Source organism: Grampus griseus (assembly GCF_964374135.1).
Source record: "Grampus griseus genome assembly, chromosome: 3".
Lineage (NCBI taxonomy): Eukaryota > Metazoa > Chordata > Mammalia > Artiodactyla > Delphinidae > Grampus > Grampus griseus.
The window spans coordinates 170,886,374-171,022,642 of record NC_139019.1 but is presented as its reverse complement, the minus strand read 5'-3'; the positions used below and the strand labels follow the sequence as shown (position 1 = coordinate 171,022,642).

General features: G+C 60.0%; 7 protein-coding genes across 7 annotated transcripts; 4 read left to right on the top strand and 3 right to left on the bottom strand.

The window, feature by feature from the left end:
* Window positions 1–7,127: 7,127 nt before the first annotated feature.
* On the bottom strand, window positions 7,128–25,205 carry SCAMP4 (secretory carrier membrane protein 4). Its single transcript, XM_082651786.1, has 7 exons — window positions 25,143–25,205; window positions 18,515–18,563; window positions 17,229–17,357; window positions 16,782–16,938; window positions 14,963–15,064; window positions 9,871–9,988; window positions 7,128–8,721 (listed from the first exon to the last, which is right to left on the bottom strand). Exons 2-7 carry the CDS (start codon window positions 18,519–18,521, stop codon window positions 8,542–8,544), a joined length of 693 nt encoding a protein of 230 aa, XP_082507912.1. The 5' UTR covers window positions 18,522–18,563; window positions 25,143–25,205; the 3' UTR covers window positions 7,128–8,541.
* On the bottom strand, window positions 20,112–25,199 carry ADAT3 (adenosine deaminase tRNA specific 3). The gene is made up of 2 exons (XM_082651785.1): window positions 25,143–25,199; window positions 20,112–21,643 (listed from the first exon to the last, which is right to left on the bottom strand). Exon 2 carries the CDS (start codon window positions 21,365–21,367, stop codon window positions 20,315–20,317), a length of 1,053 nt encoding a protein of 350 aa, XP_082507911.1. The 5' UTR covers window positions 21,368–21,643; window positions 25,143–25,199; the 3' UTR covers window positions 20,112–20,314.
* Window positions 25,206–46,131: 20,926 nt separating the features above from the next.
* Window positions 46,132–54,618, top strand: ABHD17A (abhydrolase domain containing 17A, depalmitoylase). Its single transcript, XM_082650537.1, has 5 exons — window positions 46,132–46,267; window positions 49,663–50,199; window positions 51,328–51,522; window positions 53,882–54,061; window positions 54,164–54,618. The coding sequence occupies exons 2-5, from the start codon at window positions 49,868–49,870 to the stop codon at window positions 54,387–54,389; spliced, it is 933 nt and encodes a 310-aa protein (XP_082506663.1). The 5' UTR covers window positions 46,132–46,267; window positions 49,663–49,867; the 3' UTR covers window positions 54,390–54,618.
* Window positions 54,619–63,627: 9,009 nt separating this feature from the next.
* Window positions 63,628–74,365, top strand: KLF16 (KLF transcription factor 16; the record flags this gene model as incomplete). Its single annotated transcript, XM_082650941.1, has 2 exons — window positions 63,628–64,084; window positions 72,025–74,365. 2 exons carry the CDS (start codon window positions 63,628–63,630, stop codon window positions 72,324–72,326), a joined length of 759 nt encoding a protein of 252 aa, XP_082507067.1. The 3' UTR covers window positions 72,327–74,365.
* Window positions 74,366–77,674: 3,309 nt separating this feature from the next.
* REXO1 (RNA exonuclease 1 homolog) lies at window positions 77,675–98,449 on the top strand. The gene is made up of 16 exons (XM_082651012.1): window positions 77,675–77,846; window positions 87,544–89,270; window positions 90,238–90,342; window positions 91,583–91,793; window positions 93,593–93,756; window positions 93,906–94,037; window positions 94,102–94,225; window positions 94,763–94,876; window positions 94,985–95,122; window positions 95,239–95,352; window positions 95,945–96,018; window positions 96,242–96,352; window positions 96,769–96,884; window positions 97,050–97,188; window positions 97,375–97,495; window positions 97,574–98,449. The coding sequence occupies exons 1-16, from the start codon at window positions 77,690–77,692 to the stop codon at window positions 97,660–97,662; spliced, it is 3,636 nt and encodes a 1,211-aa protein (XP_082507138.1). The 5' UTR covers window positions 77,675–77,689; the 3' UTR covers window positions 97,663–98,449.
* Window positions 98,450–102,316: 3,867 nt separating this feature from the next.
* On the top strand, window positions 102,317–112,327 carry ATP8B3 (ATPase phospholipid transporting 8B3; the record flags this gene model as incomplete). Its single annotated transcript, XM_082650413.1, is given in 14 exon segments — window positions 102,317–102,360; window positions 102,510–102,568; window positions 103,047–103,138; window positions 103,510–103,522; window positions 103,525–103,622; window positions 105,662–105,830; window positions 105,908–106,042; window positions 107,148–107,223; window positions 107,449–107,569; window positions 107,831–107,951; window positions 108,076–108,299; window positions 111,372–111,806; window positions 111,810–112,022; window positions 112,024–112,327. Coding segments are annotated over 14 exon segments (2,034 nt in total). The 3' UTR covers window positions 112,258–112,327.
* Window positions 112,328–117,156: 4,829 nt separating this feature from the next.
* On the bottom strand, window positions 117,157–135,188 carry ONECUT3 (one cut homeobox 3; the record flags this gene model as incomplete). The annotated part of the gene is made up of 2 exons (XM_082651106.1): window positions 117,157–117,449; window positions 133,997–135,188. The coding sequence occupies 2 exons, from the start codon at window positions 135,186–135,188 to the stop codon at window positions 117,157–117,159; spliced, it is 1,485 nt and encodes a 494-aa protein (XP_082507232.1).
* Between the last annotated feature and the right edge of the window lie 1,081 nt (window positions 135,189–136,269).

Below are 136,269 nucleotides of genomic sequence, written 5' to 3'. Positions count from 1 at the left end.
CAAAGGCTTCCACCAGCTGTGCAAGAACATGGACTGAATCTGTTTTGCTCACTGCTGTGCCTGTAGGCACCTACTCTTGACGTTCAAAAAAAATCTGCCCACAGGTGCTCAACTCCCAGGGGAGCAGGAGGCATGGTGGCCTCTCCTCCAGATGTATTTGAGCCTTAAACCCGAGCTCCAGCCTTGTCCCTGTAAAAGGCAGGGGGGCTTGTGCAAAGGAAAGAATGCAGAAAGGCCACGGGACTGGGGTTGTGCCAGCCAAAGGCTCTGTGACTATGAGTAGGTCACTAACCCCCTCGGGTCCTCTGCATCTTCGTTTGCAAGTTGTAACTAACGATAGCCCCCTCGGGTACATCATGAGAATCCATGAATTAGTGAATAAAAGACCTGCCAGCATAGGACCTTCTGCCTCAAATGGACATATTTCTCTCTAATCACTTGGGATCTTTGAAAAAGCAAACAGCCTTTCATGCTCCCTCTTTTTTAACCCACTTCAAAGGTGCACCACATGTTCCTGCTTCCTTTTGGCTTTGATCATGGGGACACCATTTGGGGAAGCTGGGGTAGGAAACAGCCCATTTGGGGCTCTCGATAAAATAATAAGAACATTGCAAAGAGGATGAGCTAGTCTCCACATTGCCCCCTCCCCCCACCCCTACCCATCTACCAGGGAAAGTCGAACAACATCCCAGCCTCCCAATAAATCCCAAACAGCTGTAGATTTCGGGGAAGAGACAAGCAGGAAGCACCCCTTTCTGTTCCTTTACCCTTGTAAGAGGCAGGTGCATGGAGAGACCCCAGGACAGAATCAGGGCTGCGTCCTGGTGTCCAGCGCCAGCCCACAGACACAAGCGGGTGCCCCGGTTAGCTTTTGTTGAATTGAATGGAATTAGCCCTCCCTGCAGCCAGGCCTCTGCCCCAGTGGGGCAGGAACTTGGACACATACATTTCCATTTTCGAGCTGTGGAAACTGAGGATTACAGAGGCCAAGTGACGTGCCCAGTGTCTCCCAGCTTCAAACCTCCAATGCTGCTGCCTTCCACCAGTGGGTAGAGGGTGGGCCCAGCACCACCGCCCCTCAATCCCAGTGGCTGCAGGCGAGGCCTGGCGCCATAAGCTCACCAGTGATTGGGACAAATCAGATTTCTCTCTTTGGTCATTGTGAGCTATGGAGGGAAAACTGAGGCCAGAAGACACCAGGAAGAAACCAAGGCCTTGAGGATGCAGAAGCACTCCGGAGCAAACTGTTCACCCCAGGGGCCTCCCCATCCTCTGAGAACAGCCCCCAGCAACCAGGTCTGTACCATGTGACTTCCCAGCCATCTCTGATTGGCCCAGCATGAGCCAATCAGATCCTCCTCTAGGACTGCTCAGCGGATGGAGGCCAAGGTACATGACTTGTGTGAGATGTGACCCAGATGGTGGCCTTCTGCCATTGTGTGGTTTCTCTGGCATCCACCACCCCCCATTGTTGAGACACAGTGTAGGGTGACCAAGCACCCCAATATACCCGGGTCTCCTGAGACCCGGACCTTTCATTGCTAAAATCCCAAAAATCCCACCAAACCAGGAAGCCTTAGTCACCCGAGCATCGGGCATATAATGTCCTACCTGTCCCCAAGGAGCCCCCATGAGGAGCTCCTTCGCCCCACTACCGGGGGCCAAGGCCTGGGCAAGGTAGAGAGTTGGATAGCATCCGCCCAAATTCACATCCACCTGGAACCTCAGAATGTGACCCTTCTTGGAACTAGGGTGTTTGCTGATGTAATTAGTTAAGATGAGGTCATGCTGAATTAGGGTGGCCCTAAATCCAATGCCTTGCGTCCTTATAAGAAGAGGGACACATAGAGAAAACAGCCACATGAAAACGGAGGCAGAGACTGGAGGGATATGTCCACAAACCAAGGATACCTGGAGCCCCCAGAAGCTGGAAGAGGCAGGAAGGACCCTCAGAGGATAAATAGCTGATTTGAGCCACCCAGTTTGTGGTACTTTGTTACGGCCACCCCAGGAAACGCATACAGACGTGCACCCAGATTTAGCCACTGTTAGGAATTGTGGTCCCCAAAAGGTATGTTGAAGTCCTGAGCCCTGGGACCTGGGATGCAATCTTATTTGGAAATTGGGTCTTTGCAGTCGTGAGCAAGTTAAGATGAGATCGCACTGGATTAGGGCGGCCCTGATGCAATGGCTGGTGTCCTTGTAAGAAGAGGGACATTTGGACACAGACACACAGGGAGAGGCCACGTAACCACAGAGGCAAAGATTGGAGTGGTGTGTCTACAAGCCAAGGAATGACAAGGATTTCTGGACCCACTAGAAGCCGGGAAAGACATGGAAAAGATTCTCCCTGGTGGCTTCAGAAGAAACCAGCCCAGCTGACACCCTGATTTCAGACTTCCAGCCTCTAGAAACAGGAGGGAATACATTTCTGCTCTTTTCTTTTTTCTTTTTTTTTTTTTAGGCCACGCCACATGACTTGCAGGATCTTAGTTCCCCAACCAGGGATCAAACCCAGGCCCCCAGCAGCAGAAGCGCAGAGTCCTAACCACTGGACTGCCAGGGAATCCCCAAATTTCTGCTCTTTAAAAAAAAAAAATTATTTATGTGGTTGCACTGGGTCTTAGTTGTGGCAGCACATTACTTACAGCACACAGGCTCAGTTGCTACACAGCATGTGGGATCTTCGCGGACCAGGGATCAAACCCATGTCCCTTGCATTAGGCAGGCAGATTCTTTACCCACTGTGCCACCAGGGAAGCCCAGATCTGCTCTTTTAAACCACGGTGTTTGTGTTAATTTGTTAAGCAGCCCCAGGAGACTAAAACAGCCACTGAACAGTCCTGTTCTGGATTTGGAGCCTGGAGCCAGCTCCCACCAGCTCACTCCAGGGGTGAGGCCGTCGTCCTACCCTCTCACCACGCAGGATGCTTTAAAAGATGATGTTCTATTAGCATCTCTTGGTCCTCACAGCCACCTTCACTCCTGGTCTGGGGTCTGATTCAGGGTCTCCAGCCTCTCACCAATTCCTTGGGTATCTGCTAAATTCCTATATCAATTTACTCTGAAAAATCAATTCCAATGAATTCCTGGGCCGTCTCGAGACAGCCGGAGGTGGTTTCTGATGCTTGAGGCGAGATGCCCAGCTTACCCGATGGGTGAACAGAAGCCACAAGGCAGTGGGGAGACATTCTGGGTTGTGGGTGAAGGACCTGGTTGGTGACGGCTGGGGTCACAGGAGCAGAGATGAAGACTGGCCAGGTGACAGGACAACCCATCTGTGTGTGTGTCTGGGGACGGCTGTAACAAAGCACCCAGACTGGGTGGCTTCAACAACAGAGATCTATTCTCTCCTGGTTCTGGAGACTGGAAGTCCAAGGTTGAGGTGTCCCCCTGAAGGGGAGAGGGGAGGCCCTTCTCTGAGCTTCTGGTGGTTCCCTGGCTGTGGCAGCATCACTTCAACCACCCCCGGTGTTCTCTCTGCCTGTGTGTCTTGTCTGTGTCCAAACTCCCCCTTGGATAAGGACACCAGCCATACTGCGTTTGGACCACCCCATTCCACTATAGTCTCATTTTAACTAATCCCACATGCAATGACCCTATTTCCAAATATGCTCCCCGTGAGGTCCTAGGGTTTAGGACCTAAACATACAAATTTGGGGGGGGGTGACGAGGAGAAACAATTCAACTCATAACAAGACACAAACACATTCCCCACAAACACACACACACACACGCACGTCCACACACACAGACGCAGGCACACAGACCAGCACTCTCCACCTGAGGGCAGAGTCAAGGCCCCCCGGCCCCCAGCCCAGGTGTGTGAGCTGGAGGATGAATGCCCCCAGCGCACCCCCCGTGGGCAGACAACCTGAGGCAGGGTCCTCGAGGGACTGAGCCCTCCTGACTGCCCACGGCTGTGACCTGCTCATTTATGCCTTCCGCCTCCCGGGTAAACCTTTCACCCTCAATCTGTGTCTCGGGTCCAAGTCATCCTGCTGCAAAGGAGCCCACGGGCGAATCCAGCTCCTCTTCTCTGAAGCCACAAGTCAGAGATTCGAAAAATGAAAGGAATGTCACTCATCCTTTTATTTTTATTTTTATTTTTGGAAAATGTGGTTTTTAAAAACGTTAAAATGCAGGCAGAGAAAACAAACTTATGGTTACCAAAGGGGGAAGGGGGGGTAAATTAGGAATTTGGGATTAACATATACACACTACAGTATATAAAATAAACAACAAGGACCTACTGTATAGCACAGGGAACTATATTCAATACCTTTTAATAACCTATAATGGAAACACCACTGTAAAGCAATTATACTCCAATAAAGATGTTAAAAAAACACCTATAATGGAAAAGAATCTGAACAAGAATAGATATACATGTATGTATACCTGAATCACTTTGCTGTACACCTGAAACTAACGTAACATTGTAAATCAACTATACTTCAAAAAAAAAAGTTCAAATGTAATGAGTTTATTTTTTAAATGACATTAACAAATGTTTCAAAATTTTCTGTCTTCAATCCTAATATAGTAAATAACAGTACTGAGCTGGGAGAGGCAGGAAGGGTCCCCCCAAAGGTCTCAGAGGGAGCAGGGCCCTGTGACACCTCAGCCTTGCACTCAGGCCTCCAGAATGTGGGCGTCAGTTCCTGCCCGTGTTAAGCCACCCAGTCTGTGGTTGTCTGTTACATGGACCTTTCCACCTGCCCCCTGGCCCCTGGGTCTTTGTTGATGAAAGACAGCATCTAAACCCAGATTCACCACCCCCCAACTGATGAGTTTCTTTGAGTAGGTTCGGAGTAAACTCTACAAATCAAATGTAATCCTGATCAATCATTCATTTTCTCCATAGCAAAGTTAAATCGCTTCCAGTTACCTTTTTTTTTTTTTTTTTTTGGCCACGCCGTGCAGCATGTGGGATCTAGTTCCCTGACCAGGGATCAAATCTGGGCCCCCTGCATCGGGAGCGCGGAGTCTCAACCACTGGACGCCCAGGCAAGTCCCCTTTTAAAAACTTTGGGTTTTTTTTGTTTTATGTTCTTACTCCTGGAAGTGACTTCCATCAGCCTCGATGCTTTGGCATGAAACTGAGGGTACTTGATCCCTCAATCAGATTAAAAAAAAAAAACCTTCATCAAGTTTTCTAGTTCAGTTGCTGCTCTTGACTTCCACTGAGAACAGATCTGCCAGGTCAAATCTTGCAGCTAAAGCAGGGATCTCACCCGGGTGGTCCTGCCCCCAGGGGACACGGGGCCATGTCTGGCGACGTTTGTGGTCATCACGACTGGGGGGCTACTGGCATCAAGGGGGTGGGGCCAGCAAGGCTGCTCCACACCCCACAGCACCCCGGACAGTCCTCAGAAGATGCTCCAACCCCAGTGCTCGCAGTGCCCAGGGAACCCCGAGCTGGAGGACAGCTGGTGAGAAGCTGTCAGCTATCAACTACTCACAATTCGCAGGACCTGCCTGGTCCGCCGGCCTCCTGTCACCAGAGGTGACCTGTCGCTGCTCCCGACCAAGGTCAGCCCCTCCCCTCGGATCCCACTGAGGATGCTCTCAGCCCAGCCTCCCCTGCAGGAAGGCTCCCACGGGCGTCTGCAGGTGCCGTGCCCCCACCCTCACCTGCACCCCTTCCCCCGTGAATGATGCTCTCGTCCATCCCAGGGACCCATCCCCAAAGCCAAGCCCCTCGGTGCAGCCTCGGTTCTCTTTCCCTGGACGGGCTGAGCGGTGGCCCGGAACCTGTGACCTTACTTGGAAACAGGGTCTTTTCAGATGTATGAAAGGTAAGGAACCAGCTGAGATCATGCCGGATGTGGGGTGGGCCCCAAGTCCAAGGATGGTTTCCTCGTAAGAGACAGAAGAGAAGGCTGTGAGGACAGAGGCAGAGCCTGGAGCGCCCTGAGGGTCGGAGAGGCAGGAAGGACCCTCCCCTGGAGTCTGGAGGGAGTGCGGTCCGGCCACACCTGGATCCAGAACCGGGAAGGATAAATCCTTCGTTTAGGTCCCAGGTCAGTGGTCCCGTCACGGCCGCCCCAGCAGACGGTCCCCTTCTCGACCTGGCCTTGGTCCCCTCACCTCCACCCTGTCCTGTGTCCCCGTCACCTCTGAGCCGAGGACGCGGATGCCCTTCCCCAGACCCACGTCCCCCACACCGACAGGTGAGCCCTACACCGCCCGCCACCCAGCACCGCAGACTGCGCGGCTCACACACGTGTATCCCCTCAGCTCGGCAGGGCAGAGCCCGAGATCCGGGGTCCCAGGCTGGCTCCTGCCCAGGGACCACCTGCCCTCCTCCGCCCCCACTCTCCCCTGGCTTCCGGGGTTCCCCACAACCCTAGGCTCGGAGCGGCCTCACCCCATCTCTGCCTCTGCCTTCACATGGCCCCTCCCCGTGTGTGTCCAAACGGCCCCCCTCTTAAGGACACCAGTCCTGCTGCGTTAGGACCACCTGCTTCTGTGTGACCTCCCCTTAACTAACTACTCCCGCAAAGACCCCGTTCCCACACAGGTCCCACTCTGAGGTGCTGGGTCAGGACTTCACGTGAACTTGGGGGGACGCGAGGAAACCCACGCCACTTGCTCTGGGTTCCGTCTGCCTCCTCTCTGCTGACTTCGTTTCCTTCCCCGGGTGTCCGTGGGGTAACAGACCCGCCGCCGCTCTCCTGTGTCCACGCGGGGTGTCCACTCCACCACCAGGGCCCCCCGTGAGCCGGGCTGGAGCCTCTGCAGACCCACGCCGCTCCTATCTCAGCCACTTCAGCCCTCGTGTCTCCTTCCCGGCAAGTGGCGCTGGTGTCTCACTTCCTGCAAATTTTCTTTCTCAGATGAAAGCTGCTGAGCGTGAAGAAAATGTGACTGAAAGCAAGAACACGAAGGGACATGGCTTGCGGGCGAGGTTCCGCGGTGGGTGGGGCAGGGTCCCGGGCAGGGGCGGCCGGCAGCGTGGACGGCACTCGGCCCAGCGCACAGCCTGGTCCTGGTTTATCCCACCGGAGGCCGTGGGCGCTGGGACCCAGGGGAGGAAGGCCCCGGAGGTGATACCACATGGCGCCAAAAACAGCCCCCTCGGAGGCTCCTCTGATGCGGAAAGGATGTCTTTATTTCCTGGATATTCTCACGTAACAAAAACCACAACGCACAGCGAGGAGCGGGGTGGGGGTGGGTGCTGTGGGCGATCCCGGGCTGGCTGACGCCTGCTCATCGCCCGTCACTGGTGGCGCCCCGCTCACGCGAGACTCGGCCCCACGGGGAGAGCGGCGCACGCCTCCGTCACGGGAGGTGGCCTTGGGGACGCCATCTCAGGGGCCCATTAGGGTCCCAGACCCGGGCGCTTTCTCGCAGCCACCTTCGGGCACCGCGGGGTGTTCAGCACGAGTAGCCAAGCAAGCAGGCAGAGGCGTGGGGGGCGGCCCAGCTGGTGCGACAGGAAGGGCGTCCTGCCCCGAGGGCTGGGCGGCTAGGAGCCGAGGGGCAGCATCCGGGGCGCCCGGGAGCCTGGACGGGGGCCCATCCACTCACACAGGTGCAGGCTGCTTGTCTGGGAAGGAGCTGGAAGGACCGGAGGGCAGAGCGAAGGGGCGGGTTCAGATTCCTAATAAGGCACAGACTTGTCACTCTCCTCTGTCCCCTCAGGGACTCCAACTCCTGGTCCCACAGCCCCTGCGTGGACGGCAGCCCACGAGCCTCGGGCCCAGTGCTCGGCCTGGGGCGTGCGCTCTGCGGAGACGCGTCTGGTTTCCCGTCTGCTTTCATCGGGGACAGACCGGCGGCTCCCCTTCCCTGCAGAGCGAGTTGGTCCCAGGTGTCAGATCTGACGAGGTCCTGCCTGAGGGTCCCAGCTCTAAGACACCTCCAGGGGTGATGAGAGCGTCTCGGAATGAGCGTGGCCACGGGCAGAGGGACTGGAGGTAAGCTGCCAATGGACAGATGGACAGCCAGCCAGACGGGGTGAAGCTCAGATCATGGCACTGAGGCGGCAAGTCCACAAGAGGGGAAACACGTGGAGGATCCGGCTACCGTCATGCCCCTCCGTCTCCCACCAGGGACCGGAACCTGGTGCTGGGAAGGCCTCCCTCTTTCCCTCTTACTGGAAGCTGGGCCGAGGGTGACCACCCGGATGGAAGCCGGGAAGGGTGGACGCAGGGCCGGGGCCCTTCTCCGCGTCAGCAGCTCTGGAAAGGGGGCAGCCGGCCCACCTCTGACCTGCAAGGCCCGGGTCAGCCCCCCGAGACCCCAAGGGGAGAGGGTGTGGCTGCAGCACAGTGGACGTTACGGTGACTAAACGCATTCAGGACCACAGGGGGTGGCCTTCTGCTGGACAGCGGCGGCCGGACAGCTTCTGGGCAGAGCCCGCAGGGAGCCCTGCTCTCGGGAGTGAGGTGAATGCGGGGGCAGGTCCCCGAGAGCCCCCGGGTCTGCCGTCCCGTTTGGCGGTGGGGCCTCACCAAACCCAGGGCAGTGGCAGTGGATGGCGAGGGGCAGGTGGGCCGGTGGAGGGCGGGCAGCGGGGCCGCCGGACTCCCCCTAAGGCCACTGGCTGCCGCTGGCCGGGTAGCTGGGCACGGTGGGGTACTCAGGCAGGCTGTTCCCCGAGAAGTTGTTGTACTGGGCCTCCCGGGACGGCGGATTCCGCCAGGCGCCTGTGCTCCACTCCGTCTGCGCCTTCTGGAAGCTCCCGCCAGCCCCGCGGTAGATGCTGTGCACCTGCGGGGGTGGAAGAAAGGACGGTGGAGAGACCCACTTGGGTTCGAGGCGGGGCTTTTCTTAAACAGATGACAAACTGCAGGAGCTTTAGAAAAAGTGCAGAAGCTGAGACGGGGTGGGGGGGGGGCTCTGAAGGCCACGCCTGCACTGTGACCACTGCCTGCCCGTCCGAGGGTCTCTGCCACCCCAGTGGAAAGGGGCTCGTCCAGGACAGTCCTGCAGCCTGGCGACCACCCGGTGACTCAACTCCCGGGGCACATCAGGCCCCGGGCCCCCGTGTTGCCAAGGGCATCTCTGCAATGACTTCCTCAGCAGAGACCTCTGGGGACGGACCACTGCCTCCTCCCCACCGTGCAGGAAGGCTGGGCCCCTCGGACACGGGGCTGGGCTATTTCTGGAAGTCCCAGCAAATCCACTAACTGAGAAGATGGCATTTGTTTTAACTTGAGGCTCTTGAGCAGCGAAGCTGACGCTTTTGTCCTTTATCTTTCTCCTGTGCAATGGCCTCCCGGCGAACCCCCAAACCGGGGCGGTGCTGGGGACCCCGATGGGGCAGCTCTGCTCTGGAGGACTCGCTCAGCTCGGAACCCCTCCCATCTGCTGCTGAGATGTTCCTGGTGGAACCGCAGCTGTCCCTGCACCGCCTTTGTCCCAGCATCTCCCCAAGCTTCCCTTGGTTCCTCCTGCCCCCTTCGGGTCATCCATAGAGCCAGGGGACTTCAGGGGCAAACACGGAGGAGGTGGGTGCGATGGACGCAAGGAATTTTTAGTTTTAGTTAACTTTACTCAATTTGGATTTAACTGTAAACAGCGATTAGTGGCCGGCGGTGGCTGAACTGGCAGTGTGGACCACCCTCTGGGACACGCGTGCTAGGGGCTCTGGCAGGCAGTGGTCACCATCGGCCACAGGGCACTGTCTCCCCAAGTCCCTCCTCCCTGGAAGGCCATGCGGGCAGGACAGCAGGGCCCTGGCCTGAGCAGTCGAGGGTCCGGACCACGGAGGGTGTGCCCTGCTGACAGCGCTCACTTCACTTCCCGATGCTCGGTCTCCTGCTCCCAAAACAGGGTAAGACGAGCCCCCGGGGCTGGGAGGTCAGGACACAGGATGCGAGAGAGGAAGTGGGATGTCTCGGGACCCAGAGGAGTTACCTTCATGATCGTGATGGCCATCATGGCGGCCGACATGGAGAACATGATGGCCGGAAGCAGCATGACCACGGCGGCCCCGACACTGGTCTGGAAGAACCCAATCGCGGCCAGCCAACCACTGCAAGGGGCGAGAGAGCCTGTGGGAGCCAGCATGACCGCCAGACAAGGGCCCACCATCCCTCATATGTAAAGAGCTCCAATAAATCAACAAGAAAAAGGTAAATGACCAGCAGAGAAAATGGGCAATTCACAAGGAGCAACAAACTTAGGAAGCGATGCTCGAACCCACCAACAAAGATGTGCAAGTTAGAAAAAGTCTTGTTCTCACACCATCGTCCCGGCAAACATCGTGAGGGAATGGAGAAACAAACACTATTTTGTCAGTGTGGGGTGCACCCTTCCTGGAGGGCAATGAGGTGTGACCTACAACAAGACTTAAGTGCTCATTCCTTTTTCTTTTCTTTTTTTTTTTTTGCGGTACGTGGGCCTCTCACTGTTGTGGCCTCTCCCGTTGCGGAGCACAGGCTCCGGACGCACAGGCTCAGCGGCCATGGCTCACGGGCCCAGCCGCCCCGCGGCATGTGGGATCTTCCCGGACCGGGGCACGAACCTGTGTCCCCTGCATCGGCAGGCGGACTCTCCACCACTGCGCCACCAGGGAAGCCCCAGCGCTCATTCCTTTTCCCCCAACTATTTCACTTGTAAAAATTTATGCCACGGCCATTGTTTGTAAGAAGGAAAAGCTGAGGGTAACCTGTGAACGCCCACTGGCTGGGAATGACTGGAACATCAGTTTGCTAAGGAGACAGCAAAACAAGAGAAAAGCTGGTGGTCACTGGGTGCGTCCCTAGTCCACATGCGGAAGAACACCCATCTGGTCTCTGGGAGGGAGAGGCAGGAAATAGGGTGTTTTTGAGAATGTTTCTTCTTAGCAAGTAATGACACCACACTGTTCAAGATTCAGGAAATTAAAAAAAAAACACAATAGACAGTCTCTCTCCTGCCGACCCCCTCCCCAGCCCAGAGGGAACTGGTATAGCTCATCTGCTATGTATCCATCCTGAGAGAGTTTATAAGACGTATGCAACCCGCTGCAGGCACACACGAACAGGCCTCGCCCCTCTGTGAAACCAGGAGAGGCGTCCTTGTGTACAAACAAGGACAGCAGAACACGCTGCTTTGCACTTTGAGGGGTATGAGCACAGCCGGGTGGCTGGGGGGCTCAGGTAGGTAGACAGGCAGATGGGGCTGGGCCAGTGGGGGGCTGGATGCTGTCCTGTGGGCTCCTGGGAGGGGAGGAGGGGCTGGCTCTGCTGGGAGAGGGGCCACTCTGGGGACCAATGATCTCGCATCGGATCTGGGGCCATGGATCCTGGCCACTGGGGAGGGTGGGGCTGTACGATGCGGACCTGCTCCACGGCCCAGACTCCCAGAGGGACCGGCAGCCGGAGCTTCCAGAGAGCAGTATCACCAACAGCCCAGGGTGACCCACTCAGGACAGTGGGTGATAAACCGGCCTCGACCAGCTACGGACAGATGTGCAGAGCCTGCTGCACCCACCAGGCGGGTCAGCCAAGGCAAGCGGCAGTGGGGGGAGGGCAGGGAGGATGACAGGCCTGGAGACAAGGCGGCAGGGACACGAGGGTGCCAGGTGCTCCCCCAAGGCCACTCGGCCAGGAGCTCGAGGGGACAGAGCCAGGGATATGGGGACAGAAGGTGCAAAAGGACAGCACAGGGATGCAGCCTGCAAAGGCTATGGGAGTGCCTGGCAGCTCCTCAGACAGCTAAACAGTTACTGTGTTGCCCAGCAATTCCACAACCAGGTGGAAGAGGAATGAGAACACACATTCACACGGATACCTGTAGAAACCGCACAGCAGAACGACAAGCAATAACAGACAGGCACACACAACCCAAGCGTCCACCATGTGTCCGTGAATGGACACACATACCGTGTCCCTCCACACACGGGAGCATCACTCAGCCACGAAAAGGGGTGAAGCCCCGACACTCGCTACCGCGTGGATGGACCCTGAGAACACGACGCTCAGTGAGAGAAGCCAGACGCAGAAGGACACACAGGATGTGATTCCATTGATGGGAAATGTCCAGAACAGGCAAGTCCACAGACACAGAGAAGGGATGCGTGGTTGTCAGGGGCTGGGGAGGGGGTATGGGTGACTGATGATGGGGACGGGCTCCTTTTTGGGTGATGGAATGTTCTGGAATTGGATAGAGGTGATGAACCTCTATCCTTGTAAATACACTGAAAACCACTGAATCATGCGCTTCAGAGGCTGCCTTTCTGGCTGTGAAGGCACCTAGATAAAGCCCCTACCATGGAGACTACAGACGGTCGAGCTCCCGGATCAGAGAGGCGTTCACACCTCACCTGGAGTCTGATGTGAACCAACCGCAAAGGCCAAACGTTAACAACCCACAGGGATCCCCGAGGGGAAAAACACTGTGGAAACCTGTGACACCTGCAGGCGGGTAAGAGCACTGCACCCGCCATGTGTGGTCGAGGCCAGGACGTCAGATGTGGGCGGGGAGTTGGCTGAGTGGTGGGCGGCGGGCTCTGCCCCGGGTCCGTGAATCTCTAAGGAGCCCCACATGAGGTCACGAGAGGGCAGGAAGGACACGTCTGAGCACCTGAGGTGCTGGGGTCACTGTTGGTTTCCTGGCGCAAAGCAGCATCGCAGCCTTTTACGTATAAGACGTCTCAGAGGTTTTAAAAGTCCGCCTCCTGCACGGACTCACAGGGAAGCGTCTGGGGTGAGCAGGGAAGGACAGACCTGCGGGCCCGGGACTGGCTGGGAGCCGGTGCCCCTGGAAGGCATCCCCGAGGCTCCACACGCTGACCCCCGAGTGGTCCACTCGCTCCCTGGAGGTGACCTGCGGGACTGCGGTCACCTGGGCAGGAGGGTGAGACCCCGGGAACAGGGAGACCCCAGCCAGCCAGGAGGAGACCCCCGGAATGGGCAGACCCCGGGCGGGGAGGCTCAGCAGCGGGGCAGACCCCAGGCGGGGGAAGCCCAGGCTGGCCCGTCAGGGTGAACGCAGACAGGCAGAGCTGCAGCTCCTCGGCCCCAGCCCCAGCACTGAGCCCCGAGGCGGCCCCCGGGCCAGGCGCCATCTACTCCCTCATCTGCGGAGGCCGGGGGTCCCCATACGGGACCAGAGCCAGGACAGCTGCCCAAACCAGCAGGAAGGGGAGGGCCTTGGGTACCAGGTACGGAGCCTAACCCTGACCCTAACCCTTGCCCCCATCCACGCCTGTCCCCCTGTCTGCAGACTAGGAAGTCAGGAGACCCCTTCAAGGGGACCAAATGAGCCAGCCCTTGGGAGGTGCCCAAGCCCCCCTGCACACCCAGGAGCACTGTCACCGTCACTGTCACCGTTGTTATTACTACCCCCCTCCCCCTCCCCAAACAAGGGCAACATCTCGGGCAGCCCCTGCACGAGGTGAGGTCACCAGCTGGGGAGGCCCCCACGGGAGGTGGGAAGGTCGGCTCCGATGTTCCCTTTCTGCAGGCTGGGCCCCAAGGAAGGTGTGCGCCCTGCCCGTCCGCACAGAAACCACGGCGATGGGGGGCCAGGCAGAAGGCGGCTGGGTGCCAGCGTGAGGCCGCGTCTGGAACCAGACCTCGGGGGCTCCCCGTCCCAACACCGCGTATGCAAACGTGGAGTCCACCCGGGCACCTACTCTCCCGCTGGATCTGGGGTCTCGGCCATGCCTGGGGGTCGCCCAGTGAATCCCTGCACTTGGGGTGGTCCTGAGGACCCCACACCCGCATCTGGGAAGGCATCGGCCGAGAGGAGGCCCAGCATTCAGGGTCTGCTCACCATGCGGGGAGGGAGCAATGTCAGAAACCCGGAGAGACGCACCCTGGAGATGACCCTGGGTGACAGGCTCCATCCTGGGGAGGGGTGAAAGCCCGGCAGCAAACGGACACCGAGAGGCCGTGCAACCTCGAAGGGGCCTCAGGAAAAAGAGCGCGCACAGCTCACCACTGCCAAGGGCACGTGGCGGCCGTCCCCGCGGACACGGCAGAGTGACGGGGACGGACACCTAGAAGGCAATGGCAACAGGCGCCCCCCACCCAGGAGCCAGAAGATCCACCAGAGGGCGTGACCCAGAAGACCCCCCGCCGCTCACACGGGCAAGGTCCCGACACGCCGAGAAATTCTACCAAGAGACGTGGGGACACGCCAGGCGGCACATGCGGCAAGAAGAGCAGCCGCCCAGCGCCACCTCTGGGCACTGCCTGCCGCAGACGGACCCGCTGCCCCGACACTGCCACGTCCTGCTCCAGGGCCCCGCGGATGTGGCACCTTAGGTGGCAAAAGGGACTTTCCAGGTGGGATTAAGTTAAAGCCCCTGAGACAGGGATGACCCTGGATTCCCCGGGGGTCCTAGCGTCATCCCAGGGTCCCTATAAGAGGGAAGCGGGAGGGTCAGAGGCAGAGAGAGACGGGAGATGCTGCGCTGCTGGCTGTGAGGATGCAGGAGGGGCTGAGAGCCAGGGATGCGGCGCCTCTAGAAGCTGGAAAAGGCGGGAACCGATGCTGCCCTGGAGCCTCCGGAAGGACCAGCCCTGCCCACTCACAGGTTAAAGTGAGTTCTGACCTCCAGAATGTGACATAAGTTTCTTTCATTTCAAGTCCCTAAATCTGGAGTAATTTGTTACAGTAGCCACAGAAACCTCGTATGATACCCCAAAAGCAAACAAATGGAAAACGGCTCGCCCCCTAGATGGCAGGCCTAGGCACAGGTGGCCGCTCGGGGCAGGCCCTCGAGCTGCTCTCCCACCCCCCAGACACACCATGGACCACGCTTCCCAGGTCCTCCTGGGGCCGGGTGACCACGCACGAGGCGGCAGAAGGCGGGCGGATCCGCCGCACCCGGCCCCCGGAGCCGGCAGCTCCCTGGAGGGTTGACGAGAGCAAGGAGCAAACATCAGCCCTGTCCCGGCTGTCGGAGTTTTGGGGTCCTCGTCACAGAGCTCAGCCTGCACTAACGGTACGAGCAAGTGACTCGTGGCCCCAGAGCTGACCCCGCTCGTCGCGGGCTCTCGGGGGCCCTGCTCACCATGCGCCCCATCCCGAGAAGCCAATAGCCTGGATGACGGTCAGGATGAACTGGGCTCCGAAGATGAAGAAAAACGCCATGAAATTGAAGGAGCTGTCAGATCTGGAGGAAAGGAAAACAGCCATTACTGAGGCCGAGGAGGAAGAGGCAGAGGCTGCGGGAGTGGGACGGCCCCTCCCCTGCAGTTCCCATCAGAAGGGGCCCAGCACTGCCCTTCCCAGAGGACGTCACCCAGACACACTCCTCCTGGGAAGTTTAAGAGCCTCCTGCGTCCTAAGGACATGCCCGCACCCGCGTGGCCCAAGGGAGGTTCATCGTGGATTTGAGGTGCTCTGCATGCTGGACCCATGCCTGCTGCCCCGGACAAGGGAGGCTGCACGGGGCTCACCCAGGCCGCTTCCGGCTCATGAAAGGAGGGCAGGCGCCGGGGGACCCACAGCAGAGGAAGGGCGGGGTAGGCAGGGATGCCCGCGTAGCTCAGGGCTGCTCCCAGGCAGTCCCCGAAGCCCTCGGGGGTCCCCGTTCCTGCGCACGGTCACACCAGCCAGCCTGGGGCCTCAAGCAACAGGCCCCTTTTGCTTCAGCACATGTGAGCAGGTTTCTGATTCTTGCCCCCAAGAGGGCACCAGGGGCCCTGTATGACTCCCACTGAGTCCTGGATTCAGGGACCTTCCAGGGGCAAACATGGCACACACCTGAGTAGCAGGGGGCTGGCTGGGGTTGAACTCACAGAGCAAGATTCACAGCACCCAAAAGGTGGCAACAACTCAAACGCCCATCAACGGATGATGGATAAACAGCTGTGGGGGGACTTCCCTGTTGGTGCAGTGGTTAAGAATCCGCCTGCCAATGCAGGGGACACGGGTTTGAGCCCTGATCCAGCAAGATCCCACATGCCGCGGAGCAACTAAGCCCACGCGCCACAACTACTGAGCCTGCGCTCTGGAGCCTGTGAGCCACAACTACTGAGCCCTTGTGCGGCAACTACTGAAGCCCGTGCGCCTAGAGCCCGTGCTCGGCAACAAGAGAAGCCACCGCAATGAGAAGCCCGCGCACCGCAACGAAGAGCAGCCCCTGCTCTCTGCAACTAAGGAAAGCCTGAGCGCAGCAACGAAGACCCAACACAGCCAAAAAAAACCCCACGATATTATTAACAAAAACAAAACAAAACCAAACCAGCTGTCCCTCCACACACGGGGGCACCACCACTCAGCCACGCAAAGGGGTGAAGCCCCGACACTCACTACAACGTGGATGGACCCTGAGAACACGACGCTCAGTGAGAGAAGCCAGACACAGAAGGACATGCAGTGTGTGATTCCACAGACAGGAAACGTCTAGAACAGGCAGATCCACAGACACAGAGAGCAGGTTCATGGTTGTCAGGGGCTGGGGAGCGGGATGGGGGGATGCTAATGGGCACAAGGTTTCTCTTTGGGGTTTTAGACAGTGGTGATTGTTGTCCAACCTTGTGAAGATACTAGAAACACTGAACGGTTAAGCAGGTGAGCTGGATAACATGTAAAAATATGATCTCAATAAAATTCTTAGAAGTGAACAAAACAGGCAGCAGCTGGTTTTGGCCCGTGGGCCGCTGTCTGCAGACCCGATATAAAGTGCCATCCGAACTGGACAAGGGGAGGGGGTGGAGCTCACGCCTGGGCCTGGCGGCAGATGCAGACCAGGATGCAGCCCACGCGGGGCCGGGCACGGAGGGGAGCGCACGCAGTGAGGTAGCCTGTTCCCCTCAGTTTGGGGCTGTCAGCACCAGACACTCCCCGAGGGCCCCTGGAGGGTGCAGGCCACCCGCCCCACTCACCGGAAGGCCTTGTATGCGGGCCGGAACCAGCACACGTAGCCGCAGGGGGAGAAGAGCAGCAGCCAGACCAGGGCCAGACCGAAGTTGGCTCCCGAGCCGCCGGCGATCCACCAGGCCAGGCAGGCGATGAGGTTGACGCCCAGGGTGGCGCAGTAGACTGTGGGGAGGGGGCGAAGGGGGAGAGAGGGGCTGAGCCGGGACACCCCCCACCCCTGGACGGCAGCTCCCATGAGTGCAGGGACCCCGAGGCCAGAGAAGGGTCCAGAGGGCCCAGCCCCGCCCCCTGCTCCATCCACACCGGACAGGAGCTCAGCAGAAAGGAGCTTTATCACCAAACCCTCAGGCTCTCACCGCCCGGGTGCAGGGCGGCCTCCTAGCCTGCCCCTGTCCCAGACTTGGGTCTCTGGGTGGTGCAGGTGGCCCCCCATTCCTGCCCTGTCCACTCACACAGCCACAGGCGGTAGATCCTCTTCACCAGGACCTGGTGCTCGATAGGGATCTCGTCAGAGAAGTTCTGGTAGAAGCAGGGCTTCAGGGGGATGAACTTGGGCAGCGGGGGGAAGTTGTTCTCCTTTTCTGCAGGGACAAAGGAGCCAGAACAAAACCCACACTGCAATCAGCTTGTAGCGGCACCAAAGATGCGCCCATCTGGTCCCAGGACCTGTGGACATGTCACCTCACGGGGCAGAGGGGACTTTGCAGGTGGGACTAATTAAGGCCCCTGGGATGGGGAGGACACTGGATTCCCTGAGGGGCCCAGCGTCATCACAGGGTCCTTATAAGAGGGAGGCGGGAGGATCAGATGCAGAGAGAGATGGGAGATGCTGCACTGTTGGCTGTGAGGATGCAGGAGGGGCCGCGAGCCAGGGATGCGGCACCTCTAGAAGCTGGAAAGGCGGGAACCACTGCTCCCCTGGAGCCTCCGGAAGGACCAGCCCTGCCCACACCTGGATTCAGCCCCGTGAGACCCCAGTCGGACTCCTGACCTCAGGACTGTCAGAGAACAAATTTTATTTTAAATCACTGAGTTTGTGGTGATTTCTCAGAAGTCACAGGAACACACACAGACTCCATGGCAGGGCCCACGTGCCATTCACACCTTTGACTCCAGGGAAGGTTCTGGCACTCGGGACATATGAACTTCCCAGGGCGGCTGTAACAAAATGACCACAGACTGGGGGGCTTAACACAAGAGAGATTTATCCATCTCCATTCTGGACACCAGATGACTGAGATCCAGGTGTGACAGGGCCACGCTCCCTCCACACGCTCCAGGGGAGGGTCCTTCCTGCCCTTTCCAGCTTCTGGGGGCTCCAGGCGTCCTGCGCTTGTGGACCCGTCCCTCCAGTGTCCGCCCCCATCTTCCCTGGCTTCTGTGTGTCTGTGCCCACATTTCCTCCTTCTTAGGACGTCTGCCATGAGACATCAGGGCCACCCTATTCCATTGGGACCTCAAATTAAGTTACATCTGCAATAGGGTCCTGTTCCAGGGTCCCGGGGTCCAGACTTCATGGTTTTCAACACAAAACCTTTCCGGTCTCGCGTGTCTCCCGGCTCAGGGGCCGTGCTCATCTCTGTATGGCTCCCTTTTAGCGCACGTGCTGCCATGGCAGGCACTGCACGGGCCTCAATGGGGACGTGATCCTGCCCGCAGCACAGCGTCCAGCGCCCGAGCGCTTCCCAGAGGAGTGGAGAAGCCAGAACCCTCGCTGTGTGACGCGGCCAGGACTCACCTGACATTTCCGCTGTGAAGACAGGGCAGGGGCAGAAGCCTGCAGCCACCTGGAGGGGAGACAGTCACGGTCAGGGGGTCCCCATGTCTGCTGGGTGACCCCAACGCCAGCTGCAGTCCCAGAGGGCTACCGCGGGCACCGTCCTAACCACCAAACTGTCCACAGGGGTATCTGGGCTCTTGGCCCAAAGGTTGGCCCAGCCCTGAACATGCGATCCCAGTCACCACCTCACCTCAGAGCCCCCCAGGCAGCCTGGCACTTATGCGAGGGGAGGCATCAGGCCAGAGGATCCCGGCAACCCACCCCCACTGCCCTCCTGCCTCATCTCCCCCACCCCCCAAACTTCCCCTTTATCCACGGATGGCTCTGAGCACCTCCTATGGCCACAAAGAATCTCTGAATCACCGATAAATGGGTCCATGCTCATTGCTGTGTGACCTCAGGCAAACCACACAACCTCTCTGGTCTGCAGTTTTTGCCCTTGTGAGTCTTGCAAGGCCAAGGACCCCATTGCAATCCAAGTAAAACACCAGGGGACAGACCCGGCACCCAGCGGCCCTGCCCAGAAGGAGCCCAGGAGCCCGTGTCACAGAGCAGCCCCTCACAGGAGACACCACCGAGGCACGTAACTGAGCTGAATTCACCTGTTCCACGAGGGCCCTGTGGGCAGATGGTGTCATCTTCAGGAAACAGGCCAGGCAATGTGGCCACGCCTAGCGCCCACCTGGCCCTCACGGTACAGCTGGCCCTGCACTGCCCCCTGTGCCTGGCACCAGAGTGGGTAGGGGAGCCCTGCCTGGAGGTGGTCCAGGTGGGAAGGATCCAGTGACCGAGAGTTCCCTGGGTCCACCCCCCGGCCCCCTGCTCAGTGAGGGCCCCACCGGGACCCTCAGCCCGGCCTGGCCCTGCCCTCCTGCCTGCAGGCCCCACTGTCTGCCCACTGCTCCGGCTCTGGCCAAGCCCCCCTGACCTGTCCCCACGGGCTGGGAGCATCCCCGAGCTGGGGGCTGGAGCGGGGGCTCAGGGCAGGGATGTCTCAGGGCCCTGTGGCACTGTGTGGTCAGTCAACATGTATCTGCTGGATGGACAAACAGGCTGCTCCGAGCCCCTCGCACACGGGTCCTAGTGCTAACCCGCCTTGGAAGAGCCCAAGGGCCCCTCTGGGGACCCTGTGGGCACCTGCGAAGGACGGGAAATTGATGTGGTCAGCTGAGTCCAGGCTGGCTGGGCTCCTCCCCAGAGTCCAGCCACAGCCTTCCAGACTCTGGGGGCCCCGCTCTGCCCACATGTGGCTCAGAAGCTCACCGCCCGCACCCCCTCCAGTACAAGCCCAGGTGTCGGCGGAAGCAGCCACCCCGATCCAGGGACCCTCGTTCCTCTATCAACAGACAACGACCTGTTTTTTTTTTTTCTCTTGGCCGCACCGCTTGATACGTGGGATCTTATCGAACCTGTGCCCCCTGCACTGGAAGCACAGAACCCTAACTACTGGACCGCCAGGGAAGTCCCAGACACCGACCTGGTTTTCAGTTGTTTATTTTCACACGTCAGAGCTGTTTCCTGACACCTGAGAAAAGGAGACACAATCCTGGTGGCCCCAGAGGCCCAGGTCTGAAGCTGCCCGGCTACTCGGCCTGGCTGGAGCCCCGCTACGCCCAAGCCCGGAGAAGAGCTCACCCAGACAGGCATGCACCCCACGCGCCGGCAGCAACAGCGCGAGTGTCCCCAAGCCGAGACGGGCCGGCAGCCCCTGGCAACGTGAGGGAGGCTGAGGAAGGTCCGGTCCGGTCCAGGTCGGGCCTATGCGTCGGGGTCCAGCCGGCGGCACTGGGCCTCCAGCACGCCACAGAAGGCCTGGAAGCGGTGGTTGAGGTCCGGCTGGGCGTGGAGGCGGAAGCGGGTGCCCAGCGCACCGTCGGGCGAGGGCGCCCCGTAGAAGACGCGCCGCACGCGGGAGTGGACCAGGGCCATGGCGCACATGGCGCAGGGCTCGCGGGTGACGTACAGATCGTAGCCGGTGCACACGTAGGGCAGGCCATCGGCGTCCTCATCCAGCTTGTGCACGGAGCCCGCGCGGACGCCTGGGGGGGCGGCGGCTGGGGCGAAGGAGCAGGCGGGGTGGGGTGCAAGGTCATAGGCACCGCGGCCCTGGCCCCGGGCCACCAGGTCGATGCACACCATGGTGGCGTGCAGCAGGGGTCCGGCCGCGCTGCTGCAGTCGTGGCCTGTGGCCAGCACGCGGCCCGAGGCTGGCTCCACCACCACTGCCCCCACGGCCCGCAGGCCCCGCGAGGCCGCCTGCTGCGCGGCCCACACGGCCCGCTCCATGTGGCCCTGCATCGCCACCCGCTCCTGTGCCGAGAAGAGCTGCCCGGCCAGGGCTCGGGTCACCTGCCGGTCCTCGTGGAAGGTGGTGGGCCAGTGGGCGCGCGCCTCCTCAAACTGGCCCCTGGTCAGGGGCGGCCGCGCGGGCACAGGCACCAGGAAGGGCTGGCCCAGGCCACGGGGGTCCACGGCCGGCGGCGGGAGGAGCTCGGCCAGCGATCGCATGCCCGCGGCCGGACCCGCCAGGCACAGCAGCATCTCCAGCGCGTGTGGGCAGCCGGGGCGGGGGCTGGGTCGCACCCTCTTGAGGTGAGGCTGTGCGGGCAGCGGGTGGACGGCTGACACCTCCTTGAGGAGGCGTGAGGTCTGGCGCTTGTCCAGGACCGGCGCGGCATAGGCCAGCACCAGCTCCACAGCGCCGGACTGCTGCTCAGACAGGATCGGGAGGGCCTGCCACGCCGGCTCTCGCTCGGGGCTCCCGGCCTTCGCGTCTCTGTGTGGCTCCACGTCGCCCGGGGTGGGGTCCATCCTCGGCAGGGCTCCGACTGCGGGGACAGACACCGGAGCAGGGCATCATCCTCAGCTGCGGGAAGCCTGCTGGGCCGGACGAGGGGTCGGTCCCAGGAGCGTGCCGAATCTGGAGGCTCGTCCAACCGAGCGAGACGCATCAGCGGTCGTGCTCTCACTCACGGCCTACTAACGCTTGCTTTGCACAGAGTTTAAACCGCCCTCGTTACGGTGTCTTTTTCCCCCTTTTGCTTTGAGATGTCTCACGCTGGGAGAATGCACACCGGACCTCAGAGACTTAATACAAAAGAAAGAACATAAACTGTCTCAGTTTTTTCTGTGTTCCACGGATACCGAGGACCGTCTGCACTACACCGTTTTACATAAGGGCCTTGAGCATCCTCGGATTTTGTCATCCTTGGGGGTCCTGGAACCAGTTCCCCATGGATACCGGGGAGCGACCGTGTTGACTACGTGCTGAAGTGGGAATACCCTGCCTGTCTCAGGTTAAAGAAACGTATTACTAACGTTAAGTTCACCTGTTTCTTCATACTTTTCAAAAACATGGCTTCTAAACGCTTCATCTCACATACATGCCCCGCATTATATTCCTACTGGTCAGGGCTGCCTTGGATGACGTTAGAGATGCACTACAGATGACCTTCGCGGGACCCCAGAGGATCTCGGTGCCACGCCCGCAGCACCCTGCACCCTGGCGGCGTCTCGGAGTGGGCCAGCCCCTTCCGCCTCTCCCCCCAGACGAGGCTTTTGCTCCTGTGATGCGCCCCGGCTCACAGGCCCCCCAGAGGACACGGTAGGTCCTCGCCCACCACCGCCTGTCCGAAGCTCACGATACGAGCTCGGCAAACGCACAGGACCAGGGGTGCAGGTGGCAGCTCTGAGAAGCAGCCAGCATGGACGGGCCCCTCGGGCGCCCATGACGCCCGTGCCAGGCGGGGGCCCTCAGGAGGGTCCGGGGCACTGGCTCTGAATCTGCTCCCGGCACACACCGTGCCCAGGATGCCAGGGCCTGCACAGCCTGCCCCAGGCCACAAAAGCTCCCATTGTCTCCCGGGCAAGATAAAATTGTCTCCTGGGCAAGACAGACACAGTCCCGTTTGTATCTCCAAGAATGCAAGCTCTGATCAAAATAAAACAAATGACAAATACAGGGGGCTGCCATTGGGACACTGCTGGCCGGGCTGCCGGCTCCCAGGAAGGATGCCTAAATACAGCAGGCCACCATCCGCTCCTAGGTGTGTGTCCAGGAGAACTGGAACACACATCCACACAGGCACCCGCACACGCATGTCTGCAGCGGCAGGATTCCAGCAGCAAAAGGTGGACACAACCCAGATGTCCACAGAAAGATGGACAGATAAACACAACGTGGTCCCTCCACACCCAGGGGTATCACTCAGCCATGAAAAGGGGTGAAGCCCCGACACTCGCTACAACGTGGCTGGACCCTGAGAACACGATGCTCAGTGAGAGAAGCCAGACACAGAAGGACACACAGGGTGTGATTCCACTGACGGGAAACGTCCAGAACAGGCAGATCCACAGACACAGAGAGTGGCTTCGTGGCTGTCAGGGGCTGGTGGAGGGGATGGGGAATGACTGCTGATGGGGACAGAGTTCCTGTTGGGGGGATGGAATTTTCTGGAATTAGACAGATGTGATGATCACACAACATAGTGAATACGCTCATACACTTTAGGTGGGTGAACCACACAGTGTGTGAATCATATCTCAGGAGAGCTGCTGCTCCTTGCGGGTGGTGGGGGACATGTGGTGGTCGCCAGGGCAGCCGGCCCCAAACGAGGCCCAACACCTCGTGACCACTGCTGGCACTGGAACCACCGCACGTCCTCACACTGCCGTGAACAGGCTCCCCGACTCCTTCCCATGACCCAGGACAGAGACTGTGGGGCTGTTCCCTTTCTAGAGGCCAAGGAACTTGCCTGGGGCCAAGTGGCTGGGAGGACAGAGCCAGGACCTGACGCTGAGGCCAGGTGGCCAGCAGCTCCCCGACTCTGCCTTCTGAGCCCCGGACCATGGGGGTCCTGAGCCCCTTCTACAGATGAGAAACAGGGTCCGCAGAGGGTGACCCACCCAGCGACTTGCTTCATCGTCCGCGGGGACCTAAACGCACGCGCTCGGAGGCTGACCTGGTCCTCTTTTCGTCCTTGAAGCCCCGCATCCACCCCCAGCTCTGGGCGCCCCACTGCGTGCCACCCTCCCCGTTGTGCTCTTTGCTGCTCCCGCCAAGCTCAGGCCCTTCCCTGGGTGTATCCACCTCCCTCTGCCTACAGCGAGGGCACCTCATAAAGGTGCCTGTGCTCCAATGAGGGGGGGGGCAGCCCCTTTCACAACTGTTTACATTTACGGTTGTAGCCTCTGTGGCGGGCACCGGCTGCCAGGCTCAGGGAGGGCTCAACTGCGTGGGGCAGGCCCTGGAGGGTGTGCAGAACCAGGGAGTCAGGACACCTAACAGCCAGTCCCCTCACTGGGTGCCCTGGAACTCCTGGGCTGTGGGTCTGGGGTCTGAGGAGGCAACGGGGCTTATTCAGCAAGCTGAGTCAGGCTCTGAAGGTGACACCCAACCAGAAGAAGGGGCCTTATCTCACCCCTGGGTGTGTCCCAGCCCTGCCCGAAGCCCTTACCCAGCCCACGTTTTCCTAGCTGAGACCTGGTGTTACCTGTCCTAACCCCACCCCCAGCTTCCCCCTCTGTGAAATGGGATCCACGGCCACCGCCATGCATGGCTGCCTGGGGCAGAAAGTGACAAAATCCACAGGAGGCGCAGGGGCCCAGTGCCCTGCAACGGGCAGACTCCAGGAGGGCTCCTCAGAGGCGATGACACAGAGCTGGGCCTGGAGGGAGGGTGGGGAGCCCTGGGCAGAAGGAACAGCCAGGGCTGGAGTCTCCAACACTCACACAGTCCGGGTGGGCACTGGTTTCAAATACGGTTTCCAGGACTCGGCCCCATAGAAGGGGGAGGGCCCCAAAATCTGCATTTCTGACAAGCTCCCCAACAAAGTGGGGTCCGCAGATAACATGCAGGACGCTTCGCTAAATTCGAATTCCAGATGATCAGATAAATTTTTAGCATAATCGTTGTGTCCCATGCAATCACTGGGATATACGTATTCTAAAATATATATGTGTGTGTGTCGTTTACACTAAATTCCAATTTAAGGGGGCAACCTGCCTGTTTATCTGCAGAACCTGGCCACCCTATAAGTGGGCCATCGTGCATGAAAATTCGAGAACCTCGAGCATGTGGGGTGTGGGAGAGACCCGAGGTCACAATTTTAAAAGGTCTTGAAAACTCACACTTTCCTTAAGTATCAGAAAAGATTATCAATGTTCAGGACGTACAGAAAGGTTGGGGCATTTCCCCCAAAGCGGGCGGGAAGCTGGTAAGTGGACAGTCCAGTGGACAGCCCGGAGGTAGAGGGCTGGCCGCGATGACCCCTGGGCAAGGCACGCCGGAAACAGCTGGGGCACGGGGTCTCCACCACGGACGGCAGGGGCGCGCGCACGCGCAGAAGGGCGATGGCGCGGAGAGCGGGGTCCCGCGGCCCGGCAGCCCCGCGCGCACGCGCACGTGCACACGCACACGCGCCGCTCCCCGCGCCCGCCCGAGGCGCGCACGAGCCCGGCCCAGGTTGCTCCCTAGCTCCCCGCGCGGCCGGCGTCCACCGCAGCCGCGACCCCCGCCCCAGCTCCCGCTCGCCCTCCGCGGGAGCCTGGGACGCAAGGGCCCGAGACCCCGGGGCCGTGCGCTTACCTGACGAGACGGGCGGAAGCGCTGCGCCTCACCAAGTCTTAGCAACCGGCCCGCCTGCCCCGCCTCTTCACCGCCTGGCGCCGCGGGGCACGACGGGAGCGTAGTTCCAGGGGCGGAGTCAGCGCGAGGCGGAGGCGGAGCCTGAACTACAATCCCCACAAGAGCGCGCGCGCGCGCTCCGCCACGCTCCGCCCCTTTCTTGAGCGCTGCTCCCGTGACCGACGGGGGGGGGGGCGGGGGGCGAGCTCTGAGTTGAGGGTTCGAGACCCATCAGGGCGGCGGGAAAAGTCCGACCCTGGGGGCCCTTTGGGAAATCAGCAGAGTGAAGAGACTGAGGCGGAGAGGCACACGCCACCCGTTGCAGTCACTCCCCGAGTCCAGTTTGCTGCTGCCACGTGGCACCGGAGAGCCTGTGCCCAGAGACCAGGATGCGGTCTGGTTCCAGTTCTGCTCTGGGGCCCCAGCCGACTCCGGCCTCACTTTCCCATCTCTACAGTAAGCGAAAGGGACCTCTTGACTATCCCAGGCGAGACATGCTAATGAACAAATCCGGTTATTCATTCTGGTTAAAGAGGTTAAACCCAGAGGGTCTCAACCAGGGGCAATTTGTCCCCCCACTCCCAGGGGACACTGGGCGATCTCTGGGGACATTTGTGGTTGTTATGCCTGGGGTTCCTCCTGGCATCAAAACCTGGGATGCTGCCAAACACCCCACAATGCATAGGACGCCCCCAAAGCAGCCTCCCAAATTGTCCACAGTGCGGGGGGGGGGGGTTGGAAGACCGTGGTTTAACCCCACTGCTAAGCAAGGAGAAAGATTTAGGTCTAGAAGGACCCTGAAGGGGGAAAATTTTCAATCTTTCCATTTTCTCCCTGCTCCACTCCTGCAAGAACCAAGGTATCCGTTCAACGTCTACCCTTGGAAGGCAGTGGCTGGAGGGTAGAACCCACCTCCTAGAGTCCCCCCCGCAGCCCAGCTCCTCAACCTTGTAGGACCCTGAGAGTCCAACCCCCTGTGTTTCTCCTCTTAATTTGCAAAGCATCTCTTGGTGTCCCAATCTATTCCTATGTGAAACAGCACTCCGGGAAACCATCCTGCTGGAAGCTAATCACTCTTTTCTTTTCTAAATACTCAGATTAATGTATGCTTTAGTTTAACTTTTTTTTTTTTTTTTTAGAGACGTCTTTCCATCCCTGCATGTCCCACTCAAGCTAGCCAAGCTAGCCAAGAGTCCCTGTTTTGCTGATTTTTTTTTTTTTTTTTTTGGCCCTGCCGCACAGCTTGTGGGATCTTGTTCCCCAACCAGGGATTGAACCTGGGCCCTTGGCAGTAGTGAAAGCACGGAGTCCTAACCACTGAACCGCCAGGGAATTCCCTGCTGATTTTTTTTAATGCTCTTTAACTGGTATGTTATTAAAAGCAATGCCTAGATTATTTGCATCTAAAAAATGAATCTCTTCAATGTATCTTTCTGCTTACTTTTAATTTCTCAAAATGCAAAAACACATACAGGTACGGACGTAAAATGGTGCAGCTGCTGTGCAAAACATTGTGGTGGTTCTTCAAAAACTAAAACAAAAAATTACCCCAAAATCCAGCAATTCCACTTCTGGGTATATACGGAAGAGAGTGGAAAGCAGGGACTTGAATGGATACTTGTACACCCACGTTCATAGCAGCATTATTCACAATAGACAAAGGGTGGAAACAACTCAAGTATCTGTCATCAGATGAATGGATGAACACAATGTGGTCCATCCATACAGTGGAATATTACTCAGCCACGAAAAGGAAGGAGATTCTGACACCTGCTATGACATGGATGAAACTTGAGGACGTGACGCTCAGTGAGAGAAGCCAGACACAGAAGGACAAATACTGTCTGATTCTGCTCACAGGGCGTCCCTGGAGGAGTCACAGCGACAGAGACAGGAAGTAGATGGTGGGGTCAGGGGCTGGGGGAGGGGATGGGGAGGGCCTGCTAATGGGCATGGAGTTTCCTTTGGGGTGATAAATATGTTCCACAGTTAGATAGGACTGATGGTTATACAACATCGTGGACGTACTCTCTATCCCACCAAATTGTACTGTCGAAACAGTTAATTTTGTGTTGTGTGAAATTCTCCTGAAAACAAGAAAGACATAAAAGAGAGAAAAGAAATGATCCCTGTCTCTCTGCCTCTTGTTTGCATGCTGCCTTCATTTCCTTACCGGACAGGGACAGACAGGATTTCGGCAATCCTCTGGCTGCAACCTGACAGCTGCTGGCTGGCCTCCAACCCACCTGTCTACCAGTGGGGTCCCCTTGTCCAGGGACCCTGCTGTCAGGCTGTCCATGCAGACAAATGTCTGCCTACAACATAACATCCTCTGTGTCAACACAAAGAACTCCACTTTGGGGAGAAAAACCAACAAAGGCCCACTGAATCTTTCTTTTTTCTTTCTTTTCTTTTTTCTTTTCTTTTGGTTGCACTGCACAGCAGCAGAATTTTGGGATCAAACCCGGGCCCAGCAGTGAAAGTGCTGAGTCCTAACCACTGGACCACCAGGGAATTCCACACACACCCCCGACGCCTGCCACTGAATCTTTCTAATGGAAGTCACGCACCAAGTCTGTGCATCCACAGGGCAGCGCTAAGGCGGGGAGGGAGAGGCAGTGTGGCGGGTGGGCAGAACAGGGCACACACACATAACAGCTTGGTCCAGGGGTGTCTCTTTCACTCGGGTACTGCCTGGTCATCGGCATGGTTACAGCAGAGGGGGTGAGAGAGGGGGTGAGACTGGAGTCAGGGCATTGACTCCCAGGTGCACACCCCAGAGAATTAAAACCAGGGACTCAAATACTTGTACATGAGTGCTCCTAGCAGCTCTACTCGCAACAGCCCAGACCTGGAAGCCACCCAAGTGTCCATCAATGGACGCGAGTGGATAACCAGAACAGGGGCCTTCCATACACTAGACTAGCGTGTTATTCGACATTGGTCCTGGATCAGGAAGATGGGGGAGCTGCCTGTGCTTATGTTTCCAGGACTGGGATGGGGTGGCAATGGAAATGGGTTGGCATCTCCTTACTGCAAACCCCATCAAAGCCGGGCAATTGTAAGTGGTGTCTGTGTTGTATTCTCTTAGGATCCAGCATACCCTTCTGGACATGGCACTCCAATGTTTGTGGGGGACTGTCCTTCTCACATGCTCATGTGGCTCTACAGATCCATTATCAACTTAGCCCCCCGTTAATCAGAGAATTTCCATCCACAGAGATTCCATCCACAGTGATTGGTTCGGGGAATGAACATGTAACTCAAGTGGGACCAATGAGAGTCATCCCAGGCACTTTGTCTGAAATATAAGCAGTGTCGCTCATGGTGCCATACAGTGGAAGCCTGGAGCTTCCATGAGTCATTTTTTGCCACCCAACAGCTCTGAGATCTGGAGGGTGTGACCATGTCGCACATAGACTCTGACCCTAGATACTAGCCACTCTGCTGTTCCTCGTTTGTGAATTCAACCCCACCTATCAGCTGGACTTAAGCCTTCTGGGAGCATCATTGTGGTTTTTTGCATTTGTATGTCTGGACCATGAGCCTCAGTTAAATAAAAAAAAAGAGGGGCTTCCCTGGTGGCGCAGTGGTTGAGAGTCCGTCTGCCGATGCTAGGGGACACGGGTTTGTGCCCCGGTCCGGGAAGATCCCACATGCCGCGGAGCGGCTAGGCCCATGAGCCATGGCCGTTGAGCCTGTGCATCCGAGCCTGTGCTCCGCAACGGGAGAGGCCACAACAGTGAGAGGCCCGCGTACCGCAAAAAAAAAAAAAAAGTAATGAGAATGAAGACAAAGAAGAGGGCGGATCTTAGAGAGAAAGAGAAGTTGAGGAGTCCATGCCTTCACAACATTGTTTAAGCACCTTTTTTTTTTTTTTTTTTAGCTGTGCCACACGGCATGTGGGATCTTAGTTCCCAGAGCAGGAATCAACACGTGCCCCCTGCATTGTAAGCATGGAGTCTTAACCTCGTGACTACCAGGAAAGTCCCTGTGTAGGCACCTAGATCCAGCCATACCTGAAGCAGGCAGCCCTTAGCCCTTCCTGTGTATTTTGTTTTGGTTTTTTGGTTTAAGCTAATTTGAGTCATGACTTCAGTCTTTTGTAAACCGAGAGTTTCGACTGATAGTGTCCCTTTTGTTTTTTGGGTTTTTTAAATTTTGCATTTATTTATTTATATTTTTTGGCTGAGTCAGGTCTTAGTTGCAGCACTCATGCGGGCTCTCTAGTTGTGGCGTGCTGGCTCAGTAGTTGTGGCATGTGGGCTTAGTTGCCCTGCGGCATGTGGGATCTTAGTTCCCCGACCAGGGATCGAACCGGCGTCCCCTGCATTGCAAGACAGATTCTCAACCACTGGACCACCACAGATGTCCCATGTCCCTTTTGTTTTGATGTGATTCATCATCCAGCACCTCTCACAAGTAACGTGATCCTCAAAACTCACAGTGGTAGGTTAGTGTCTGCCACCAAAATGTGGCGAAACCATGGAATTGGTTCCCCAATTGGAAGCTCAACAGCAGCGGAAAGCACCCTGGAGTCAGTCAGAAGCCTGTGTCAGCTGCAGAGGTAAGACTTCCACCTCTGCAGGGCAGTCAGTCAACAAATGAGTCCAGGGGGGAGAGAGGCTTCCCCCCAAGCCACCCCTATCTCCATGCGGCTGGGGCCAAAGTCAACATTTCTTCAGCCAAGTTGTGTGGCTTGTGTTTATCTGGCTTTTCATCCTGTTGACTTTCTGAGGTTGCTATGGGCAGCTCTATAGGCCCCAGGTGTTTCCCGCCTCTCTGGGGATCTTCCTGGAAATGGGTTGCAGGGGGCTTCCTTCAACTGCCCAGGAAAGGCAGATTAAAGGCTGTGAGAGCCTCACAAGGAGGGGAAGGTTGCCATCTCCTGTTTCCCAGAGGTTACAGGACACTTTCAATAAATGAATCCCTGCCTACCTACCCAGACTCTAACACACACACACACACACACACACAGCTCATCTGGCCATTCCCCCAGGCCGGAAAACATTAGTTTCCAAAAAGCAAATTCAAGTGTTGTAAAATTCTAAAACACAGCCTCTTTTCTCACAGCCCTTTAACACTTAGTTTACACACAATTAAAACCTACAGCGTTCTCTGCGTTCCCAGGTCTCAGATGCTGAAAGTAATGATAATAATTAATAGAGGTTAGGGACTTCCCTGGTGGCGCAGTGGTTAAGAATCTGCCTGCCAATGCAGGGGACATGGGTTCGATCCCTGGTCTGGGAAGATCCCACATGCCGCGGGGCAACAAAGCCCGTGTGCCACAACTACTGAGCCTGCATGCCGCAACTACTGAAGGCCGCATGCCACAACTACTGAGCCCATGTGCTGCAACTACTGAAGCCTGTGCTCCTAGAGGCTGTGCTCTGCAACAAGAGAAGCCACCGCAATGAGAAGCCCGTGCACCGCAACGAAGAGTAGCCCCCACCTGCCACAACTACAGAAAGCCCGTGTGCAGCAACAAAGACCCAATGCAGCCAAAAACTAAATAAAATTTTTTTAAAAATAGTGGTTAATATTGAGACTTCCCTGGCGGTCCAGTGGTTAGGGCTCCATGCTTCTGCTGCAGGGGTCTTGGGTTTGATCCCTGGTGGAGGAACCAGGATTCTGCAAACAGTGTGATGCAGAAAAAAAAAAAGTGGCTAATATTTACTAAGTGCTTATTTGGAACCAGATACCATTCTCAACACTTTATATCATCTCATTTAGTCTTTTCAACACCTCTGTAAGACAGCAGTGTAACCTGCTTTAAAGATGAGGAAACAGAGATGCAATCTCCTAACCACCCAGCTATCTTTCATTGAATCTGTGTCCTTTTGATTAGTTTACATTTATGCTTACATTTATGTGTGCACCTCCCCAACTAACATCCCAAGGTCTGCCTAGCTGTCCACTGTGGTTCTAGCTTAGCCAAAAACAGGGCCTGGCACAGCTAGGAAGACCACAAATCTTCGTCTCTGAGTTTTGTGGCTGCGGAATGACCCACCCCTGGCCACGTGGGAGTGGGGTGTCAGAGAGGAACCCTCATCTCTAGTACTCCCTATTCTTTCCCGGCCAGCTCTTTATTGTATTGTCTTTCCAGCATTTATATTAGCTGGTGATATTTACCTAGAATGTCTGCTCCAGGATGAGTGGACATGTTGTCTACGGAGGTGTCCCCATTGTCCAGAGTGAGAGCGCAATTCGTGCGAAGGGACCACGTTATTATTGTTAGTGTGCTGACAAGTCAGTCGCTCACGCATCCCGCCCCGCCCCCACCCCCCACCCCCACCCCCGCCGCATCCCTGCGCCCCTTCCCCGACCTCCAGGATCAAGCGGGCACTGTCGCCACCTAGCGACGAAAGGCACCATGGTCCGAATCCCTGGCTTCAGGCCAGATCTGGAGATGCAGTCATTTGAGCACTTCCCCCCCAAACATCTACCCCCCCCGCCCCCCCGGTCCCCCCCACCCCGCTTCTGGCTCCTCCCGGTCAGAAGGAGGCAGCACCTGGCTCCAGTGGCTCTCAGTCTGGCAGGGGCGGCGTTACAGCAGTGGGTCTCCAAGAGGGATTCCCCACCACCAGCAACACCTGCATCACCTGAGGTCCTTTAGAAATGCAGATTCTTGGGCCCCACCTCAAACCTGCGGAATCAGAGACTTGGAGCGAGGCCGGGCCTTCTGTGCTTCAGCGGGGTCCCCGGGGGATACCCCTCCAGCCCTGAGCAGCAGTCTTCAACCACGTTTGCTCCCAACATTTTCCACAATTGGGGAGTCCTCCAGGCATCGTGCAGGTGGGGACCAGGGATGCTGCTCAACACCCTACAGTGCCTAGAAGGGCCCCAACTCAGAGAACGATTTGGCTCCAAGTATCAGCAGTGCCGAGGTTAAAAAGCCTCACACTATTTGGGGGAAAAAATGGAATCTGACTCAATTGAGTCCCTGCTCACACTACGCACCAGGACAAATCTCCAATGGTCAGACAGGGTAAACCAGGGTGACCCCCAGTGTCTGTGTCTCCTCCTCTCCCTCCCACTCAGGTGTGTATTTAAATGTGTGCAGCATTCCAGGACCTCAGAGGTCAGGGAGTACATTGTCCTGGGGGGGGGTCCATGAAATCCCCTAATCCAGTGAATCTCACCCATGGTGATCCTGCCAACCCCCCAGGGGACACTGGGAGATGTCTGGGGACATTTGTTACTGTCATGACCGGGGGACGGGGGTCCTGGCATCCAGTCGGTGGGGGGCCAAGGATGCTCTCCACACCCCGAAGAGCCCAGGATGCCCCCCCCGCAAGAATCATCCACCCAGTCTACTGTCTAGACTGAAATTCCTGCCCCAGAGCCAAGCAGATACGCTAATCATAGTGGGGGACCTTGGGCAAGGGTCTTGGGGCTCCAAGCCTCCAAGCCCCAACTTTTGTAAGTTGGGAATGATGACAGGACCTATCCGCCTAAGAATGTTGCAAAGACAGCGACGAGCATGGACAAGACAGCGACGAGCATGGGAGGAATCTATGGGGCGGCAGACCCCTCCCCTTTAAAACGGAGGCCCGTATGGGACTTGAGGAAATGGGGGCCATTCTGCAGAAGCCCGTGCCACTGTGCCAGGGACTGGGGGAGCCCCTTGTCCTTCCGCCTTCTGCTCTATCCTGCAGGTACAAATACCTGGCCGCGAGAAATGCGGAGACATACTGGCTGCCCGTCCCGCCTCCGCCTGGAAAGGCTGCTTTCTATTGGTCTCGGGCAGCAGTGGCGAGGGCCGATTGGCCTAGAGGCGGGCCGTGGCGAGTGATGGACAGACCTGGGGGCGGGGCCTCGGGGCCCTGAGAGCTTTCAGCGCGCATAAGGCTGGTCCTGGCCGCTGGAATGGGGGGCGAGGAGGGGGCGGACAGAGCGCCCTAGACCCCGCGGAATTGCCCAGGGGCCGATTCGTAGGGGTGGAACCGCAGCCGCGGGGAGATTGCCTGTCTTGCTCCCACCCTCTCTTTTCCTTTCTCAGATAGGGAAACTGAGTGTTTATTCAAAATTTTATTTCCTCCACCTTGGCTTTTTTGCATTAATCTTTTTTTTAATTAAAAAAAATTTCTTTAATTGAAGTATTTGATTTACAATGTTGTGCTAATTTCTGGTATACAGCAAAGTGATTCAGTTATACATATATATACATATCCTTTTTCATATTTGTTTCCATTATGATTTATTACAGGATATTGAATATAGTTCCTTGTGCTATACAGTAGGACCTTGTTGTTCACTTATTTTATATAAAGTAGTTTGTATCTACTAATCCCAAACTCCTACTCCCCCACCCCCTTTTCCCCTTTGGTAACCATAAGTTTGTTTTCTGCATTAATTATGCTTTTTAAAATATATTGCAATACAATGGTATTTACCTCTATGACTGAGTTTTTCTGGCGTGACCCAAACCCACCTCTTCAGAGAAGGATCCAGGCAAGTGAGCCCAGGGGATCTACTGCTGCTTCTTGGGCCTCCAGCTGCTGGGGTCAAATCATCACTCCCAGATCTGACCTTTGTGGGGCAGAGGGAGGGGCCTGGCTCCTTTGGCCTTACTTTTTTTTTTTTTTTTTTTTTTTTTTTTTGCGGTACGCGGGCCTCTCACTGCTGTGGCCTCTCCCGTTGCGGAGCACAGGCTCCGGATGCGCAGGCTCAGCGGCCATGGCTTACGGGCCTAGCCGCTCCGCGGCATGTGGGATCTTCCCGGACCGGGGCACGAACCCGTGTCCCCTGAATCGGCAGGCGGACTCTCCACCACTGCGCCACCAGGGAAGCCCCGGCCTTACATTTTAAAATTGATTAATTAATTAGGTACAATGACTAAGTTTTGTAACGTGTATTGAGACGTAATTTTCATGCCTTACAATTCACTCATTTAAATTGTACTATTCAGTGGTTTTCACAAGGTTGTGCAACCAGCACCAGGATCTATTTTAGAGATTTTATCACCCCAAAAGGAACCCTGCCCCCCTCATTAGCAGTCACTCCCCACTCCCTTCCCCAGCCCCTGGCAACCGCTGATCCACTTTCTGTCTCCGTGGATTTGCCTGTTCTGGAATGTTATATAAATGGATCAGACAGCATTTGTCCTTTGGTAACTGGCTTCTTTCTCTGAGCATCATGTTTTCAAGGTTCATCCACATTCTAGTGTCAGTGCTTCATTGCTTTTTACTGCTGAATAATAGTGTGTGGACAGACCACACTGGTTTATTCATTCGTCAAGTTATGGACATTTGGGTTGTGTCCACTTCTTGGTGGTTATGAATCATGCTGCTGTATGTGAGCATACATTTTTATGGGGCATACATTTTCATTTCTTGTGGGCATGTACCAAGGAGCAGAATTGCTGGATCATATGGCAATTTTGTGTTTAACCTTTTGAGGAGCTGCCAGACCGTTGTCCACAGGGGCTGCTCCATTTTACATTCCCACTTGCCACGTGTGAGGTTCTGATTTCTCCACACCCTCACCAACATTTGTTATCATCTACCTTTTTGAATGCAGCTGTCCTAGTGGGCATGCAGTACCATCTCACCATGGTTCGGATTTGCATTTCCCTGATGGCTTATGATGTTGGAATGCCTGCTGTGTGCCAGGCTCTCTCCTGAGCTTGGACATAGAGCGTGGACAGCAAACTTGGTCCCTGTTCCAGGAGTACTCACGAGCAGTAGAAGGAGACAGGTAATAACCAAGTAAGATAAAATTGGGACTTCACAAGCAGTTCAGTGGTTAGGACTCCGAGCTTCCACTTCAGGGGACCCAGGTTCAATCCCTGGTCGGGGGACTAAGATCCCGCATGCCACGTTGTGCAGCCAAAAAGAAAAAAAAAAAGAAAGATGAGGTCACAGGAAGTGCTCTACGGAGAATGGAAGGTAGTTGCTGCCTTCAGGATGACCATGTGGCCATGGTAAAGGGACTGGTCAAGAAGGTTGGGCTTCCCTGGTGGCGCAGTGGTTGAGAGTCCGCCTGCCGATGCAAGGGACACGGGTTCGTGCCCCGGTCTGGGAAGATCCCACATACCGCAGAGCGGCTGGGCCCGTGAGCCATGGCCGCTGAGCCTGTGCGTCCAGAGCCTGAGCCTGTGCGTCCGGAGCCTGCGCTCCGCAACGGGAGAGGCCACAACAGTGAGAAGCCCGCGTAACGCAAAAAAAAAAAAAAAAGAAGGCATCTCCGCAGAGTGACGCTTTCCCTGAATCCTGAACGATGAGACGTTTTCTGTTGGAAAAGCATTCCAGGCAGGACCTGGCTCTGCATATTGAAACCAGGAAGATTCCCTGGGATTTGAGTTTGGGGAAAACAGGGGCAGGTGGAGGAGATGAAGCCAGGGAGCCAGAGAGCCCGGCTACTCTGAAAAACCATTTGGCATTTTGGACAAAATCTAAACTCATGGGTATTCCGTGACCCAGCAAATAAGCTCCCGAAGGCGTAGGTGTCCGTTAGGGACTAAATTTTGTCTCCCTAGATGCATACATTGAAGCCCTAATTGCCTGGACCTCAGAATGTGGCTGTATTTGCAGACAGGGTCTTTACAGAGTTAATTAGGGTAAAATGGGTCTAGACCCTAATCCCATCCGACTGGTGCCCTTGTAAGAAGAGGAGATTAGGACACAGGATTGAACAGAGGGATGACATGGGGAGAAGATGGCTGTCAAGGAGAGAGACCTCAGAGGGAACCAGCCCTGCCCACACGTCAATCTTTGGAGCTTCCAGAACCGGGAGAGAATCAATGTCTGTCGTTTAAGCCCCCAGGTTGTGGTACTGTGTTATGGCGGCCCAGGCAAACGAATACAGTGCCCAATAAAATATGAGTGCAGGCTTCCCTCGTGGCTCAGTGGTTAAGAATCCGCCTGCCAATGCAGGGGACATGAGTTCGAGCCCTGGTCGGGGAAGATCCCGCATGCCGCGGGGCAACTAAACCCGCGCGCCACAACTACTGATCCTGCACTCTAGAGCCCGCGAGCCACAACTACAGAAGCCCGCACACCTAGAGCCCGTGCTCCACAGCAAGAGAAGCCACTGCAATGAAAAACCAGTGCACTGCAACGAAGAGTAGCCCCCGCTCACTGCGACTAAAGAAAGCCCGGGCACAGCAGCGAGAACCCAACTCAGCCAAAAGTAAAAAAATATATATATATATACACACACAACCAGGAAAAGACTCATAGTAGCTGTGTCCATAATAGCCCTAAAGTGGAAACCACCCAAGTGTCCATTTGCAAGAGATGGGTCATGAAATGGTGGTGCATAATAAACAATGATAAACCATAGTGAAAAAGAATATATATTTAAAAGAAAAGAATGTAAGTACTTCCCTGGCAGTCCAGTGGTTAAGACTCCACGCTTCCACTGCAGGGGGCACAGGTTCGATCCCTGGTCAGGGAACTAAGATCCCACATGCTACACAGTGTGGCCGGAAAAAAAAAAAAGTATATATATGTATAACTGAATCACTTTGCTGTACAGCAGTAAGTAACACAATATTGTAAATCAACTATACTTCAAAAAAAAAGAGAAATCATAATTCTTAGGTCAGTGCATCAGAAGAACAAGAATGCTTCTGAATTCTTGAAATCTGTATTTTGACTTAGGATCATGCAGTGCATTGTGAAAGACTTCATTTAGACTATTTGTGAATTTAATATATGTCAATTAATAAAATTGAACGGTTTTTTAAAATAAATTCATTTATTTATGTATTTATTTTTGGCTGCGTTGGTTCTTCGTTGCTGGGCGTGGGCTTTCCCTAGTTGCGGCGAGCAGGGGCTACTCTTCATTGCAGTGCAGGGGCTTCTCATTGCGGTGGCTTCTCTTGTTGTGGAGCATGGGCTCTAGGTGCGTGAGCTTCTGTAGTTGTGGCACTCGGGCTCAGTAGTTGTGGCACGTGGGCTCTAGAGTGCAGGCTCAGTAGTTGTGGTGCACGGGCTTAGCTGATCCGCGGCATGTGGGATCTTCCCAGACCGGGGCTCAAACCCGTGTCCCCTGCATTGGCGGGTGATTCTTAACCACTGTGCCACCAGGGAAGTCCCTTGTGTGCAGGATTTTTTTTAAATTTATTTATTTTTGGCTGCTTTGGGTCTTTATTACTGTGCGGGGGCTTTCTCTAGTTGCGGCGAGCAGGGGCTACTCTTCATTGCGGTGTGCGGGCTTCTCATTGCGGTGGTTTCTCTTGTTGTGGAGCACGGGCTCTAGGTGCATGGGCTGCAGTAGTTGTGGCTCGCGGGCTCAGTAGTTGTGGCGCACGGGCTTAGTTCCTCTGTGGCATGTGGGATCTTCCCGGACCAGGGCTCGAACCCATGTCCCGTGCATTGGCAGGCAGATTCTTAACCATTGCACCACCGAGGAAGTCCCCCTTGTGTGCAGTTTCTAAAGACAATTTCTCAGAGCAGTTTTAGGTTCCCAGAAAAATTGATCAGAAGGTACAGAGATTTCCCACTTCCCCTCCCCCCCCCCACGCATAGCCTCCCCCACTATCAACATCCCCCACCAGATGGGACGTTTGTGACAAGGATGAACCTACACTGACACGTCATTATCAGCCATTGTCTGCAGTTGACACTCGGTTTCACTCTTCCTGGTGAACGTTCTACGGGTTTGGACAAATGCATAATGAGAGGCATCTATCATTATGGCATCACACAGAGTATTTTCACTTCCCTGAAAGCCCTCCGTGCTCCACCTGTCATCCCCTCCATCCCCCGACCCCTGGCCACCGTGGATCTCTTTACCGTCGTGACATTTGCCTGTATGTGTGTAATTTCATTAAGTCGTGCGACATTACGCTCTGTAAGATACATCTCTTTTTTTTTTCTTTTTTGTCCTCACCATGGTGGCTTGCAGAATCTTAGTTCCCCAACCAGCGATTGAACCCGCGCCCTCTGCAGTGGAAGCTTCGAGTCCTAACCACTGGACCGCCAGGGAATTCCCAATATATCTTCATTTTTTAAACTTGATTTCTGGGTGTGTCTGTGCAGGGCTTTCCGGATGAGGTGGTCCTTTGAATTGGTGGACCCCGTAAAGCAGATGGTCCTCGCCTAAGTGGGCATCAACCAGTCCATTGTGGACAAGAATGAAAAGCAAGGCAAAAAAGGGAGAATCTGTCCCTTCTGCCTGACAGCTGGCAGGACCATCCATCACCTCCTGCCTTTGGCCTTACAGCACCAGGTCTCCTGGGTGTCCAGCTTGTAGACGGTAGATCCAGATAGAGGGACTTCTCAGCCTCCATAATACTGATTATACATCTCTTTCTGGGTAGCAATATATCTATATCTATATATTAATAAATTTTCTTTCTTTATTTTTTTGGCCATGCAGCATGTGGGATCTTAGTTCCCTGACCAGGGATCGAACCCACCCCCTGCATTGGAAGCGCAGAGTCTTAACCACTGGACTGCCAGGGAAGTCTCCACAATATATCTATATTTGTATCCTTATATATTCTGTTGGTTCTGCTTCTCTTGAGGACCCTCATCCAAGCTCTTAGGGTGGTCCACCGGCACCTCTTTGCTTTGAAACCCAACTCCTGAGGCTGGGCTGGTAGGGCCATGGTGCAAGGTCTGGCTGAGTCCAGGGAAGGAGCAGGGCTGGGTTCCGGGGAGGGGGCTTCCTCAGAAAAGTCCCATCCAAGCCCCTCTCCCCGTCCCCACCCACAATCAGCTGGGTGAGCAGTGCTATTTTCAGACCCTCCTCCCCCCACTTCCTTCCGTGCCCTGTCAGAAGCCCACTTCCTGACTGGGTCTCATCCTCTCCCCTCAGGGTGGGGCAAAGACAAACTTGCATATTGTGGCATTTCTCCACCGACTTCAGTGTCCCAGACCCCGATCTTGAGTCCTTTCCCCGAACCAAGACTGGCCACATAATGTACAGATCCCAGTGCAGAATGAAAATGAAGATGCCCTTGCTCAAATACTATGAGGAATTTCAAGACACAAGCCACAGGGCAGTAAATCATGGGTGCAGCCCTTCTGAGCGTGAGGTCCTGGGTGACTCCATGGGTCTCAGCCCAGAACGCTGGCACTGCCCCCAACCACCTGCAGCCCTCCCTCCACCTCCTGGTTTCATAAAGTTTTATTTATTTTATTGTGTTAAAATACACATACTATAAATTTTCCATCTTAACCATTTTTAAGCACACAGCTCAGTGGCATTAAGCACATTCACATTGTCGGGCAACCGTCCCCACCATCATCTCCAGAACTTTCTCATCTTCCCAAACTGAAACTCTGTCCCCAAGAAACACTGACTCCCCGGGCCCTCCCCCAGCCCCTGGCCCCCACCATCTACTTCCTGTCTCTGTGGATGTGACTTCTCTTGGGACCTCACATGACTGGAATCAGACAGTATTTGTCCTTCTGTGTCTGGTTTCTCTCACTGAGCATCATGTCCTCAAGGTTCATTCGTATGGTAGCAGGTGTCAGAATCTACTTCCTTTATAAGGCTGAATAACATTCAACTGAGTGGATGGACCACGTTTTGTTCATCCATCGATCCACGCATGCTGCTTCTACCTTTGGCTGCTGAGAACCATGCTGCTGTGAACATTCCTGTACAGGTATCTGTTTGAGTACCTGTTTTCAGTTCTTTTGGGTCTGTACCCAGAAGCACAAACATTAATTTTAAAAAATTAATCAGTTAATTAACTTTTGGCTACGTTGGGTCTTCATTGTTGCACGCGGGTTTTATCCTTTCTTTTTTTTTTTTTTTTTTTTTTTTTTTTGCGGTACGCGGGCCTCTCACTGCTGTGGCCTCTCCCGTTGCGGAGCACAGGCTCCGGACGCGCAGGCTCAGCGGCCATGGCTCACGGGTGCAGCCGCTCCGCAGCATGTGGGATCCTCCCCGACCGGGGCACGAACCCACGTCCCCTGCATCGGCAGGCAGACTCTCAACCACTGCGCCACCAGGGAAGCCTCGCGGGCTTTCTTCAGTCGCGGCGAGTGGGTGCTACCCTTCGTTACAGTGCGCGGGCTTCTCACTGCGGTGGCTTCTCTTGTTGCAGAGCACAGGCTCTACGCGCGCGGGCTTCAGTAGTTGCGGCACGCGGACTTCAGTAGTTGCGGCACGCGGGCTTCAGTAGTTGTGGCTCGTGGGCTCTAGAGCGCAGGCTCAGCAGCTGTGACGCACCGGCTTAGTTGCTCCATGGCATGTGGCATCTTCCCAGAACAGGGCTCGAACCCGTGTCGCCTGCATTGGCAGGTGGATTCTTAGTCACTGAGCCACCAGGGAAGTCCCACAAACATTAATTTTTAACAGCCAGCCTTCCCTTAGGCATCTAGTTTTATCTCAGCTTCTGGCTGATCCTAACAGTGAAAACACTCCCTTTGCCTGGCAAAACCAACGAAAACTCAGAAGACACATCAAAGAGTGAAGAAGAGAAAAAAAACAAAATCTCCTGTAACCTCATGCCCCAGCGTCCCCCTCGTTTCCACTGTGGCGTGTGTTTGGGGGCGGGGGTGTCGGCTACAGTTGCGCTGGTTGCGCTGTTTGCTGGATGTGGTGCGTGAATCTTCTCATTAGAATCCTCTGCTTCCAGGAATCTTCCCCTCAAGTCCCGCCCACAAGTGGTAAATGCCCCAAGTGCTGTTTTTTTCCCGCCCACAGCGGAAACAACCTAAGTGTCCAGCAAGAGCGGACTGTGTACACAAACAGTGGGCCAGCCCTAGGGGTTGCATGAGAGGATCGCAAGAGCAGTGTTGCTGAAAGCTACTATATGTGTCAAAAAATAATAATAATAATGGGGATTGTGTCTTTACACCTGCTCACAGGTGAACACAGATGCCTGGGTTTCTCAGCACTGAATCGGTTGCAACTGAGAATATTGGCCGCCTTAAGATGGGGTCATCTGTTTCCTGTGCAACAGGATTGGGGGAGAGAGGTTTTCTGCACAGCCTTTTAAACCCTTTGAATTTTGAACCATGTAAATATATTTCCCATAAAAACATAAATCAAAGTAAAACTTTTTTTAAAAATTTATTTATTTTTGGCTGTGTTGGGTCTTCGTTGCTGCGCGCGGGCTTTCTCTACTTGTGGCGAGCACGGGCTACTCTTCGTTATGGTGCGCGGGCTTCTCATTCCGGTGGCTTCTCTTGTTGCAGAGCATGGGCTCTAGGCGCACGGACTTCAGTAGTTGCAGCACGTGGGCTCAGTAGTTATGGCTCGTGGGCTCTAGAGCACAGGCTCAGGAGTTGTGGCGCTCGGGCTTAGTTGCTCTGGGGCATGTGGGATCTTCCCAGACCAGGGCTCAAACCCGTGTCCCCTGCATTGGCAGGCGGATTCTTAACCACTGCACCACTAGGGACGTCCCCGCAAACTGTTTTTTTTTTTAAAAAAAGACCGACAGCCTAGTATGGGTCCGCATACCTCAGGGCTGCAGTTTTTTTCTTCAAAGGTTGACCATAATCTTTTTACTTAATTTCCTCTCTTCACTTTGAGGATGTTTTTTCTGTTTTCTTTTATATTATATTTTATTTTTTTATTGGAGTATAGTTGCTTTACAATGTTGTGTTAGTTTCTGCTGCACAGAAAAGTGAATCAGTCATACGTGTACATACATCCCCTCTTCCTTAGATTTCCTTCCCATTTAGGTCACCACAGAGCACTGAGTAGAGTTCCCTGTGCCAGCAGTCCCCAAACTTTTTGGCACCAGAGACCGGTTTCACCGAATAAATTTTTTCCACGTACCGGGGGCAGGGGGCGGGGGCTGGGGGGTGAGGGGGTGGGGGTGATGATTCAGGCAGTAATGCGAGCGATGGGGAGAGGCAGATGAAGCTTCCCTCGCTTGCCCACCGCTAACTTCGTGTTGTGCAGCTGGTTCCTAACAGGCCAGGGATGGGTACCTGTCCGTGGCCTGGGGGTTGGGGACCCCTGCCCTGTGCTATAAAGTAGGTTCTCATTAGTTACCTATTTTATACATTGTAGTGTATATATGTCAATCCCAACCTCCCAGTTTGTCCCACCCCCACTTCCCTTCTTGGTAACCATAAGTTTGTTCTCTACATTTGTGACTCTATTTCTGCTTTGCCAATAAGTTCATCTGTACCATTTTTCTAGATTCCACATATAAGAGATATTATACGACATTTGTTTTTCTCTTTCTGACTTACTTCACTCTCTGTGACAATCTCTAGGTCCATCCATGTCTCAGCAAATGGCATTATTTTGTTCTTTTTTATGGCCAAGTAATATTCCATTGTATATAGGTACAACTTCTTTATGCATTCCTCTATCGATGGACACTTTTCACTATTGTAAATAATGCAGGGATGGACATCTATGGATAGAACTTGCTATCTTCATCAGATTATTTACTTTGATTCCTACAAGGAGAATTCCTTCTTTCCTCCCTCCCTCCTTTAAACATTCATTGAGCACTGACTGAATGCTAAGCTCCAAGCTAGGCACCAGAGACGCAACAGGAAACCAAAAGGATACCAACGCAGATGCCTTTCCTCTTGGAGCTCAGGAGCTAGACCGGTGCTTCTAGAACTTTCTGGGTGATGGACTTGTTCTCCATCTGTGCCATCCAAAATGGGAGCCCCCAGCGCCAGGTGGCTCTTGAACACTTGAAAATGAGTCCATAGCGACTGGAGAAGTGAAATTTAATTTACTTCTAATCAAGTCATTTCAATCTATTACTTTTTTTTTTTTTTTTTTTGCGGTACGCGGGTCTCTCACTGCTGTGGCCTCTCCCGTTGCGGAGCACAGGCTCCGGATGCGCAGGCTCAGCGGCCATGGCTCACGGGCGCAGCCACTCTGCGGCATGTGGGATCTTCCCGGACTGGGGTACGAACCCGTGTCCCCCGCATCGGCAGGCGGACTCTCAACTACTGCGCTGCCGGGGAAACCCAAGTCATTTCAATTTAAATAGTGGCTTGGGGCTGACGGCCTCCATATTGGAGAGTGCGGGGCTGGAACTTATGGCTCCAGGTGGGATTGATCTCGCAGAGAGACAGCAGTGAGCGGGGGCTTGAAGTGTGATCTTAGTTCCCCACCCAGGAATTGGACCTGGGTAGCTTGGAAGAAAACCAAGAATCCTAGCCGCTAGTCCACCAAGGACTAGAGGCTAGAAGCAAGGTTCCCCTGGCTCTTGCCCCCATTGAAAAATGCATTTCTCAAGGAGGCAAAAACTGTAAGAAACAGGTACAAAGTCTGTTATTAGAGACACAGCACAACAAGCGGGAGAGCACACAGAAAAACAATTTGTTTAGTTAAGACAGAAGCAAGGCAGAGATGCACCCAGGGACAGAAAGATATAGGCGTCCCCACTAAAGAGGAGGAGCGCAGCAAAGGGGCGGTTAAGTCATTCATATAGGGCAGTTCTTCCGGTCTTTGTTTACCTTTGGCCAATTATCTGGCTTATTTTTCCACACCTGAACTGCCCTAGGACCTTCCCCAGCACGCGTGTGCAACTTTTTCCCAAGATGGATTCCAGCCCAGAGGCCTATGGGGGTCCTTGGCATCACCTATTATGGGGTGACGCCCCCTCCTTTTTGTCCCCGAAGGAAGGTTTCTGCGCATGTGCGGTGTCTCCCTTGCCCCAAGGATGGGAAATATGTGACCTCTTGATCTTTTCCTCAAACAGGATTGCTTTTAAGACCATTGATTCCCGTGGTCACGTTATTTTGCCAATGGGTTGAGTGTCTCGGGAGAGAAGGAAAAGCACAGCATCCCGCCAGCCTGAGGTCTGTGCCAGTGGCACCGAAAATCTCATGGAGCCTCCCTCCACCCTCCCGAAAGCCTTCCTCTGGGCTGGGAACTACCCTCCTCCTGTGCAGCCATTGATTCATCAGACAGCATGGGAGACAGCTGGGGACCTGGTGGGTAAGAGCCCGGGTGTCTGCCCTGGGGAGCTCATGGAATGGGGGGAAGACAGATGACGAGCAAACAACTCAATAAAATGATGTCAAGTTCTATGATGGAAATAAATAGGGTGTGGTAGGGATTTTGACTGGGGGTGGTCAGGGAGGGCTTTCTGAGGAGGTTATATTTGAGCAGGTGCTTGAAGAGGAGGAGAAGCTGGCCATGTGTCTATCTGGGGGCACTCCAGGCAGTAGGCACCACTTGTGCACAGGCCCTGAGGTAGGAACAAACTTGGCAAGGATGGTTTGGATGGGGCAGAGAGAGCAGGGGCAAAAGAGGTGGGGAAGGGACTTCTCTGGTGGCCCAGTGGTTAAGACTCCACATTTCCAATGCAGGAGGCATGGGTTCGATTCCTGGTTGGGGAACTAGGACCCCACACACCTCGTGGTGCAACCAAAAAAAAAAAGAGATGGGGAAAATGGGCCAGCAGCTGCATGGCAACACCAAGCAGGGGCTTTGGGGAGGGGAGGAGAGAGGGGTGACTGACCTTCTGAGACCTTGGGGTATTCACAGCAGTGCCTTCATCCTTTCAGAGTGTCCTCTGGTTGATGGGGGAACTCCGTGGGAGCGGGTCAGGCCACATTTGGGTGGGGACTAAGCCTATCCCCACATCCTGGCCACCTTCTTCACAAGTGTTCCCCTTGGGGCATTTCAGTCCTGGTTGAGCTGGGCTTTCTGGAGGCGCCACTGCTCTGGCCCTTTCTAGCCCAGGCCTGGAGGGGAAGATGGGCAGGGGAAGGAAGCTGCGGACAGGCCTCTTCCTGTTCTGGCACAAGGAAACTGGAAGGAGCCTGGCCCAGGTGTGACCTTTGGACCTCAGGAGAACAGCTGATGCCAGGAGCCCTGAGGGGGGCAGCCGAGGCAGGAGGACTCCGGGGCACCCCTCAACAGCCCCCTGGCACATGGTGTGGAAGGTGGCAGCTGATCCCGGGGCCAGGGGCCAGAGGAAACCGGCTGGAAACTACCTCTGGACAGTGTCCACTCCTGAGCCTAAGCCTCTCCGGGAATGGGGCCCTGGGGGAGGGCTGGCCAGGGAGGCTTATCTCTGCAATTGAAGCTGAAGGTTAGGCGTCCCGGGGACGAGAGGGGCCTGGGGTTGCCTGCAGCTGGTGGGGCGGATTTTGAGCTGGAATAGGCTTGCCGGCCCAGGGAAAGGAACACGCAAAGGGCGGAGGCCTGGAATGACGAAGCTGTCCCACTAACTCATCTCCCTGACTCAGGCTGGGCCCTGTTGGCCTCTGCAGCCTTCCTGCCCCTGTCCCTGTCACTCCTCAGGAAGGCCTGCCCTGACTACCCTCGAAGAGATTCCCTGGTCACCTTCAGCCACACCGCCACTTTGCTCTCAACTGACATCCTTTTTCATCTCCCCTACCTTCAGCTCGGTAACCATCCGCCTCCCTGCCCGCGGGGTGAGCTGAGTGGGAGGGGCTCGAGATCCATAATATTTTACTATATTATTTATTTATTTGGCTGCCCCGCGCGGCATGCGGGATCTTAGTTCCCTGACCAGGCATGGAACCCGTGCCTGCTGCAGTGGAAGTGCAGAGTCTTACCCACTGGACCTACTGGACCGCCAGAGAAGTCCCCGATCCATAATATTTTAATTGCACTAGTAAAAAAGCCAAAACCAAGGCAAAAGAACCCATGATGAACAAAATAAAGGCAGGATCACTTGCCTTACCCCAGTCAGGGGCCTGGTTCCAACAAAACTTTGTGGGTTTTTTAGTAGTGCATTAAAATATATTTTTTTACGTTGACTACTGAGTTTTTTGGCACGCTGTAAGCTTATTTTCTAGGAGAGTGCCTCACTTGCCTCACCCGAGTCCTGGCGCTGGAATGAGTGAAGGATCGAATGAATGGTTGTGAGTCTCCACTGCCTGAAACCTAAGGGGAACCCAAAGCCCGGGCCCGCCCACCCACTCTTGCCCCGCCCACCACGACGTGGTCCCGCCCCTCCAGGGAGCCAGCTCCACCCCCAAACCCTGCCCAGCGCCCAGCGCCCGGCGCCTGGCCCCCGGCCCCTCCGGCCCTCGCGCACACCTGCGCGTCACTTCCGGGGCGGCGGTGGGAGTGAGGTTCACTTCCGCCAGCGGGGGAGCGGCGGCGGTGGCGGCGCAGGAGACCGGGCCGGGGCCCCGGGGGATCGACGGACGCACGGGCGGGCGGCCGGGAGCCATGGAGCGCGGCCCCGGGGCCGGGGGGCGCGGGCCGCGGCGGTGAGTGTCCTGTAGGGGCTGGCGTGGCTGCGCGGAGCGGTCTCTGCTTTTCGCGGCCGTTTGGAGAGCCGGGCCGGGCCGCGAGGCCGGGCAGTCCGGCCGGACGCCCCCGAGACCCCGCACTCCCGGGGCGGCCGAGGTCGCAGCCGGAGGACCCCAGGATCAGGGCCAGGGACGGCGTCTCAGACTCCGGCAGAGCCCCGTCCGCCGTCCATTCAGCCCTCCGACTTGGGGTGTGTTCCCACCTTTCCGGGTGCGCGGCCCCGCCTTCGGGGAATGCGCTGTCCGAGCCAAATACTCTATCCCCGGCCCCGAACCAGTGCCCCAGCCTGACACCCGGACCCGCCGAAGCAGCCGGAGCCCTGCTTCCTAAACGTCTCCAAGATACCTCTGCCCTTTCTCGGGCGTCCTCTGGCGGGCTGGGACACCTGGACAGGCTTCCCAGCCTTTGCTCCAGTCCCATCTCCAGGCTACAGCTAGGGCATATCCACAGCTTCTAACCCACGGGCTCCATTCCCAGCCCGGGACTCCTCCAGGGCTCCTCCTTTTCCCCCAGGATGAAGTCCAAACTGCAGCAGGGCTTACGGGCGCGGCCCGACCCAGCTGTGGCTCTCTCCAGGATCCCTCTGCTCTCCTCTTCCTCCCAGTGTCCCTCTAGCCTGGGACCCGCAGTTCCTGGAACCCGCTGTCACTTCTGGGTTTTGCCTGTTTTCTCCCCTCCCGGCACCCGGCACTTTGCCTGTGCCTTTCAGGCTGACTGGCTGAATGAGGTGCGGTCATAGTCGTCCGTATTTAGGTCGTCCTGGAGTATTGTAATTGCCTGGTTCCATGTTGGTCCTCATGACACTGCCAGCCTGCACCGGCCCGGCAGCGGGGTGTCCGATTATGTGCTTGTGGGTGAAATCGCTGGGCTCTTGGTGCCAGGGGTGCCTGCCCAGTGAGTGAGGTATCTGGATGTGCTCTGTCCAGTCCGAGGCCAGGCTCTCAGGTCACATTCAGTGACATCCATAAAAGACAGCGGGAGGTCCCAGGTCTGCGTGGCTTGAGAAGAGACCTTCCCCCCTCTCTGTCAGATGTCAGACCTGGCGGACTGTAGCGTCCCCCCTTCCCTTTTGCCCCTGGTACTTTGTCCATTCGTTCAGTCAGTGTTTACTGAGCAAGAACAGGTAGTAGTCTTGCCCTCATGGAGTTTCTCTTTGGTTTGAGGGGTATGGTTGAACATGCAACTACAAGCTGCAGAGACAGATCTGAGCCATGAGAGTGTGTATGGGGGGCTGACCCTGTTTGGAAGGGTGCTGGAAGGGAGATGTGAAGGGTGGGTGGGACAGGGGTCACGGGCTCTCTGGTGAGATTAGGGGAACTGCTGGGGCTTCGGCTCTGAGTCAGGAGAAGGCAGTGGGGCTCATCAGGGGAGAGTGAGGTACAAGATGCGTGAGGCTGGAGAGGTCGGCCCCACGCCTGGTGCCAACCTGGCAGATTGTGGTGAAGGCTTTGATCTCTATTCTGAAAATAGTGGGGCTACTGGGGCACCCCAAAAGGGAGGTAGCATGATCAGATTTGTGTTGTGAAAAGATCTTTTGGCAACTGGGGTGAGAATGGCCCAGAGTGGGTGATGGTGGCCCAGCCGGGGGTGGGGGTGGGGACCGGCGAGGAAGGAGACTGTGCATGCCCCAGGCAGAGTCAGCAGGCCCTGTGACGGGCGGATCTGAGGGTGCAGGGAGGTGTCAAGGATGGCATCCCGGTTTCTGGCTTGGTCAGTGGGACCTTGTCCACCTTAGTATGCCTGTTCATCCTCGGGTCACCAGAGGCCTCCTACCTGCCCACCGGCTCTCAGCCAGACCTTCCTCTCAAAACAAGCCTTCCCTGTGCCACCCAAACTCCAGACCCGCCAAGTCACCGAAAGCACCAGGGCAGTGTCCTCTGTTGGGGCCTGGGCCTCTTTGAGAATGTGTTGGAGCAACATCGGTTTGGTTGACACTCTGGAGGGGGAGGGAGGGTGTCCTGGGCACTGTGGGGTGTTGAGCAGCACCCCTGGCCCCGCCCACTCAGTGCCATTAGTAACCCCCTCGCCCCCAACTCATGACAGCCAAAGATGTCTCCAGACCTTGGCAAGTGTCCCCGGGGGGCAAACTTGCCTTCGTCTGAGAACAGTGTGATGGACTTGTAAAGCGAGCATCCCACCTGGGAGTCTGGGGGCTCCTGGAGGAGGTCCGTGTCCCCTCCTTGGCTTTAGCCACCCTCTCCCACACCCCTCCGTGTGCCCCCATCCGAGTGACTGCAGTGCGGCTCTCTGCAGCCCCCGGTCTCAGATCACAGGTCTGGAGGGAGCAGGTGTATTTCTGGGCCTCAGACTGCGCCGACCTGCTGTGCATCCGCGTGTCCCTGGCCCAGTGGTTTACAAATGCTGTGGCCCCGAAACAGAACAGGCTCAGGTGCTCTGCTGCTGACACTTGAGTTGTGAGCGTGTGTCCCTCCCTCACTCCAGGCTGTAGGGAAAATGTAGTAAGCGAGTACTCCGTATTTTCAAACCTCTGTATTTTCTTCCAGTCTCCCTGTTGGCAGCTCCATGTACGATTGTAGTTGCTTTAGCAATTTCGCTGTAGTCTGTTCAAGGCCACGTTTCACATGACATTCTGCATTTCTTCTCTGAGCCTGGCCCATTCCACCACTTTCTCCTCATCTTATTCACTGTCTCTGTGACCTGAGTGGTGTCTGATTGATAGATGAGGAAACTGAGGCCCAGGGATGCTAAGCGACTTGCCCAAGGCCACAGACACCTAAGCTGGCAGAGCTGGGGAAGGAACCCCAGGCTCCCATGACCCTGCCCTGCCTCCCCCCTGCAGCAAGCTGACCCCTGGGCCTGGCCCCAAGCACTGGAGAGAGCCATTGTCTCAGCCCAGTAGGCCTTCCCAGCCTCGAGATGTATCCTGCTTTTGTTTCCAGAGCCTTTGTTTGTTGTATTTCCTCTGCCTGGGCTCCTGTCTCCGGACTTCGCAGGCCCTGGGAGCTGGGAGCGTGCTCCTGGGTCCCTGTGGTCAGCAGTCGGTCCTCGCCTGGCTGAGCTGTGGCACCTGGGGGTGGCAGATGGGGATGGGCGCCAGGGCAGAGTCTGGGCCGGCCGTGTGGACAGAGGCATGGGGCGGGGGTGGGCTGGGGTGACATTTCCCAGGGCCTGGAGCAGGAGCTGTGCCCGGGAGAGCTGGGTGGGCCAGGGCTCTGATCGCCCCGCACAGCCTGCAGGCCGAGGCTGGGTTGATGAATGGGCTTAAATGGCAAGAGTTGGTGTCTGCCAGCGGAGGAAGGGTGGTGGCAGGCGGGGTCCTGGTCAGGTTTAGGTCCCACCAAGGTCACTTGGGAGCCCCGGGGGAACTCCACATCTTGCTGTCCCCCTGCAGGGTTTCCCTCTGTGCGACATGGACACACGAGGCTGCGAGGCTCCCAAGGGCTCAGCTTGGACCGCGATGGGGCTGGGCTGCAGCCTCCTAACGGGGCTCTCGTCTGGGGCGGTGGCCGGGGGTTGCCCTGCCCCCTGCCCGTGTCTCCGAGCACCCCCATCCCTCCCCTGCCGGGCAAGGCCCACCCTGGGGCCCGGCGCCCGCCATGAACGGCCTGTCGGTGACTGAGCTCTGCTGCCTCTTCTGCTGCCCGCCCTGCCCCGGCCGCATCGCCGCCAAGCTCGCCTTCCTGCCTCCAGAGCCCACCTACTCGCTGGTGCCTGAGCCCGAGCCCGGGCCTGGTGGGGCCGGGGCCGCCCCCTCGGGGACCCTGCGGGCCTCGGCCAGCACCCCCAGGCGCTGGAAGCTCCACCTGATGGATCGCGCCGACTTCCAGTACAGCCAGCGTGAGCTGGACACCATCGAGGTCTTCCTGACCAAGAGCAGCCGGGGCAACCGCATCTCCTGCATGTATGTGCGCTGTGTGCCCGGCGCCAGGTGAGCCACATGGACTCGACCCCCCCGGGGTGGAGGGACCGGGTGAGGGGTGGGAGCCCAGGATGTGCTCCATCCTCAGGGCTCTCGTTTCGGCCACTGGTGGCCCTTGGAGGGCCAGAGACTGGCGAAAGCCCATCTGGAGGTGCGGGTGCCCCAGGGATTCTTCTCGCCAGAGGGGCAGCAGATGAGATCTGCCCATGGCCACCGAGGAACTGCCGGGGGCCCTTCCACTTGCAGCCCTCTGGGGGGCCCTCTCGGCACCCTGTCTTGTGGACAAGAACCCTGAGGCTCGGGGGTGGCTCTGAGTGGCTGCGTCACGTCACCTGCTCGATGTGGAGCCGTCTGCTTCCGGGTCTCGGTGTTCACCTGCCCAGGGCTGGTCTCCTGGGCCCTGGGTGCCTGGTGAGGCCCGGCACCCGCTTTGGGCCGGTGGCCCCTGAGGCCTGGCTGGCGGCTTGGGCCAGGTCTGACTGCCGGAGCCCTACAGTGGTGCAGAGGGGGACCTTCCAGCTGCTTCCGCCTCAGAGCAGGCTGGGTCCAAAGGGCAAGCTTTTACCTTTCAGCTGGGCTGGGCTAGGGCCGCAGTGGGGCTGGAGGAAGAAGGCTCTGCAAGGCTGTCAGCCGGGATCCAGCCTGGTCACCTGCCATCGGCATGACTGCCTGGCAGGGCCGCCATGGGGCACAGGGCAGAGGTGGCGGCCCGGGTCATTCCCTGGAGGAGCGGGAAGAGCTGCACCGCGGTGACCGGGGCTTGGCTCTCTTCGCCCGTGGTTGGAGGGCCGCGTCTCATCCTCCAGGATGGTTCCGAGCAGTAGGCAGACGTGCCTCCCATCCTCGGGCCGTCAGAGTCCCTCCAACAGGAACAGTTCCAAGGGAGAGGTGGCTGCTGCTCAGGGCGTCAATGTGATGGTCACTGCGGCTTCCTGGGCTCATGCTGGGGGTCCACCTGTGGCAAGAAGGTGACTGGTGGGCCCAGCGGCCCCCTTAGATGAGCGGAAGCCCGAGGCTCCACTGTGTGTCATGGCCTAAGTCACACCGGGCAGAGCCAGGCACTGTTCCCCTTGGCAGGGCTCCTGCCCCCTCCGCCCTTCGCCGTCTGACCTGTGCTTCCCCACTGCCCACCCCAAGGTACACGGTTCTCTTCTCGCACGGCAACGCGGTGGACCTGGGCCAGATGAGCAGCTTCTACATTGGGCTGGGCACGCGCCTCAACTGCAACATCTTCTCCTACGACTACTCGGGCTACGGCGTGAGCTCGGGCAAGCCCTCCGAGAAGAACCTCTACGCCGACATCGATGCCGCCTGGCAGGCCCTGCGCACCAGGTGAGCTCACGCGGCGGGGAGGGGCTGGTGGACGTGTCTCCTCACAGGTGGCTGGTCCTGGTGAGACCAGGTGGGAGGAAGCCCAGGTGGGTAGCCCCGCAGGAGAGGGAGCTGATCTGCGGCCACACTGGGCCACAGGAAGAAGCCCGACCCCTGTTCCCCCTGCAGGGTAACAGGCATGCTTGGTGTGCAGGGGGAGGGCGGTCCTCCAGCCTCCCTGGGGGGGGGCCCTCCTGGGAGCCACTGGCCTGGGACTGTCCCCATGGGAATGGAGGTTCCGCCTGGAGGGAGGGGGCAGGCAGAGGCCGAGGCCCCTCCTGAGCCCAAGAGGTGGCATGTGAGGGCGGTGTGAAAGGACTCTGGGAGCCCCGAGGCTGAGGGAGCACTTGGGGTGTGGGGAGGGGCTGGGCCTCTGCATCAGGGTTCTGGTCGTGGAGCTTGGCCTCATCCTGAGGAGGGTCTCCTCTGGGCCTGGAAGGTTCTGTCGGGCAGCTTTGTACCCAGCACAGTCCTGGTGGCTGGAGGGAGGTCAGCTCCTGGAGGCTGGGTCCTCCGCAGGCATTGTGCCCAGGACACAGCTGCTTGCTTGACTCAGACAGGGCCCCCACTGTCTGGTCTACACCTCCGTCCCCAGACCCCACTGCCCCGGTCATCCAGGTCCTGGCAGCCCCCTTCCACCCCGTGCTCGCTCACTGAAGCACAATAGCTCAGTCTCTGTGCAGAGATGGCCCGGCGCCCTGTGCTGCTCTAGAGAGAGACCCACCCAACCCCACCCTCCCAAAGGTGGTGCCCTCTGCCTGCCCAGGGCTGCCCCATCTTGGCCCTGCCTGGCCGACTGGCGCAACCAGCTCCTTCAGGGACCACAGCCAGCCTGCCATGGGGAGGCGGGGCCCTGGTTGCTGGAGTGATGCACCAGGCAGTCTCTGATGCAGGCCCTGGGAGCAGGGTCCGCTGGCACCACCCTGGCACTGGGACCCGTGCTGGGTGGCGTGGTGCAGGTGTGTGTCCACACTCGGCTGCCGCAGCCTGTCCCCACTGGCTGGGGGTTGCTGGCAGAATCATATCCCGCCGAAGGGTCAGGGGTCTGAGCTCTGTCATCCATCCATCTGTCCTGCTGCCAGGCTCGACCTCCAGAGACCTGGTCCCTCAGACCCAACGGCTGAGAATCAGCAGGAGGGTGGGAGGCTGGGGCCCAAGTGGTGGCCTGGGGCAGGGCAGGCACTGGAAAGAAGAGCTGTGTCATCCGGCACCTGTCATGTTTGTCCAGGTGGAGACAGCCAGGTGGCAGCTGGGGGTCCCTGCCTGGAGCTGGGTGATAGGACGAGGCTGGTGCTCAGCACAGCAGTACTCATGGTGAACCAGGGAGCAGGTCGGGGAGGAGCTTGCAGGGTGGTAGGCACAAGGCCAGATGGCATCCCCGAGGCCTGGGGGTTGGGACCGGAGGACAGGGACAGGGGCAGATGGCGCCTGGGTGCCCAGGTGGGTTGCCCGGTGAGACGAAGACTTTCCCTGGCCACTCGGAGAAGGGGCACCCCCTTTGAGATCAGGATGTGGGTGTGGGGAGGAAGGCCGTGGAGGCCCCCTGCAGTGGGAGGGTGGTGAGTGGGTCCTTGTGGGGTCAGGAGAGGACTGTGCTGGGATGGCGCTGGGGGAGGCCCGTGTGGAGGGGGTGTGTGGGGGGGTCAGGACCTGGCCACTGTGTAGGAAAGATGCCCAGGGAGGGAGGTGATGGCCACCCACCTCCTCCCCTCAGGAGCCGCTATGCCTGCTCACCCACGTTGTACTAAGCAGCTGAGGGGCTGCAAACTGGCTGAGATAAGAGAGGACGAGGCTGCCTCCATTCCCTGAGGCCAAGGGGGTGGGTGAGGGTGACGGATGCTGGGAGGAAGACACACCCCCTTGCCCTGCGACCTGGAAATGCTGTCGAATTCCGAACAGCGAGGACAGGAGGGCCCCAAGCAGGTTCTGCATGTGGCCCTGGTCAAGTGTGTGTAGGGGTGGGGGTGGCCTGGTGACCAGGAGGAGCAGGAGAGGCCCCAGGGATCTGCCCCCAGGAACCACACAGCGCAGGTACGGCCCGCACAGGTGCACTGCCCAGGTGTGACCAAGTAGATGCTGTCGAAACTGAGGGTAGAGCTGGGGGCTTGGGGCTGCGGGCAGCCAGCTCCCCTCACACCTGTGGGTCCTGCCTCCCCTGCTGAACGGACCGCCTCGGGGTTGGGAGGCAGGGGAGGGTGCCTGGGCGCCACCCTATTGCTTGGAGCCTAAGCGGAGAACAACTGGGGACTGCACTAGGAGGGCAGGCAGTGGGAGGGGTGTGCGTGTTGCGTCGCGGCTGATCTGCCCCCACCGCCGCCAGGTACGGCATCAGCCCAGACAGCATCGTCCTGTACGGGCAGAGCATCGGCACGGTGCCCACCGTGGACCTGGCCTCGCGCTACGAGTGCGCCGCGGTGGTGCTGCACTCCCCGCTCACCTCGGGCATGCGCGTCGCCTTCCCCGACACCAAGAAGACCTACTGCTTTGACGCGTTCCCCAAGTGAGCGCTGAGGGGGGCGGGGCCGCGGGCGGGGGCGGGGACCCAGGGGGCGGGGCCGCGGAGGGGGCGGGGCGTGGAGGCCTAATGTGCCCCGACCCGCAGCATCGAGAAGGTGTCCAAGATCACGTCGCCGGTGCTCATCATCCACGGCACGGAGGACGAGGTGATCGACTTCTCGCACGGGCTGGCGCTCTACGAGCGCTGTCCCAAGGCCGTGGAGCCTCTGTGGGTGGAGGGCGCCGGGCACAACGACATCGAGCTCTACAGCCAGTACCTGGAGCGCCTGCGCCGCTTCATCTCCCAGGAGCTGCCCAGCCAGCGCGCCTAGCCTAGCAGCAGGCCCGAGCCGCGCCGGGACCTCAGCAATAAGGCGGCGCCCGGCCCCGGCCCCGGCCCGGGGGGCTGCATGTGAACCCCCGGGCGCCCCACGTCCTCGAAGCAGCTGGCCGGTAGGGGTCGGGACCTGACCCGGCCCCTGGGCCGTGGACAATGTACAGGCGACGGAGCTATGCGCTCCTTTCCTTCTGGAAGAAAAACGAAGGAAAAACGTGAGAACAGAAATTAAAGATTTAAAATTTTAAGGTTCCTCTCCCTTTCTTGGCTCATGCGTGCTCTTCCTGGGGCTCAGCAAGCACGAAGAGGGGGCCGGGCTTTGTCCCCAACCCCCCAAGGAAAGTTCACAACTGCGGATGTCAGGTCACTCCCTACAGAAGAGGGGTCCAGTTCGGGTCCTTGGGGCTGCAGGTTGCCTGGGTGGTGACGGAGGGGCAGCAGCATTTGAACCCAGGACGCTGCGTGCTCAGAGGGCGCGCCTGGGGAGGGTGGTGGGCTTCCTGTCTCCGAGACAACCCTGGGGGTGGAAGTGGCCGCCGCCGGTTTAGGCTGAGCCTGCTCCGGGCCCCCAGAGAGGCAGACAACCCTTCCGTGCCCGTGTGGTAGACATCGCAGGGCTGCTCTTCCCATCCCACCCCACCCGTCCTCGGCTCCCGCTGCCCAGAGAGCTAAGAGAGTCTTGCAAACGGGGACGCTTGGGTCCAGTGGAGGGCAGTGGCAGGTCCGAGGCCGCGTGGGGCCTCCCCAGGAATGAGGTCACCATGAGCACCCCGCAACACGCCTCCGGACCTTGGTCTGAGTTGTATCCTCCGCCCGGGGTGCCCTTGAAGACAGGGTCGGTCCGCGTCACCCTGGACCCTGGCCAGACGCCTGGCTCATCAACGGCCTCCGGAGTACCCCCTGCGACCTCCAAGGGCGGCACTCTAGAGTGGGTAAGGCCTCAGAGGCCTGTCATCCACCCCGAGGTCGGGCGGCGGCTCGGCGTGTGTGGCGACACTAGGCAGTGGCGAGGCCGGGAGCCGGCGATGCTTCCGCCTCGGCCCCTCGGGGTCCGCGGCCCCTTTAAGAGGGGGCAGTGCTTCGGCCTGGGGGCGGGGAAGACGGCAAGGGGCGCGGCCGGGCGAAAGCGGAAGTGGGGTGGCGCGCGCACGGCGGAGGCGGTGGGTGGCGAAGCGCGAGGAGACCGCGGCGTGCGCGGTAAGTGGCAGCGGCTGGGGCTCCGGCTGGCCGGCCCTGCCCTTGCCGCCGTCCCGGTCGTGGGGGCGCGCCCAGCGGGCCGGCCGACGGCGGCGGGTGTGTGTCAGCGCTCTCTGTGGCTCACAGCTGGCCCTCGGGCCTGGGGCGCTGGAAGAGCCGGGAGTGGCCCCGGGCACGCCGTCCCTGACCCAGGACGGTGCCCGGCCTTGACCCTCCCGAGCTCCACGGGCCCTCCCGCTGGGAGGCTAGGCTCGTGTTTGATAATCCAGGACGTCTAGGAGCAAAACTGAACGTGGGGTGTGTTCTCTCGGGAGCAGAGAGCATCGGGTCCTTTCCGCCGCGGGGCCTTTGCACGGAGTGGTCTTCGTGACCGACGTGCCGCCACTATGGCCCGGCCTTTGCCGATCCCCCTCAGCACGTCCGGCTCCTCAGCCTCCCGCTGCAGTATTTCTTCCTCGAAGCCGCCCCCCAGCCCTGTGCTCCCACTGACCCCACTGCTGCCCGTGTCACAAGAGCCCGCCGTCTTTTCACCCCATCAGAATGTAAGTTCCCTGAGTGCCGGGGCTCCGCAGTGCAGCAAGTCCAAAGCGACGGCTCACGATTGAACAAAAATGTTTTCAGACACACAGAGTAATTCAGAGTATAGAAGAGTGTTGGGTGAAAACTCAGTGTTCTTCCCACCCCTGACCTCAAGTGCTCCCCTCCACTGGGGCAGAGAGGAAGCAGTTTCTTATGTGTCAACAAAGAAAGTGCATGTGTACCTAATGAGTTTATACAAAAGTGTGATCCTCTTACTCAGCGTGCCTTGGAGAGTGTTGAGTTTCCCCTACATAGATAGACTGGATCCAGTCCTCCTGGTGGCCACGCCAGTTTATTAGCACTATAATTTATTCATCCTGTTTCTTGTTGGTTGAGATGTAGGTTTTTTCCAGTCTTCTGTAGCAGGCAATGCTAGGTCCAGTATCCTCGTACAAATATCTTCCTACCCAAGTACGAGTACTTCTGGAGGCTGAATTCCTTAATACAGAAGGACTAGATCCAAGGGCTTTCCATAGAACTCTAAATGGGTATGTGAGCCCTTAAAATAGTATTTCATTGTAGCTTCATTTGTGTTTCCTAGAAGTATAATCAAACATCTCAGTGCTTCTGTCAGATTTGTTTTTATGTTGATCATTTCTACCACTAATATAATCATTTTGAAACTGGAAGTCTATTATAAACATGTATATACTTAAAAAGCCATTTGTATTTCACATTCTTTGTCCATTGGGTTCTTGATGTTACTATTGGGTTCTTGGGTTGGGTTCTGTTGGGTTCTTGGTTTACTGTTTTATAGGAACACTTTACAGACGAAGAAAATTAGCCCACTGTCTTAAAAAAGATATATATTTTTTCCAACTTGTCATTCGTGTTTGACTTGGATTGTGTGTGGGTTTCTTTGGTTTTTTTTTTTCGTTTGTTTGTTAATTTTATTTATTTAGTTTTGCCAGGCACTTAAAATCGTTATCAGTCATTACCTTATCAATATGGCTTCTGCATTTTGTATAGTGCTCAGAGATATCTTCCCTACTCCACGATTGTAAAACGTTTGATGTTTTCTTATGTAAATATAATGGTTTGTTTTCTAAATATGTATTTAAATTTTTGGTCTAACTCTAGAAAGGACTTCTGAGAAGGAGTAAGGTAGGAACCCAACCTGCTTTTTCCCAAATCGTTCGACCCCAAAGCCATTTCCCGATAAAGCCATTCTTTTCCCCGACTGAAGCACCGCCTTTACCGCACGCACGAGGGGCTCTCCATGTCCGGGGCTCTGTTTCTAGACTCTATCACCCCAGTCATCCTGAACCCTGCTGACTTCTTTACTGTCTGGAGGCCCCAACTCCCCTCGTGAAAATCAAGAAAAGTTCTGTCATAATAAATAGCTGACGGCTTGAACATGTTCCCTGTAATGCTAGTTCTGACAGATAGGATTCTGAAAACTTAAGCCTTTGGGGCCTCCCCCCTGGCCCCCATGTAGTCACAGTGCGAGGTGCTGACCTTGCTTGAGGTCAGCACAGTGCTTTACTCGCCGGTGCCTGCCCATTGCAAGGAAGGGATAAGCTAAGGCCAGGGGCTCCTCAGGCTGGCCCGGCCGGCGGGCTCTGCCCTTCTGCGGGGGACTCGCCTTTCCCACGGGGGGTGCCTCTGAGGGGCTCAGCCTCTGAACCGCAGGGGCTGTGATGGGGGAGTGGTACCTTCCGGGATGCACCCCCCCCCCTTCCTTTCCACTTGGTACGGCCCATGAGCCAGGCCGCCTGGGACAAGGGCCAACTTTCGGTTCTCCATTTTGTGAATTTCCCAGGACACACGTGTTCACACCGGGCAGCGTTCTTGCGCTGCTCAGCAGGCGCTCCCCGGCTCCCCAGAGCCTCGCGTCCTCCGCTCGACACCTGGCCTGGCGCACCTCACCTGACACCTGGCCCCTGGGTCCCGGAACCAGGGTCCAGGCTCTCTGATCCGCGGCCTAGGCTCGCCTGGCACCCAGAGACCCCGGGGGACACAGCCCGCCCAGGGGGTGGGGCTGCCTCAGCCAGGCACAGGCCCCTCCCCGAGGGTGGGGTCCGGGTTGTGCGCATGCCCCTCGCCCTCAGGAGCCCCGGCTGGACTTCCTGCAGGGCCCAGCCCCCGAGGGCCCTCCGTCCATCCTCCCTTCCTTCCTCCGGCGACCCTGCTTCACTGCCCACCCCCCATCAGGCTGAACTGGTGGGACCCACCCCTCTGGTTCTGCTGTCTTCGTGTTAACTGGGGGGCCCCAGGGGTCCCAGAAGAGGTTGGGGAGTTCAGTGTCCTCCCTGACGCGTAGTGGCTAAGGTTATGTGAGGAGCTGTGGTCCCCCCAGGGCCCAGATCTGAGATGGGGCCTCGTGGTGGGTGCCACCCCTCAGGGCCCCCGGCACCCCGACCCAGGGCCTGGGCGCTCCCCCAGGGCAGGCACTTGTCTGTATGCTTCACGGTCAGGGTGCAGGGCCAACGTGTTAATTGTGCGATTCCGTCAGGTGGGAGTGCCAGCCCAGCATCAGCGTCCCCCTTAAGTTTCGAAGCTCCTGCCGTGTGCAGTGGATCTTCACGACGACAACCCTGGGCTACTGGGGTCGCCGTCCCCACTGTCCCAACTTCAGGGGAGATTGCTCTGGCCAAGCTGCCCAGAGAAGAAGGCCTGGGACCCTGACAGGACTCAGGCCTGGGCTCTCTGGTGCTCAAGTGGTCTTGGGACACAGGGACCACTGCCCTGGACCACTGCCCCTGGACCACACTTGGGACGTGTCCACAGCACGTCCAGGTGAGGTGGAAGGGATGGGCCTGTCTGTGGTCATGGTCATCGCTGGGAGGAGCCGAGCCAGGTGCTCTCTGAAGCCCAGCAGAGCGCCGCGCAACCCACGTTACAGGAGAGGGCCTTGAAGAGGGCTTGTCATCTCCCCCAGCAGGGCACAAGGAGGCCAGGCCCATAGGTGGCCCCCACTGCATCTGGCCATCTGAAACTTTCCTCCAGAAGCCCCTGCTTTCCAGGGGTTGGTCCCAGGCCAGCAAGGAATGGAGGATGAGCAGGGGCCCTGGGGAGGGAATTCACGGGGCTCAGGCCATACCCGCCCCCTCCCGCTCCTAGAGAAGGGACGGGTTGCGGGGGTGGGCGGGTGGGCTGGGTCTCTCCCCAGAAGCTGGGAGCAGGGACCTGGCACCTCCTGCGGGGGAAGTTAGCCACATGCCCACTGCCCGGCTAGGCCTGGGCTGGGGCCTTCTGCACCTCCTATGTGTGACCAACCCCTAGGACCACGGTGAGTAATCTGACACAAGTTAGAAATAAACAGGGATGGGGGCTTCCCTGGTGGTCCAGTGGTTAAGACTCTGTGCTCCCAATGCAGGGGGCACGGGTTCGATCCCTGGTCGGGGAACTAAGATCCCGCACGGTGCACGGCTTTAAAAAAGAAAAAATATTTTTTGTGTACCTTTGCAGGAGTGGAATTGCTGGGTCACAAGGTACCACATTTACAGCTGTGACAGCTCTGTACACAGCTGTGAAAATGTAGAACTCCTGGTGCCTCCGATGTGGACTGCTAGCATCCACTCCTCGTGTTTAATTTCAAATGTTCACCTCGGACTAGTTTGGGGTTTACAGAAAAGCTGCCATGTCTAGCCTTCCCCCAGCGCCCCTCGTGGGAGGGTCTTGTGAAAACCAAGGACTAACTTGTGTACCTGCCCATTCTCACGCTCCAGACTTTTTTCCCTGTCTCCGCAGTTTTCCCACTAACGTCCTGTTCTGTTCCAGCGTCCGACCCAGCAGCCCACATGGCCTTCAGTCATCATGTCTCCTTACCCTCTTAAAACCTGTGACGCTCCTGCAGTCTTTCCTGGTTTTTCATGGCCTTGACAGTTTGGGGACCAGTCGGGAATTTCTGTAAATGTCCCCTAATCTGGGCCTTTCTGAGGTTTTCTCGTGATCAGACCAGGGCTATGGGTATAGGGAAGAACACCCAGAAGTGAGGTGCCCTTCTCATTACATCCCACTGGGGATTGCTGACACCCTGAAGACGACCTTGACCTCCTGGCTAAGGTGGGGTCCCCAGGTTTCCCCACAAGCAGGTTACTGTCCTCAGCCCAGCCCACACCAAAGCGGGGGAGTTATTTAGAAGATAACTTTTCAGGGACTTTCCCGGCAGTCCAGTGGTTAGGACTCTGTGCTTTCACTGCCGGGGCCCAGGTTTGATCCCTGCTGGGGGAACCAAGATCCTGCAAGCCGCATGGCATGTCCAAAACAAAAAGAAAAAAACTTTTCATATGGAAAAGTATGAAAGGAAAGGGCCCATGGCCCATAATTGCACTGCCTAGATATCTACTGACATTTAAAGAAAATAAAAGTAATAAATCCACATGGATTAAAAAAAAGGTTGAACTATACAGAAAGTACTATTAAGACAAAAAGTAAAGGGTTCACTGTCTTTAAAAGAAAAAAAAAGCTATGGTCCTTCCAGAATGTCTACACATACAGACACACAGATGTACACGCAGGTACACGAGCCTAGATTCCCACTCTGACCTGTTGGGGCCCCAGGGCATCCATGTTTCCAATGCGCTCCACTTTATATTGCCTTCCCCTCACTGGCAGCTGGAAGGCTCACCCTCTGAGCCCCCTTCCCTTCCACACCTCCCTGTGTCTGCTTCTGCCCAGCTTGGCTCCATGGGCCTTGTGGTCTGGCGAGAGCCCCCCTGAACTCGTTGGTGCCAGAAGGGAAGGCTAGAGATGGGCCCCCATCTACAGGTGAGGAAACTGAGGTCTGGAGAAAGAAGGGACTGACCTCTGTGTGGGTGCCCCGGCCAGGACAGAAGCTCAGGCCCCTAAACCCTCTGCTGCCTCCTAGCTCTTCCACGTGGGCCAGCCACTTCAGGCCACTTCTGAGACCTCTCCCAGCCTTGATGTCTTCATCTATGAAATGGGGTGACAACTCCTGAAGGGCTGTAGTGAGGATAGGGTGACAAAACATAAGGCAGAGGTGGGCATGGGGTCAAGGTGGGGCAGGGGGGGTCATCAGGGGTCACCCAGGCATCCCCCGGGGCCTGGGGTGTGAACAGAAACACTGTGGGTGGAGTGTGGTCCCCCGCCTGGGGTCTCCTGCCTGCGCAAGTGGTCCGTGGAAGAAAGCCACAGGTCCAAGACCCTGATTATCCGTGGGAGCGAGTGCACACCTGGGGTTCTGAGAAAATGGTCTGTCTGGGGCCGTGAGATCTGCCAGGCACAGCCGGGACGGCAGTCCTAAGCCCTGCTTTGCCATGGTCCACCCCTCGCTTGCCTGTGGGAAGTTATTGCCCCAGTTTCCCGTGGCTGCCCCCTTGAACTGCAGGCCCCAGGTGGAGCCATCTCTGGGATGCTACCCCCACTTCTTCCACTTGCCAGGCCTGTGTCCATCCGCTGTGCCACTGTCTTGAGTCCCAGCTGCCTTGCCCTAGACTCTGAGCCCCTGGAGGGCAAAGCCACTGGGGAGATCTTGCTCGGGGTCCTATAAACATCAGTGGAAGGAACGAACAAAGGGTCCCGGCATCTTTCTTGTCCTGCTTCTTCCCCACATGCTGGGGTGAGCTGGGGCCTATGGGGGCAGCCTGCAAAGCACTTCCTGCCTTGTCTGGACTTGGGAGAGGCCAGGCACAGGGACTTGGGGAAGACCTGCGGGTGGCTGTGCTGAGATGGTGGAGGGTGGGGGCCTGCCCAGGTGGGCCACCCTCCTAGACTTTCAAAGGCACAGGAGGCCCCGGCCAGCAGGAATGCTGACAGCCGGCGCCCACCAAGTGCCCACCTGGAGTGGGAGTGGGCTCATCTGTTAAAGGAAGAAGCGGCGTCTCCTCTCTGAAGCCTGAAGTCATTGCTCCAATGCCCCTCTCCTCTCCCTCCTTCTGTCCACCCTTGTGCAAGGGCGGGCCCCCAGAGGAGGCTGGCACAAGCTGGCACCACCAAGGATGGTCGGGCCTAGACCAGGGGGACGCATGGGGCGGAGCCAGGCCTTGTCAGCCAGCGCGTGGAGGGGGTATGTGTTGCAGGTGGCCAGGGTGAGTATTCAGTCCCGGGATGGGGTCTGGGCTAGAGCCCCCGGCCTCTGTCCACACCCAGCTCAGGGCGGGTCACCGAGAAAACAAGAACCCGTGCAGGAAGGTCCCCTGGAGGCCGCTCCTGCCACTGCACGGTCCCCGTGGCCTGCCTAGGAAGGGGCGGGGGCATGATCGCAATGCAGGGGACCACCCCATCGCCCCACTTCCCCGCGCCCGCTGCTTCAGACCTGAGGGTTGGGCGGACCCCGGGCATCTGCGTTCCTGGCGTCATCGACATTAAACAACTTGGCCAGGACGTCCTCGGGGTCTTGCCGAGGCCCCACTTGCCCCGTCTGCGCCCCAAAGATCCCTGACTGGCGCCGGTACTGATGTTCCCGACCCCCTTGTTCTGGCGGGGCCGACCCACTCTTCCAACCCAAAGCACCCCGCGCCCCACCCTTTGTGACCCCAACCATCTTCACTCCCGAATGGGTCAAAAAAAGAGGAACGAGCGCACGTTAGCTCGACGCTACCAGGCGGGGAGTCCTCCCCTCCCCTGCCTAGCTGCGGGTCTCCGGGAGCGGCGAGGGGGACACCCACCATGAAAGCAAGCGGGCGAGAGAAGGCAGGGGGCGCGCGGTCGAGCAGGGCCACAAACTGGGGAGAAGAGGGGGAAGGGTCGCGCACGTGGCCGGGGGGCGGGGCTAGCCGCTTCCGCACCCCCACCGGGCCACGTGGGGAACGACCCCTCCCCCATCTTGACCTGGGGCGCGCCCAGGCCAGGGTGGAAGCGTCCGAGGAAGGGGCGGGCCCCCGCCGGCCGCGCGCCCCAGCGTGGGGTGGGCGAGCCCGCGGGGAGGCGGGGCGCGCGCCGAGCAGGGAGGGGCGCGCCCTAGGGGGCGTGGCCCTCCGAGGAGGGAGGGGCGTGCCGGGACGGGGCGGGGCGCGCCCCGGAGGCGGGACCGTAGCGGGGACCGGGCGGAGCTTCCTGGTGTGAGGAGAAGGTGCTCGGGGAAGCGGACCAAGGGTGGCCGCAGGGGGAAGGGAGGGCCAGAGGGGGCTGGCTCCCCGGCCTGGCGCCCCGCGTGGGGAAGGAGCACTCGGAGAAGGAGGGAAGGCGTACTCCGTTGCCAGAGTAGGCGCGCCAGGGGGCGGCTCCTTCGGCCCGGCCCCGCCCCCGGCGGCCGCGCGCAGCGGGCAGGGTGGTGGAGGGCGCGCCAGGCGGGGGGCGTGGCCGTGCGCCCCGAGGGGGCGTCCTCCGGGCGGGGCGGGCCGCGGCCGCCCCCGCGGGCTCCGGTGCGTCAGGGCGCGTCAGGCGGGGCGGGGCAGGCCGAGCGCGGGCGGCGGCGGCGGCGGCGCGCGCCGGCCTCCTCCTCCTCCTCCTCCTCCGCCTCCCGCACTCGATCAGCCGCCGCCGGCCGGACGGGCGCCGCTCCCGCCGCCTCCGCTCCGCCCGCTCGGCCGCGTCGCCCGCCCCTGCCTGGCATGTCGGCAGCCGTGGCGTGCGTGGATTACTTCGCCGCCGACGTGCTCATGGCCATCTCCTCAGGCGCCGTGGTGCACCGCGGGCGACCGGGCCCCGAGGGCGCGGGCCCGGCCGCTGGCCTGGATGTGCGCGCGCCGCGCCGCGAGGCCGCCCCGCCCGGGCCCCCGGGGCCGCCGCCGCCGGCCCCCGTCGTCCCGGGCCCAGGCCCAGGCGCCGCCGCCGCCGCACCCCACCTGCTGGCCGCCAGCATCCTGGCTGACCTGCGCGGCGGGCCCGGCGCCGCTCCGGGGGGCGCCTCGCCCGCCTCCTCTTCTTCGGCCGCCTCGTCCCCGTCCTCCGGCCGCGCCCCCGGCGCCGCGCCCGCCGCCGCCAAGAGCCACCGCTGTCCCTTCCCGGGCTGCGCCAAGGCGTACTACAAGTCCTCCCACCTCAAGTCGCACCTGCGGACGCACACAGGTGAGTCTGGCCGCGTGCCCGGCCCGCGCGAGGGCGGCCTCCCGCGCTCCCCCCACCCCCCCGCCGGGACCCCGAAACTGCGTGGCGCGTCGGGGGCGGGGAGGGGGGCGCGCCCGGGCCGCCGCCGCGCCGGCCGGGAGGGCGGGGCCTTGGTGGGTGGGGCGCGCGCGGGGGGCGTGGCGGCCACGCGGTCGGGCGGCGAGCGGATGGCGGGCGCCGAGGCAGCGGCAGCGGCTCGCGGGGCGCGCGTCGCGGCGGGGTCCGCGGGCGGGATCGGGGCTCCCGGGCAGTCTCCTTCGCTCTCGGCCTCGTTTCTCTTTTATTTTCCGTTGGTTTCGGATCTGGTTGGTGGGTATCGTGGTCGGAGCGTCCAATTCTGAGGTTCTCGTTCTCTCTCCTGCCTTAGTTTCCTTTTCTGTAGAAAGGCAGGAGGAACCGCGCGCTGCCTCCGAGGTGGCCGCGAGGATTCACCCCAGAGAGCGGCGGAGCGCCTGGTGCAGAGCCAGGTTGGGGGGTGCCCGACACGTTTTTTTTTCCTTTATATGTATTTTAATAACGCGGAAGGCAGGGCTGGGAGTGCGGGTTAGGGCTTGAGTCTGGGGAGGAGGGGGACCCCTAAGGGTGTCACGTCCTCAGTGCGTTTCGCAGCTTCCTGGGTCCCCCCCACGCCCCCGCCTGCAGCGGGAGCCGGGAAGGCTTGGGGGCGGGGGTGGGTTCCGCGCGACACTGTCACGTCTCACAGCCCAGCCGGGGGTGGGGAAGGGCCGCTAGGGAGCCGGAGGTAGGGGGGCTCTGGCCACCCTTTCACTCTGTCACCCCCTCTTTTTCCTCCTGTGGGTCCCCCCAGTCCTCCCCACGGAGTCCCACCCTCAACCCTGAGGATTTTCTCTTGGGCTGGGGGTCTGGGGATGGTGGGCCTTGGTCACCAGCCTGAGTTTGAACATTGGAGGTGTTCCTTCTGTTGGAAAGGGCAGGGGGGCTGGGTGGGCGTGCACTTGGACTTGGTGGTTCTGTCCGTTTCTAGCACATTACCTACCGCCTCCGGGCTGCCTTCTTCTGAGGGCCGTTATGGGGGTCACGTCGGGCAGTAGGGTGCATCAGCTTGACTCAGTGGACACGCTCCCACTGTAGGAACACGTGGAGCGGGTGCATGGAAGCGGGGTTGGACCTAGCATTGTGGCAGAGACATGGATGGTATGACCCCTGAGAGTGGCTCAGACCCCCTAGTGCTCTAGTTTGGTTTGTTTTTTTCCACATTCTGTTTGAGTCTCTGGGTCTGGTGAAGGGGGTGGCCACCCCCCTTCCCACTGTGGCTCTGTAGGGACACTTCCCCAGGGTATTCTGGGATCCTTGAGAACCTCCGTGGGCCCCCAGGCAGTACTGGCCGCCCCCCTAAGCCTTTGGGGGAGAAAGGATTCCTTGTCGAGCGCCTGGATGTCAGTATTGCCATTCTGGTTTTAAAGAGAAAGCGAGGCCCAGGGGACTGAGTTGGGGTGTCCCAGTGATGGGTGGGGAAGGGCAGGGTGCCATCCCCCCATGCCCTGCCCCCTGGATAATAATGGTGCTGGGCCCTGGGGTGGGGGGGGTGCTGCTCCTGAGAGTGAAAGTCGTGCACCTAGGCACCTTTGGTGCCGGTTTTGGAGGGTTTGGGGCACCTTTGTGCTCAGTGATTGCTAATTCAGCATCTGTTTAGTGCTCAGGACCACCAAACCCTACCCAGGGTTTGTGTCAAGGCCTTTGGGTTTTTCCAGCCCCCAGGGGAGGGGGCAGCTGTTTTTATGCCTGTTTTGGGGTGGGGAAGCCATGCTTGTCTGGACCTTGTTGCCCACTGCTGGGGGCAGGCCTGGGGAGTGATCTGATGAGGAGCTTTAATTAGATGATGGCTGTCTGCTGCGCCGTTGTCCGCCGAGGGCCTTTGGGAGGGAGTCCCGTTCCACCCGCCTCTGCCTGATGGCGGCTCTCCTCTCTGCAAAGTAAAGAGAGCTCCCATCCTGGCCTGGCCCCATTTTACAGATGAGCAAGCAGGCCCAGCAGGAGCCAGGCGAGTTGAGTGTGGTGCCTCATCATCCCTGCTCCATTTGGCACAGAGGTTTGGGGTGGGGAGACCAGGAGGGGCGATGGGGTCCTTCACAGGGCCACCCAGCTCTGGGGGAGCGGGGACGGCTGTCCTCCGGTCCCCTGTGTCTGGCCCGCAGCCCCTGGCCCAGAAGGAGCTCTCCTGCCTTCAGTGTGGGGCACGGAAGGACTGGGAAGCTGCAGGAGATGTTGACGCGGTTGCCGTGGATACCGAGAGGGAGAGGGAGGGAGGTGGGGCGGGGGCGGAGAGGCTGGCAATCGACTCCTCGCTCTCCCAACCTCCCTTGTCTCCGGACTGCTCCCCTGCCCCAGTGCCCCCAGTGTCCAGCACCTTCTGGTGGGCTCAGGCCCCCTCCCCGCAAGGAGCTGAGATCTGGAAGTGGGGCTGTTAGTCTAGGGTCTCCCCTTCGGCCCTGCTGACTTCGGGGCTCATTGTCTGTGTGGGGCGTCCTGGCTACTGTAGGGTGTTGAGCAGCCTCCCTGGCCCCCACCTGGAGCACCCCCCGTTGTGACAATGACATATGTTCTCAGACATCATCCAGTGTCCCCTGGGCGTTGCGGCAATACCTCCAGCTGAGACCCCCTGTAAAACCCTGTCTGCTTGAGCCAGAGCAAGAGTAGCTGAGCCTTTACAGTGTGTGAGAGGCACTGTGGGGACGACCCAGCCCCCGTCCCCCGGGACTCCTGGAACACTGGGGGGACAGTGACAGCAGCGGTGATGGAGGAAAAGGCTTCCTGTAGGAAGAGGCCACTGAGCGACACCGCGGGGTCAGATGTAGCAGGGAAGGGTGTGTCCCAGGAGAGGGGCCGGCACCCTGGCTGCTGGGGGTGGGGGCAGGGACCCTGGGGCGTGGATTTGGAGGGCTGTGGCTGTGGTGGGTGGGAGGTGGGGAGGGGGCAGAGTAGGTAAGTGTGCCCTTTAATCCCAAGGGCAGGTGGGGGGGGCGGGCAGGCCTGGCTTTGCAGAGGAAAATCCGTTTATGGGGAAGGGATTAGGATCCGGCGGAGGGATCGAGGAGGGGGGCCACTGTGTTGGAGGGAGAGCAGTGGGCCACCGCACGAATTGGGTGGGAGGGACAAGGCCCAGGACTTGGGGGACAAGAGGCGGCTAGGGCGACCCCTGTTTGCCGAGTGGCCTAAGGGGGGTGGTGGTGGTGGTATTCTTTGCTGAACAGGCCCCCAGGAGGAGAGGCAGACAGGGAAACTGAGGCCCAGAGGGGAAGTAGCCACCGCACCCCCCAGGGCTGTCTGAGTCAGCAGACCCCACCTCCACGCCTCGCAGAGCTGTGAGCGCCCCTAGCGTGCCAGGTGGGGCGCAGGAGACTGGTGGCTTATCTGGGGGGCCAGAATGGGGCAGTGCCAGGGCGTGGGGTGGGGTGTGAGTGCCCAGGACTGCCCGCCCCCCAGCCCCCTCCTCCCGCAGCAGGGTGCAGCGAGCAGCTGGGACTGCTCACGGTGCTGGTGCCCCAGCTGGGGGGCGGGGGAGGGTGCCCCCAACCTTGCAAGGGGCGATAACCACCCCCCACCCAGGCTCCCTGATAAAGCTGGCCCAGATGGCCCGGGAGTTGGCACACGATACCAGCCTGAGGAGCTGGCCTCCCGGGGAGGGAGGGGGGCCACCCTCACCCAGTCCCGTTTCCAGAACAGCGGGGCTCCGGAACACACATGCTCTGGGGGGCCTGAACACACAGGCACTGAGTGGGCCATCACCCCCGATGCTGAAGATGCCAGTCCGAGTGGGGAAGCAAAGCGAGGGCAGCCTGGGTTCCCCAGGAGGGAGGAGAGGTGTGGGGTGGCAGGTGGCCCGCTTTTTATGTAAACGGGGGTAGTGGTGGCTCCTACCTGGGGGGTGGGGAGGTAAACCAGATGACGCACCAGCAAGCTAGCTGGTTAGCTGCTGCTGGAGCTGTAGCAACCTGAGTGCCATTCTTGGGGCTTGTAGACGCTTTCCACGGATGTGTTAAGCACCCACGGTGTGCCAGGCCTGTGCTGTCAGCTTTATGGTCAGGTGGGGGGCACATATCATTCCCAGGAGAGACTGAGCATAAGCATAAGAAAGCCGAGAACGGGGACAGTGGGGGGGGTACCCCAGCGGGATAAGGAGCGTCTGCTCTGAAGGGTGACGTTAGCACAGAGAAGGGACGGAGTGATGGGGGAGAGGTTCCAGGCGGTGCGTGAGGAGCAGCTACCGGGGCTGCAGAGAAGCGAGGCCACAGTGAAGACTTCAGCTTCGACTCCGAGCCAGGGAGCAGAGCACAGGCTGGGCGGCCCAGGCACCCGCCGATGGGCTGCCGCCTCACTCCTGGGCTGAGCTGGGGCGGGGGGGGGGGTGGTTGGACATATTTTGAAAGGGGCTCTGATGGAATTTGCTGCCAGGTACCACGTGGGGAGGTGAGGGCCTGCAAGACCCCTGCCTACGGTTTTTGGTGGCAACCGCAGAGCAATTGAAATGGAAAACCTACAGGAGGGGCGAGGACAGGGAGAGAGATGGGGGTGGCTAACGTCTAGGGAGTATTTAAGATCACAGAGCACATGAACTTCGCACGGGTTGGTCTTTGTTAAAGCCATCAGGATGGCCAGCCGCACGGGGACCCTGTGCTCTGACCCCCGGACCTCACCATCAATTTTCAATCCTTTTGGCTGTATGTCCGTACTGTCCTTCGCGGCCTGCTCAGGCCTGTCTCCTTTGGGAAGCCCCTTGCCCCCGCACCTGCTGCAGTCCCAGCCTTCTCCAGCTCTCCTGGGATGCTACCTTACCTGGGCCCCTCCCCCGGTGCAGTCCACCTGGTAGGTGGGCATTTGCGCAAGGGTTGGCTGTGGGCCACACACCCCCCTCTTAGGTTAGTGATGACCTCAGGAGGTCACAGTGAAGGTCAGCTGTCAGACCCTTGGCCCCCAGCCCCAGCCCGGGAAGGTGGGGCACTGTCCCCCGTGAAGGCTGAGCACACTGAGCCAGGCCTGGCGCACGGTCGCCAGGACCTCCTTTCCGGCCGTCCTGAGCTCACCCCTAGTCCCAGCCCAAGTCAGAGGGTCAAGTCCACCGCAGCCCCGCCCACCGCATCCTCCTCCGGCACCCAGGTGGACTCAGCAGACAGGCAGCTGCACCCGGCATGCCGGCTCTGAGCCTCTGAATGTTACCGCCGTTCCCGGCCAGAGGACTGAGAGGGTGGCAGGCCCTGGCATCCTGCAGGCATCCGCCCGACGTTGTGGGGAGGGAAGCCTGCAAGCCCCGGGCCGCGCCACCCACGTGTGCACGTGCGCTGCGCTACCCAGCAACCCGGCAACCCGGCGTGGGGCGGGGTTGGCAGGCGGCCAGCCGGCGAGGCGACCCCCGGCCCCGGCGGGAGCGGGACCACGTGAGCGGGGCCGGCTGGGGCTGCGGATGTCCCTGCCGCCGCTGAGCTACGTGCGGCAGCTGTGTTCCCGGCGGCTGCAGGCGTCCGGCCCCTGCGGGCACTGGCACCGCTCTTGCAACCTGCTGGTGGCAAAGTAGAGCTGCGGGACGGAGAGAGGGGAGGGCAGGGCGGGAGGCGGGCCCCGCTGCCCTAAATGGGGAAGTGAGCCAACTGTGGGGCGCACCCGTGGCGGGCTGGCCCCCCTCTCCCCCCCCTTCTCCCCCGCCTGCGTCCTGCAAGATGGCGACAAGGCCGCATGCCCCTCGGAGGGGCGTCGCTCCCCCAGGCCCCCGTTTGCTTGGAAGCCAGCAGCCCCGCCCCCAGACTTAGGCCCTCGGGACCTGTCGATTCCAAGTGGGGTGGGGTGGGGTGTACCTTCTGGGGCTGTTTTGAGCCCTGTGATTCTATGGAGGACGTCCCCGCCGGGGCCCCTCCCCCAGCGGCTGCGGACTCTGCCTGCTGGATTGTTGCAGGGGAAGCATGGGGGGGGGTGGGGGGGTGGGGGGGTGGGGGGGCAGCCCCAGGGATTTGGGGCCACCTGTGGTCTTGGACAGTTGCTCTCCCCCCAGCACCATGATTGTGGCCTGTGACCCCTGGGGGAGGTGGCACCAGCGCGTCTGGGTCCCCAGCCTCCTGGGGCGTGCCCTCCCCCAGCCGTGAGTATAACCGACAGGTATCCCACAAGAAACTTTCTGGGGGAGGCTGCTGGGCTTTGACCCCCCCCCCCCCCGCTTTTCTGCCTCGCTGGTGGTGTCCGAGTGCGACCAGGAGGAAGGGGTGGGGGAGGGGAGGTTTTAGTCCCGCTCTCTCCTGGGCAGCCCCTCTGAAGTCCACTGGTGCCCCTCAGTGGTTCGCGATCCCTTCCCCCTCCCAGCCCTCTCCCCAGGGCGGGCTTTGAGCTTCCAGAGCAGAGATGTCACTGGGTCACCCTGAGAATGCAGGTTCCCCCCACCCCACGGCTGCGGGTCTGTCCCATGGCCCCCACCTCCGGCTCCTGGTCAGCGGTGCACGCCCCCACTAGGGTGCTGCTTTTCAGGTGCTTCTCTGATTCTCGGCTGAGGACACCCTTCAGTCTGTCTCCCTCAGCACCTCCCCCACCGGTGGGCGTGTTTCCTGAGGCAGGGTCAGCCTGGGTCACCGCAGTCCCCAGTGCTCGGTGTGGGCCTCCCAGTGTGTAACCTACCCTGACCCCACTGTGGCTCCCCCTCCTGCCCCCCAGCTGGCCTCCCCCTCTTCCTCTGCTGGGTTCCGTCCAGTGCCACGAGGGGCGACCCTGCCCACGTGTCCACACTCTATCCACCCCCAACACACCCTGCAACCCCCCTGAGCATTGGGCAACACAACGCCTGGGGATTCCAGGGTCCCAGGTACCCGGCGCTGGGTCCAGGAGGGTGCAAACTCTTGGGTGCTTCACGGCCCCCGGGCCTGGGGCGTGGCGGGGGTCCCCCGGGGTCGGCTGGGGACACGCTGACAACACAGACGTTGATGTGTTGATGAGGGGGGTCGGGTGACCCCCCGGGTTGATGAGGGGGGTCGGGCGACCTTGTTCCGGGGCGGAGACCCCCCCAAGGGATGGGCGGGTGGGGACTGGCAGGCGGGGAAGGCCGTGGCCCGCAGGGGCAGGATGGGCGAGGCCGGCTTGGCGGTGGGAGGGGTCTGCGGAGGAAGTTGCCGGTGGCGGCCCGCCCCTCCCCTCGCCTTTGCTCCGCTGGGGCGGGGCGAGTCCTGGGCTGCCTCGGGCTCCGCCCCTTCCCCGCGCACACCCAGGGGCTGTCCCCGTCTCGCCTTGCGTCCCTCCGCACCCTGCGAGTGCGGCCCCGGGGTTGGCCGGGGTTGGGGGTCCCTTCACATGTCCCTCAGCTTGTAGAGGGGCCACGAGGGTCAGCAGTGGCGTAAGGCATGGGAGGCTGCCCAGACGGTGCACCCCACGGGGTGGTCATTTCCAAAAGGAAGGGGCTTGACTGGGATCGCGAGCACCTGGGAGACCCCGAATGCCCCCACAGGAAGGGCAGAAGGGAGTTTCGCGGGAGTGGGGACGGCAGGACCCGTTTGCATAAGAAGCCTCTCCGAAAACTCGACGTGCGTTCGGAGCGGACACGTGTGTGCCAAGTACACATGACACCGAGGTGGCGCCTTCCTGGGGGTGGGGGCGCGCGGGCGCGCGGTCCTGGGAGAACGCGGTCTCTGTAGATTCTCTTTTCAACCCATGGCAGCTGCTCCCAGTCTGATTACCATTAGTCGTAGGAAATAGAGGGGAGAGTATTCACGGGGGTTCGCGAAATGAGTTGGGGCCGTTTTCTTTAAACATCTACACGTTTTAAATTCACGCCCAGAATTCAGCCTCTAGAACGAGGTGGGGAGGGATGAGGCAGATGACGAGGACCTTTGGGGATCTGATGGGACTTCCTCCTCTCCCTCTCTCCCCCGACATTGACCAATGTCTGTCTGTCCTCCGCCTCCTCCGCGCAGGTGAGCGCCCCTTCGCTTGCGACTGGCCGGGCTGCGACAAGAAGTTCGCGCGCTCCGACGAGCTGGCCCGCCACCATCGGACGCACACGGGCGAGAAGCGCTTCCCCTGCCCGCTCTGCTCCAAGCGCTTCACCCGCAGCGACCACCTGACCAAGCACGCGCGCCGCCACCCCGGCTTCCGCCCGGAACTGCTCCGGCGCCCAGGCGCCCGCAGCACCTCGCCCAGCGACTCGCTGCCCTGCAGCCTGGCGGGCAGCCCCGCGCCCAGCCCGGTGCCCAGCCCGGCTCCCGCCGGCCTGTAGAGTCCCAGTCCAGCCGCCCTGAGCGCGCCCCCGCTGGGCCTGGGCATGGAGTACCAGCAACACGCCTGCTGTCCCGGCCCGGGGCGGGGAACGGACTGACCGCCAGCCCGGCCCCTTCCAGTGTCCCCCTGAGGGCCCCCCAAGATGCCCTTGCCCCCTCGAGAAAACAAGGAGGGGTCTGAGACTGGACCGGGGTCATCCGGGCCTTGGAGTTTGCTCTCGGGAGGGGTAGTGGCCCCGTGTCTGTATATAGCCATGATCGTTAACTCTCTTCCCAGCTGTTAAACAGGGACCCCGGGTGGGTGGCCAGGAGGCGTCCCCCTTCCCCCTTCGCCACCTCCCTGCTTTGAGGGACGTGTGGGCCTTGGGGGGAGGTGGCCCAAGAAAGGCACCCCCTAACCGGTGTTCACACTTGGTCCCCAGGCCCCTCTGTCCAGGTTGGGATGAAGTGTGCAAAGAGCCATAGGTGAACCAGGGGTTACCGCGGGCTGCCTCGTGTCCCCCCATCCCCCGCCCCGGGAGCCCCTCACCCCCACCGAAAGCCATTGGAGACGTTCAGGGAAACGGGGGTGTGGCCCGGCCGCCCCCATTCGGGTACTCAATCTCAGGTGTCCACAGGTTCTACCCCATTGCTCATGGGAGGGGCCCCTCAGCTCCCCAGCCTCGAGGGCTGAGTGGGTGGGGACGGGGGAGGTCGTAGGGTTTCCATAGGGGTACCGGTTTTGCTTCTGAGACTTGGGGTAGGGAGGGAGAGAAAGGGGGGTTCTTCCAAAGAGCAATTTGACTCACGGTGGGGGCGGGGTGCGGGGCGCGAATATCACCGGATGGGAGTTACTGCAGGCTTATTTATTTTCCGCTGTCTGCTGGCTTGGGGGGCTGCCTTGCCCCTCTGGGTGGGTGTGCGAATGTGTCAGTGAGAGAGTCTGTGGGGAAGCTGGCCCCCAGTTTGGATGGCTGGCTCCCCTCTCCTGAAGGGGAAGAGTCCCCGACTTTGGCCTTGTGCAGCATCACGTGACAATCAATCCCTCCTATTTGGGACCAGGCCAGCCTTTGGGCGAAATGCACCCCTTCCCCGCCCTGCGGATGGGGGTGAGGAGGCCCCGGGCCCTTGCTCCATCCTGCCCCGGGCATGGCCACTGGACCAGCGGTTGAGGTCCCGCCCACGCGGGCGGGCGGGCGGGAAGTGGGAGGGCTGACCCCCGAACCCCCTGGGATAGCTCGATTTTTTTGGACCGGGTAGAATATTTTTTCAGGCGCCAATCTCTTCCTTGATCTGGGCCCCGGTGGGTGGTCTGTTGTCCTCAGGCTTTGTGGGTGTGTGGGGGAGGGCCTGCGTGGTCTGAACTTAGGATGAGGAAGGACAGATATCACGTCCCCTCCTGGTGTCTTCCCACCGTGGCTGCGGTTGGATTTCATTTTGGACAGAGGGACTGAAGACCCCGGCCCTGGAATGGGAAGGGACCCAGGCTCCCTGTCCCATACCCTGAAAAGGCCTATCCCGCCTTTGGCTGCACGAGGTCTGTGACACCCCTCTGTGTTCCAGAACCTTCCTGCCTCCCAGTTGGCGGCTGGGGCGTTTGGATGGCACTAGCGTGGACCGGAACGGCCCTGGCAGGATCCAGGGACAGGTGCCTGGGGTCCTGGGGAGGGCGGTGGGGCTGCGGAGGATCTTCCCGCAGTGGTGAGATGCCTTAGTCCAGGGGGCAGAGGGCGGGCCCGGGCCTTGTTTCCCTTTGTGTCTGTCTGGACGCCCCCCTCATTGTCCCAGCCCTGGCCGGTGCATGTCCGCGGGGGTTGGACTGTGGTCTGAGGACCCAGGGAGCTGAGAACTTGTCCCTGCCCCCCTCCCCCCCCCCCCGTGTCCAGGAGTCTGGAGGGACCGATGGTCATTGGGGTCTGGCTCCAGCCATTTTAGCTGTGGCCTCTCGAGGTGTGGTGGGGTAGGGTCCTAAGGGATTTGTGCTTTCGGGTGACCCCCCCCTCCCCTTGCCCTGCCTGGCCTCATCCTGGTATTTAATTAATTAAACATGTCTTTTTTAAACCCGATTTCCAGAGCCTTGTGGTTTTTCCCATCGCTGGTCCGAGCCGGTGGGCCCTCTGAGTCCCTCTGTCCCCCTCGCCAATGGGGTCCCCAGCCTCCTCTTGGGGAAACTGAGGCAGTGGGCTAGTGAATTCGGGGACCCAGTGGCGGTCTTGGCAACGCCCCTCCAGCCCTAAGGTGCGGGGGGGGCTGCCCTCTGCTGCGCGTGGCGCGTGCTGCAGTCCAGCGGCACCCACGCCTCGAGCAGCTGCGCCCCCAGCCCGCCTTCCGGCTCCGTTACCCGGCAACCGAGGCGCGGTGACACGGCGCCCGGGGGCGTCCGCTGCCCGCCCCCTTCCGGAACCGGGGGCGGGGGGAGCCCGCGCTTCTCTAGACTCTAAAGGACTCGCGGGCTCGACAGGGCTGCTCCCCGGAGGTTCCCCTCGACCCCTGCCTGGCTCCTGTGCCCATCGTCTGGCCGCTCCTGTATCATGTATGCCTGCTGTATGCCGGCTCCCAATTGAGAGGGCAAGGGGCCTCGGGAGCGTTGAGAAACTGGTGAGGGCTCTGAACCCCTTCTTAGGAAAAGTGCATCCCAGGTTCCAGCGGTCTCCAGAGCCCGGATGGTGTGTGGGGGACTGCGGTGGGGGGAGCGCGGACCCTCCCCACGGGTTTCCCCGCTTCCCGCCCCCGGGAAGGCGGCAGACCTGCCATCTGGTGGCCTCCCCTGGTACTGCACCACCGGCTCCGGCCCACCCCTCCCCAGGGTCCTGTCCTTGGGGCCGCCAAGGTCGCCCCAACCTGGGCACGGGGCCCTCGCCTTTACTCGATGGTGGCCTCCCTCTGGCACTCCCCTTGCTCCCTTTCTCCTGGAATCTGGCCCGAAAGCCCGCAGATCTCGCTCCCTGGACCCCTGTCCCCCTCCAGCTCTGGCAGGCTTCTCTGCTCCTTTGTGGCAGGGTTCCTGGAATGCTGGGTCCACGCGGGCAGCCCCCCCTTTAGTCTCTCTTGGTCGCACTCCCACGTGCCCCGGAAACAGCTCGAAGATGCCCCCTCTGCCTCCTGGACGCTTCATTGGCAGGTGGCCTCGGGACCCCTGGCCCTCCTCCCCAGGTGTGCTGAGGACACCCCCTGGTCCATGCCAGCTGGGCCTCACCCTCAACTCCAGGCCCGGAATGTTCTTACCCCTGCCCCCAGTCTGCCTTGGTCGGCTTCCCTTCATCACTGCAGCTTCATCTTTCCAGGTGTACAGGCCAAAATCTTTGGGGTCACCCGTGACTCCCCTCTTTGTCTCACCACCCACATCCAGTCCACCCGGAAATCTCCCTAGAGCTCTACCTTCAAAACATATCCAGAATCCACCCACTTCTCCCCCCTCCTCGGCCTCCACCTGGTCCCACCTCATCATGGCCCACCTGGACCAGCATGGCCTCCCCTGTGGTCCTTGACTCCCACCCTAGCTCCTGACAGTCTGTCCACCCTGTAGTGGCCACAGGGCGCCAGTGAGCACCTGTACCAGGTCCAGTCCCTCCTCTGCCCATAGGCCTGCAAGGTTCCCACCTCCCTGGGGATAAAAGCCCATGCTCTCCCCGTGGCCCACAGGGATCTGCACGACCTGCCCCGTCCCCTTCCTGCCCTCCCCTCCTCCCTCTCTGCCCCTTGCTCACTCTGCTCCAGACACATGGACCTTCTAGCTGTTCCTCCAACATGCTAGGCCCGGCCCTGCCCCAGGGTCTTTGCACGGGCTATGCCCGCTTCCTGGAAAGCCCCTCCCCCAGATGCCTGCTTAACTTCCTCATTCGCTTCCTTAGAACTGCTCAAATCCCACCTTTCCCATAGGACTATGTGAACCACCCCTTGTCCCAGCCCCCTACTCTGTTCTACTTCCCCGTCATAGCACTTTTTACCTTGTATCAAGATATTTACTGATTTCCTGTTGTCTGTCTGTCTGCATCTATAATGCTACAGCCACCAGGGTGGGGATCTTTGCTTTGTTCAGGAGCCCACCCTCCTGTTGGCAATGGAGGAGAGGCATTGAGAGACCCCTGGGGTGAGGGGTCTCAAGCCCATATGTCTGCAGGGCCAGGTGGCTGAGGTAGGGAGAGAGGTGGGTTGGGAGAGCGGGGAGGTGACCTGCACAGACTACCGCCTGCTCACAGGAGGATCCTTGGTAATTGCCAGCTGGTGGACAGGCTGGGAATTGTAGTTGTATGTGACATCTCCTTACATTTTAAAAATGGGCAACAGGGCTTCCCTGGTGGCGCAGTGGTTGAGAATCCGCCTGCCGATGCAGGCGACGCGGGTTCGTGCCCCGGTCCGGGAAGATCCCACATGCTGCGGAGCGGCTTGGCCCGTGAGCCATGGCCGCTGAGCCTGCACATCCGGAGCCTGTGTTCCGCAACGGGAGGGGCCACAACAGTGAGAGGCCCGTGTACCGCAAAAAAAAAAAAAAAAAAAAAAAAGGGCAACAGGCAAATTTACATCATTTGAAAAACTAGTACTGAAACAAAACTGGTACTCAGATACACACATGTTCACAACAGCACAATTCACAATAGACAAAAGGCAGAAACAATCCGAATGTCCATCATTTGATGAATGCATAAAATACGATTTAGGGCAGGGCCTTGGTATACAGTAGGTGCTCAATATTTGATGGATAAATGAGTGAATTGGAACAGGTCTCCTCTGGTAGACCTGGGGATTAGACTGCTGACAAGAGTCCAGGTGGGAGAAATGAAGCGCTTATTGCCAGTCAACCAGGGAGGAGTTGAGTTTCAGAGCCTGAACTGGGTAACTCAGGTGAGCGTTCCCAGGTGCAGGTGAGACGCGCCCGCAGGACTCGAATCGACCCGCAGAGGGCGCTTTAGGGGGACAAGCTAATAGAACGCAAATTGAATGCAAATGAGCCGCAGCCGAGCCATGTGGGGCGTTTTTTTTTTAATCAGGCGCGCCTTGGACAGCCCAGGTGCCGCAGGGGCCTGGGGCTGAAGATGGTGCTTCTGCCGCCGCAGAGGCCCGGGCGGCGGCGGCGGCAAGACACCCGGAAGCCGCAGGCAGGGCAGCCTGCGCCCCCCATCACTCCCTCCGCAGCCGCCTGTCCCAGGCCAGGGGTCCGTGACCCACCTCGGTCCCGCGGGAGCAGGCGTTTCTGATCAGGCGCACTTTGGGCAGCCGCTCCCGGGGTCCCTTGCGGCGTCGTCCCGGGGGCCTCCGGGGACCTCGGAGCAAGATGGCGGCGGCGGCGGGGTCCGTGAGCTGCGGGCGGCGGCGACCGCGGCGCCAGTGAGGGGGCCCGGGGGCCCGGGCGGCTCCGGGCCGGGGCCCCGCCGCGGGACGGACCATGCTACGCTCCACCGGCTTCTTCCGGACCATCGACTGCCCCTATTGGGCCGGGGCGCCTGGGGGACCCTGCCGGCGGCCCTACTGCCACTTCCGGCACCGCGGGGCCCGGGGTCCGGGCGCACCTGGCGAAGGCGGAGCGGCGCCCCCCACAGCAGGTAATGTCTACGCGCCCGCCCCGGGCTCCGTTCCCTGGCGCGGGCCTGGACCCCAGCGCCCGGGTTTCCATGGTTTCCTGTTCCCCGCTCAGCCCTCTCCCTGCATGGTCGCGGGCTTCGTCCCCCCAAGCCGGGACCACCCACCCCGGGGCCCAGTGCCAGTCGCGGGACCTCTGTAAGCCACCGTTTCCATGAGTGTAAAACGTAAACAATGGGAGGACCTGCTCTCCTAGAGGTGTCGCGAGGGTGGAGCGCGCGGGGATCGGGAAATGAGCGCGGCCGACACTGGTCTGCAGGCCCGGGACTCCTGCCCGGGGAACCGTTCCCGCCGCCTCCCCGGCCCGGGGTGTTGGTTGCAGCCGTTGTTTATTTCCGCGCTTCCTCTCGCGCCGCGCCTCTGCTCGTGGCCGCTCCTGTTTACTACAGCGGAGTCGAGAGGGTCTTGTTTAGCGGCCGCCGACTGTGTGTCGAGCCTGGTGTGTCATGCCAGGGTTAGGGAGTGAGTCAAACCCGGTTGACTGTGTGTTGTGTGTGTTTTGGGGTCGGGGACCGCCTTCCGAGAGAACGCTCAGAGACTGCGCATCCCATCAGCGTGGTGATTATCAATGTCATGGCAGAGTTCGGTGAGAGCTGTCAGGGGGCAGGCAGTGCTTCTCGTAGGAAGTGTGGGCCTTGAGCCGAGACGTGAAGAACGGGGGCAAAAAGAGGGACATCACAAGGAAAGGCCCGCCGGGAGGATCGAGTGTGGTGTCATTCTTTCCGAGGGGAATTCAGGCTCCCGCTGTGGCCCCTGTCCTCCGGGACTGGCTCCCCCTTTCCATCAGGGCCCAGATTTCCCCCATAAGGCACTGGTCCTTGTCTCAGAGTCTTCTTACTTGAAGAGAGGGGCGTCATTGCTAGGATGAAACCATAGGGCTGTTTTCCCAGTTTGCCAGAAAAAAAAAAAAGGTAGAATTTTTTTCAAATTTCCACTGTAAATTTGCTCAGACCGCTGGCCCCTGTAGCCCAGTGTTTGCTACAAGGTCGGGCTCCACACCTGCGCTGGGCTCCAGCCTGCGTCTCAGGAACCTTCCCTCGAGGAGGGAAGACAGACGTGCACGCAGGTGCCTGAGCTTCAGGTCTGGGAGAGAGGAAGGGGGTGAGTGGGAGGCCTCTCGGTGGTCACCCTGTCACAGGGCAGTTTCTCACTCCATCTGTTGAGTTATTGGCGTGGTGTGTGGCGTTCTGTAAAGAGCCCCTGGTGTCTGGGTTCCTCACTGTCAGGACAGACCGGGCGGGCCGGCTCCCTGAGACCCCGGGACTGACTCTTCTGCAGGCCCACAGGTGGCCTTCCAGCCGTCTGCGCTCTGGGGCGCTGACTTCTCTTTCTGTGCATTTCTCTCGTGCCAAGTCAGTCTCTTGATTGCTTCCTACACCACAAATGGCCATTTTCCCAAAGGATCGTTTTTGAGAATGCATTCGGTTGATGTAGCCCTGTCTGCTTCACTTTCCCGCAGGAAAAAGTGCAGCTGCCTACCCCTGACCCCAGTGTGTCTGCATTTTCCTTTTGCAGGTGAGAATAAGCAGCCCTCTTCCCATCACAGAGGGCGGGGCCTGGGGGGCGTGCTCTGGTTACCTTCTGGTCGAGGGCTACCTTGCCCTGCAGAGAGGCAGGGGCAGATCCCAGCCTGGCCTCTTTCTCGCTGCGGGGCCTCTCTGACACTCTCTTTCCTTCTCTGTGGCGTGCTCGTGGGCCAGGGGGAGTGTGTGCCTAGACCTCCCCCACCCCTTCAGCTCCCGTTGCTCCAGATTTTGACAAACCCACTTCCCATCGGGCTTGGAGAGACTGCAAAAATCCAGGCTTTGGGGGTCCACTTTTGACCAGATAGGCACGGTCCAAGCACAGGTGCTTTGGCAAGGGTGGGCTGCGCAAGGATGCTGACGTGCTGGGTGATGGCCACCTGCAGGCAGGATGTGGGGGTCCCTGTGTAGCCCAGCACCTCTGGCCTTGGGTTGATGGCCTCCTGAGGGCTGGGTGGGCATCCCGTTCTTCCCGGCCCTCAAATCTGCCCTCCTGTGCTCCAGGGTCCCCACCTTGGCACTCAGCTGGGGGATGCCCAGTTACCGCCACGCACCCTCAGTCGTGCTCTTTAACCAGTGGTAGGGACGATTGTCCCCATTTTAGGGACAAGGAGACAGGCCCAGAGAGGGGAAGCCACGCACCTGTGTACACATGGCTGGTAAGTGGGGGACACGGGGTTGATCTGGACTGTCAGGCCCTTGCCCCTCACCACCGACGGCCGATTCCTGCTGCCTGACACATGTGGGACCTGGGCACCTGGGTACCCATTACATGTGGGCTCAGTGCTGTGCCCTGAGGCTGGGAGGTAACAGTGAGAGCTGGGAAAGACGGTATAGCAGGGCCTGAGCACTGAAACCTTCCAAGGATGGGCCGGAAGGAGGCTGGAAGGCGGGGGTGGCCCCAGCTGGGTGGCAGTGGCAGCTCCCTGGGCAACCCGCTCCCCGGGGTCTCAGATTTAGGCCTCGGCAGCGGCCCCTTGTGGTCTGGAATCCTGAGAGCAAGCCCTGTTTCTCCAGGGAAGGTCGCAGCCAGGAGTCAGGCAGGGAAGGGAGGGTGCAGCCAGAGAAACGAGTGCTTCCAGCAGAGGGTGGGTTTTGTTTGATTTTCTCCGCGAGCTGACTTGGAACAGGAGGGGGCAGCAGCCCCTGCAGTATCACTGCCCCGGGCCGCTGGCCACGCTGCCCCTTAGCTGCCTCCCCCGTGGGCTGGGTGCCAGCAGCTTTCCCACTGCCCTGATGACAGTGCTTTCCTCGGTTTGACACTTTCTCTTCCAGAGTGAACTGCCGTGTGCACTTCCCTCCCTCCCCTTCCTGGGAGAGAACTGATACTGAGAAAACCTCAGCAGAGAGCAGAATCGCCTTTGTGTCTGGAGGCCCAGCCAGGGTACTTGAGGACCTGGGAGGGATTTTCCTAGCTGGTTGTCAGGTGTGGTCTTTGGTCAGGCCAGCCACGGCCTCTCACTTCATCGGGGGGTCGGGGGGAGCTATGAAGAATAGCAGAAACTGGGGACATGGGGGGTTATCCTCTGGGCCAGTCCTGGGCACTTTGAGGTGTGGAGCAGCCTCCCTGGTCACAGCCCCTCGATGCCAGCAGCCCCCCCAGTCACAACGTGCACAGATGTCAGATGTCCCCAGACGTGGCCCAGTGTCCCCTGGGGGGGCGGGATCACTCTGGGTGAGACACCCTGGTCATAGGCTGCTTCTTGCTGAGGCCACTTTTTTTTATTTAAAGTCTCCTCCCTGCCCCTCCCAGGGAACTGTGTGCCCAGGTGCAGCTCCAGCCCGGGCCACCAGGCTCAGAGGACAGAAGCTGTGGCCTCCCAGAGGAGGGGCCTTCACTGCCATCCCGTGGGTGGTTCTCTTGTTCTATTGTTCTTGACTTTTTTGTAAAGAGAGAGTAGAGGAGAGGTACTGTTGGATTTTCAGAGCAGAGTTCGTCTCTTACACCAGAATGAGAAAAATCTAGGTTGTATTTGTGGTTCAGCCCCACCCAGATGCAGCCCTTGTCTTCGGGGGCAGTGTCCCAGCCAGCGGCAGCCTGGACACGTTGTCTCTCCATTCAGAGCACTTTTTTTTCTGGACTTGGAGAACGTTCATTTTAAAACCACTGGAGAATGCCGCAAAGTCAAAGGAAAGATGTTTCGTATGTTGTCGCAAGTCCTGCATCTGCCGGCTTGTTGTGCGTCCTCCCAGCCTCAGAAACAAAAGGCTCTGTGTCTCTTTTCTGTACTCGTGACCCTGCCTCACTGGTGAAGTTGCATTCTTTTGTGGAGGCTCCAGAGACTCCAGTGAGGTGAGAGGCCGTCCCCAGGCCTGCGGCCCCTCTTCAAGCACTTGGGGAACTTTAAAAACCTGCCTTCTTGCCCAGATCCAGGCTTGGGACACTTGAATAGGGTACATCTGCCCTTAAAGCTGTTTTTGGTATTTTAGGATTCTTTGCTTCGTGTCAGTAAAGCAGTGTCTCTCACCGTGGACAGTCCTGATCCCCTGGGGGACATAGGGCGATACAGGGACATCTGCGGTTGTCATGACTTGGGGGTGCTCCTGGCAACAAGGGGGCGAGGGCCAGGGATGCCGCTCAGTGCCCGCGGGTGCCCAGGATGGCCCCCTTCCCCTACACACACAGACTTTTCCAGCCCCAAACGTCAGTGGTGCCAGGTGACATGGAGCAGCCTGATCAGTGTCCCAGCACCTGGCCCCTTTCGTATTTGAGAATAGGACAGGAGGGCTGGCCACGCCTGCAGGGAGCCAAGAACCCCGAGAATCGTCGCCGCCCCAGCTCCTCCGGCTCTGGAGGTGAGGCAGGGCGGCCCAGGCGCCCAGGTTGGGGTGGACAGGGACAGCACCCTGCTGGGAGAGCTCAGAGGACCACGTGGGTGCCCGAGTGTACCCCCCACCCCCAGAGCATCCTCCAGAGAAGAGGTACAGGCGCCACGGCTGGCTTTCAGCCCTGCAGGTGGAGTAGGGCCTCAGATGAAGACCTTTTGGCTCCACCTTCCGTTGTGCGAAGAGCCTGGCGTCAGTTACTTCTGCAAAACGGGGTCGCGATGCAGACCCTCTACACACAGTGCGCCTCTCTCGTCTCAGCTGTGGTGCGCAATGCTCCTGCTTTGCCGTCCTCCTCCACTCCCATTCTGCCCTCAGAATCCCCCACATAGGATCATTTCCAGTGACGAGCGAGTGCTGGGTGCATAGGAATTTGGTTTATTATTATTTAAGCTGTCCAAGTGCGGAAGGTAGACTTCTGCTGGTCTGATCTGACTCAAAGCAAAACCTGGAACGCTAAAGAGGAAAAGTGCGGAAGGAGGATCACGGGAGCTGGGAGGTGGTCAGGGCAGATCCGGCCGGAGCCCCACAGGGTTGTCTCCTGGTCCCCTGTCCTCCTTGGTGGTGGCAGGTCCTCAGGCTCCTGCGGTAGCCAGTCTGCCCTTTGAAGAAGCAGGCATATGTGCCAGCGGTTTTAGGGCGCTGGGTCCGTGGCTTCCTCTGAGCACTGAGGCTTTCTGTAAAGGGCCATGTGGAGCACCCTGCCCCCGAGGGCTGCGCGGGTGGCAGGCAGTGTCGAAAGCCCAGGAATGTTGCTGGGGGAACTGCCCTCCTGCCTGCTGCTGTAGTTGCTGGGGGGAGCAGGACGGGTGGCTGATGGACCTGGGTGCTCTGGGGGCTGGGACTTGGCCATCTCACAAGCTGTGGCCTCAGCCTGGGCATGCACGCGGGCACGGCACAGCTTCTGTGTCGTCCGTAAAATCAGGAGCTGGCTCTGGGGCCTTCCAAGGGCTCTTCTGGGTCTGTCTGAATTCAGTACTTATCTGGGGACCAGGCTGTGGGGACTCTGCAAGGGAAGGAGGGATGTCCAGCAGCACAGATAACGGCCCAGAGTCCGGGAGAGCGAGCCGTTGGCACCTGAGGTTGCAGGGAGTCGGGCGAGTATCCCCAAGCAAGCAGTTACCGAGCTGGGCTTTGAAGGATGAATAGAAGTTTGCCTAGTGGCTGGAAGTGGAATGTCCTCCATTCTTTATGCTTTTGAGGCCTCTGCCACTTGGGTAGCTTCCTGGGGCAGGGCTGGTCTAGTTGCTCTTCTTCGACTCATCCTTGTGTCCTGCTTACCTCTCGTGTGGCGGGATGGTGTCTGTCTTCTCCTGGCCCCCCTGCCCACCCCCTTGTGTTGTGACCGTCCCCTGGGTTGGAGGAGTCCCCACTGATGTCTAATCAGAGCACAAGTGGGCGGGGGGTAGGGGTGGGACCACTGTGTGCTTCTTGTCTTTGGAGGTGCAGTGGGGAGGAGGGGTGGGGTGATGGGGAGTCTTTCGGGGCCCAGAAAGGATCGCGCGGCGCTGGGTCTTCTGGTCTGGGGGCGGGGAGCCAGTGTTTGGGGTTAGGCAGATCCCTCACCCGCTGCCCTAGACCCAGCCTCCTCTCTCCTCTGTGAGGGGGGCTGACGCGAGCAGGGAGAACGTAGAGATTAAAGGGGAAGGCCTCGGAGCCGGCTGGGTGGGGGTCACGTGCCTCCCAGTGGGGTCTTCACGCTCACGTGTCTGCTCATTTTCGCTTGTTAATTTTACGTGCAGCTAGAGCTTGTGGGCCGGGCGTCTGCGCAGTTATGGAAGGGTGCGGAGTGTTTTCTGGAATGGAAGGGCGTGGTGGGAGCAGAGAGGAGCAGGGGGAAGGCTTGGAGGGGTTGGAGGTGGCCACCACCCCGTGTTGTCCTTCGACCCGCCGTGGGCTCTGCGTGATCCGTTCCCTGAGCGCTGTGGCCCCGAGTGTTTGCTTTTCCCGGCGTGGAGGTGGGGCAGCTGGCCTGGGCCCCGCTGTGCCGGATGCTGCTCAGAGCTGGTGATCAGAGCCGGTCGGGACTGGGTCACTGGGAGAGTGTCCAGCAGCACCAGAGCCGGGAGTGGGAGCTGGTGCACACAGAACTGGGCACAGGGACGGCTGAAGAAGGCTCGGCCCCATGAGCTGGCCGGGAGCCTTCCCAAGGGACGTCCTTCAAGCGGTGGCCCACCTGGGCAGGCCCTTGGCCTTGTGGGTGTCCCTCTAGTGGCAGTAGCCAACCCCTTCCTTGCCCTGGGCCGGGGGCAGGAACTTCTGAGAGTGTAACCCCAGCAGCCAGGCCTTCAAGGTGCTTTTCCAGTCATCCCGAGGTTCGCCCCCTTTCCGAAAAACAGCCCAATTAATCTTGTTTACCAAAGGCATGCTTCCCTGGTGCAAGCCCCGAAGGAGCTCCCATTGGCTCCCAGCCAGGTTAACTCCCCAGTAACGGGGAGGTGCTTCTGAGGTGCTCCCACGGCCATTCCTGACCTCTCGAGGGTCACCTGTCGAGTCGCTTGTAAAACATTTTCTTGGGGAGCTTCTCCAGTTCCTACCGGTCCCTGAGGCGGGGTACGGCGGGGGCGCTAGGTAGCATCACAGATATCTTCTCCATTTGCCCGCCTCCCCCCACGAGCCTCCAGTAGCCTTGGCAGGGGCTTGGGGCTGCAGCTCCAGGGACCAAGCTCTGGGCCCCATGCACTAGCTTCTGAGCTACAGGGGGCTGCTGCCGAGCCCCTGGCAGCTGTGTCCTTGATGCGGCTAGACCTGTCTGGAGCTCCTCGGGCTGGTGATTTGGCCTTATGGTACCTTGGGGACACTGAGGCCCTGGAGGGGAGGGTGTTGGCCTAGACCGGCTCACGCCCACCTTGGGCTGTTTCTTTTGCTTTTTGGTGTAGCCTGATGGGGTGTGAGGAGGCAGCCTCCCCTGGGACTGAAAACACCCCACGCTGACAGAGCTCCTGGAAGCTCAGATCTAAGGGGCTGGGGGCTGGGTCCCAGGGCACCTCCTTCCTCTCCTTGCTTCCAAAGCACAGACTTGTTTGTGGGTGGATCCCTTTCAAAATGCAAAGTGCAGGGGTTTGAACTCTGCCCTTACTTGGGAAGGGCTAGAGGCACTCCTGGGTGATTTGCATGTTGTCTGTGGCCCTTTGTGACCTGTTCCAGAGCAGGTCAGAGGTGGGGAAGGACCCCCATCCATTTGATCCTCACCCTGCCCTGCCCACCTCTCCTGGGGGAGGGCATTCCCACCAGCTGGGCCCTTGCTCCTGTCCCCCACCTAGGGGAGCCGGCTGGGGTGGGAGCCATCTTGGCCTCAGGAGGGAGGTTGGGAGTGAGGTGGGTTGGGCTGGAGGCCCCCTGAGACCGGCAAGACCCGACCCACCCCTCACTTGAGATGCCCTGTAAGTGCCCCCTGGCTTGTGTCCTGGGCCCTCCACTCCGAGGGGACGGCGTGCGGGGGCGCTGGCTCTTCTGTTCATCCAGGCGGTGGTGGGCTAGGGGTGGGTCTGCTTTAGTGCCTTCGGACCCGTTGAGGGTTAGGGTGGGCTGGGAAGAGGGCCCTGGATCTTGCTGTTGGGGTTTCCAGCCTTTCCTCTCTGTGGTGCCTTCACCTTGAACCTTGTGGGGGGGCAGAGGGCCCAGTGGCTGTGTGTCCTGACCTGTCCCCCACTCCGCCCTTCACCCTGGCATCCTCAGCTGGGAGGTGGGGGCCTGAAGTGACTGCTCCCCGGCACCCCAGTCCCGCTGCCCCCTGCAGCCTCTGCAGCTTGGTTTTACCTCCCCATCTATAACCCGCAGCCTGGGTGTGTCCTCGGTGTTCTGAAGCACCGATGTACGCGCGCGTGTCCTTTCTCCTTTCTAAGCATTGTTTGAGAAATAGGTTCCAAGGTACAAGCCAGACAACAGGCCTGCAGTGGGCCCCGTCCCACCTTGGGCCCCCAGGCGGCCCAGGCCCAGCCACTGGCCCCGGCAGTGCCGGGTTCTCTGGTGCTTCATCAGTGATGCGTGCGTTTCCCGGGGCTTCTGCAGCAAGACCCCACTCACCGGTGCCTTAAAACAACACAGGGTTTTTCCTCTGGTGGTTCTGGAGCTCAGAGGTCCAAAGTGGGTCTCCCTGGGCTACAGTCCAGGTGTGGGCATGGCTTATCCCATCTGGAGGTTCTGGGAGAATTGGCTGTTACTTTGCTAACCAGAAAGCACCAAATCGATCCACTTTTCTGCCAGAGGTTTTACAGATTATGTCTGGCAGACGCTCTAACAATGAACCGTCTCTACGTTCTGGAATATTTGAACACGTTATCCTTTCTCAGAACGTTGGGCTTTATTTGCGTACATCTTACTGAGAATTTCCGCACCTCTGTCCTGAGTCTCCCGTGAGCTTCGTGTCAACTTGGGTGGTATTGGGGTTGGACTGGTCTCGTGGAATACACCCTGGAGCCAGGTAGCCCGCCAGCCGCTCCGCCACCCCTGTTCAGCTTGATACAAACCTAAGTGTGTCCTGTGCCCGCCTTGCCGTCCGCCCCACTTCATGCTTCCCCAATGTTGCCCATTGCCGGAACGTCTTTCACGCCGTGGCGCTGTTCCCTGGACGTCGTCGTGCCTCGCTTCCCCCGTGAGATGTGCTGTGCTGTCCTTCGTCCACCCCACCCGCTGCCCCTTCCCAGTGGACGCTTCGGGGCTTTCTGTGTCCTCACTGGTACACACGCAGCCGGTGGAGTTCTCTGTGGGCGAGAGTGCGTGTGGGGGACAGAGCCCTAAAGGCGCTGTCACCAGGCAGGGCCGTGTGCATCCGCCTGTCCACCCGCTGCTGTGGGTGGGCTGTGTCGGCCCCGCCTCCCGCTCCCTCTCGCACCCCTGTCGCCCCCCAGTCAGGCGTCTGTGCGCTCTGCGCTTTCTGCCCTGGCTTGGTGTCCGGCCTCCCCGACTGCAGGGAGCAGCGTGGTGTGTCTTCAGTGTGGGCTGGGCCCTGGGGAGAACCACCCTCTCGCCCAGCTCCCCAGGCCTCACCATCCCCTGTCCCAGGCAGTGAAGTCCCCAGGATCTTGTGGCCTCCTCTGGGGCCTGGGCTCTGTGCCCTCACCCTACCTGGCAGCCTCTTCGGGGCAGGACCTGCAGGGAGGGGCCCTCTGGAAACCCTGACTTGCTGCTGGAGCCTTGGTGGGGGTCGGCCGGAGGTCTGGCCCCCGGTAGGTTCTGGAGGCTGGTACTCTGCTCTTCCTTGCTGGCACCTGGGGTCGAGGCCCGGGACGAGGCAGTGACCGGTCACTGGCTCGTCTGGCCTGCTGCTATAGCCACCTGCTCATTGCTGTTTTCTCCCTCTCCGTTTCAGGGCTCGGTTATGACCCGTACAACCCCGAGCTGCCCAAGCCCCCTGCCCAGAGGGAGAATGGCGCCCTGGGCAGAGGTGCCGAGCCCCGCTCAGACATCCTGGAGCTGGAGCTGGTCAACCAGGCCATCGAGGCCGTGCGCTCTGAGGTGGAGCTGGAGCAGAGGCGCTACCGGGAGCTCCTGGAGACGGCCCGGGAGCATGGCTCGGCCGAGGCCCCCGCCCTGGCGCCCCACGGCCCCACTGCCGGCCTGGATGGGGACACCTTCTCTCTATCCTTCGAATACAACCCCGGCGGCCGTGGCCTGTTAAGCCCCGATGCCAGCTACCAGCCCACGCCTCTGGCCAGCCCCACCGAGCCTGGCACCAAGTACTCGCTGGCCTCTCTGGACCGGGGTCAGGGCTATGGTGGAGGGGCTGGTGGCACCCTGGAGTACGTCCCCAAGGCCGTGGGCCAGCCCCGGCGGTATGGCCGCCCCATCTCCAGCGGCAAGTACGTGGTGGACAACTCCAAGCCATCTACAGACCTGGAATACGACCCCCTGTCCAACTTCTCCGCCCGCCTGCTCAGCAGGGCCAGCACCAAGGACGACAGGGCCCCCAAGCGGCCCCGGGGCTCCCGCGGCAGTGAGCCCTACACACCTGCACCCAAGAAGCCCTGTGACCCCTTCGGCGGCTGCGACGCCAGGTTCTCAGACTCTGACGATGATACCGCTGCTGCTCCGGGTGACAGGCTCGCCACCGCCAGCCCCCCGAGAGCCCGAGTGGGCCCTGAGAGCAAGGCCCTGGGGAAGCCGGGCTCTAGGGAGGGCCCAGAGCCTGAGGAGGGCAGCCTTCGGGAGACCAAGGAGATGGCCGTGCAGTACGACGTGGGGGACCTCGGTCAGCCTGCCAAGGGCCCAGGCGGGCTGCCTCCTGCCAAGCCCAGTTCCCCGGGCAGGGCCTCGCAGGAGCACAGCAGCCCCAAGGAGGGGAGACCCAAGAAGAAGAAAAGCGGGGGGCCGCCGGCCGCCGGCCGCAAGGATGGTGTCGGGAAGACAGGCAGGGGTCAGGATGGAGAGCATGGGAGGCCAGCCGAGAAGCCCTGTGTGGACAGGAGGGGCCCGCGGGCCGGCAGCCCCCGGCACAGGGCGGAGCGGCCCCAAGGGACCAAGAAGAAGCCATCTTCAGCCACTCCGGTGGCCAGCTCAGGGAAAGGCCGGCCCGAGGGGCCGGGACCGCGGCCCAGCCCCGCACAAGGGGCTGCCCACCAGCTGCCAGACAGGACGGGCAGGAAGACCCCGTCAGGGAAGCTGGCACAGCGGAAGGCCCGCTCGCTGGATGAGGGTGCCCCCCGGGGTGCCCCCAAGCTGCCGAGGCGGGCCCTGAGCCACGCCGAGCTCTTCGGGGATGAGAGCGAGGACGAGGACCCGGGGCCCGAGGCGCCCACCCCGCGGCCGCCCGCCCTCCCCAGCCTCAGCTCCAGCTCCGATTCCGACTCGGACTCCAGCCTGGGCCTCTGTGGCACGCAGGGGCCGCCCAAACGCCTCAAGGCCTCCCCACCCCCGTCGGCCAGCCGGTCCTCCCCTCCCCGCCCCTCCTCCTCCTCCTCGGGGGCGGGCTCCGACGTGGACTACTCGGCCCTGGAGAAGGAGGTCGACTTTGACTCCGACCCCATGGAGGAGTGCCTGCGCATTTTCAACGAGTCCACCGCTGTCAAGACGGAGGACAAGGGCCGCCTGGCCCGGCAGGTGAGGGCGGGCTGGGCTCGGGCAGCCGGGCTCCTTCCTGGCTTCCCCCGTGACTGGAGTCCCAGCGCCTGGTGGAGACGGCTCGCTCAGCGTCGGCCTCTCAACTCGTTCAGAATTCAGGACCCCTCGCTGGCTGCCTGCTGCCCCCCTGCACCCCGTCCAGAAAGAGGACGCTGGCTTATGGCCCACCCAGCGGGGTTCCCACGGCAGCCTTCTGAGAGCATCCCGGCCAAGGGGTATCAGGCACCACCATCCCGCCTTCCCCAGCCCTCTCTCCCCACTGAAGCGTTGCTTCTCCCCTGCCTCTCTTGCCTCTCCCCTCCTCCCTCCTTCCCCGGCGTCCCCCCCCCCCCGCAACCCGTCCCTGACCCCCCCAAACTCAGCCAGCCTCCACCTTTCTGGTCTCCTGCTGCAGTGTCCCCACCTCGCCACCAGAGGGAGCTTGCTCTAAACAAAGCAGGCTGAGCTAGTCAGTCCCTGCAGAGAACCTGCGGCTTCTGAGGGATCCCAGGGTGGGACCCTGGCCCCGCCCCTTACTGCCTCCATTAGTGCCCCACCCTGTTCTTGGCCCTTTGCTTTTCTGATTTCTTCCCCTTCATTCCCACGATTCTGAGCTTGTCCCTGTGCTGGCTGGGTGGGAGGGGAGCAAGAGGCAGGCGTGAGCGTGGGCTGGGCCAAGTCTGCAGAACTCACCATCCGCAGGGCCTGGGAGGGGGGCCCGGGGTTCAGGCAGCAACTGGGGGCCTTGGCTCCGGGGCGCCAAGTCTGTTTGCTCACCTGGGAGGTGGGGCAGATGCCCCAAATCGCATCTCTAGACGCGGCAGCCCTCCCTCAGCACGGTACTGTCTTCCACCCACTACTCGGGCCTGGGAGTCAGATCCTCCGCGTGCTGCGGGCCAGGGTGAGAAGAGCCGCAGCATCGGTGTGTGTGTGGGGGGCCTCGCTGAGGGCCGGATGTGTGTCTCAGCCCCCCAAGGAGGAGAAGACCGAGGAACAGGGGCACTCGGGGCTGACCACTCTGTTTCCTGGGCAGAAGAGGAGGATCTCTCACCTCTCCAAGCAAGGCAAGGAGGTAAGGGAGGGCCCGCTTCTGGGTCCTGGGTAGAGGCTGGCAGGGGGGAGATGGGCCTCGCTCTCCCTTGCCCATGGGTGCCTCTGGCAGCCGTGGATCCAGCACTGCCTGTGTCCTGCAGAAAAATGCCAGGGACCCACGTCCAGTCATCAAGTTGCGCTTAGTGCGCAGAGTGGGGCACAGAGCAGGGACAGCGAGATGAGGGGCAGCCCTCCAGCAGGGTCGCACTGCCCCATCCCAGTCCCAGTTCAGAGGTACGCTGTGTGATCTTGGGCAAGTGGCGTGACCTCTCGGAGCCTAGGTTTCCTCCCTTGTGGTCCAGAGACAGGATCAATTGTCAGTCACTATGGGGCTGCTCAGTTAGTTAGCACAGGGAAGGCTGGAGCAGAAGACAGGGCTCCTGGCTGAAGAACTGCAGGTGATCCAATCACCAGACCCCTGCCCCACCCGGATGGGGATTTTGGAAGTACAGTTCAGAGAAGATTGGATCAAGCAGGATCTAATCTAGGTGCTGGGGGTTCCCACCCACTCTGTGTCTATATAAGGGCTGAGAGCACAGTCTGGGCACTTAGAAGCCAGGACAGCAGGGCTGGGAAGGGACCTGGGAGAGTGAAGCATCATGGTGAATTTGAGAGCCGAAGCACCAAGCTGGTTCCCTCCCGGGTATCTGCAGACTTGGGGGGAAGCTAGTTGGTTCCTTCCAGGTTATCAGCAAACTCAGAAGACCAGCTGGTTCCCTCCGAGACCCCTGCACACTCAGGAGGAGGAGAGCTGGTTCCCTCCGGGACGCCTGCACACTCAGGAGGAGGAGAGCTGGTTCCCTCCGGGACCCCTGCACACTCAGGAGGAGGAGAACTGGTTCCCTCCGGGACCCCTGCACACTCAGGAGGAGGAGAGCTGGTTCCCTCCGGGGCCCCTGCACACTCAGCAGGAGGAGAGCTGGTTCCCTCCGGGGCCCCTGCACACTCAGCAGGAGGAGAGCTGGTTCCCTCCGGGACCCCTGCACACTCAGGAGGAGGAGAGCTGGTTCCCTCCGGGGCCCCTGCACACTGAGGAGGAGGAGAGCTGGTTCCCTCCGGGGCCCCTGCACATTCAGGAGGAGGCTTCTGAGGTGGCCTGCTCCATCCCAGCCCTGGAGCACCTGCCGCCCGCCCCACAGTACTACCTCTCTCCTGACACTCCTCGAGGCCTGCTCCGGGTACCTCTGATGTGCAGTCTGGACTTGAAATTTGTCACCCAGGCGGAGCCCACAAGCAGAGGCCCAGCGCCTCCTACCCGTCCCCCGACTGCCCAGGAGGTGTGCTACCGCCGGGCCCAGCAGGCACAGAGGGAGTCAGCCAGCCGGCTCCAGGCTGCCCAGCAACTGGCCGAGAAGCAGTCCTCCATGCACATCTCAGCCCCCGGAGAGAAGAGGAGGATTGCCCACGTCCCCAACCCCCTCCTGGCTGCAGGTGGGTCCCAGGGTTGTGGTCTTGGGAGTGCTTGTCCAGCAGGAGGACCCCAAGGCAGGGCTCCTTTTATGCCAGTAGTAGTGGCCTTGAGCAGGGCCTGGCTGCGTCTCGGTGATTATATGTCAAACGGGGATAAAAGTCTCCCAGCTGTGTGGGAGGCTGAGGCAGGCCTGTTGTGGCGCCCGGCGGCTCTGGGCCTCTGTGGGCTTTGGTTTTAGCAGTGGGGCGGGCCGTAGGGAGTCTGAGGGGTGTCTTCCTCTCTTCCCTGTCTGTCCACCAGCCCCAGAGGTCTGCCTGTGACTCCGGTCTGCCCCTGCTGCCTGCTCTGTGGGGGGCTCCCACCCAGGTGTGGCTTGCACCTGGTAAGGTGTTAATGGGGGGGGGTGGTCCTGGAGGCCTTCACCCTTGAGTCAAGCCAGCTGATCTGGGGTGGGAGTTGGGGGCTGGTTTTCCTCCCTCTCCCACCCTGAGGGCCACTTTCCCCCACTTGGGCTTGTCTGAAAGCTGGGTTGCCCTTCAGCAGTCCGATGCGTGAGGTGCTCAGTGGTGTGTCTGGGGCTGAGGACGTGGGACAGGAGCCGGGGCTCTGCAGCCACCTGGAGGCTCGTTCAGATGCAGTCGTTTGCCCCCTTGGACCAGGGGGACCCTTACTGTCTGAACAGCTGCCTGGGATGTCCTTCCTGCTAGTTCCAAGACCCCTTTGAGGAGCCAGCCCCGAGGAGACGGCTCCACACGCTGGTCCTGCAGATACAGGCTTCCGCAGGCCTCCTTGGTTTCCCTGGGTGCTAGAGCCTCCTTCAGGAGAAGCTGGCCAGATCCCCATCCTTCCCCCTGCCCCAGGATGCTGGAGGGAGCGCTTAACAGCCAGGCGGCTTGTCAGCCAGGGGCTCTATCTCCGGCATGGGTTTTAGCAGTTGTTTGGCCCTGTGGATGTGAACAGAGATCGACCTGAGTTGTGGACCTGAGACGCACACTCTCAAAAGCCTGCACCTGCTCTCAGGTTGTCTGGTCATCACCGATGGCTTGGGACAGTTCTGCCACCGTTGTCACTGCACGCGCTGTGGTGGGGTGGCGGCTCTCCTGAGCCCCAGGGGGACTCACCTGTCATCTGATGCCTCATGCTCCAGATGACCGTAAAAGCGTTCCTTCCTCCGTCACTGAAAAGTGTGCATTCTTAGAGCCGAGGCCGGTCGGCAGCTGGCCTCCTCTGTGGCCCGAGAGGCTGGGCCTGGTGTGGGCCCCGCCGCTCTGTATCTGTGCCTCCGTCTCCTTGCTGCTCCTGTCCTTCCTCGGGGCTGAGCCCTCCCGCCACCCCACCCACCCTCCGAGCCCTTGGAAACAGCCCTGCTGGTGGTCACAGGAGACTGTCTGGTTTGTGACCTCATCAAAGAGACAGAACAGAGGTCGCTGGGGGCAGGCTGGCCGGTCACAGTGAGCAGGCCCTCTGCCCAGGAGCCAGGGCCTTTCGTCCCTCACACTTGAGTGCCTCGGGGTCGGGGCCGCAGCATGTGGCAGAGGCTCCCCACACCCCCCCGCCACTTGCAGGGCCACCCCAGTGGCGACCTTGCCTGAGCTGGCCTCCGAAGCCCCGTTTTCGTCGCGTCCCCTCTCGATGGACTTACCCGAAAGCTGATAGAGCCTAATGGCGTTCCACAGCCCACAGGCCAGACCCCGGCCCTTCTGCCTGTGCCCCAAGACGCACGTCCTGCTGGCACTGAACGGCCGCAGCTGCCTGGTGCTCTGCAGCTCAGTGATGGGCGTGCTCTCCTCCCGTACTCACGTCCCCCGTCCCCCTCCAGCCCCTACAGGTGCCAAGAGGACCCTCTCGGCCGGCAGCAGCCAGCCCCCCAATGGCCCCGAGCCGGGCAGCCAGCCCCTGAAGACGCGTACGTTGTCGGGCATGGCGTCCAAGACTACCGCCACCGTGGCCCCCAAGCGTGTGGCGCACAGTCCATCCTTACAGGTGAGCCCTCTGCTTAGCTTACCTCTCTCTGCTCCCCTGTTGTTTCCATTTAACCCGTAGCCTTACTCCTTCGAGCAGTTTCAGTTTGCAGACCCTGAGCGGGGTGCAGACGGGAGCGTGCCACGCTCTGCTGGTCTCTGTTCCCCTAGAGTTTAAAGAAGCCCGTTATCCCAAAAGAGTTCGGGGGCAAAGTTCCCACTGTCATCCGCCAGCGCTATCTCAACCTGTTCATTGAAGAGTGCCTCAAGTTTTGCTCTTCTAACCAGGAAGCCATAGAGAAGGTGCGTGGGGCGGGGCTGGTGGGAGGCGGGGCTGGGCTGGGCTGAGCCGAGTGTCCTCCTGCAGGCGCTCAACGAGGAGAAGGTGGCCTACGACCGGAGCCCCAGCAAGAACATCTACCTGAACGTGGCCGTGAACACCCTCAAGAAGCTGCGCGGCCTGGGCCCTGGCACCGGGCCTGGTCTCAACAGTAAGTCGCCTCCGGAGGACCGGGGCCCAGCCCTCCCCGGGCCACCGGCAGGTTGTCAGACAAAGGCTCTGCGCGCCAGCCACCCGGTTGCCAGGCTCCTGTCAGGATGGCGCTGGGCCCATGCCCTCAGAACAGCCTCCTCTCGCTGTTAACCGCCCTCCTCAGTGAGCCGAGGGCCGCCACTAATGGGGGCCTCTTCAAAGCGCAAAGCAGGGGGGCATTTCCTGAGCCCTCTCGAAGGATGCATTAGCGCCTGTCTGCTCTGCCTGCTCTCCGGTTCGGCCCGCTTCCCTGGCAGGCAGCTGCGCACAGCGCCTGAGGTGGCCATCAGAGCCTGTGTAGAGTCCTTTCCCTTCCTTCTCCAAGGGGTGAAGACCCCCGGGGGGTCCAGGGGCGGTGGAGGGGCTGCCGGGCAGCCTGCTGCTCCCCAAAGAGTGCACATCACAGGAGGTCAGGCCGTCCCCTTCTGGAGGAGGGTGGAGGAGCACTTGTGAGGGCTGAGGTCTGAACCTCGTTTACCCTCCCCTCCCCTTCCAGAACCCAGCGGCCGGAGGGTGGTGTCCCATGAAGTGGTGCTGGGGGGCAAGTTGGCTGCCAAGACCAGCTTTTCGCTCAGCCGTCCCAGCAGCCCCCGCGTGGAGGATCTGAAAGGTGAGCTTGGCTCTCCAGGTGCGGCCCCTGGAGGCTCTCCCACCCTCCCCGGCCACTGGGTCCAGCCCCAGCCCGTCTGGGGGCTGACCCCCTCTCCCCTGTCCCCAGGGGCCGCCCTGTACAGCCGCCTCAAGGAGTACCTGCTCACCGAGGCCCAGCTCAAGGAGAACGGCTACCCCTTCCCGCACCCCGAGAAGCCAGGGGGCGCCGTCATCTTCACGGCCGAGGAGAAGAAGCCCAAGGACTGTGAGTACCTCCTGCGCCACCGCCCTTGGGGCGGAGGGGCCATCTGGGGACAGGGAACGCCAGGCCCAGGCTGGCCTGACGCATCGCCCTTCCTCCTGCCCTGTCCCCACTCGCAGCCGCCTGCAGGGTCTGCTGCCGCTGCGGCGCCGAGTACCTCGTGTCCTCCTCCGGCCGCTGCGTGCGCGACGAGGAGTGTTACTACCACTGGGGGCGGCTCCGCCGGAACCGAGGTGAGACCCCCGCTGGGCCGGGCTGGCGCCAGCTCTGACCATTTGTAACTTTTTTCCGTTGGTTGTTCTTCATGGGAAAAGTAACACAAAGGTCTTCCTGTGACAGTGTTCCCGGGTAGATAAAAGGAAGGCCTCCCACCCCATGAGGCCCCCACGCATCCTTTCCACGACTGTCCCCATGGAACGACGTGGGCGGTTCTGCCCCAGTGGGAACAAAGCGTTCGTCCTGTCCTGCGGCTGCTTGTTTCATTTTGTCGCCGGTGTGGCCAAATTCCCTCTCCTGGGAACACACGGGGTGGAGCTGCCGGCTGGCCGCCCGCAGACACGTCTCTGGGTGGGCAGGCCTCCCTGGGGGCCGCGCCAGGCGTGTCCTCACTACCAAATGCGAAGGGCTTGCGCTAAGCCTGGGCAGGGCGGTGGGTCTGCGAGCTGTCCTGGCCCTTCACTGCCTGGTCGGGCCTGGCGCCCTTCCAGGGAAGGGCACTGGGAAGCCCCTGCCCCGCGCAGGCAAACCAGCTGGCATTTGTAGTTCCCTGCGGGAGGCTTGGGCCCAGGGCATCAAGGAGGTCTGCTGACCGCGTCTCCCTTGCAGTGGCAGGGGGCTGGGAGACTCAGTACACATGCTGCTCGGCCGCCATCGGCTCCGCCGGCTGTCAGGTCGCCAAGGTAGGTGTCCTGGGCCCTTCCTCGTCCTGGGAAGCCCCTCCCCGATTCTGGCCAGAGCCCTGACCTCTGAGCTGCCCTTTTCCCATCCTTGATCTACCTGCCTGGTCTGGGGGCTTTGGGAAGAGGTGGACAGTCTGAAAGCCACCAGCACAGCACAGCCCCCTGAGCCCGGCCTTGCCCTTCCGAGCCTGCCGCCCTGACCTTCCTTCCCTCCCACCCTCAGCAACACGTGCAGGACGGCCGGAAGGAAAACCTCGAAGGGTTTGTGAAGACCTTTGAGAAAGAACTTTCAGGAGATGCACACCCAGGAGTCTACGCCCTCGACTGTGAAATGGTGAGGCGGCCCGGCTGCCCAGCGGGGCTGACCCAATCTCTCTACCCAGAGCCTCGGGCCAGCGCAGGTGCCGGGATAAGAGCATGAACGGCAGCCGGGCCCACCTGCCCGCTGAGCACCCGTCACAGCCTTGCCTGCGCCCGAGGGCCTGGCACACAAGGTCCACCTTGGCTCTCGGAGGCTGTGTGGGCCTCGTGAGCACAGCTCTGGCTTTGGGAGGGTGCCTGGGCTCACGCCCCCTCCGACCCGCAGAGAAGCCCCGGAAGGCCTCTGGCCTGGTTTCCGTATCTGAGAGTGGGAGCTGAGCCTCCGCCCGCAGGGTTCAGGGACAGGGTGGCCTAGGCGGGAGTGCTGGTGTTCAGGGCCGGGGAGGGCCACCGGGTGCTCCACCTGAGGCCTGTCCTCTGGCCCCGCAGTCTTACACCACGTATGGCCTGGAGCTGACGCGCGTCACGGTGGTGGACACAGAGCTCCAGGTTGTGTATGACACCTTCGTCAGGCCGGACAATGAGATCGTCGACTATAACACTAGGTGTGCCCCCCCACCCTGACCCCCGACCCCTTGACCAAGGAGCTGGGAGCCCTGGCAGGACCCCCATTCCCCACCACGGCCCAGCCTTCCTGCCCGCAGCCCAGCCCCGGGTTGGGGTCCCCGTGCCCTCCCCAGCTCCCTAAGGCCTCCATCCTCCCGCCCCAGGTTTTCAGGGGTGACTGAGGCCGACCTCACGGACACAAGCATCTCGCTGCGGGACGTCCAGGCCGTCTTGCTGAGCATGTTCAGTTCAGACACCATCCTCATCGGCCACAGCCTGGAGAGCGACCTGCTGGCCTTGAAGGTACCCGCCTGCCTTGTCTTCGGCTCTCTGAGGGTCCTCAGAGGGTGGGTGGGGCCGTCTGGGGCCCGCTGCCCTCAGCCCAGGGCGGAAGCTGTAGGGTCGGGGAACAGGCACTCGGCGTCCCCCTCCCCCCTTTGCCACCCCAGCCCTCCTGTGGTCCGTGACCGCCCACCCGCCCGCCCGCAGGTCATCCATAGCACCGTGGTGGACACGTCCGTGTTATTCCCGCATCGCCTGGGCCTCCCCTACAAGCGCTCCCTGCGGAATCTCATGGCCGACTACCTCAGACAGATCATCCAGGACAATGGTGAGTGCCGGGCCGTGGGGCCGCGGGGGCCGTGGGGGCTGTGGGCTCCCTGCCCTGACGCATTTGTCTGCCCTGCAGTGGACGGGCACAGCTCCAGTGAGGACGCCAGCGCCTGCATGCACCTGGTGATCTGGAAGATCCGCGAAGACGCCAAGACCAAGCGGTGACCGCCGCCTGCCCGCCCGCCCACCCGCCCGCCTCTCCTGCCGCCCCGGCCCGTTCTCTACCCCAGGCCTCTTCCAAAACAGTGCAATAAATCTTGAGATCTAACCCTGTCCACGTCGCCAAGACACAGAAAACCGAGAGAACGGGACAAGGCGGAGGCCACGAGAGCCCAACGCCAAGACTGACCCCGGAGCCCCGGGCCCCCGCCGCACCCCGTCGCCCGTCCCTGCCTCTCTGCCCCAGACCTCTGTCCTCTGGAGACTGCTGCTGACTCGACGGGCGAGGCCAGGGCCCTCCCGCCCGGCACCTCCAGCGGGCCCTGCTCGTGCCCCAGGCAGCGAGACCACCTGCCCCTGCTCCTTCTCGTGGGCGGGGGGGGGGCGGCTGGGCAGGCTTGTCGAGGGTTTGTTTGTGACAGGAGTTGTCTTTTTATTTTGTATTGTTATTTTTATTATTTGTAATTTAAACCTGATAACTTGCACAGTTGTCTTCCCCCACCTGGAGGAGCAAGGCCCTGGTGCTGCCTTCCCTCCCGGGGGACGGGGGTAGGGCTGGGAGTGGAGCACCGGCACCCCAGCAGCCGCCAGGACCTGGGAGTTCTGGGAACCAAGCCAGCCCCTCCATCAGCCCCCAGGGCCTTGCCTTCTGGACGCCCCAGGGCCCATCAGCCTCTGGACACTTGTCTTCCCGCCAGAGCCCCGCCCTCCTCGGGGGGCTGTCTGTAAAGGCCCGCAGTGCCCCAGTTCCTGCATCCCCTCTCCCCCACCCCCAGGCAGGGGCAGAATAAACGTTTGTATGGATTTTAGAGCTCATGGCGTCTGGAGGTGTTCTTGGTGCCAGGTGTGGCTTTACACACACAGTGGAGGTCACCGTCACCCATAACGGGGGGAATCAGGAATGGGACCTTGCTGTCCCTCACAAAAAACAGCCCAGTGCTCGGGTTTACCCCAGGACCAGTGTCCAGAGCAGACCAGGGCCTCATGCTTCCAGCCCCTCGGGGTTCCGTGACAGTGGGGCCAGCGGCCAGGCCCTGGGACTGGAGTTGCCTTGCCCATTCATGAGGTGGGGCCTGTGTACGGGGCTGGGAGTGGGGAGACCCCGGCCACCGCTGCATGTTCCCTGTCTGAGCAGCTAACTTGGGAAGGGAAGGGCAGCCACTGGGGTAAAGCAAAAAGTGAAGCCCAAAGAGCCTCATGGGTCGGGGAGATGCTGGGGGGCCCCAGGTCCCTGTGCAGGAGCACGAAGGTGCTGGAAGGAGGGCTGCCTGGAGGAGGCCCCCTTGCCACTCCACTTCCGCAGAAGTTCCTCTGGCTTTTGCTAAAGGCCAAGAGGGCAGGCTCCCATCTGAGGACACAGCAGCCAGGGCTGCAGAGTTCCCAGGGGGCGTCGACTGAAAAATACAAGACCTGAAAGCTGTGAGTTATGTTTTATTCCAGGAACTTACTGAGGACTGTAGCCCAAGACATTGCCTCTCATATAGCTCTGAGGAACTGTTCCTCGGAGTTTTTGCTGAAAAAAACCCCATAGAGTCAAACATCAAAAGGTTCCTGCTAATCACAAAAAGCTGACATCTCTAGTTAATGATTGCAGTGCTTTTCTGTGTATGGGAAGATGCTAGATGCTGTCTGGGCTCACTGAAATCATTCCTTGGATATGCACTTCAGCTATCCAGGGCCAGTATCTGGTTCTTCTCCATCCTGAATCCCCTCACGGCGCACCACTGTGGGGAAGGGCGGTGGCGCTGCAGTGGCAGAAGGCTTGATGGTGAGCAACATTCTCTGTCCACAGGGGCCCTGAGGGGAGGGTTCTTGGTGAAGTCAGGCCTCTGCCACCATCGTGTCCCTCCGGGGCTGTTCTTGTGACCAGTTGACTTTCCCCCACCCTCTGTGAACAAGGAGTGTTCTTCTAAAGAAAGGATGCAGGCAGCATCCCAGAAGCCCCGTTTCTGTGTGGTCTGTCCCCCTCCCCAGAGCATGAGTGCCCCAGGGAGGCCTTGGGCAGTTGGGGGAGGAGCTCCCAGGTGTGGGGGGTGTTGGGGGTGGGGTGCAAGCTTTCAGCTTGCCAAAACTGCTGCCTCTTGGAGGCCAAAGAGCCTTTGCAAACTCGCTGCTTGGGAAACTCCTCTCCCTCTGTCACCGTCCCAGGGGGGAGAACCGATCCCGACCCCCTCCTCACAGGCGCCCACCGGGTGAGGTGTCTCCTAAAGGCTGTTAGAGCAGTTTGTCCAAGACACTCCCCGCAGTGTCTTTCTCTGTAACCGCTGGGTAGGGCTGGATGAACGTTTCTCCAGTGAATGAAGGAAAGGAGAGGTTTACCTGGCATCCCCCAGAGGCCGCTGGGTGTGCAGGTCTTCCCAAGAAATGGGAGTGGGAGGCTGCTGCTCTGATGGGGACGGTCAGCTCCTGGGTGCTGTCACCATCCCCATCAGTCATTCCTTCACCCAACATCAGCTCAGAGGGGATGCCCGTGCCCCAGGCAGGGCACAGTCAGACAGGCACCCTCGGTCTGTTGGGTGGCGGCTGGGCCAGAGGGAGAGAGCAACCCCGAGGCTGGGGAGAAAGGGTGGTGGAGGTGTCCAGTACCTTCCTACTTTCTGCGCTTCAGAGGGTTCCTAAAAGAATATGAAAAACAGAGCTTAATCACCTCCCCTGAACCCCCAAGTTTGACCCTCCTAGGAGGACCCTACCTTCAGTAGCGCCTCCCACACACCCTCCCCGCCCTGGCTCAAGTCCCCCATCTCCGGCCTGGACGCTGCCCCAGCCTCATCGCTGTCTCCCACCCCTGTCACCACCTCCAGGAAGGCCCCCGGAGTCCCGGCCGCGTGCTGGGTAGACACACACCGGGCTAGAACCCTGTGGGCTTCTTCCTGGCGGGATGATCTCTGGTTCTAACAGCCTCCCCCAGCTTGAAGTCCAACACTGTACCTGCGCGTACGACATGCTCGCTGAACTGGAACGCGCACACAGCTCAGACTCACGCTCCGCATACCTGCGATTACCTCTCCGTCCTTTCTCCGCCCCTAGCCTCTCCCCCGCACACACACCCGGCCCCGCCCAGCTTCAGCCGGGTCCAGCCCACCCCCGCCAGCGACTGGCTCCTTAATTCCCAGGCCCAGATTAAGACTCCATCCCGCCCCAGCTCCTCGAGGTCACGCTCGGTCCCGCCTTAGGCCCCGCCCCTTTTGGCCCTGTTAGGCAAGGCCTAGCTCGGCCCCGCCTCTGTCCCGCCCCGCCTTCTGTCTTGGCCCCACCCCTGGGGTCCCGCCCCGCCCCCTCTACCCCGGCCCCACCTTCCACCCTGGCCCCGCCCTCGGCCCCCTGCATTCTGCCCGGCCCCGCCCCTAGGCCCCAACCTTCCGCCCCGCGCCCGCGCCGCCCGTTTCAGGCCCGTTTCAGGCCCGTTGGCACCGGGCTAACAGCTCCACCACGTCCGTCGCCCTGGACGCCTGCGGACCGCCCCAGGAGGCCCGGCCCCGCCTGCCCCGGCCCGCGCAGGTGAGCGGCGGCGCTCCCGCAGCTGTGCGTCCCCGGGCGCCCGCGCACCCTCTCTGGACTCCGCCCGGCCTGAGGGCGGGAGGACGCAGCCGCGGCGGCGGGGGCGCTCCCTAGAGGTTCGCGTGGGCCAAGGTTCGGACGGGCGCCGGAGCGCCTGTGTCGTGTGGGCCCGGATATCCAGGTGCATTTCCCAGGGGCCTGGGCGTCGAACCCTGAGCCGCTTCGCTGCGGGAATGCTCAGGGCTTCCCGGGGGGGGGGTAGTGGGCGTTCCGGTGAGCTGAGAATGCGAGGGAGGAGGGCGTGTCCCTGCCCCCTGATACGCTTTGATTGGATTCTGGCCCACAGCATTCGTCTAACCCCGGCCGGGTTTCCCCCGGCTCTGGCTCCGGTGGGGCCAGAGCTCATCCCGGCTGTGGCCCCACGGGATGAGCCTCACTTTCCCTCATCTGGTGAATGGGCACTGGCCTTGCTCGGGCCCCCAGGAGCATCAGAGCTGGCCCTGAGCCAGGCCCTCCCTCCCCCTGGGGGCCCCGGCACCAGTGACCCAGACGCCAGCAGTCCCTGCCCTAGGAGGTTCCAGTTTCATCAGGCAGCCCAGACAGGGGAAGAAGCAGAGGAGAGAGGGTGATCAGAAATGGGATGGGGGATCCCGCAGGCAGAGGGGAAGCCCAGAGGAGGCGGCAGAACAAGGCTGGGCAGTAGGAGAAGTAGGGGTTGAGAGCCGAAGGGTGAGAAAGCTCCGGCCATGCGAGCAGGAATGGTGCTCCCGGCAGAGGGAACAGCGGGGCCAGGGCGTGGGGAGTAGGGAGCTGCTGAGTGCTGGGGGTGGGAGTCATTTGGGGAGCTGCCAAGGGCACGGAAGGACTAGGAGTGACCATGAACTAGCTGGTGGGAAGCCTCCGGGCTCTGTGGAGGGCTGGCGGTCCCTGCCCCAACACCACACTCAGACGTCTCAGCCCCTTGGTCCTCAAACACACTTTGAGACATGATGGAGAGCCCTGGGGCCCCATTTAGTCTGTCAACAAACATTGACTGAGCACCTGACCAGGCTGGGCGTGGTGTGCCGTGTGGGGATTGGGGCAGGAGGGGCAGCAGGGGGGCCCGGGAGGATGTGGGTGCGATCGGCCCCGGAGAGGTGATGGGGGACGACCATGGGGGGCCATGGGGGGCCATAGGGGTGGGGAGCAGCGGCCAGGTGACCGGCTGTAACGGGGAAGGACTCACAGCTGGTGACTGGACCTCCAGAGCCTGGGGAGGGGACAGCAGATGGACGTGGGAGGTGACATTTCAAAGAAGGTGGAGTGGTGGGCACTGTCCGGCTGCCAGTGTGACCTCAGACCCCTCTCCTCGACAGCCCCACCAGCACGGGCAGCCTCGCATACCGAGAAGACCTTGAGGAGGAGAAGAACTTGGGTGCATGTCTGGCCAAGCGCGGGCGCAGGGCTGGGGGTAGAGTGAGGGGGTGCCAGGGGGACCCTGACAAGGGGCGTTAGAGTGCAATGACTGAAGTGGGGAGATGGGAGGCCAAGCACGCGGTTCTCAGTGGGTTACAAAGAGTTCAAAATCCTATCACTGAAAGGTGGACTCAGGATTTGTGGGCCTGTGAGCCCAGAACTATCTGGGCAGGGAGTGGAGCCTCGGACACCTCGGCACCCGTCCCTGGGCCTCAGTTTACCCCTCTGTAGAAGGAATGTGCGTGAGTGGGTCTCCCAGGGCCTAGGGATTGGCTCAAGGGGAGCCGGATGCTCAGATCCACCTGGGCTCCCCGAGTGCCTACTGTTGTGCAGGGGCCGCGTGGGCCCTCTCATCTGTTTACGGACTGGATCCCCGGGGGGCCCCTTAGCCCTCCTCCGGGGTGTCATTAGCCCGTGTTTGTCCTCTCGGGCCTCAGAGTTCACCTGGGAGGTGCAAACCAACAACTGGTCCTACAACAACCAGTTCAAGGAGAAGGTCTTCCTGTGCTGGCAGAGGAAGAAGTACAAGGTGGGCAGGCCCAACCCCCGCGGGCCTCCGGGACCTGCCACCCAAGCTCTGCATGCTGGGTCAGTCCACTTAGTCCTGAGGACTGTAGCGCCGCCCTCGCCGAGTCGTGGGGTCCAGTGCTGGCGCTTCGCGTGTCTCCTCCGCCCTAAATAAGTTACTAGGCAACCTTCACGGTACAGCGTGTCCATTGGGCTCTACCTGAAACCCCCGGCCTGCGTCTCACGCGGGGAGTCCTGGGGTCACAGCTCGGCTCACTGGGTCTGCACCCGCGCTGGTCATGGCCGGAGGGAAGGGGGAGGCGGATGGGGCTGGGTGGGAACCCGGGCCCTCCTGGGCGGCGCCCCCATGCCGGCTGCCGGCTCTTGACCCAGAGGAACGTCATCCACAGGCCAAGTACAATGTCTTCTCCTTCCTGCCCTTGAACCTGTACGAGCAGTTCCACCGCATGTCCAGCCTCTACTTCCTTCTCATCATCATCCTCCAGGTGGGGCGGGTGGGGCAGCCCCAGGGGTCAGTGCCTGTGCCCACTCCACTCCTTCTACCTGCTCGAGCCACCTCCTCCAGGAAGCCCTCCCTTCCCACCTTCCCACGTGGCTCTGTAGACCCAGGGTGGTCCTACCCCGTGTTTGTCTGTGTGGCTGGTGAGTCAGTGTCCAGCCCCCCTCACACTGGGAGCACCCTCATGGCTGGGTCCCCACTGCCCAGCCCAGGGCCTGGCACACAGGAGGCGCTCAATATATGTTGGATGCTGAGGGTGCATGGGTGGCCCCTCCAGGTCTAAGGTGGCCTCCTGACCCCTTTGGCCCCAGCAGGCTGAGCTGATCCCAGAGGGCCAGGAGGAAGGATTAGGTTCTTGGGACCCGCCGGGTCACTTCCTGGCATCAGGCTGGTCATGGATGGAGATGGGTGAGGGATGGGCAGTTTCCAGTGCCTGCAGAAGAAAGGCCTGATGGAGTGGACCACGGAAGAGGCCTTGGCCGTGAGTCCCTGTGGGAAGGGAGGGTGGAGGGGCAGGTTCAAGGGCACAGGGACAGGAGGAGAAGGGCAGGAGAGGAGAGTGTGCAGAGAAATGGCCTCAGGTACCCAGGGCGGCCATGTACAGTTGATCAGGTTGTGCACTATTCTGCCCAGCACGCGCGCGCGCGCGCGCGCACACACACACACACACACACACACACTCACACGCTGGAGAGGGAGCCAAACTCCAAGCTGCACCTGCCCAAAGGGAATACCTTTTTCTCAGTCACGCAAGGACACCCTGTGGTTAGGCTTTTGTTCTGGTTGCTACCCCCCTATCCCAGCCAGGCCTAGTTTCCAGGACGTGCTCTGCCCCAAAACTTTTGTCTCCGTGGGTGAAGCCCAAACGCCTTGGCCCAACTTTCCAGACTGTCTTTCTGTGTTCTGCTATCCTGTCTATCCTGGTCCCTCCTTGACCTCGCGGGGTTCCCCAGAACCCCAATTTCTGGCTTGCAGTTTCCTCCATGCTCAGGTGTTGCCTCAGGACCTTTGCACACGCTATTCCCTCTGCTAGGAATGCCTTCCTCCACTCTAGCGCTCAGTCACCATCCTTTGGTCCTCAAGGTTCAGCCATAGGTCCCCACCTCCAGGGAGCTGTTCCCGCCCCGACCCTGACATGGGGCTGTCCTGCCGTGCTGGCCCAGCCCTGACCCTGCAGGTCCCCAGCCTCACCCCGCACAGGGGCCAGTGGGGCTGCTTGGGGAAAGAAATGTCCTGTGTCCCTCCACACGGGGGCCTCCCAGACTGCCCTGTTCTACCTCTGCCGGGAAGTGGGTGGGGGGTGGGGAGCAGGCAGCTGGTCTGTGACCCACAACCGAGGAAGTGCAGTCAGAACCATGACCCAGAGCCCAGGAGCTCGGCAAGACGGCTTGGCTTAACCGCCTATGGAGTGGATGGGGAAACTGAGGCACGAGAGGAGCACAGGCCTGTCTGGAGCTCCTGACCTGTCCAAGCTCAGCCGCTCAAGCCCACCTTCAGTCAGGAACAGAAGCAAGACCCCAGGCAACAGGCGAAAAGCCTGGGGGAGGGTTGGGGCGTAGGAGGGAAGGAAGGAGCCACGATGGGCCCCCCTGGGGCGAGCGAGCTCTGGGTCTTTCCTGGGGTCTGGAGACAGAGTCCCCAGGATCCTTACAGTTCCACCCACCCCAGAGGCCTCAGCTCCTTGAAAAATGAGGCAGAGGGAGGGGTCTGGGGCTGGGGGAGCCCTGACGGCGGAGGGCTCTGGCAGGGCTGCACCGAGTGTCTTGCGGAATAGTTAGAATTTGCCTGTGAGGTCTGGGGGCAAAACAGCTGGGCATCGGCGGGCGGGGGGTGGGGGGGGCAGGGGGCGGGCTGAGACAGAGCGGGTGTGGAGCAGGGCGGCACGTGGTCCTAGCTCCCCCTGCCCGGGAAGACAGACTGTGGGTGGTGGGTAGGTTGGGTGACCCCAGGCAGAGGGAGAGGTGCCCGGGTGAGGGGGCAGGGATTGGCGGGGGTGCCAGCGCCGCCTGCCCGCCCGGGGCCCAGTCCTTGGCCGAGCAGACCCTGCGGACACTGTGCATGGCCTGCAAGGAGGTGGACGAAGACATGTACGAAGAGTGGTGCCAGCGGCACCAGGAAGCCAGCATCCTGCTGCAGAACCGTGCCCACGCCCTGCACCCGCTGTACGAGGAGATGGAGCAGAACCTCCAGGTGGGTGGAGCTCAGGGGGAGGGGCGCCCGCACCCCAGCTCCAGCCCCTCGGCCCCACCAGGGAGCTGGCTCCCTGCTCAGGCTGTCCCCACGCCCACCCCCGGCTGCTGGGAGCCACAGCCCTCGAGGACAGGCTCCAGGACGGTGTCCTCGACACCATCAAGTGTCTCAAGCAGGGGAACATCAAAGTGTGGGTTCCCACAGGGGACAAGCAAGGTGGGTCCCAGGGCGGCCACCCCCAACGTGGGGAGAAGGGAGGCGCGGGGAGAGCTCACCCCTGCCTGGGCACCACCGTCGGCCCATCTCTCTTTTTTTTCTTTTTTTTCCAAAGATTTATTTTTGTTGTGGACCATTCTTAAAGTCTTTATTGAACTTGTTACAGTATTGCTTCTGTTTTATATGTTGGTTTTTTGGCCACAAGGCATGTGGGATCTTAGCTCCCAGACCAGGGATCGAACCTGCACTCCCTGCATTGGAAGGCGAAGTCTTAACCACTGGACCGCCAGGGAAGTCCTGGCCTATCCCTCTTGTCTGAGTTCAGCATTGCCCTCCACCTTGTCCCTGGGAAGGGAGGACCGGGAACAATGGACTGGGGTCCCCTGGGCGCCTCCCTCGGGCGGGCCGGTGCCATGCTCAGCGTCTCCTTGGGGTTTGGCCCCCTGGCAGCGCCATGCAGTGGGGTCCTCATTACCCCTGCCTCATAGATGACCCAGCGGGGCTCAGAGAGCATGGGCACCTGCCGCAGTTGCTCAGCCACCCAGGAGCCAAGCTGGAATGGAACCTCAGGTCCTGTGGCCGTGGAGCCATGACTCCACTCCAGTGAGGCTTCTCCGGGGCCCCACTGGGCATGGGTGCCTGCAGGGCTGCATTAGAACTTCTGCGGACAGGAGGCACGTACACACAAAATATTTAGGATGACATTTAACAGCTGTGCTGGAGTAAAGACAAATATCCAGGCTGCATTTTTATATTCATTTTTTTCCCTCTTCTTTATTTTTTTTAAACAAATTAATTCATTTTTGTGGGTGCCTGGAAGTGCCTTGGGGCCCTAAGCACGATATGTCTAACGATCCCTTGGCCCTGGCTCCAGACCCACCTCTCACTGGCAGCCCAGCTCCAGCCAGGCGAGTGGAATGGAGCCCCCTCTGCTCAGAGCTGCAACCAAAGTCTCAGGGCTGACTCTCATTGGCTGGCCTGGTCACATGCCCTCCTCCAAACCAATTGCTGTGGCCAGGGGGAGCGGCATGCTGCTGTGATGGGCAGAGTGGGCATGGCCGCCAGGCAGGGGGCTGTGGAGGGGCTGATCTGGGCTGGTTTGCAGAGACAGCGGTGAACATCGGCTTTGCCTGCCAGCTGCTCTTGGAAAACATGATCATTCTGGAGGAGAAGGAGATTGTGTAAGACGTGGGGGTTGGGTGGTTGGGTGCATGAGCCTGTGTTGGGGGGGGTCAGGGTTGGGGCAGGGCACCACCCATGGCCCAGGCATGGCTCTGGGGTCTGCAGAATGCCCTCAGCCTCTGCCTGGTGGGGCTCCCAGAGGGGGAAACCAAGGCACAGCTGGGGAGTGGGTGCAAGGAAGCCCGTGCGGCTGGTGTGGCTGAGCCCCTGCTGGACCCCTGCAGGCAGATCCTGGAGGTCTACTGGGAGAGCAGCAATAGCCTGCAGGGTGGCAAGAATGGCCACCTGAACAAACAGCTCCCCCTGCAGGTCAAAATGGCCTTGGTCATTAACGGGGAGTTCCTGGTCAGTGTCAGCTCAGGGTGGGCAGCGGGGCCCTGGTACCTGGGAGGGGGCTGGGGACGGCCTCCACCAAAAGGCCCCCAGATGTGGTGTTGGACCAGCCAAGGCGAAGGGCCTGAAGCGTCACACCGAGAGATGGTTCTCAGCAGGGCGAGAGCAAGGGAAGGACGCAGTCAGGTCCAGCCCGGAGGAGGGCCCAGTCGGGGCGTTCCTGGAGGGCAGCGGTGCAGCTGAGTGACGCGCCCCCTGTCCCCCGCGGGCCAGGACCAGCTGCTGCTGTCCCTGCGCACGGAGCCCCGGGCCCTGGTCCAGAACGTGAGCTTGGAAGAGGAGGAGCCCTGGCAGGAGCCCAGAGAGGAGAGGGCGGACTTATTGCAGGCCAGACGCCTGTCCCTGGTGTGACGGTTCGTGGGTGGTGGGCAGCAGCGCGCGGGGAGGCCGGCGGCTGGCAGCAGGCGGGGGTGGTAGCTGAGGGGCCCGGGGCCGACAGGCTGCGTGTGCCCCTGCAGCTGCGGACATCGGCATGGGGCTGGCGGGTCAGGAGGGCATGCAGGCGGTGCAGAACAGCGACTATGTGCTGGCCCAGTTCTGCTTCCTGCGGCGGCGGCTGCTGGTGCATGGCCGTTGGTCCTACACGCGCGTCTGCGAGTTCCTGCGCTACTTTGTCTACAAGACGCTGGCCAGCATGATGGTCCAGATCTGGTTCGCTTTCTACAGCGGCTTCACTGCCCAGGTGCGCTGGAGGGAACTCCCCTCTTGGGGCGGGGGGGCCGGGGGGGTGGGCTCTGGGATTGCCGTGTCCTTCCCATAGCCTCCAGGAAGGCAGCAGGCAGGCTCACACTCGGGTCATCACGGGGCAGAGTTGCCTGAAGTCACAGAGCAGCACAGACTTTTATTTGGCCGCATTCATAGAGGTAGAGATTCCAGATGAAGGGAAGGGATGGTTCCACGCCCAGCTCAGTGCCAAGCCTTTTCAGGGATATTTGGCAAATTTGAGCTTTGGAGCAAGGGCAGGACAGGTGCTCCAAATATACATCCTTCAAGGGGAGACAATGAGAGCTTGAACTTGAGAGAAGATAAGACTATGGGGGCTGGTTCCCTAACTTCAAGACTCTTGACAGTATCATGGTGAATACTGGCTGTGCTCTCCAGAGCGTTAGAGGAGTTGTAGGGCAGTGATGTCCCCTGTGTGTAAGGAAATTGTCTGAAGATAGACTACAGTGAGAGGGAATGAGCTCCCCGTCACTAATGCCAAGGTATTTGAGAGAGAGCTTTACAGCAGCAGCCCTCATAAATATATATATGTATATATATATATTTATTATTATTACGTTTTTTTTTTTTTTTTTGCGGTACGCGGGCCTCTCCCTGCTGTGGCCTCTCCCGTCGCGGAGCACAGGCGCCAGACGCGCAGGCTCAGCGGCCATGGCTCACGGGCCCAGCCGCTCCGCGGCATGTGGGATCCTCCCGGACCGGGGCACGACCCCGTGTCCCCTGCATCGGCAGGCGGACTCTCAACCACTGCGCCACCAGGGAAGCCCATAAATATATATTTTTGTTTTACTTTTTATTTCTAGATATTTTCTTCTTTTAGATGCTGCTCTAAATGGAATTGTGTCTTTAATTCACTTTTGAGATTGCTTATTGCTGGTATATAGAAACAGTTTTGTGTGTGTGTTGATCTGTGTGCCCTTCAGCTTTGTTGAATTTGTTTATTGGCTCTAGTAGCTTTCCTGTGAATCCTTTGGGATTTTCTGCATATAGATCCTGTCCTCTGCAAATAGAGATAGTTTTACCTCTCCCTTTCCAATTTGGATACTTTGAATTTCTTTTTCCTGCCTAATTGCTCTGGCTAGGACTTCCAGTGCAATGTTGAATTGCCATGGTGAAAGCAGGCACCTTTGTCTTGTTCCTGATCTTAGAGGGGACAGTGTCCAGTCTTTCTGTATTTGTTAATTGGAATTCTTCCATGGGAAGAACTGTTCCTTCTCCCCTATTTATTTATTCAATTATTTATTTCTATCAGTGTGGACTCATGGGTGTTTATTTTATTCTATGCTTTGTTGCTCAGGTTGTCCCCGATTTGCCCCTTTGCCACGTGCCTGCTCTCCTCTGAGTACATCCTCACTTCCTGGTGCTACAAGAGGTTCCAGGCCCATTTTGTCTTTTCCGTGCCCCAACCCTGGAATGAGCCATTCCCATATGGAGCCCTGGTTCTCTTCACCAGAGAATGGTAGTTAGACACCAAGATCCAAGTGCTTAGTGTGGTCATTTTGCTACTGGGATGCCATTATCCTCTCGGTAGACAGAGCTAGGAAATGCACACATATTAACCCATGTTTAGATGCAAATCTATATCTCTATCGACACCTATCCATCTATCTATTTTTGTGTATGTGAGTTCACACTGATACCTCTGCTTCCTGACCCACAGAACAAGGCTCAGCTTAGCCTTTTCCGTTTACTGCGTTGTGACTCTTATCTCTGATGGTGAGAAACTTGATTCTGGTAAAAAAGTTCGATCGTTACTTATTTGCTCAATCCCACAATGCACATAAAGTGGTTTTTGGAACTGAAACTGATATTCTTTTAACTAGTCTGGATTCGTGCATTCGGGAAGGGAGCTGGGCTATTTGTCTCTGAGGTCTCTTCCAACTCTTCTACCCATCAGTGATTTCCTAAATCGAAAATGATCTAAAAACACACTCTCTAGCCGTTTTCCCTCCTGTAGCTTTTTATTGAAGTCATCCACTTACAACAGGCTCAAAGGTGCTGCTTTAAAAGAATTAGACCAGGGCTTCCCTGGTGGCGCAGTGGTTGAGAGTCCGCCTGCCGATGCAGGGGACACAGGTTTGTGCCCCGGTCAGGGAAGATCCCACATGCCGCGGAGCGGCTGGGCCCGTGAGCCATGGCCGCTGAGCCTGTGCGTCCCGAGCCTGTGCTCTGCAACGGGAGAGGCCACAACAGTGAGAGGCCCGCGTACCGAAAAAAAAAAAAAAAAAAAAAGGACAAATACTGTCTGATCCCACTCACAGGGTATCCCTGGGGGAGTCACATCCATAGAGACAGGAAGTAGATGGTGGCGGCCAGGAACTGGGGGAGGGGGTGGGGAGTCAGTGTTTCTTGGGGACAGAGTTTCAGTTTGGGAAGACGAGAAAGTTCTGGAGATGATGGCGGGGATGGTTGCACGACAGTGTGAATGTACTTAATGCCACTGAGCTGTGCACTTAAAAATGGTTGAAATGGTACATTTTATGTTATGTGTATTTTACCACAATGAAAAAAGGTGGGGGAGAGGACTCACTGGCTCATAAAATCAGAATCTAGAAGGATGGGTCGCAGCTGGGCTGGGCCCCAGAATTGACTGGAATGGTGGACTAGGACATGGCCACAAACCTGCCACCTTCACCCACACAGGCTGGACATTGGGCTGCCCCAGACTCTGATTGGCTGATCCAAAGTCAGGTCCTAGGGAAGGAATCTGATTGGCTGGTCCAAAGTCACGTCCCATGGGACTTCCCTGGGGGTCCAGTGGTTAGAACTCTGCACTTCCATGGCAAGGGGCACAGGTTCGATCCCTAGTTGGGGAAGTAGGATCCCACATGCTGCGCGGTGTGGCCAAAGAAAAAGAGAAAAAAGTCAGATCCCATGGAGGACTCCATGGGTCAACTTGGGTAGGAAAGAGCCTGGCCAATCCATGGTGGCAAAGGGCTCTGATTGGCCCCCACTGGAGGGGCAGGTGACCCGAAAGCAGTCAACATGGCTTAGCAGCCTGATGACTCCTGCTTTCCCCTTTGCTCTGTAGAAGGAGGAGGAGATCATCACCGTGGAGCCCATACCCCATGTCCTCCGGGAGGCACGGACCCGGCACTCCAGCTATGCCTTCTCCCACCGGGAGGGCTATGCAGACCTCATCACACAGGGCACAATTCTGTGGAGGTCACCAGGGGTCAACAGCGACACGCTGGTTGGTCACACGAGGCCACCTGATGAGCTGCCCTCAAGCATGGAGGAGTCCTCCTGGTACCCCAGGAGGATGTCGTTCCTGGGGAGGAACAGGCGCCAGCACCAGGGGAAGGTGTCCTCCGAGGATGTTCAGCCTGCCTCTGAGGTGAGCTCATCCTTGCCTGTGGATGGGCAGTCCTCTCCTTATCAGGAGAGCCAGCACTCTCTCCCCAAAAACCGGCTGTCCGGGTCTCTCCAGGAGAAGTTGCTGAAGAGGCAGGAGAGGTCACTGTCATAGGAACCGTGGCCATATACTCCCCAGAGTCTGCCACCAACCAAGGAGTCACCACTATCAGCGGAGGAGGGCCAGATGACTTCTTCTGAGAGCCAGATGCTGCCTTCAAGCCAGCTGTCTTTGAAGAGCCAGTCAGCACACTTGCAGGAGAAGACATTCCTCTGGAAGATCCGGAAACTGTCCTGGAAGAACTGGCCATACACCTGGCAAAAGGAGTCCGGGCCCTCCCAAGGAGGGGACGGTGCCAGGTTCCAACTCGAACCTCACTGCTCTGATGGAAACTCCACCACCAACTGCGAGAGGATCATCCACCAGCGAGCAGCCGATGGCGGTGGAGCCCTCCCCTGTGGAGAAGCAGCCGTCGCCCACGGAGTGGCTGCCAGGGCCCAGCGAGGGTCAAACTCCACCTGATCTGGCAGGGCTGCCGCCCTCACCTGAGGAACAGCAGTGACTGCCCAGGCTTAGTAAGTGTCACCCAGCATCGTGAGGCCTTCCCCCAAAGACAGGGGCTCCACCTGCTCCTCTTTCTCTAATAAACCACGGTCTGACTGACCCCAGGTCTCCTTGAGGCTCTCTCTTCCTATACTTCTTTCTGTGATGTCCCATGAAATAGTTCTTTTCTGGTTTTAAAAATCAAAACACTGACCTCTAGTGGCCTGATGGGGAATTTGCAGGGAAAGCTGGGTTTCTTTGGGTTTCTTTACCCTGGGGTAATGTGGATAAAAGCTTTATTGCTCTCAGAAGGGAGAAAGGTGCTGAGCAGACTCTGCTTACCAGCCCTGGCTTCCTGCCTGCAGCCTGCTGGCCTATCTCAGGGCAGTTTATAAGGTCCAGTCCTGACACCACCCAGCCTTTTCCTCCACTGGGCTGCCCTGGTTTCTTCTCAGACAAACCACCTTACACTTTGCTCCAGAAGGCAGTGGTCAGTGACACCTCAGAAGCAGAGCCCAGCAAGATCCGAGGCTCAGGTGGCCCAAAGGCCCTGTGGAGTGTGGAGCCCTGTGGGGGCAGGGGCTCAGGGAGGGCTGAGTTCAGAGCAGAGAGGGGTGGGCTGGGAGAGGCCCGCTTCCACTTTCCCTCGTCCCCTTCCTCCTTCATGGAGGGTGAGCCCCATGCCTCCCACTCCTGCATCAGCCCCTCCCCCCCCACCATTCAGCAAAGGCACAAGCCCAGGTGAGTGACTAGAAAATAATTTATTGGAGGGAAACAAAACAACAAATCCAGCACAGCAATGGTTCACAACTATGATGATATATTTTTTTAAACTTTTAAGCCTGTCGCCTGAGGGTAGGGTGGAGGGGGCCTCTGTTCCCTCTAGCCCTGGGGGTTCGGGGGAGGACTTTGGATGACCCAAATCGTGTGTACCCTGAAAGCAGCCCTAGTGTCCAGTTGTGATTACACACTCAGGGCCACGTGGCCTCCTGGCCGCCCTCACCCCTGGTGGAGACAATCCTGCCAAAGACCAGCCCTTGGGGGGCCTGCCAGGGATACAGGAGGAGACCAGGGTGCTGATGGGCTGGTGTGGCTGAAACTGCTTTGGGCCAAGAATGTGAGTGTCCCCAGTTCCAGCCGGTGCAGGGGCCCTGGAACACGCCCCACCCCCACCTCCCACCCTCATTGCAGGTGGGTTTAACCTGCGCCCCCAGGCCCAGCCCTCCAAACTTGGGCCTTCTGTCCTTCAGGGTGTGAGAGACCCCCTTTGGCCACCCAAACCCACCTTGCCTGGGGCCTGTCCTGGAAAGTGGGCTCTCCCCTGGTGGGAGTGTGGGCCCCGTGGCAGAAGAGTCACAGTCAGGGAGACTGTCCCAGAGCCCCCTTTCATGATTTTTTGGGGGCCCCTTTGCTGTCTGGGTACCAGTGGGGGCTGGGAGGGAGGGCTCCACAGGTGTGCACCCCCTACCCCCCAGGCCAGACAGAAAGGTGAAGGCCAGGCCTGAGGGAGCTGGGGCGTGTGGGTGGAGCCCGGGCAGGTGCCTGCCTTGGGGGGGTTGTCTCAGGAGGGCCCTTCAGATCTGAGGAAGTAGGGGTACACCCCGCCCCCCACCAACCTAGGCGACAAGACTCGAATTGGTTGATTGTCTGTCTCCTCTGAACAAGACACTTGGGAATTCATGCTAACGTGAGACCGACCGACCGTGCGGGGGGCCCGAGGTGGCAGTGACGCCCACTGGTGCCCCAGGACCAGGAGCCGGAGGGACTCTGGTGCCAGGAGCTGGAGGCCCCGCCACCGGCCGCCTTCTTTCTGCACCTGAGGCCCGTCCACCCACCGCCGGCTAGACACAGATCCTTGGAAAAGGGGGAAAGTAACACAGAGCAGCGCCGAGGAGCACCGAACAGCACCGACTGGGGCATGAAACACAAGATGCGACACGGAATCCCGGGGCTCCGGCCCCGCGGCCCCGCCCCACCCCCACCCTTCCACCTAGTACATTATCTTCAAGAAAAAGTACATTAGTCATGCATCAAATCAAATTCCATTGCGTCTTTTTTTTTCATTTTTCTTCCTTTTTTTTTCTTAAATTACATTTGAACACAGAACACATAGAATAATAAATACTCTTATAAGACATGACTTCAAAAAACAAGAAACAGAACACGCCAGAGAACAGAAAGGTATCCAACGCTCTCTCTCTCTCCTCTCTTTCCTAAAGGACTCATTGAAATAAGAAATCTGTAAACGCCGCAGGTCCTTCCTCGTGCGCTCCCAGACTCTCTCTCTCGCTCATGCTCCCCCGGCCCTTTGCCTCTGACCACCCAGCTTCCCCTGCCCTGACATTCAACGCGTCTCCCACGGAGCTCACCAAAAGAAATGACATACCATCGTCTGCAAAATTATAATTTAACGGTATAAAGCTTCAAGTCACGTATTCCAAAAACTAGCTAAGGATTTTTTTTTTAATCACATAAACTATACATTAAATATCTTGAGGTATTTCAGAGAAAATTGTCAAAGGCTCGAAGGAGCTGTGCTGGAGGTGTCATTCCCTGTGTGGAGAATGGTCTTTGGTATGTGACAACCAGCTGGGTGTTGGGGCAAGCGGGGCTGGGCGGGGCGTCAGAAGGGAGATGGTGTGTGTGCACGTGTATGCGTGCGTGTGTGCATATGTAATAGGAGGGTGTTTGAAAGGGACACAGGAGTCAGGGACGCTTCTGTGACCCGTGTCACTGGGGCTTGAGGGGTCCCGTCACCAGAAAGGTCCCATGTCCATTCCTAAGTGTCCAACACGGGACAAACCCAGGAGGCCCTGGCCTCTGACGCTTGGGCCTTGAATGCAGGACCAGCAAGTGACTTAACCAGCAGAGAATCCCCGTCCCCCAAAAGCAGGTGCTCTCTCAAGTGGGGCTCACGTGTTCGTGGCAGGCTGAGGGAGGGGCCGTGTCCACCCAGACCCCAGCTCCCAGTGTAGTGGGACCAGTGTGTGCACAGGAGTATGTACGTGTGTCTGGGGGGAGGGGTTGTTGCTGAGCGGGAACGGGGACCCTTAGGATTCTGCCCCAACACCCAAAGGTTCTAGAAGCATCACTCAGATCCGGTTGCTTGAAAAGCGGGGAGAATAGCGAGTCGATAAGGACAAGAGAGCATCTCACACACGTCTTTGGTTCAAGAAAAAGGCACTCATCGACCTCACCACCCTCTCCCTCCCTCCCACTCTCTCTCTCTCTGTCTCTCTTTCTCTCTCTCTCTCTCTGCTCTCTCTGGTGGTGGACAGGTGGCACCTGGGGGGCAGGGCCCAAAGCAGACCCTCGCCCACACCTGGTCCCCAGGCGAGGGAATCCTAGCATCCAGCACAAGTCCTTGGGGGAAATCTTTGGTATCAGGCGTGATTTTTCCAATCACAGACATGAACATTTGAGTGAGGTAGCCTTTACCTGGGGAGGAGGAGGGGCATTTCATTAGAAATGTCTCTTGCATTCTCAAAGGGGAGGGGTGTGGCCACCTCTCTGGGAGGCGGTGGTCAGGGGGTGGGAGGTGGTGGTCAGGGGGTGGGAGGCGGTTTGGTGGGGAAAGGTTCCTTCTAGCCTCCAGCTCTTGAGCCCTGGGCGGGGGAGCAGGCTCTTGGGATCCAGCTGCCGGCCAGTCCTGGAGGTCACCTGGAGAGGGTGAGCAGGGGAGGGGGGCGTGCTCATCTTCATTTCTGACCCTTCCTTCCCCTTTGTCATTTTTTGTTTTTCTTTTGGCAAAAATCAGAGCAAGCAGATTCCACCTTGTTCATCATCTTCTTTCTCTCTTTGGAGAAAAAGCAGCAGCAGTACCGGTTCACCCCTGCGCCCCTGCAGGCCCAGCGCCGCACCCCCGAGCGCTGGGAGGTGGGGGAAGTTCCGGGGGGTCCCGAGCAGAGGGCGACGCCGCGACCCCAGCAAGCAGAGGCTCAGGTGTGCCCTGCTCTTCCGGGGCCCGTTTCTCCGTGGAATCTGGGTGTTTTCTTCTGTTTCCTGGGGTCTGTCTCTCCCCGCGCGTCATTCATCAAGGTGCCTAGCGGTAAAGTGAACTGGCAGAGGGATGTGGGGAGGGAGGCGTCTGGAATTACCCGCTTGTTTGAGCTGCCGTCCCCTCCGGTCTGGGACAGGGTGGGGAAGGGTGCTCGCCGGTGGGTGCTGGGCGGTCGCCGCTGCAGGGCACCCCCGCCCCCAGACGTTAAGGCAGGCAATTCTTGGCACAAGGAATCCCGGCTGCCGGGAGGGGCGGCTGGGTCTTGGCTGCGGAGGCAGTTCTGCCGGCGGACCCGGGGTGGTCTTGGTGGGGTGGGGGCAGTGTGAGGCTCCAGCTCGACGTGGGCTTTGGCGACTTTGGAGGGATTGAGTTCTCGGGGAAGGGTCCGTGGCGGGGGTTTGGGGGGGTACCGTTGGAGAGGAAGCCTCCCTGCCTCCTTCCGTGGGGTCGGGGGGCCGGCGAAGGAGGGATTATTCTTTAAATTCCTTTTTTAAATACCCGGTTTGTTTCTAGTATGTGCTTCTTGACCCGCTTTCGGGACGACACGTGAGCCCTGGTTTTCCTCGAAGCCCCCTGGGCGTCCTGCCTTGAAAGGGAGCCCGGGAGCCCCTTTCTGTCACCCCCTCCCCGCTGGCGGGGGGGTGGAGGGCTTCCTTTGGCCTGAAGGAGATTGGGACGGAGGGAGGAGGGGGGCCCCTTTTGTGCACTTGGGCTGGGGGTGTGCTGCGTCCCTTCCCGGGGTGTGGGAACCCGGACGGCAGCCCCTCCAGGCGCCCCCTGGCGCGGGTCTCCGGGCCGGCAGGGTTGGGGCTGGGGGAGGTGGGAGGGCAGCGCCCGGGCCGTGGAGGCTGGGAGGGCGCGGTGGGGGAGAGGGGAGGGGAGGGCGCGGTTGGGGGGGAGGGGAGGGGGCGGGGCGCCTCAGGCCTTGGAGAAGGTGGCCGCGGCGCCGACGGGGCCCCCGGGGGCCGCGCCTGGCTCCTCGGCCCAGCGGTTCATGCAGCGGCGCCGCGCGTTCATGAAGAAATTGCTGACGGTGTTGAGCTCCAGGCCGAGCTGCTGCGAGATGGTGACCTGCATCTCCTTCGACGGCCGCTTGTTCTCCTTAAAGATGGCGATCAGCGTGCGCCGCTGCAGGTCGGTGAACACCAGGCGCTGCTTCTTGGGCTGCAGCGCGCGCTCCTTCTGCTGCTCCTGCTCCTTCCGCTTGCAGGCTGCGGGCGAGCGGGCGGGCGAGAGGGACGCAGCGCCACCGTGCGGCCGCACGGAAGAAGACAGGCCACGCGTCCCGGAGCGGAGAGACACGAGGAAACACAGAAATACGCAGGAAACGCGAGAGATGGAGGGAGAGACGACCCGGGGACAGGGCCAAAAGAGACAGGGAGACACAGAAAGAGGCCAGGAGGCAGCGAGTAGAGACCGCCAGTAATGGAAGGAAGTGGGGGGCAGACAGTCGTGGGCAGGAGACAGAGACAGAGGAGGCAGATGTGGAGGTGGGGAGAAACAGAAGGGGACACAGTGTGAGCACACCTCCACAGGCACGGGTCGCCACCCCTCCCGTCCCTCTTCTGCATGCTTGGCCCCCTCCCCAGCCTCATATCCCCAAACCCCTCCCCACCCCCCCAAGAATCCTGACCTCAAGAGCACCACTGGTGTTGGTGGCTTTCCGCCCTCCCTTCTGCAGCCCACACCTGGGGGGTGCTGGGGGAAATGACATGGAAACTCTACATGTGAGTTATTTGGCTCAGTGTAGACCTGGGTGAAAGAAGTGGTTAATTCATAGGTCCTTGGAGATGTGTCACAAAGCCCAGTAACCTCCCCCTGGAATGATGGGGCAAGGGGGTTCTCAGAAGGGGGGTGACAGCCCACGCTTCCTTCCCTGGTGTCCTCTGGCGCCTGGCCAGCTCAGGGACCCTGAACCAGGCTCACATGGGCAACCACTGCCTGATTCTGATATCTGAGCCCCCACTCTGGCCTCCCCCCACCAGCAGACTGAGACTGAGGTTTGGCTCCCCTCGAGTCCCCAGAGGAACTTCTGGAGCTGGGAGGATCTAAGGGGGGTTGAGAGACCAACCCTCCCTCTCCCAGGGTCACCTGCACGGAGGACCGGGAAGGCTGCAGGAGGCTGCCCTGTGGTCGGTGGATGCTTGCAAAGGGGAAATGGCAACATCTCAGGGTGGTGGAGCTGGGCTGGAGCCTGTGGTCCTCCTCCTCCCTGCCCCAGCTCCAAAGCGGACCCCTCCCCTCAATGCCATGGGGGCCAGTGGGTGGAAAAGATGAGCTTCACCAGCCAGAGCAGGCTACTTCCCCCCGGGGGCTGCTGACATAAGCACAAACTCTATCAGAGTCTCAATTCCTCATCCACGTAGCAGTCAGGGGCAGTGGGTGGTGGACACCTGCCCTATCCTGCCTCCCTGCCAACCGCTTGCCCCAGCGACTCTGTCACCCCCATAGTGGCCGGTGGCACAGGCTGTACTAGCAGATCCCTGCTGCCAGGCCCAGTGGCCTGCTGGGACCACAAGCCAAGCTGGAATTTTTGGTTCCAGGACAGCCTGAACCCGATGACATGCCAGATCAATGTCCACACACGTCAGCAAAAATAAATGAATGTCCCCTGCACTGTGGCTCGTTTCTCGGGGACGACAGGTTCCCCTGTGTGACCTGACGCACCACGTCCCTCCCTGGCCCCCTCTGACCTGGAACACACACGGGGCTTCTGATTGGCTGTTTCAGGTTTCATGATTAAAGAAGAGTGATGATCAGAGGTTACTGGACATTTCAGAAAAGCCTCTAATGAAGGAGAGAGAGAAAAAGTGAGAAAAATGGCAGGAGGATTGGGGGATGATGCTCTCAGAAGAAACAGACAGGTCAGGCACTGTTATAAGTCAGATTCTTGGAGAGGTAAGAGAAAAATACTGTATCCATGAAACAGGACCATGAAAGGGGAAGACAATGCTCTTAGAATTTAAGTATATAATAGCTGGAATAAAGTCAATGTAAGAATTGGAACGTAGGGAATTCCTGGTGGTCCAGTGGTTAGGACTCGGCGCTTTCACTGCCAAGGGCCCGGGTTCAATCCCTGGTCGGGGAACTAAGATCCTGCAGGCCATGTGACTGGGCCAAAAAATTTAAAAAAAAAAAAGGATTGGAACATAAAGCAAATATCCCTGGAAATACAGGTGGACACAGAGATGGAAAATGAGGGAAAGGTGATAACAAAGTTAGAGGATGAATGTGCACGTTTGTCATCTGAGCAAGAGGCCATCCAAAACTAGAGGAAGGGAAGCCCAAATAAATTATATATATATTTTTTAAATTCATGGCTGGAAGACATGAGAGTTCAGTTTAAAAGAGCCCATGAAATGCTCAGCTCAATGAATGAAAAATAATACACTCCCTGAGGTTCATCCTTGTGAAATGTCAGGGACCCAGGATGAAAAAGAAGATAAAATGTCCCAGAGAGGAAAGCCACACGCCATTTGGAGACCTAAGAATCAGAGTGGCTTTGGGCTTCTTGAAAACTGGGAGCCAGTGGAACAATGCCTTCAAAATTCTGAGGGAAAACTGTATTCAGCTAGAATTGTGTGACCGGCCAAACATAAGCATGAAGGTGGACTAAAGATATAGTCAGACATTCAAGGTCTCCAGAAGTTGACTTCTTTATACCCTTTCTCAGAAAGCTACTAGAGGGTGTGTTCCATCAAAATGAGGAAGTAAATCAAAAAAGGGAGGTGCGGGAATCAGGAAATGTGATTCAACCTAGAGGAAAGGGAAAAGCGGTCCCCCAAATGAAGACGGGAGAGCCTGAAAGACAGCAGGACAAAGGCACCAAGGGCACGGAGGGCAGTCCCATTCAGGTCAGAGCAGAAGAACCAAGGGAAATGGAAATGTCCTAACATGCGTTGGTTTCGAACTTTGATGGAGGATGTGGGAAGAGTTTGTGATTGGCAACAATTAACTCCTGGAAAAACAAACAGCCGTGCAAGAAAGGAAAAGCAATCCTGGTACTGTATGAGGCAAAACCTAGGACATGAACAGTGTACCGGGCAGCCTTTTGTATACAAGACAGGGGAGTGAGAACATTTGTTCGTATTTTATCTGCTTAAAGAAATGTTCGAAGGAAGCACAAGCAACTGCCTTGACCTCCCATCTCCTTGGAACCTGGCAAGCCTGTGAGACTCACGAGAGGAGGCCACATCCCCCACTCTTTCAAGGGAAAGCTGGGTCTCAGGCAGCAAGGCCAGGGAAGAGTCAAAACTCAACCAGGCCTTTACGTTCCAAAAGAGGCCTTTCTTGCCCTCCTGTTGCGATCATCAATTCATTCATTCACTCATGCATTCATTCATTCTCTTAGCAATTTTCTCATGAGTTCACTATGCATTTACACTAGGGACAGATATACAAATGCTCCTTTGTATCAATGCTCTAGCTTGCAAGAGCTTTGCATGTGCAGGGCCTTATAATTCCATAGGGCAGGAAGTTTCCTTCTTACTTACTCAGGGAAGGTAAGCCCCTCGCCCAAGTTCGCCCAGCAAGTCCTGGCAGGGGCAAGACAGCAGCCAGAGTTGACTGGCAGAGGGGAGGGAGGTAAGATGTGGGTCGCCTCTTTGCCCCCGGCCTCCCCCTTCTCCAACCCAGAGTCTAATGGGGGCCCCAGAGGCAGAGGCTGGGGGAGGGGCCGGGCGAAGCAGAGCGGTGAAAAAACTTCGCGTTTTGTCGATCGCAGCAAAAAGAGGCTCCGCTCGCCCCCCTTCCCAGCGTTCAATCTAATTACAGCTCCTCACAGCCTGGATCGATCCGGGCTCCAGTCGGAGCTGTTTACCTCGAGCAGCTTTTGTCACCGCTTCCCTCCCCCACAGACCCCGGCGGCGCCGGCCTGGAGGCCCCTGCCCCTGGCGGGGGTGTGAGTGCCAGCACGGGAGGTGCCCCAAAGCCCCCCAGCAGCGGGTCCTATCGCTGCCCTGCCCCTCATCAGTATCCCTCCCAGCGCCCAGCATCACCCGGGTCAGCCCTAAAAACCAATGCACCCCTGGAGGCAGCCCCAGAAGGAGGAGAGGCCTGGGTATGGGCCCCTTTCACAGAAGTGAAAACCAAGGCTGCCAGAGGACCGGCCAGGGAGCAGGGCTGGGGAAGAGGAGCCCGGGGAGCAGCCTGGGATGTACTCATGGCACCAGCCAGCAGCCTCACACTGCGGTGCCACTGCTGCGGCCACCTCTTCCACGATGATCTCCAGTGGGGACCGCCACTGTGGTGTACCTGCATCGCCTCCTCCACCTGCATCACTTCTCCCTCCATCACCTCCTCCACCACCCCCACCTCCTCCACCTCCATCACCTCTTCTGCCATCACCTCGTCTCCACCACCATCGGTGTCCATCTACCACCATCCCTTCCATCATCTGCATCAGTTCCACCACCAGCCCCTCCTCCTCCACCATTACCACCACCTGTACCACCACCACCTCTCTCCGCAGCCGAACTCCATCATCAACACCACCTCTGCTCTCATCACCTCCTCCACTTGCACCTCCACCACCGTCACCTCCATTTTATCCCCTCCACCACCGTCTCCTCCAAAATCCTCACCGACACCATCAAACCCCATCCTAGAGTCCACCTTGTATGTGCCCAGCACAGGGGGACTCAGCCCAGGTTCCCCCACCAGGGCCACCCAGCCTGTGGTGGGGAGACAGGGAGTGGCCTCAGACACAGGCCCTCACCACCAACCATGGCTGCCGTGACAGCCAGCAGAGGAGGAGCCAGCTGGGCTGGCCTGTGGGACTGGTGTGGTGGGGTGGCCTTCATACATGCTCTGGGACCCTGGGTGGGTCAGTTCCCTTGCAGGGCCTGCCTCAGTCTCCTCAGTTGCAAAATGGGACGTTCTGCCTCCTTCAAACATTTTTCAGGGCGCATCAGCTGCTCAAGCCCTCCCCATCTCACTCGGCCCCTGGTCCCCCACTGCCTCTCTGTTCTCACCTCCTCCTGCTGCCCCTCACTCAGCTCACTCCTCCGTGGCCACACTGGTCACATCCCCCGGGCACAGTCCAACCTCAGGGCCTTTGCACTGGCTGCCACCTCTGCCTGCATCGCTCTTTTTTATTTATAAATATTTATTTATTTATTTGGCTGTGACAGCTCTTAGCTGTGGCACGTGGGATCTAGTTCCCTGACCAGGGATCGAACCTGGGCCCCATGCATTGCGAGCACAGAGTCTTAGCCACTGCGCCACCAGGGAAGTCACTGCCTGTGTTGCTCTTCCCACGTTTCTTCATTGTTCCCTTGCCTCCTTCCATTCTTCGCTCAAATCTCTTCTCTGTGAGGCCCACCCTGACCCCCTCCCCAATTTAATACTGCAACTTTCTCCCTCCTCTGCTTTTTTCTTTCTTTTTTCCACACCATTCTCCCACTCTATCCAGGGGTGCCACAGAGTGAGGGTTTTGGACCCAACTTTCTCTCCTGTCCACCCTCCCTGACCCCAGGGACTGAGAATCTGATACTTGGAGCTGCTGATTCCAAGATGCTCTGATCTTAAAGATGGTGGGGAAGGTGATGGAGATAGAAATGATTCAGGTGGAGGAGGGGATGCAGGTGCACCACAGTGGCGGCTACACCCCATCCTGTTTCCCTCATTGCTATCAGTCTTTTTGGAGTCCAGGGATGAGGAGGGTCTGGGGCTGGCTCCTGGGGGGGTCCCAGAAGCCCTGGAGGAGATCAAAGGAGATACAGAAGAGACCTTATTCCCAAATCAGCTGCCTCACGGGGAGCCCAGCAGGCGCTAACGGCAGGCTTTTCGGCTGGTCTGGCCCGCGGTTCCCGCAGTGACTGACAGGGGAGCTGACCCCGCCCCAGCGCTGGCCGGGACTCCAGGTAGGAGGGTGGGCCCTGTTGGTCCACGTTTTGGGTGGCGGCAATGGGAGGTGAGTTGGGGGGACCCTCAAGTTCCCTTTCATTTCAGACCCTTGGAGACTTGCTACCATGGCACCTCTGTCCCTCCTGCCTTTCTACAAAGCTGCTCGCGTCCAGGGGCCCAAGAGGGCAGTCAGACCCGTCCCCACCGTGGATTACTGCGTGGTGACGGCCTCTGAGTCTCAGGTTCCTCAAATGGAAAATTGTCTTAATCATGATCTCTGCCTTACCAGGTTCTGAGAAGGGGTTTAGCCAGAAAAGTCTTGAATACAATGGTGGGGCTGGGATGAGGCTCCCAGCTCCCATATGGGGGCCCGGGGAGGAGCTAGGCTCTGGGCCCCACTTGCAGGGCAGCCGTGAAGTTTCTCCCCCTCTCAGGGCAGGCCTCAAGCCTCAGCACCTTCCCTAGAATCTTCCTGGAGGGGGGAGGGATGGAGAAAATGAGGTCTGGAGTAGGGAGTTGGGCTGCCTCAGCCCAAGAACTCCTAGACATCCCTCAAGGCCCAGCCCCAGTTGCCCTTGCCCCAGGAAACTCTTCCCCTAACCCTCAGCAGAGCCCCAATTCTCTCCCCTAGGAGCCTCCTGGTGCCCAGCACAGAGTGGATCCACGGGAGGCTGCCGGCTGGCTGTGTTGTCCAATGCCTCACACCCCTATGTGGGTGGTAGGGGACTCAGCCCAGACTGGAAGACCCTGCGCAGGGAGACCCGGCTGGTCACTGCCCTGGAGGGTCCGGTAAAGCAGGGGGACCCCAGGGAGGGCCCTCAGCAGGGAGCACCCTGTCCCCAGTCAGCCAGGGAGAAGCTGGGGCTGTGCAGCAGGAGGGGGAGGGGGTGTGTCCCTGGATTCAGTCGCCCCTCAGTGGATGGAGAGGATCAGGTCCGCAGTGGAGGGAGCTAGGGTTGCACCTGTTCACCCCCATCATCACCTGACAGACACCCATCTCCTCCCCCCCTCCGTCTCCCCCTCCCCTCTGGCATCCTGCACCATCCTCCTCTCCTCCTCCAGAGGCCCACTGTGGTCTGGGTGGGTGACACGGTGGGATGAGTGCCCCTGCTGTGCCTGTCCTGGGCCATCCCTGGCCCCAGCCGGCTGAGCACGCGGGAGTCTGCCTGTCCCCCATCAGCTGGGTGTGCCTGCGTGGGGCTGCACAGGGCCTGGCCGGATGGAAGGCGGTGTGTGCAGTGCGGCTTTGCTGTGTTGGAAGGGGTAGCCACGCACCGCAGACCGCACGCGCGTGAGGAACGGGGAAACTGGGAGGGTAGCCAGAGCCTTCGGTGCGATAGGCAGACAGGTGGGCAGCGGGTGGGGACCTGGGGGGCGGTGGGGACAGAGGCTCAGAGGATGTGGCCGGTCAGTGGGCAGCGGCGGAAGACCCGGGGGCCAGCAGGCCTCAGCGTGACGTTTGCTTGCAGCTGGCCTCGGGGGTTGGGGACAGAGCGTAGATGTCAGACAGAGGATGCAGTGTGAAGAATCAAGGGCGGAACGTGACTTGCTGGGTGTGACAGCCAGGGTGCGTGGCGCTGAGCCCACTGGGTCTGAGTCTACAGGACGTAGGATGGGCCATGGAGACCCCCGGGGTGGCTCCTGTGTGTCTTCTGGCCTTGGGCCTGCTAGCTGCCCCACTGCCCTGCCCTTCCCCATCAGCGGGGACGCTGGGCCTGGGCTCCGGGGGCCGAGTGGCCCTGAGCACACAGTCTGTGGACACAGTTTTCCTGGTTTATAAAGCGGGCCCAGCGACCCCTGGTCCTGATGTCCCCATCTGTCTGTGGGGTTGGGGGTCCCAAGCAAAGCTGGCTCCACATGCGGGCCAGGGTGGACCCTGCAGCTGCTCACTCCTTCCCCCCTCCCCCCTTCACTCACACAGTTACCAAGCACCTCCTGTGTGCACCGTGTGCAAGGTCCCACGGAGCCTCGATGTGGTGTGAAAACACCGTCACCCGAATAATCGCACAGATACAGGGAAACCGATGACTGACTGTTCCCAGACGGGGCTGCCAGCTGCCCCCGCTGTGCAGCTCGGGATGGAGGTGGGCATGGTTGGGCTATCGGGCGGTGGGGGGGGAAGACATGAGCCCGGCTAGGGGGGAACAGATCTGGAAGAAGCCAGGTGGCATCAGGAGGGTGGCTCCCCCCACTGTGAAAGCCTGGGTCTGACAGGGGAGGACAGCAGCCAGACGGTGGCCCGAGAAGTGCTCATCCCTCTGTGTCACCCTCTGTGCAGTGTCAGAGCCACTGCGGAGCCACTCTCGCCTGCCCCCAGGGCCCCGGCCCCGTGTGCCTGTACCACCCCCTTCCCAGGATCTGTCTACCTGGGCACCGGGTGGTGGTGTGGGAGCGGGAGCCAGAGCCACTGTCCCGTTCCCTCCCCTCCGGCCACCTCCCGCGCTCAGCTCAGCTTCTCGGGGCAGACAATTCAATACGGAGCCAGGTCCCCGGCTGGGATGATGACCGGTTTCCTTGGCGACACGTCCCACCCCGGCCACCAGCTGCTCAGCCCCAGGTGTGGGCCACATTGATGCCACCACCCTAGTGGCTTGTCCCCACTGGGCTGAGCTGCCCTGAGCAGCCCCCGCTGGCCTCCCCTGGCCAGGGACAGTGAGTGACTTGCCCAAGGTCACACAGTGAGTCACTCGGAGGGGAGCCTGGAGCATACACATGCCTCGGACCTGCTTTATCCACACCCTGCACTCCTCAGGGGTGGGGGGGAGGGGAGTCATCTCCAGGGAGACGGTGCTGAGCCAGGCCCCTGCCCTCAGATGTGGACCCCCTGGAAGCCTCAGCAGCCCCTCCTCTGTCTCCGTCGCCTCACCGCTCTCTGCCCCTCCACCCTCCCCTGCCCCTCAGCCTCTGAACGCACCTTGGCTGTCACCCAGCCTCCCTCCCCGCCCCCCTGCTTCCCCTGATGGGATTTTAATGGCCGCATTTTCAAATTAGTTCTGAGCCTTTCAAAGACTTATCAGGGAAATGAGCGTTTCCACTGGGTTCTGGGCTGCCCCTCGGGGGGGGGGGCGCTCCATCTGGTGGTTGCAACGCCTGGGGATGGGGGGACGGGGGTGTCCAGGGGCAGCTCTCACGCCTTGAGACCCGCCCCCCCATTCAGGCACTGGGGGCAAACCTCATCAGCGGGTGCACGCAGAGCTTTTATTTTAAAAAAAAAATGTTAAGAGTCACAGCGGCTGACAGCTGGAAATGGATTTGAAAAAGATGACAGGAAAGGAACCTTCGGTGATAAGAAAAAGCATAGAGAAGCCAAAGCAGAAAAGGCCAGCGGGGTGGGGGGGGGGAGGACCCAGCATTTCAGTGCCTGGGAAACTAAGCCACAGATAAACTCACAGGCAAAACTGTCGTGCTGCGCGTGCTCACTGCAGCCCTGGGGGCGACGACAAACCACCTGGAACTGTCCTAAATGTCCATTGGGCAGGGACGTGGTTGAAGACAGAAGGAAAGGGCCAAACAGAATACTATGCAGCAGGCAAAAATGCCTTCGAGGCTCTCTCTTTCCTGATGTGGATGTGCCGGCTGTCGGTGAAGCAAAAGCACAGCAGAACCGGTGTTTTTTAAAAAGAGGAAAAGGAAAAGGAAAAGTACGTGCGTTATGGCTGCCGGATGAAGTGTAACCTCTCTTTAGGAGGAGCAATACGAACCGCGGTTTACAGAAAGGGGACTTGCTCCACTTAAATTTGGAACTTGGCGAATGTGTCCGCTGTGTGAAAAAAAATAATACAGCATTTTTTAAAGAACAGGGTGGGTAGACAGGAGGGAGGTGGAGGAAGCAAGCAGGGACTTTGCCGTTGCTCCGACGCGCGCAGGAGGCTTTTCTTTACGTGCTTCGTTCTCAGCCGGGCTGAGGATTCTAGCCTCCATTTGGGGAAACGGAGGTGCGCAGGGGAAGCGCCTTGTCCACAGTCCCGGGCCTGACCGCCGCCGCACGCATCCCTCCCCAAGCGCCCCGGCCGCCGCGCTGTGCTGTCTGCATTCCGGGAGCTGTGACCCGACGTTCCGAGCGCACAGCCAAGCGCGCCAAGTCCGCCGCCGCCCTGGGTTGGGCCAGAGGGAGGCGAACCCAGAGGCGGCTCCCCACGGGTGGGATATGACTTCCCCCGGGATAGGATGCGGGCACTTGTTGAGGGCGCGCCGGTGACCCTGAGGCTCGGAGGCCGCGGGTGTGCAGGGCAAGGGGCCGGGTCCTTACACTGGGCTGCGTGCGCCCATGTCCCTCCAGGCTGTGGAGGGCGGATGCACGCTAGATCCTTTTGGGTTTGTGAGATCCCACGTCCGCCGAGGACAGACGTGCGGAACGTGGCGGCCCCGGCTGCACTCCGCGGCTTTGCCGGCACTGCGGGGCGGCGTTGGCCTGGTGGTGGAAACTGAAGCACCGACATCTTCCCTAGTGGGCGCGTATGCGCTAGGGTGCGTAGAAAAGCATGAACCCTGCTGTGCCCGCACCAGGTCCCCCATCACCTACCTCCGTCACCGCGGGCGGACGTGACCCTCTCCCACCCCCCCCCAGCTCTAGGGAGTGGGGTCCGGACCGCCCCTGCCCGGAAGTGGATGGGTAGGAGAGGTGGCCCAGAGGCTCAGCTGGGGGGCCTGTGAAAAATTCCCAGGCGCCAGCGAAGGTGTCGGGGGGGAGGGAAGTGGGTTCTTCCCTGCTCCCCCAGCACCGGGATGTGCCAGACCCCGACCGGAGGGCGGTGGGGGTCCTGGGCCGGAGTCTGCCCGCGCTTGCCCTAGTGTGGATGTGGGCGTCTACACTTGTGTCTCCAGAGGCCCGCGCCGGTCATGGGCGCCTCTCCTTGTCCGTTTCCACCTGCTGCCAATTTGTGGCTTTATGCGTGTGACTAGGTCTAAGCCCCCGGCCTGCCCCACATCTGTCTATAGGGCAAGACACCAGCAGCAGGAGAGTCTCCCCTTTTCCTAGCCCCACCACGTCCACACCTACTTGGCAGAGGGGAAACTGAGGCTGCAGGTGTCCCTGGACTGCCCAAGGTCAGGTGGGTCTCCCAGGCTGCCCCTGGCTCCCGGCCAGCCTCTTCCCTCCCCCACGAGCACAGCCTTCCTTATTGATCAAGGGCCATATTTAATTAAACACTTGATTCAAACCAGCCTGAGCTCCCCTGGTTCAGCTGAGCTCGCTGCTACGTACAAAGACTCCAGCCGCAGGGGTCCAGCCTCCATCCTTACAGCAGCTCTGGCTTCCCACCTCCCAGCCTTTGTCCTTGGTGGTTCCACCTGCATTGACGCAGGACAGAAAGTTAGGGCCGTGGAAGGAAGTTTCCTCTACTTCTGGGCTCTTGGGAGCCACGGGGCACGGTACTAAGCAGAAGAACGATGAGCTCTGACTTACTGTAAGAAGCCCCCTCCAGCTTTGGAGTGAGGACATCAGGGGAGGGAGTGGAGCCTGGAGACCAGCCAGGAGGAGGCAGCGGCCAGAGGGGGGTTGCTCAGACTAGAGTGGTGATGGTTGATAGGGAGGGAGTTTAGGGAGAATGGCTGGGTCTTGGTTAGTCCTAGGATTTTCAGGTAAGGGGACTTGAGAATAAAGGAGCCAAAGCCCAGCTCCAGCCCCTCACCCGGGAGATTCCTCTGTGTGCTTCTCTGTGACGTGGGAACGACCATCCTTGTCTCTCAGGCAGGAAGGTACTATCGGGACTGGGGTCCAAGGAGGGCTGAACCTCCAGTTCAGGGCCCAGGTTCCCCCTGAGGGCTGGCAGCCAGGAGGGGGCAGTTCACCAGGAAAAGCAGAAGCGGGTGGCTCTGAGTGCAGCAGGAGGACCCATCCCCAGGGTCTCTGGTGGTCCCTGGGGGGACTCTCATGGGTCCGTGATCCTGTCCAACTCTGAGTCGGAAGGACAAGTGCAGGCCTGCCCTCCCGGCCCAAGGGTCACCCAAGCGGTTTGTAAAGTGGACCTTGACACGACCTTGAGAGCCTCCCTCCTGTCCCTGGCCTCAGTCCACTGAGCTCCCCTCCCAGCCTTTGTCTCTGCCGGGCCACCTGCCCGGAATGTCCCCCCATCTCTGAGGGAGGTGGGAGCCTGAGCATCTCAGGCCCCATTTACTAAAGGCTCTGAGTCACCCTGAGTGCGCAGCACTGGCAAGCACCCTTCTTTCAGCCTTGGCTTGCTGGTCTGTAAAGTGGGCTCAACACTCAAACTGGCTTAAAAGGTCCCTCCTTTCTGGTGGGTGAACCGAGGGGGAGGGGGAGGGCTTCCGGGCATCCCAGCCCGCCCCCTCCCCATCTGACAACCTACCCCTCTCCTCTCCCTCCCCCTCTGCGTGGAAATGAAAGCCAGAATCAGTGAACCTGGGCAGGGTGCTGGTGCCGCCCCACTTGGGTCTTGTGGTCTAGAAGGAGGGACTGGTTTGGGGGACCCAAGACATCATGCACAGCCCCTCATGGCCCTGGCACACACAGCCCCGGACAGTATCCCCCCACTCCCTGCTTCCCTGAGGAGGCCTGCAGTGTCCCCTCCAGGTCCCAGACCCCTTCTGGCTCCCCTTCCCCACTGTGGGTCCCACAAAGCACAGGCTGCCAGGGATGACCCAGGTCCTCCCTAAAGACAAGGAGATGTGGGTGTGAGTGGGTGATTAAGCAATGGGGCCTCAGGGTACAGGGTCTGTGAATACATCCTGAGGGGCTCTGGGGGGGGGCGGGGTTGATAAGAAAAACCTCAACAAATACCTTGGAGGGGGTATCTGATTCTGTCCATTTCTCAGATGAGGAAACTGAGACTCAGACCCTCACCCAAGATCAGTCAGTGACTGAGCCCGGGTGAGGCCAGGTCTCCGAATTCTCTACTGGGGTGGCTTTCTGGAGGGGTCTGCAAGAGGTGTGGACCCTTGTGGGTGGATCAAGGTCAGGTTTTACTGAAGGTACATTGGTCTTTGCAGGGGTGGGGGGACGGGGGGAGGGGAGAGGGGGTGGAGAGTGCTTGCGGGGGGGATGGATAGTGTCCCTCCAAGTGGGACTCTGGAATTGGACCTTGTGGGCTGAGTCTCTTCTTCTCTTCCCATTCAACACCTGTCCGGGATGGTGGCTGCAGAATGGGGGGAGGGGTGGGGGAAAAGCCTGTCCTAGCCTGGAGGGGGGCAGCTGGTGTGCCTTTCCCCTTTCCATCACCATCCCTTCCAGACTCCAGGCCCCTGGCCACCGCACTGCAAAGCCACCGCCAACCCTGACATCTGCCCTCACCGTGCCCACCCCCTGTCACCTCCGGAAATGGCTCCCTCTCTGCCTCAGTTTCCCCCACGGCCGGTCTCCCACAGCCTTCAGGGATTCTGGGTCTGGGGCTCATCGGCAGGCGAGAAGGAGGAGGAGAAGGCCCTTCTTTCAATCGCCACCATCTGATATTTTATATATATTTTCTGATCAGTTACAAAAAATACTTTTCCTCCGGAGTTGCAATTTAAACAATATTTGAAGACGGCCGAAGTTATCGACCCGGCGACGGTGATGAATTAGAGACGGTAATTCGAATTCATCGACCGCCCCGCCCCCGCGGAGTCCGCCAGCCCCTCCCCCAGCCCCTCTCCCGTAATTACTGTTTGAGACAGAGTCGGGGAGGGCTTCGAAGAGGCGGCGGCTCCGAAGCTGTGGGAATCTGAGGATCCTGGGGTGGAGTAGGGCTAGTCACCCCCCCCCCCACCATGGCAGTGGGGTTGGGGGGATGCAGGATGGGCCATCCCCAGAATGTCAGAGCCAGAGCCTGGCTCCCCCAATGCACACACATTGTACAGGGGGGTAAACTGAGTCACAAAGAACAGGCAGGCCTGGCGGCAACGGAGTGGCGGACCCTCAGGTCTACCTGGCCAGATTTCTTGGGTGCTTCAGAGAAACAAAGAAACTGCTCTTCCCTCCTAAGCCCCAGAGTCGGGAAGGAGAGAGGCGGGGGAGCTGGGAGGTGACAGGGTCCAGGCTAGTGGAACCCAGCAGCCGGGCAGCCGCTGGGACCTCTCCACTCCCCTTTCCAGTCTCTCCTTTTCTGTCTCTTTGACTTTCTCGCTTCTTTTTTTTTTTTTTTGCCACTCTCTGTCCTTCCTTACCTATCTCTCTTTCTCTCTGTCTCTCCGTGTGTCTTTCTCCCTCCTGGTCCAGCGCAAGGACGGGACTACCTGACGGGAGGTCCGGAGCAGCTCGGCCAAGAGGCGAGGCCGGAGGCGGGCCAGCGCGAGGGGGTGGGACTGGGGCGCGGAGCTGCAGGGTCCCGGGATGGGGCGGGGAGGAGGGAGGGCGGCGGTGAGTACTCCCTGCCGGGGTTGGACTGTGCGGGTCTGGGCGCCGGTAGGTGCTTTGGGCTGTCGCTTGCGGGTCGGCGCGTTGCGGAGGGATGTGCCCCGCCTCCCCCACCAACCGCTGCGATTTGCCGCCACTTAACCGCTTTTCATTCGCGCAGCGACCGGAACTAAAGGCCTCTCGGCCGGTCGGTGCTTAATTACTCCGGCCCGGCCACCGCTGACATCCTAAGGCCAGCCCCGCGCTGTGGACGGGGTCCTGAACGCGCTAGAGGTGTGGCGGGGGCCCAGGGCCGGGCGCGCGGACCAGGCGGACGGGGGTGGGGTGGGGTGGGTGGGTCACGCGTAGGCAGCGGCCTGGAGGAGCCGGGGACAGGCCGGGTGTCGCGGCTCAATGTCGCCTGGACCTGAGCATGTGCCAGGTCCTGTGCTCATCCTCTCCATTCACCCCACGTACCCCTGAGACGGCCACTATTCTGACTCCCACTTCGAAAGGAGAAACCGAGGCTCAGAGAGGTGAGGCGTCTGACTGCCGCCGCAGAAGCCAGGGAGGCCCGGCTGGGATGCAAACGCAGCCTCAGTTTCCCCTGCCCTCCCCGCACTGACACCGACTCTGGGAGCTGGTGCCCTGCTGGCTGGCACTGATCCCTCACAGCAGGCACCCGCCACAGGGACTTCTCACCTGAGGCTTGTCGTTCTAAGACGCCCTGGCCAATCTGTTGGGTGGCCCCGAAGTGTGCCACTCACATACCACAAAGAGGTCCAGTTAGTTAAATGACAGTGACGGTGGAAAAAAATGGAAAGTGGTGTGTCCTTTGGGTACACACATGTCAGACACGATGTCCCCAAAATACACGCGCCGGGGAGGAGGCCGAAGGTGGCCAGTGTACAGTAAGTCAAACCTCACAAGTGACCCCATTCGCTGGGGGCTGCTTAGTACCTACAGCGTCAGAGCCATGCCCTTGACCTGCTCCCTGATCACCTGCTTCACACACGGCACGCTGTGGCTGTGTGTTGGTGTGACTGAGTGTCCCCCGTGAGCACACCTGTGTCACTGCATGTGTCATGAGCAGTGGGTACTGCCCTTACACACAAGACCCTCCAGGTTCCTGATGCCATTTCTAACATTTCACGGCCACCTTCCCACGCACTTGGTTACCTGCCACATCAAAGGAGGATTTAGTCCCCAATGTGGAGAATCTAGGAAGCCTATCCGGGGCTCAGGCAGTCACCTTGTTCTGCAGAAGGGGCAACTGAGGCCCGCGTGTGGGTGCAAGTCCCCCAGGTTGTCCAGGACACCTAGGGGGAGGGGAGCAACGAACACCGACCCCTCTCCATCCCCCAATGGCACCCCCTCTTCCCCAGCCCCCCTGCCCGGCCCTTCACAGCCAAGTGCCTCCCTGCCTCCCCGCTTACGGGGTGCCTGGTTTGAGCCCCAGTCCACTCCATCCAGCCCCACTCGCCCCTGTGCGCAGAGAAGCGATCGATCAGGCGCCCGGGGCCGCTATTGTCCCCGCTGCTGGGGCAGCTGCAGCCCCTCCCCAGAGTGGCCAGGAAAAGACTCCCCCTCACCCAAGCCAGGCCACCGTGGTGAGAGTGGGGGCTCTCTCCTGCACCCCACCACGCACACCCAGGAGAAGTGGTCCTGGCCGCCGGCTCTCTGGGGGCAGGTGTGGACCCAGCTGTTGTCAGCTGGGAGGGAGGAGGGAGCGAGGGGAGGCTGAGCATCAGTGTGAGTGAGACACGGAGACAGAGGCAGAGAGAGGTAGAGAGGGAGCGGGACAGAGAGAAGGAGAAAGAATGAGACCAGGAGGAAAACGGAGACAGAGCAAAAAAAATAGATCCCAGTTCGCCCGACAGAGAGAGAAGTAGAAGCCAGAGAAACACAAAACGGAAAAGAGAGGCCAGTGCGGTGCGCGCACCCTAGCCAGGAGCAAACGCGTGGGGCGGGCGGCCGGCTGGGGTGTAAAGGCCTCCGCGCCGCGCGGGCCGAGGGTCCCCCGGGCTGCCCCTCCCCCGCCCGTTCTCGGGTGACCTTTGCCAGCGGCCGGAGAGGGGGAGGGGGCTATCGATCGCAGAGGCCCAGCTACAAAGAAGCGCGCGCTGGGGCCGGGGGCTGAGCGCGGGCCCGGCCCTGGCTGCTAAGGTTCTGGCACCCGGTGCACGGTCCCGGCGCTCTGCCCCGGGGCTGGAGGCGCAGCGAGGGATCGTTTGGGAGGAGGGGAGTGGCACCCCGAGCTGAAAGCGGCGGCGCGTCTTGGGCACCCACCCCCTAAAACACACACGCACACATCACACACACAATGAGCGACCCTGCTGGCAGCTTGGGGATCCTCCAGCAGTCTAAAAAGGGTCCAGGAACCCCCTCCCAGTTCCCGGAGGGGCTGGGCGGGAGTCTACGGGAGGGACGGCGGCACAATCCTTTTCCCCCTTTTGCTGACGGAACTGACGGGCAGGGGCGCAGATCACGCTCTAGTCTCCTGCAGGGGGGTCCAGAGTGGGGGGAAGGGGCGCAAGGCCGCCGACTGGGGAGGGAGCCGGGGCTCTCCGCTGCCGCACTGCTTGGTGCTGGGGAGCCCCGAGCCGGACCCCTAGGGTCGGGCGGTACGCGCCGCGCTCCTACCTGCGAGGCGCAGCGCCGACATGCGCTGGAACTCGGGCTCCTGCAGCCACTTCCACATCCTGCGGAAGGTCTCGCGGCCCGACTTGAGCTTGCTCCAGGGCTTGGGGTTGCGCAGCAGGTCGGAGAGCGTGCCCTGCGAGCGGCACAGGATGCGCTGCGCGAAGATGGCCTGCGGGATGCTGTAGCGCTTCAGCTCCGCCGTGATGCGCTGCGCCACCTCCTTGGTGTTGATCTCCTCGGCCGCCGCGCCCGCCCCGGGGCCGCCGCCTCCCGCGGCCGGGCCGCTGCCGCCGGAGTGAGGCCCGTGCGCTCCGGCCGCCGCCAGCCCGCCCAGCGGCGCCAGCAGCCCCCCGGTGCTCCCGGCGCCCGAACTGCTGCCGCCGCCGCCGCCTCCGGGCAGCCCGCGGGCCAGCGCGTCCTCCGCGCGACCCAGCAGCGCGGCGTGAGGCTCGAAGGCGGCGGGCGGCAGCAGCTTGTCCCCCGCCAGGTGGCCCGGCGCGCCATAGGCTGCCAGCGGCGGCGGCGGCGGCGGCGGCGGCGGCGGGGGCTGAGGGGCGCCGTGCAGCGCGGGCGGCAGTGCGTTGGGCAGCGGCGAGAGCGGCGACCCCATGGCGGGCAGCTCCTTGCCGTAGGGCCCGTAGAGGTGGCCCACGGAGGCGAGCGCCGCGCGCTCGTCGCGCATGAGGGTGAAGCTGCCGCTCACGCTGGCCGCCAGGCGCTGCGGCGGGGGCGGCGGGGGCGGCGCGGCCGCCGGGTGCGGGTGCGAGTGGGGGTGGCCGCCGTGCGCCCCGGCTACGGCCGCGGCCGCCGCGTGCTGGTGGAACTTGTCAGCCACGGCCGCGAGCGGGGGCAGGTGCTGCAGGGGCGTGAGCGTCGTGTAGGTGCCGCCCAGGCCGGGGGCCTCGCAGGCCATGCCCATGGCCGGGTGCAGCGGGCCCGCCAGCTCCCCGCGGAAGTCGGCGCCGCCGCCCGCGCCGCTCGAGCCGCCCGCGCCCCCGGCGCCCCCGGCGGCGCTGCCGCCGCCGCCGTCCAGCAGGCTCGCCATGCCGGCCACCAGGCCGGGGCGCCCGGGCGCCACCAGGCCGCGGTGCGGCGCCGCCGCCGAGCGCGCGTGGCTCGGGCTCAGCAGCTCTCCCGCCTGCGCATGGGCCACGCCGTGCAGGCCCCCCAGGCTCTCCAGGCTCAGCTCCATGCTCGGCCGCCGCGCGCGGGCCCCTCGCCGGCTCGGCCGCCCGCCCGCCGCGCGCGCTCCTTGGCGCCGGCCCGGCGCGCTCAAGGCCGACGCATGGCCCCCGCCCGCTCCCCGGTGGCTGCGCGCGAGGCTGCCCGGCTGAGCGGCGCACGGCCCGGCCCGGCTGCGAGCGCGGCCACCAGGATGTGGCGGAGGAGCGGCCGCCGGCGCCCGGGCCCGGGTCTGACGTCAGTGCCCCCGCCCACCGGCTCCCCTCGCCGCCACCTCCCGCCGCCTTGCTCTCCGCCCGCCGCGTCCCCTTTCAGCGCCAGGCAGGCCAGAGTGAGCCAGACTCCGGGCTTCTGGGGTCCCCTGCCTCTGTCTCCGCCGTGCCCCCTGGGGACTGGTCGTACCCGGGGACAGTGGGCGCGGGTCGAGGACAGACTGCCGAGGTGAGACTGGGGACCTTGTCTCTGGGTCTCTGATTCCCTGTCTCTCCCGAGGGTCGTGAAGGTTACTTTCCTACCTGGCACCCATGAGTCCATCTTTAGGGAGTGCGCAGGAGCGTAGCTGAGTGGAGGTCTGTGATCGTGCGCCCCCCGACCCACACAGACCCCCCAGGAGGTGGTCCCTCTGCTCGCTCACCTCCCTCTATCTCAACACAGGTAGGGAGTCACAGCCCCCCACAAAGGTCTCTCTGGAGCGAGTGTGCTGAAAGGGGGTCCTCAGGCTGGGTCACGGCCTGTGCCTCCCAAGTGTCTGGATCTGCCCCCATGTGTGGGCACCTGGGCCTCAGTTTCCCCAGCTGTATAATGGAGCGCCTGGCCTCAGGGGTGCCCAAGTCACCTCCCACTTCCAGGTCCTTCTAGTTTCCTTCATCTCCAGCGTGGGAGCGGCTTGGGGGTGACTCTTGAAGAACCCCTCTCCCCCTCCAGATCAGGCAGGCTGAAGGCACATCCTCCCAGCTTCCCACAAAGCCCCGGTCCAGCTCCACGCTCTCCCTGGGGTTTCTCCTATTTTTTTTTTTTTTTTTTGCAGTACACGGGCCTCTCACTGTTGTGGCCTCTCCCGTTGCGGAGCACAGGCTCCAGACGCGCAGGCT

Excerpts from the sequence above, each read along its gene's own strand:
- ADAT3 (XM_082651785.1), bottom strand. The coding sequence starts at position 21,367 with ATGGACCCCACCCCGGGCGACGTGGAGCCACACAGAGACGCGAAGGCC.
- SCAMP4 (XM_082651786.1), bottom strand. Across the intron at positions 16,939-17,228 it reads GATCTACCGCCTGTGGCTGT|TCTACTGCGCCACCCTGGGC; the intron begins GTGAGTGGACAG and ends CCCTCCCCACAG. Across the intron at positions 8,722-9,870 it reads TGGCCATCACGATCATGAAG|GTGCACAGCATCTACCGCGG; the intron begins GTAACTCCTCTG and ends CCACCCCCGCAG.
- REXO1 (XM_082651012.1), top strand. The coding sequence starts at position 77,690 with ATGCTACGCTCCACCGGCTTCTTCCGGACCATCGACTGCCCCTATTGG. Across the intron at positions 94,226-94,762 it reads CACCGGGCCTGGTCTCAACA|AACCCAGCGGCCGGAGGGTG; the intron begins GTAAGTCGCCTC and ends CTCCCCTTCCAG. Across the intron at positions 96,353-96,768 it reads ACGCCCTCGACTGTGAAATG|TCTTACACCACGTATGGCCT; the intron begins GTGAGGCGGCCC and ends CTGGCCCCGCAG.
- ABHD17A (XM_082650537.1), top strand. The coding sequence starts at position 49,868 with ATGAACGGCCTGTCGGTGACTGAGCTCTGCTGCCTCTTCTGCTGCCCG. Across the intron at positions 51,523-53,881 it reads TGGCAGGCCCTGCGCACCAG|GTACGGCATCAGCCCAGACA; the intron begins GTGAGCTCACGC and ends CACCGCCGCCAG. Across the intron at positions 54,062-54,163 it reads TGCTTTGACGCGTTCCCCAA|CATCGAGAAGGTGTCCAAGA; the intron begins GTGAGCGCTGAG and ends CCCGACCCGCAG.